Source organism: Cyprinodon variegatus, unplaced genomic scaffold (assembly GCF_000732505.1).
Source record: "Cyprinodon variegatus isolate N-32 unplaced genomic scaffold, C_variegatus-1.0 Scaffold418, whole genome shotgun sequence".
Classification (NCBI taxonomy): Eukaryota; Metazoa; Chordata; class Actinopteri; order Cyprinodontiformes; family Cyprinodontidae; genus Cyprinodon; species Cyprinodon variegatus.
In genome coordinates this window covers 477,537-606,044 of record NW_015150871.1, presented here as the reverse complement: position 1 = coordinate 606,044, position 128,508 = coordinate 477,537, and the positions used below count along the sequence as shown (strand labels likewise).

The 128,508-nt window shown below is 37.7% G+C and overlaps 5 protein-coding genes across 13 annotated transcripts; 1 reads left to right on the top strand and 4 right to left on the bottom strand.

The window, feature by feature from the left end:
* Positions 1-7,218: 7,218 nt before the first annotated feature.
* Positions 7,219-15,310, bottom strand: LOC107093311 (glucoside xylosyltransferase 1-like). Its single transcript, XM_015388300.1, has 7 exons — positions 15,035-15,310; positions 13,298-13,496; positions 13,091-13,222; positions 12,760-13,011; positions 12,547-12,670; positions 12,246-12,418; positions 7,219-8,906 (listed from the first exon to the last, which is right to left on the bottom strand). The coding sequence occupies exons 1-7, from the start codon at positions 15,217-15,219 to the stop codon at positions 8,745-8,747; spliced, it is 1,227 nt and encodes a 408-aa protein (XP_015243786.1). The 5' UTR covers positions 15,220-15,310; the 3' UTR covers positions 7,219-8,744.
* Positions 15,311-19,459: 4,149 nt separating this feature from the next.
* yaf2 (YY1 associated factor 2) lies at positions 19,460-37,035 on the bottom strand. 2 transcript variants are annotated; one of them, XM_015388299.1, is made up of 4 exons: positions 36,864-37,035; positions 36,408-36,533; positions 20,892-21,047; positions 19,460-20,798 (listed from the first exon to the last, which is right to left on the bottom strand). In XM_015388299.1, exons 1-4 carry the CDS (start codon positions 36,887-36,889, stop codon positions 20,546-20,548), a joined length of 561 nt encoding a protein of 186 aa, XP_015243785.1. In that variant the 5' UTR covers positions 36,890-37,035; the 3' UTR covers positions 19,460-20,545. The 2 variants fall into 2 exon arrangements, with proteins under 2 accessions (XP_015243785.1, XP_015243784.1); XM_015388298.1 differs by lacking the exon at positions 36,864-37,035 and adding an exon at positions 36,615-36,753.
* Positions 37,036-38,595: 1,560 nt separating this feature from the next.
* On the bottom strand, positions 38,596-43,380 carry zcrb1 (zinc finger CCHC-type and RNA binding motif 1). The gene is made up of 8 exons (XM_015388267.1): positions 43,275-43,380; positions 43,068-43,161; positions 42,951-42,979; positions 39,496-39,607; positions 39,298-39,405; positions 39,113-39,222; positions 38,953-39,028; positions 38,596-38,833 (listed from the first exon to the last, which is right to left on the bottom strand). The coding sequence occupies exons 2-8, from the start codon at positions 43,149-43,151 to the stop codon at positions 38,690-38,692; spliced, it is 663 nt and encodes a 220-aa protein (XP_015243753.1). The 5' UTR covers positions 43,152-43,161; positions 43,275-43,380; the 3' UTR covers positions 38,596-38,689.
* Positions 43,381-43,812: 432 nt separating this feature from the next.
* Positions 43,813-65,944, top strand: pphln1 (periphilin 1). 7 transcript variants are annotated; one of them, XM_015388288.1, is made up of 11 exons: positions 43,813-43,858; positions 46,118-46,182; positions 46,310-46,513; positions 46,604-46,665; positions 47,614-47,730; positions 48,106-48,278; positions 50,214-50,297; positions 51,070-51,105; positions 52,948-53,003; positions 58,268-58,405; positions 65,151-65,944. In XM_015388288.1, coding segments are annotated over exons 1-11 (1,200 nt in total). In that variant the 5' UTR covers positions 43,813-43,857; the 3' UTR covers positions 65,415-65,944. The 7 variants fall into 7 exon arrangements, with proteins under 7 accessions (XP_015243774.1, XP_015243773.1, XP_015243776.1 ...); XM_015388287.1 differs by having other exon boundaries at positions 48,106-48,284; positions 65,151-65,942; XM_015388290.1 differs by lacking the exon at positions 51,070-51,105 and having other exon boundaries at positions 65,151-65,942.
* A 1,583-nt stretch (positions 65,945-67,527) lies between these two features.
* LOC107093304 (prickle-like protein 1) lies at positions 67,528-101,218 on the bottom strand. 2 transcript variants are annotated; one of them, XM_015388280.1, is made up of 8 exons: positions 84,382-84,704; positions 79,110-79,310; positions 78,346-78,459; positions 73,521-73,658; positions 71,430-71,633; positions 71,152-71,338; positions 69,808-70,806; positions 67,528-69,715 (listed from the first exon to the last, which is right to left on the bottom strand). In XM_015388280.1, the coding sequence occupies exons 1-8, from the start codon at positions 84,394-84,396 to the stop codon at positions 68,760-68,762; spliced, it is 2,814 nt and encodes a 937-aa protein (XP_015243766.1). In that variant the 5' UTR covers positions 84,397-84,704; the 3' UTR covers positions 67,528-68,759. The 2 variants fall into 2 exon arrangements, with proteins under 2 accessions (XP_015243766.1, XP_015243768.1); XM_015388282.1 differs by lacking the exon at positions 84,382-84,704 and adding an exon at positions 101,012-101,218 and having other exon boundaries at positions 68,760-69,715.
* Between the last annotated feature and the right edge of the window lie 27,290 nt (positions 101,219-128,508).

Below are 128,508 nucleotides of genomic sequence, written 5' to 3'. Positions count from 1 at the left end.
ATACCACAACAAGTAGATAAAATGAGCATGACATGCTGTTCTGTAAATGACAAAACACGCTAAAAATGAGATTGATTGATTTTTACATTTATGTTGCTTCAGGCTCTTTGAGCTATATTCTAGGAAAAACACAACATCTATCAGAGGGATATTGATTCCCTGAGGGAAACATGACGTTCTGTCTTTTTTGGGTTTTTTTGTCACCCCACTTGCATCTTTCCCTGTTTAGCAAATGTACCCTCTCAAAATACTTCAAACCTTTTTGAACCTTAATTTTGTTGCACGCATCTCACCAACCTCATGTGCTTGAACATATTTAAACATACTCCATGTCCTTGGATTTGTTTACCACATGGTGACAACCTGACTTTAAAGCATGCATGCCTTCTGGAGTGGGATAGAGTGGAGCGGCTTAAATCCTCGACACGAGCTAATAAACATATGGAGTGCATATGAATTTTTAAAGCTTTCCATTTCTTGAAATAAAGTTCCTAAATACAATTTATGAGTATATTCTGTGTTTTGTATTCACGATGAAAGGTTTTCCTGCAGACCAGGGTTAGAGACTAAGGTAAAGAGACAGAATTAGGACAAAGAGGTGGAATGAGAATCTGAAACTGAAAAAAACAAAAACAAGAGCAGCATTTGGCAGAAAGCCTATTATTGGAGGCGAAAATCTTGGTGCTGGCTCCCCTGATGGCAAAAAGGATCTCTCCCAGAGCTGGACAGGCATCATTTGGCTCGGCTTTTGTGGTGTTTGCGGCAGAGAGCCTGTCAAACAAGCACAGTAAATAGGCGGCAAGGTAAATAAAGCAATCTGCTTTAGAGAAAACTCAGTATCTCTCTCAGTCCCTCTATCATCAGAATTGCTGCAAAAATGTAGTTTCAGTTCAGACAAAGACATACTTTCCATCTCACTGAGTATCAAACATACTTCGGATTGCGAACATGTATAAAATAAGGAGTGCAGTACATGACATTCTGCTTGTTAGGAGCATTTGAGCCTCTCATCTCCTGCAGCTTTTGACATACAGACCCTATTACAGCATGTAAATGACCCCCCACTGAGGGATCCAGAGGCACGGTGTGACAAACATGCTCACATTTGCAGAGGGGAGGTTGTGTGTGAATCGTGTGTCATTTACCTGTGCCGGTTGAAGACTTGTGTTGTCAGGAATTGGGCAGGTGTCATGTCACTTTAAGTGGGAAATATAAAAAGCATATGCCGGAAGAAAAAATTCAAATATAGTACCGCATGGCAAAGAAATCACGGGGTAAAATTGTTTCATAAGATTTCATTTATGATTTATTGTTTTAAAAAATAGTGTTTGATATTGAGGAACAATTTGATCTCCTGTAGTGCTGCAGTATTGTTCTGGTTAATATTGGCTGGTGAAGATTTTCAGTCATCCAGGTCATAGTCTAGTTTGAAGACGTTTCGCTTCCCTTCCAGGAAGCCTTTTTTAATTCAAAATGTCTGAATTAGTATTGAGTTCCAAGCTTTATAGAATAGCCCAAAACAAAGCCTTGTTTTGGCTTAGGAAACATGCAAATTGAACCGGAAGAATGGGTCCCCCCCTTAGGAATGGGGAGTCGTTTGGGTTCTTTGTTAGCCTGCAATACCCGATACTTGTATATGCCTCTTAAAGGGGGTCTTTAGGGGCATTGTTGGCCTGGCTGAAAATGTGAGATGTTTGTTCCCCTGCATGTGGGTAGGGGTTGCGATGGGAAGCGATGGCAAGCTAAATGTCTTCAAAATTGGAAACAAATGAATTAATATTGTTTTATGAAATCCAAGCAGTGATGAAACCAGAGGTCCCAGCCGAGTTTATCTTGTATTTCTTGAGTTTTAATGTTTCAGATGTTTTTTTTTTTCCATCATTGAAGCTTTATTTCTAAAGTATCGTCTACAAGACAGTTTATATATAAACAAAAATGACAATTCTAGCAAATTTCAACAATTTAAAAACAAGTGATATTACCTAATTAATTTAGCATATTAGAGAAATCAACATAACCTAACCTAGAGATGCTATTTTTGGTACTTTGATAATCATTGTTTGTTAACTTAACCTTGCAACCTACCTCTGTTATTACCAAGAAATTAATTTAATTTGTTTTTACTATTATTCTTTTTATTAATGAATGAAAATTTCTATTGGCACCTCTTCTAAAGTTAGATATCTGACCAGCACTAAAATATCATGTCATAAACTAATTGCAGAATGGAAAGTTTGTATATTTTTGAATAAATTCATATATTTTATGGATTCTAATCTCTGGAGAGATTAGAATCCTTACTGCATGTAGTTGATTATCAAAAAAATTATCAAATGTGTCAGATCCCAATCTGTTGGTTGCGAGCCCCAATTAACTGATCATAGATGAAAAAGTAAAAATGTTCCTTATAAAAACAAAACAGAAACTGATGATTGCGAAACAGATGGAATCCTGAATTTAAGAAAAGGAATAATAAGTTTGAGTGTAGATAGTATGCAGCTCTTTGTTGTCCTGTACAGAACATTTTGGCATTAATGCCCTGTTTTGATTTTCATTACTATTCTGCAACTTTCATCTCTCTGCATAATAATGGCTTTTGTTTTCATTTTTGTTTAGAGTGTGTTTCCTTTTAAATTTCCACGTTTGTTTTAAAATGAAAACTGATATAACTATTGTGATATTTAGGCTTAAACAAAACTGGAAGGGGAGTTGAAGGAATTGTGATATATAGCTATTATCCTTAGTTTGCAAACTGTTTCATGATGTTTGAGAAACGGCTTGTTTTATATCATTCATTGTCTATATTCATGTTCCGACTTAGTGCTGGAGTAATGGGTACAGGTCCCCCTGAATATAAAAGCAGCTTAATGATGATGCATTTATCCACCTCTAATTTACCAAAGAGGGAGAAGCTGCTCCTCTAAAAGAGTCTTTCTTTTTCTCTGTGGTTGTTTTTTGTGGCATGGATGGAAGCGTCTTCACATTAGTGGTGGTTTTACTACCCATCATCAAAGAACACATTACATGTTTGTGTTCTCTACCCCCCAAAAAAGACATGTTTGTCTTTTTTTTTCCTTTTGATGATACAATTTCGAGGGCTCAACTTTGTTTTTCAGTCAGCCTCCAAAAAAAAAAAAAAAAAAAAATCAAGCTCCAACCCCACAAAGCACCTTAATTGCTGTATCGGCTATGACAGCCTTTTTTCTTTCATCACTAACACTCTCCATCAGCCTTTTCTCCGTCCTCATGCTGCTTGTTCATCCCTGCTCTCCACTGACAATAGCAAAAAATAAAGGCCAGCCTTACCTGGATTTTTCTTCTCCCAATATGTCTTTTCTTTTGTCCATCACTCACACACACACTCACACACATGCATTCAATACTTGTACAATGTCCCCATTTTTCAAGCATCTTCCACTCGACCCACTCTGAAAGCTGGAGGTCACGTTTTTATTTTAGTTTCTCTCGCAGCTGAAAAGATGCCACAAAAGAAATCCAATCTGAGTAATTTATCACAATATAAAACATGAGGTTTCAGGGAAATTAAACCTCTGGAAGATGAACCGTTGAAATGTGGGCTTCATTCAACCCTCCCTGCGGACCCTGAATGTTACACGTCGCTTTAAAGCACACAGGTCAATAAAGGTAATTGATAAGCCTTCATATAGATATATAGTGATGAATGGAGGAACTTTATGGAGTAATGAATCAAACTACCTCTGGAACCATAAATGGATAACCGTATGCCCCCCCCCCCCCGTAATGGGAATAAGCATAAACTTATCTGCTGTAGTCAATGGGATATCAAAGACAGGGCACCTATACAGGGCTGTGTTATTGGTCCATCACTTACATTTTATGAGCAGCTTGGAGCTGAGGCGGGAATAGTGTTGCACTGGGTGGTCTAGTCATAGATTATTGGCAAAGCTATTGATCTCTCAGAGATGGTGTTTGAAACATAGCCTCAATTTTCAATTTTTTTATGGGGTCAACAAAATGTATCATTTGACCAAAATTCTTGCTTTAAATTTTAATTAATTATATTTCTTATGGTCATGGTCTTGGTTCTGTTAAGTTTTCTTTTAGTTTTCAGTTTCACTTTGATCCATGGTTTTCTTTGTTTTCTAGTTTTATTGGTTTAATTCCTATTTTGTGGTGTTTTCTGGTTATATTTGAGTTCTTTGATTTTTCTTGCTTGCCCTTTTGTGTTGACCTCCTTTTCCCTAGCTCCTTTCTAGAAGCCTCTGTTCACACCTGCTCCCAATCAGCTCATTAGTTCTGTCTTTGTTCAGTCAGCTATATATACTCTTCCTGTGCAGTTCCTCAGTGCTAGTTCCTTGTCTTTTCCTTGCTCCCCACATGAGGTTTCCCATGAAGTTGTCTGGTTTTTGGTTCCATGTATTTGCACTTTGGTTTTTGGATTTTTGGCCTCATTTATTCAATTAAATCTTAAAGAACTCACCTTTGCCTCCTCGACTCTGTATTTGGGTCCTCAAAACCTCGATCAAACCCTGACACAGGCTACGTTCACACCGCAGCCTGAAGTGACCCAAATCCGATTTTTTTTTTGCCCACATGCAACCTGTATCTAATATTTTCATGGCTGTCTGAACAACACAGATCCGATTTATTCCAATGCGACCCAGGCCACTTGGCTATGTGGTCCTGGATCCGATACGAATCTGATCTTTTCAAATGCGACCTGTGTCTGAACGGCCAAGTCGCATTCATCCGACCTGAACGCCATTAGTAACCGACATAGGTCACCATTCTGCTTCTTGCTACACAGAAGCGGCAAGAAAAACAAACACCATTGTGGACGATGATGTGGAGGGCAGTATTTATGTTGAAGCACACTGGCTTGTCATTGCGTCCTCTACTGCGCATGCGGGACACTTAAGCTGTATGAATGCAGTTTACACAGGAGATCACATAAGTCGCATATATTTGGAAACGTGAACGGCAACGCAAAACAATCGGATTTCACACAAAGAAATCGGAATTTAGCATCAAGGCCTGCAGTGTGAACGTAACCTTATTTCAAGTTCCAAGCGAAAGGGACCACTGTCACACACCAAAATCATGTTACATTTCCAGTGCTGATGTTGTATGTTGAAAGCAGGGGGTTAATTTAACAGTTATTGAATCTAATTAACTTATTTGGAAGTTAGTTCCTCTAAAGAATTGGTGTTAATCTGCAGTGTTACATTCAAGCAACCCTGTTAATTGTTGATTTATACATAAACAGCATAGTGTCTACTAGAACTCTTCCCTAACGGTGAATTCTTACCACTCAGAACACCTGTGGTAACAACAATATTGGTGAACTTGAGAGTTGAGGTGTAGGATGCAGAAGTTAGTCTGGTTGCTGGTTTAAATCCCAGCTCAGTTGTTGTGTCCTTTGGCAAAACATGTGACTTGCATTGGTGAAGTGTTGATGGTATTCAGACGGCCCGGTAGTGCTTGTTTACAGCAGTTTTGCTCCAATCAGCATGCCCCAGGCCATCTTTGGCTAAAATGTATCAAACAGCATGGGGTTAATTACATTGTTATGCTGATGATACTAAGCTATATTTGTTCATAAATCCTGTAGTTTTAAAACTAGTGTGCTCTTGCAAGATAAATTCAACAATGGCAAGTGTTCCAACTCTTTCAGTGTTGACGCTTTTATTTTAGCAATCTAGTGGGGACCAATACAGACACTTTGAAAGAGATGATTTAACTCTATAGGAGTTGAATTAACAGTTACAAATATCCTCTGTAAGTAAAATAAAATATTTCCTTTATAATGTTCCATACATGTTTTTCTTCAGTCTCTTTGTTTGCAGCAACCATTCACAACAACCACATCTTTACAGTATGAAAGTAGAAAAAAACAAGTTCATGAATGTTCAATATCATGCCTTTTTCCTATAAATGCCTTTATTACTTTTAGGTTTAGGCCATTCTAAGACATGAATAATGAAACAAAGTAAGGAGATATATTATCTGGAAATTCTGTAATGACGATAACTGAGCATCAACAATCATCATCGACGAATTATTACAGTTTCTCCACCACACCTTATTGGCTGTAATACCTCAGCCACCTAAATACACTGTATATCAACTGTGGGTTAAAAGGATTTTTATATTTAACCAAAATGATGAAATATATGATAAATAACGAGAAATTGAATGAGTGAATCTTGAAATACGTTCTTCTACCAAGTTTTCCAAGAAATTTTGTTTGTACTGCAAAATTATCCTTGCTGATTGGGCAGCTCTCTATATGGAGTATCGCTACGTTAAATCATACAACTCTGTATATTTAGGATTACTGTCCTTCTTAAAGGAGAATTATTATTATTTTTTCGATATCTCTCCAGCGTTTTATTGTTGTTCTTTTAATTTCTATGTCACTTGTGTTTAGATTAGACTTCGATTAGATTGTCTCCATGAGATTGGTTACAAAATCTACTTAAACTTCACCTGAAGTGTTTCCCAAATACGACTGCTGTTTTTCTTTTTCTTTCTTCTGCCATTCGCCCAATGATGACCTCTGATGTTTATTGAGATCAAATGACACATAGGTTCACGTTATTTTCTAATTACATGACTTAAGCACATCTCACTTTTTTAAGATGTATGGGAAAAAATAAACAGTGTTTCCTTTCAATTCAATATTTATTATGAATCTGTTAGTCTATTTCTTTAAATAATGAAAATGTGCATTGAAGGTTGCAGTTGATAAAATGTCAAACATTAAAAAAAGTATGAAACATTCTTTATAATGAAAAAAAACTTTATTAAAAACAAACAAAAAATCTTCAACATCTCTTAAAGCACAGGTGATAAGCAACAATACATTTGAAAAATGCTGCCCTCTGGTGTCTTCATAACTTTTAATAGAAGAATATTATTAATATTTGAAATGATCTTTATTGAAATAATAAACAAAAAACTCACATTGGATGAACAGAATCATAAACACTCAGTTTTACCCATTTTAACCCCAATTATATGAGATACATTCAGTGGTTCACAAACTTTAAGTACAAAAACAAGTCTTTGGTATCAGAAGCACACATTCAACAGTCAGTCACCTGAATGCTAATCAATACATTACTGAAAACACATTATCAGAAAAACAACAAAAAACTATGAAAAACTGACATTGCAAAATGTTTTTTTTTTCTATTTTGGTACCTGCTCACATTTTCAGCATAGATTTAAAAAAAAAAGAAGAGCTGTAAAATATATATAATTTTATTCCTTGTTTGCAGTCACTTTTACTAAGGCAGTCTTGGGGGAAAAAAATAAAAAAATAGATCAGGGTTTTTAAAATTAATCCACTACAATGTGGATTGAGACAAACCTGTGTTTTGTTCCGTGCTCTGCAGTCTCTCTTTTCTTTTTTTTCTTCAAGACAGTTTCTGTAGGAAACAGTTCTACTATTCAACTCCCTCAAGGACTAGCTAGGTCAAGACGGCTCCATTAAAGTTCTCACAAAGCATGGCGTTAAATGAGGAACTCTTTATTATTTATCCTTGACTTGTGTAACTGATTCATACGGAAGAGGATTAGGGCCAGTGGGAAAAAAAAAGTGATTTTTAAATTTTATTTCAGCTTAGTATGGAATTATGACTTTAATCTCAAGATTCTGACTGAATTCTGACAATAAAAAAGTCAGAATTCAGAGATTAAAGTCAGAATTCAGAGATTAAAGTCAGATTTCAGACTTTTTTTTTCCAGTGGCCCTTATCCTCTTCCGTAGATTCAACACAGCTACACTCCTTAAGAAATTCATTTTTTTTTTATCCTGCTGAATACTTTTTTTAATGTACATCAATTTGCTAAAGTGAGTTTTGATATGACTTAATGGTATACTGTGCCATATTCCAGTTATTTGTACGCAGACAGAGCATAAAGAGGTTAAATACTAACTGTGTAAACTTAATACTTTGTTTTAAGCGTCAAAAATTGTAACAGAGATGTTTCCACCACTTTCTGCTTGACTTAATCAATTGTTTTGAGCCAGATGGTGGGGCCAAACAACTAAACCTTAAATGATTAACACTGGGAAATGCACTTTAGCCGTGCATATAGAAACAGAAAAACAAAAGCAATAATACATATAATGTAATCACTGATCCTGATCATCTAAAAAACTATTGATCTGGAATCAGAGACAATAACTGGAGTAAGGACATCCATAGTTCTACCACATGTTTGAAAGCTGTAAAAAAGCGGTCCATTGCACGAATATTTGAAAAACCTTTTATCCACTCCTTATGTGGTTACAACCTCCTTTTAATAAGAGTTAAATAAATTCTCCAATATGGAAATTCCAGTGCTTTTCTTCCTCCCGGCTTCTTTTATTCAGAATCAGAACTAAAAGCTCATCAAGATCTCTTATTTTCTCCATGGAAGAGGCGTCCTTCCACAAAGAACACATTTGGAGATGTTCGTTTTTCACTAAAAAACATCCTTGATTTAAAAAGGCGGGGAGGAATTTATGCACCTGTAGCATATGCCTTTTTAGCTGAGCACTCTGGTTTCAGGGTTTTTACATCATGCTCTCAACCTAAGAGATTTACAAGTGTGAACGATCCCAGCTGGCGTTTTGAGCTCCAAGCAGCTGTTCTCCGACAGAACCTCAAATCTTTACACCATCATTGCCTATAATCTCAAAGTAGTGTGGTTCCACATTTCTGTTGGCTCATTAAAAATACTTTCTTACAAGTTCGGTTTAACAGTAGACATCACTTTCCACGTGGAGGTTTCCTGTGTATGTTTGCCAGACTAAGTGCTAGTCTCTTGGTGAAGAGTGAATGGGATTTGCCGCAGTAGGTGTGGGTCGTATTCAACAGATCCTCCTTCAAAGGTTTCAGTAAAGAAGCGACCGGGTCTGAGCCAAAAGAATACTGGAATGACAAAAAGAAACAACATGTTTTTAGGCTCAGGTTTAACAAAGCTAAGTCCTTTGGGGCCATAAATGGGCCCGGAAAGCCTGGCTAAATATAAACTGCTCCACATTGTCCACCTCAGTGTAATTCTATAGGCTTAGTGTCCGGTAATAACCAGAGAAGGCAGCAGAGGTTTCACAATTTCCCAATAATGAAGGGGCCTTTACTACGCTCTAAGGAAATCAAAGGGGAATTAACATTTTTTATGCCAGCTCATTTGCTTGCAGTTGGGTCCTTGATATTGGGTCGCAAAGAGATCGGCATTTTTAACGAGTCCAAAACCAGACGCGCCCGTCGCTCATAAAGTTGCATTTACAGTTGATGTTATTGATTTTGTGTGGCTCTCCGTGTCTGGAATCAGGCTCCAAATGCAGCGCCGGCTGTAAAAATTAACAGCTGCTTCTCAGACTCAGCTTTTTGCTGCAGAGGGAGGGAAGGAGGGCATCATCCAGGTCTAAAAGTGCATTTTTCTGAAAGTCTGGCTTTAATATCATGACCTGGTTGTCAAAGGATTCCCGGCTAGTAGCTCCTAGATCACAGTAAAGACAATGCACTCTTTTAAAGCATCAATTCACAATGGTGGAAAGAATTTCATTGCATTTAATAACTCTGAGCTGATGGATGGCTATATGAATGGGCCAAAGGGATTATTCATGAATGGTCAGCTGGATAATTATTTAGATTTATAAAGGTTTATGTGAAAGTATGGGAAGGTGGAACAGTTTGGAGGTCGATAATATGTTCCTTTATCACTTTTATAGTGATTATGACTGTAAAAAACATGCCGATCTGCAGCTGGACAAACTGAAATGGATTAAATGGTCTGTCCAGACATTTTAACCACACAGAAGATTAACCAATTTGCTCATATCCTCCTGGCAAATCCGAATTGATCACAAATCTATAAAAAGCTTCGCCTGAGGTGGTAAAAATATGAGCATGTGAAGCGCCCATAGTACATGTGTCTAGTAGTGTCATTGATCCTGTCCTATAGAGATACAGTCTTAACTCTAGGCTATGGATAAGGTATGGATAAACCATCAGTCTGATCTATCTTCAATGGGAAAGCAATGAGACTCCCAGTGTTGATGGCTTCATTAAGTAAATGCCACTTGTGTCGTCAATATCATTAAACAGCAGGTAAGCAACCTATAAACATCCTCGTGGGGGAAATTAGCTTTCAATCCAAGCATCCTCTAAAGATGGAGATTTGTGTTTTTCCTGTATAAGGCAATTGCTGTCTCTAAAGCTTATTTGGTCTTTAGGGTCAGCAGCAATCCAAAAAAACTAATCCCAGAGGGTAGAAAGAGCAGGCGGATGACCAAGGCTGGAAAACAGCTCTTTCATCTGATGACGAGCTAGATTAAACCAACAGGACTTGGAGGAGCCTTGTCAAATCTGCTCTTTAAACTTTGATGTATCCAGGAGGGTTTTTTTTTTTTTTTTTTTTACAAGAGGGGCACGCGCTGTTTTTCATTCTCTGAAGAGAGGCAGACTAGCAATGTAATAAAAGTGCTAAAACTGTTTCAATTCTAAAGGATGGGGAAATCTGTTCGACATCAATCCATACAGAGCTGATTATCTTCTATAGGTTTAAAAAGATTTCTTTCATTCCCTTTAAATGTGGCTAATGTTTATTTTCTCATCTCTATATGTTTCAAAACGCATAGAAGAAAAAAAAGGAGTGGTAACATTATTCAGGGTATGTGATCTACAATATTTTGAAACTTGACGGCATAGTGGAGGATTTTTTTCCTCTCCACTTTAAAAAAAATGCACATCCACAACCTTGTACACGCTCCCGAAGGCCTATTAAACACGTGCGAGAGCATGCACGAGCCAATTTCTCCTTGTGCACGCTCTGTTTAATTAAAATATGCTGTTTGCATCTCTCATACAATCTTACGTTCCAAAAGAACATTTGCATTTGCATTTTTCCACTATGTCAGACTCACCACTAGTAAGTGAAAATGGGGACGAGCATTTAGGGCGTCCTTCCGTAAACATATCACCAGAATGATTGACAACAACGAGGACCCCTTATTTTGATGATCCACCCAGAAAAAGAAACATCCTCCACTATACCTTTAACTATAATCACACACAAAAAAACGTGCTGAGCAGTAAGAATAAAGCCTGATTTATACTCAGAAACCAGGTCGCCTGCTTGTGTGTCGCAGTTAACGCAGATATGCGTAAGATGGACCATCTAGAAGAGCAAGGTTCATGAGAACACTGGGACCCTTTTTCCACCTGGATCCCTGCTCTTTTTCGCCCTCATGTCCTTCCGTTGTACCACAAACTTGCCCCTTGCATTTATCTACTTCCTCACCACCTCGGCCGTATCTAGACCCACAGCTAGTTTGTGATTGTCCCTCTTGCGTTGTGGAATAACAACGCAGACCATGCTTCAAAATTGAGCATAAATCAAAAATATCTGCACCATACAGGCAACAGGCTCACTGCAACACACTGCTGCAGGATTATACACAGCCTATTAGCCACCATCATGGTGCTATATTAACAACACGCTAAAAGCACATATGTAATAAAAAAACAAGGTTTCTATTGTCCTGCTATCACAGATGCGATTGGTGGTGTTTGAATGCCGGAATTGGATCAAGACCACTGCGACAAATTTAGTTCCAGATGGACCTTTATAGATATGAGCTTGAAGTGAAACAAATCATAAAATGGCAGATAAATTAATACCCACTATTAAGCATGGTGGGAGAACAGTCATGGTATGGGACTGTTTCTCCTCAGACTGGTGTTAAGCTGCATTGCATCATACACTATATATTCCCAGTCTTAAAAATTAAACAAAAAATGTTGTGATTGCTGCAACAAATCAGAAATTTTTTTCTAATTAACTCTTTTAGTTGATAAAAAATATCCTACTGCCATTTCCATCTTAGCCCCTAGAGCTAAATCCTATAGAAATCACTACTCTGTCAATTGAACAGTACGTTCAATTGACAGAGTAGTGAGAGTCATTCTTAAAAGGCCTTTTCTGCTCTACTGTCACAATCGTAAAAATAAATTGGCTAATCCCTGCTGGGACAAATGACCCTAGCATCCAAACAAGAAGGTTGGGTCCAAATCAAAACAAAGGATAAACAAGTGCAAAAGTGTCTGTCAAATACGATAGCAGATCTATCATGCTGTGGGCCTGTTTCTCTTCCAAACGCCTAAAGGAATCTTATTAGAGTGTAAAATATAAAGTCATAAAGAAAAAAGAGATTTACATAAACTCTGTTGGACTCTGCAGCAGAGCTATCTCCCAGATATACAAACCTTTTTTATTGCATCGTAAACGGCTCTGAATGCTGGTTGCTTGTAGTCATGGTAAACCCCTCTGTTTCCATGCAAGATGTAGATGCCATCCTCCTCAGCTGAGGCACAGTTACTGCCATAGATGCAATGATCTGGGCGATAGTTCCACTTGCATGGAAACTCCAGCAGAAACTCTGAAAGAGGAAGGACAGGAAAACACAGATAAAAGTCACTGATATGCTTTCTCAGTTTTGCAACTTTAAATCTAAATCCATCAAGCTAAAAGCACAGAATATGCAGCTTAAAAAGGATGCAAGCTTACCTGGATTATGGTGAAAAATAATATTGAGAAGGTCCTGGTCTCCCCAGGTGATATTCAGTTTGTACTTTTGAAGCAGCGGCATCAGCAGCTCTTCCCAGCGCAGTCCCACCGGGGTCATATCATTCTGTCAACACAGACAAGCATTTCTAAACATTGGTACGCACCAAATACAGAGGAATGGGGCCCTCTTGTGGTCAACGGGAGGCATTTCACCTTGAAAAAGGTGCTCCTCATTCTCGTCATGTTCATGAGCATGACTCCAGAGTTGATACCCGTCCTGCCATAGAAGGGGTGGCGGGCAAAGCGGCTGTACCAGGCGATGCGGGGCTCCTCGTGCTCTGGGGACATGGCTGCCAGCTGGGAGGGATTAAATCGGGACAGGAAGGCCCAGATGTCGTCTACAGGCTGAAGGAAGAGGATGTCGGAGTCGACGTACACAACGGAGTCGACGTCCTTTAAGATCAGCTGTAAATCGACAGAGTATTCTTATGGATGACGATGATCTCAAGGGTTCTTCAAGTTTATTTATCTCTAAGTAACTCACGGGGAGGAAGAGTCTCTGAGAAGCACAGGGTTTGAAGAGCTTCTTCCACTCGCCCGCGTTCTCACTGGGGAAACTGATGGAGTAAACGGTGTAGTTGAACCGGGAGCGGAAAGCATCCGGCCATGACTCCAACTGCAACACAGAAGCGTGAAGCGCTGATTGGAAGCAGGAAGAAAATAAACGACACTGACAAGGAAGGGAACTCACAGCTTCCATAAAGCTGGCGTGAAGCTGATCCTCAGCAAAGATGTGCAGATGAAGGCGCTTGATGCTGAAAAGCACCGCAGATTTGATCATAGTGAGGGTCTCGTCCAGTCGCTCCCCGCAGGCCACCACAGCCAGGTGCATGGTGGGCTCAACACTGTTACCAGCACCTTCCACCTGACCCCTCTGACGCATGATGTATCTGAGGAAAACAACATAGGCAGTTCAGACACACAATGTTGCAGAAAAGGTAAAATAAAGTAGATCTGTACGACACAGACGCCAAATAAAATTTATTATTTAGATCTTGTTGCTATTTATGTGTATGGCAAGGCTGAAAGGGTAGAGAACTATATAAAATACTGGATAACAGTGGAGGTTCTAGACACTGATGCAGTGTTTTTCCAGATTAAAAAAATTAAACCAAACTCGATAAAAAAGTATAACAGGTGAGCCACAAAGCCATAGTTGTGGACTCCTGACCTAAAAGATGAAAGCTGACACTAACTAATAGCAGATTCTGTCAGATTATTAATTTTCTTTTGGCAGGATTCTACTCATTATAAATGCAATAATCTGCAAATGAAGTGAGACTTTGTAAGACTTCTTAAAATCAAGATAGATTCTCAAAAAAAGAAGTATTGGTAATATATCAATTGGAAAACAAAATCAAAAAGACTTTTTAGCTAGATTTAACATTTAAGACTTTGTCAAAGCAACATTTTTTGCAGTGCAGTCCCTTACATCAGCACATATTAAATTATTTAGGTCTTATACTGCAAAACTGCATTTAAAAAACGAAAAAAAAGTCTAAAATAAGTGTATTTGCCCTTAAACTGAGCAGGTACATAAAACGATCTGTCAAAGGAATTAGTATTCTTGCCCTTATAATAAGATAATTACATATTAACCAGTTGAAATAGGATAACTGAGTTATTTTTGTATTCTTTTAAATGTACATCTTCTTATCTACATACTCAAATCAAGGGAAAATACACATTTTTGTTAAGAAAAAAGCATTTTTGTAGTGTATGCTTTAAGTAAAGGGGCCAGAAGGAGTTCTGCAGGAGCACTGCCCCCTGCTGGTAAATATTGATTATTGCCTGTGGCATCATATTAATATCACTGGCCCAGATATTCACATAATTGCACTCTTATTTTAAAGATATTAATCCAGTTTTATTTGTACTTGTTGCGGAGAGAAACAAATAATTTGAAAGTATACTTAAACAATTTTAACCTCAAACCTTAAAAAAAACAACCAAAACACTGACATGGCAATAATAGATAATAAGTTATACCATTACTAAAGTCATGAGATAAGTTTTCTTTGCAGGGGAAACTCCAAACAGGTGGGAAAAGGTTTGATCAGTTGAGATCAAAAGGAAACTTTTAGGCCTACATGCAAAACCGCAGAGGGTTTCGCATGTAGGCCTCCTCTTCCATAGTGACACATGGTGGTGGCAGCATCATGCTGTGGGGTAAAGTTCATCCAATCACCCCTTTCTTTCTTATATGTTGATCTTTTAATTTAAATACATAAACTGCAATAAAAAAATGGATTTACTTTTATAAATAGTTTTGGCAACAGGGATAATAGCGACCTCTAGAGGCCCTTTAAATGTGGGGGAAAAAAAGACTTCCAGTTGATGTTTCTGTTGCAAACCAGGGTTCAATAACTTTGAATTATTTCTTTTGAATACATTTCTGAGCTCAGCCCACGCAATCCCTGTGAATTACCTATTGTACCAGTGGGGTTTTTGTGGCCGCACTCCTCGCCTGGCGCCGGTGTCTCTCTGTGGGATGAAAGCTCTCCTCGCTCCGCTTCTTCCGTCCGTGTGAAACACCTTACTATAAGCGTAGAGTCCCGAAAACACCGCGAACACCGTGCACAGGAGCAGCGCACGCATGTAACGCCGCATCATGGTGTCGGAAAACACATCTCTGAGCTAAAGTCATGACATAGAAACTAACGTTCTCTTTTTGTTTTTAGTTAGCCGTGAAGTTAGACGCATTGTGCAAGAAGCGCTTCCTGTTGAGGTTTAGAAAGTAAAACTCATCTGACTCAATCCAGCGAGGAAAATGTCGCCATCTGGTGGTGGTAACGAAGCACAACTACCTCCCAAACACTATTATGGGAAATTGTTTTATATTTTTGAGTTTACCTCTTGAAGTGATACATTGATGAGCAATTTAATACTTTTTTCATTTGTATATTTTATTTCTTACCGATTTAGTAAGGACCTCATCATCTATATTATTTATCTGATTTGTATTTATATTCTTTTTAGCAGAGCCGTATCCAGAAATTTTTTTAGGGTGGCCAGGCAATAACCAATGTACTGTGAGGGGGGCCAAAAGCGGATAGGCAACAGAACCTCACCGTCAATCTACACTGTTCCAACAGGAAAAATAACAAGCAAAACATCCATATTTTCTAAACAAAGACTAACTATACTTTCCTACAGCCTATGCTAACAAATAGATGCATATATTTAAACAGTTTTGAGTTCTGGGGCGTAAATCAATCATTGTCATTACTTACCTACTTGTATCTATAAAATTTCTGCATAAAATTGATATTTACAAGCACTAATAGCTACATAGATTGATTTTACCCCACATAAACTAAAATCTAGTTCTGAAGAGAGCTTGAATTCTGTACCTATCATCTTTGATGTTGGTATATTGATGTGTTTAATTAACCACAAAAAAAAAATAATGTTTTGAATATTCCATTTGAGAGTATTACTGCTGCCATTGTCTGTATTAGAGGGGGGAAAATGACAGGGGTGGCCAATGATTGGCTAAGGGTGGCCATGGCAACCCCTGGCCCCCCATCTAGCTCCGCCCCCGCCTTTTAGAAAACATTACACTATCCAGTTGGATTGTTGGGCTTTACAGTGGTTGCATGGATGCTTCCTGCTGCAAGAAGGTTGGGGGTTCGATTCCCTGTCCGTGCATGTCTGGCTTCATCCCACAGTCCAAAAACATGACTGTAAGGTTAAATGGCATCCCTCAATTGTCCCTAGGTGTGAGTGTGTGTGTATGGTTGTATCTCTGTGTTTCCCTGCGACAGACTTGCGACCTGTCCAGGGTGTACCACGCCTAGGCACTGGATTTATCATCACCCCGCTGGTGTACCGACTGTATTTTTTCTATCTTTGTACTTTTTATTTTTGTAAATAGATCCTAATCTGTTTTTTGATCTATCAAATTCCGTGTTTCTCTATCTGTAAATGAAATGAAACGTCTACATTTGCATTATTGAACTAATAAAGTGTGCATTTACTGTGTAACTGGGTGAAGCTGAGGCTATAGAGAGCAGACTATAAATGCTTTTAGGAAAGCCATAAACCTTTTAAAAATGGGATTATAATAATGTCCAAATTTGGTAACATCTAAAGTGTTCAATGTAGTTAAATAGTGAAAAAATGGGACCTTCAGAAGCCACAGTGGAACCCCTTTTTTAATGCACCGTAATGGGTTTAAAATGATGTAATCTCAAGAAAACAAGAACTAAAAAGTGCTTTCATTAGTGGTGTTGTATCAGCTAATGGGAAAGAAAGTTTCCTGTTCTTATCATGGCTCCTACCACTAAGTCATTTATCCTCGGTGGGTTTCAATCCCACTAACCACTTCTCCCAGGGTATATTAGTGGTTTGCAGTCAGTTGTTTTTGTTTAGTTTTTTAGCAGATCTTTGCACAATCTCAATTGCCAGGTCTTTTGAATTTACGCTGAGTTAGTTTATTTACTCTGTTCACTTTTTTAGTTGGTTTCCCTACTGACCTAGACTTCTCTATTGTCACTCATTCTCTTGATTATTCTGTATCAGATCTGTACTTGTTTTTTATTTTGCTCTTTTGTCGATGTGTATTTGATTTATTTTTCTTTGTTTTGCTTTTCTTTATTATGCCATGCTTGAATGTTTCTCTGCACTATCAGTGCTTTGTTGTCCCTGTCATTTCTGCTTTGCAAGAAAAAATGAAATAAAAACGTGTAAAAAAACTGATTTAATGCTGTATATAGTAAATAACAAGCATGGGTGACATACTTCTTCAAAAAATATAGATTTGAACAGAATGAAGTAATGTGTCCTGTGATGCATGCAGTTTAATTTCTATTAGATGTTGATAGAAGGTAAAAATGTGCTGAATGCGTCAGTTATATCACTACTGCTTTAATTATGATCCAAGTAAAACTCCTCGTCTTGCCTCTTTACTTTTCTTTTATTTTGAAGGTGGGATGAGAATGAGGATCTTCTCTCCTCATGCTATCTGTTCAATCTAATGCAGCTCCTGCAGCAGGCAGCAGGCAGAGACCCTCTGTTGGGGGAAGGGTGGGAGCAAAAAATGAAAAGGGTTCCCTGAAAGGGCTCATTCATCCTGGCTTTAAGAGAGTCGCTCTTATTGAGTGAGGAGCGTTTGACTAACAGACCTGAAGGTCAATTTTATTATCATTAACTGTGGGAAAAAATGTGTAATTGATACAAGGACAAAAACATATCTATAAATAAATAAAAAGCAAGCATTTTACCCATAATAAAGGTTTAAATTTTGAATATTAAGGCTTCTATCACATAATTCTGCAGTGGATTCTTCGTATTAACCCTGAAAATGTGCAGTTTTTCTATTAAAAATGTCCTTGTTTCCTAAATGAAAACTGATCTTACTCATATTGTGCAGAAAACAAGCAGTGAGAGTGGTGTTCCAGGAAAGCTTGAGCCTACAGGCACCTTCAAGTCAGAAATAATCGCCGGCCGTGCGTCAATAAGAAGCAGGACCAGTTTTTCTTGGTTTTTTTTTTTTGTTTTTAATTTGGTACATTTCTCATTTAGACACATTTAAACACAATTCCAAACAAATGAGCATGAAAAATGCAATTCAGATGTGAAAAAAAAGGATAAAGTTTCTTTTTCTTTTCAAATTTTCGCCACAAAGTATTCTTGGGAGTACACACACCTAGTCCCAGCTAGAGTGGTGAGACAACCGACACATAAAACAGTCCTAGCAACTAAAGAGACGCCGCCTTTTCCACGTTATATCAAGACTTTCACTTCATGCTGCGACAATTCTCCAGCTGTGAGCTACAAAGGGGGAAAAAAATCTGAACAACACTGACATGATGATTATAACCACATCAAAACATTGTAGTAGAATATTATAGAAAGCTCTATTCTACAGGTTTTAGAGGTTATGGTGGAGTTAGGTTCATTGCTGGAAGATTATCTTTGTCTGAAGCTGCTTTTAAGTCCTCTTTTCAAAAGTTCATATGGACGAGTCCACTTGTTTTCTTCCTCACATTCGCATCAAGTAGAAGTTGGCTTCTTGTGCTTTTTTTCTCCCCTCTCCAGTACTTGAAGCAGGTAGAGCTTTCTCTTTAGATCACCACGATTCCAAGAAGCGTACCAAAGTCATTCATAGCTACGTTCTTTACCACCTTTTTAAGCGGGGTAGATTTATATTCCTTAGTGTGCGATCAGCGACTATAAATAGCAATCTTAGCTGAAATAAGCTCCGGTCAAAAAAAAAAAAAAAAAATCTGAAAATTGTTGCATATGTGCACAGATCCAGCCTTTAGAATGCGTCTAGAAATATAAATCTCTGAGAGGGAATTTAAAGAAATAGAATCCCTGGTGTGTCCTCACTATGGATGGTGATTGTTTTCACTATATGGAGAGGAAAAAGCACCAATATCCAGAATGGTTTTAGTGCACTGAGGTGGAGCCAGCCTGCAAATAAGACATTCATGAGTGCTGGGGTGATGAAGATTAAGGAATGCCTTCGCTTTGAAGCATGATGCAACAAGTTTCCATCCACTCATCATTCATTGGGAAAAAAATCGAAATCTACAGTAGATAAGTAATCTGTTCTTGGATTGAGGAGGTAAACGATACATTTTGAAAATGGAACAAGAGAATTTACATTTAAAATAAGAAAACACAATATTATTGTCTTATTTAAAGTACATATTATTGAATTATCTTATTTTAAGAGTAAAAATACTCCTTCTATTGGCAAACTATCTCATTTACCTACTCAAATTAAGGGTAAATACCCTTAATCTAAGACATTTTTACTTATTTCTAGATAATTTTTCCAGTGTTCATAGGTGTGAATGTAACATTAAAAGGTTTAATTATTTTAACTATTCTTCATGGGGATAGTAATCCACATTCTATGATAGAAACTACTGGCATAAGCTGAAGTTATTTTAGGTGATCAATTATAATAGGTAAGCCTTTCCAGGCCAGTACTTTCAGATGAAACACCAGCCTCATTATGTAGACATTACTGATTCTTCCTGTTAAAAGGGAGTTTTTCCTCTCCACTGTCGCTACAAGCATGCTTAGTGTGAGTCGATGCAATCAACTGGTTTTCCTTAGATAGAAAACTTTGAATCAATTTGACTGTATGATCCGGTGAACTGTAAAGTGCCTTGAGATGACATGTGTTATGAATTGGCGCTATAGAAATAAACTGAGTAGAATTAAAGTGAATAGACCTGTGTGTAAATATGTATATTTATCATGCGTGGCTAAATTTCTGTTAAGATGATTGAACACAGAATCTCCTTTAAACACGAACTGATATTTTATAACTGCAGACAAACCTTGATTTATTGAGAGGATGTAAACGTCTGTTTTTATTCAACACTTAGTAGAGTTTCTCTGTGGGAAAAAAAATTATGATAAAGACAGAAAAGCAGATTATTTGCGACACCATTCCACGGCACCAATCAGTGCCATTTTCAGTCAGATGACTTTTACACATTCATTTTGTTGCTGATCCTGCTGCAGATATTATGTAAGTTGACTGATGTGGTTGAGAGAAGACGGTTTGCTGTGGGGATTGAGTCGCTGGTCAGACTGGAAAAGCATTTGCTCAAACTGAAAATCTCCAGGTAGGGGGTAGAAGAAGTTCCTGATGATGATGATGGTCATATAGTACGTTTTAGAGGAATTTCAGCTCGAAGTGATCCAGTAGTCTGTCCAAAGTTTGTCCTAAGTTTCTATAAGAAGTTCCTCATTAGGACCAAACTTTCAGGAAGTCCATATTCTAGCAGCAGACTTTAGTCAGTTCAGCAAAACATGTCTTCAGAATATTGAGGTGAATCTTTCAGCTGGTTGGGAACAACAAAGAAAAAAAAAATCTTCAAAATATAACCCCCTCCTCCAAAGAATAACCAACAGTTTATCCACCAGTGACAGCGGACAGAGCCCTCCAGAGGCAGGCTGCCAGTCAGGATGATCAGTGGGACTCTCCGTTGACCGAGCTTCCCTCTCCTCGGGACAGGGAGGAGAGCGAAAGAGCCTTTTCCGTGTTTTCTGAGCCAGAGCCGTTCTGGCTGTGATGGTCGGCCGACGAGGCGGAGCTGGACGAAGGAGCGGAGGCGGACGTGGGCTTGGCCTTCTCCTTAAAGTCTGTTATAATGACCGTGAGGTCTCCAACCGTCACCTCCAGGTGCTGGGCGCTGCTCCGGTCGATGTTTTTTAATCTTGGTCTGATAAAGGGCAGAGAAAACAAAACGAAAGAGCGTTTAATATGCTGTGTCAATCGATGCTAACTTCCTGTTTAAGATTCATATTCACTTTACCTCATCTTCTTGTGACTGTTCTTCTTGGGCGCTGGCTCTCTTTCGCCCTTTTCCTTCTCGACCCTCTCCTTCTTTTCCTTTTTGGGCTGCGACGGCAAAACAAACTGCTGCGTTACTTGCTGCTGAGAGACGAGCTGAGAGACGGGACGAGGTTTCCTGATCCAGCAGGAAGGTTGGTTAAAAAGACATGAGAGAGAGAGAGCAGCAGATTAACAAGGAGGAAAGAAAAATCAGAGAGAACAAGACCTGTCACTGCTACAAAGCACTAGAGAAGCCTGCTGGTGCTGGAAAGGAGGGTGATGCTCAAGTGTTTTAATGTCAGCTACAAAACATTCAAGGGAGATTTCACATTTCTGTTATTATTTTAACACTTTAAGAGGTAGATTTAGGAAATTATTCAATTAAAGTTGTTCATTTTCTGTCTGAAAAGCTGTACTAAATGAAATTAACGAAAGCCTAAGTCCTGATCACTTCTAATCAAGAGTTTTCTATACTCAGTTTAGAAAATCTAAGATAAGAATTAATTCTATAAACAGAGCAAGCATCCTTTCTATTATTTTAAAAGATTTTTTTTAGATTTAGTATATTTAATTTTTCCTAAGAAGAACAGTTATCACTTTAATTAAAAAAGGAGTATTTTGTGATGGAAAGAGGCCAGCAAACATCACAAGTTCCTTTTTAGCCATCTTATGTATTCATGAGGGAGATGTAAAGATGGGCTGCATCCCGTCTGAAAATGAAGAGCTGGGTCAATTAAAAATAGATGCAAATTTGTCCACTGAGGTGTATTTATGCAGATGGCTACAAAAATGCATGGCGGTAGAAGCAAACATGCAGACAGGAAAGCTGTAGAGCAATAAGAATCCTGAGAGCAGTGTTTTATTCCCGTTTGCAAGATTTTTATCATATTTATGGGGTTTGTTGAACAAATTGTTCTTCACAATCAAAACAAATTAAAAAATCTCCATCAAAAGCAATCTTTAGACTTTTGCTTGACAAATAGATTGCCAAATTTCATCATAAGGCTGGTAACACTGATAAGCCCAAACCATCTGCAGAGTCTGATCATTTGGACAAGCATTGCAGAGGCCAGCGCCAGAATTTGACCAAAATAAGCCTAAGTGGCCCATTTTACTTTATGCTTTCGGCAGATTTTCCGAAAAATGAGGCAATATGTGGTCAGCAGTCTTGTTCAGCAGGGGTGAAATGGTTGTTTAATGATTCTGCGGTGACCTAAATTTAGACCCAGTATGAGTCTCTCCCCCTTTTTTTCCCCCCCAGACTTATCAGTGTCTTCATAGAACCAAATTTGGTGTTAGCAAGGGTAGAGTAAAATGCAAATTGGTCTCTTGGCCTATATAACCATCTGATGGAAAGGAGATAGTGAGATGCTCTAACATATCCGTCTTGTCAGCAAGATGCAGGGAAACCGCTGACGTTCTTGTTGAAATAAAACAAGATGCCTTTAAGTCTCTTCAGGACTATGAACAGATTTCTGCCCTCTTTAGCATCCTTCACATAAAAAATATCCCTTTATTTATTAAAAAGCAAGCTATAAAGTGTATTTTATAAAAACATTTCTGATTGATGTACTCCATCTTCATGATCTCTCATTTAATCCCTTCTGTGTATTGATGAAGTAAATCGGCACACTAAACCCTGTTTCACATATTTAACCCTGGTTAAAGAAGACATGCTGTCGCTTAAGTTGTTTTCTTTTTTACTCCCTATTTATGTTTATTTGTATGTAGCCATTTCTGAGTTAAGTTGTATCACTTTTGGACAATTTAAAGGAGCTACTGCTGCCATTTACTCAGTATAATAATGTTTTGCCATAAAAAATACACACTGCTGAGATGTTCTCTGTTTAGCTGTAATGTGTTATTAATTTTGATGTTGCTCATAGCCCCATTGGTTGCATTTCAGTAAATATATACTTTTTTAAACTTTTCATAGAAAGTATAACTAAGTCCTAACCTGCTAATGTTTAACCGTGTCTCCTTTTTATATAGACTCACCTAAGACACTCTTATAGTCATAAACTCTGGCTACTGCTTGCTATAAACACTACTTCCGTCTTTGTGGGGAAGATTTTACATGCCAGTTCCACTATAAAAGCTGCGTTCTTTATGCAACGTCTAATCAATCATAAATCTAAATGAAAGTTGTTTTCTTACATAAAGATGGCTTTGCTAAACCACCAGAAATCAAGCCTTTGCTGTGTCGCACATATAACCGAATATAGGTATGTCAGATATGGGTTACTCTTAAAAAAAATACCAAACTTTATTGCTAGATCCATCCGTCTTATTTAGTTTAAACCCTCAAGCTTTTCACGCTGCTGCTAGCTTTCATGGAAGCTTGAAGATGTAAAGCAGTGGGTTGGCTTTAACTTCCCTTTCAGAGTCCTTGGAAAGAAAACAAGGAAGTGGTGCACAGAAGGTGTCCTATTGCTTGGCTGAAGTCAGTCTGGGAAAAGTGCTCACCATCCTTCCAAACCCCTCTGCTCCACTTTTATTATGTTAAAGTTTAGCAGAATTTATTGCTGCAATGTCTAAACTAAATCAATCAGCTGACAAAATTATTAGAATGAAGGAATGCAGCAGATCTAATTAATAATAAAATAATCTTAATCTTTATTCTGCACTTTAGAGATTTTTTTTTGTAATCCAAAAATGACCTGAAACAGAAAAAAGTAGTTTGATTTAATGTCTGACAAAGAGAAAAGAACGGTTTAGCGTCCTTTTACCACAAATATACATTTTTAGTTTTCCCTGATCTCTCTAAGGATGCCGACTCCATAAGAGTTTATCAATTCGAAAAAACTATTTCGGCACATAATGCTAAGAGCTAATTCCCTTTGACATTAATACTGGGTGTTGGGTTGGGAAGGGGTCAGTATCTGTTCTACTAATGCAAATCTATTCAGCAAAAGTTAAAGAAAACATACAAAAAGAACAATGAGGATATTGTAAGGAATGATTTAGAGAAAAAAAACAAAAAAAACAGAAAGCCCATATTCTTATCTTCAGCTCCCACAGTATTTATGTCAGATTAAATAATACTAATTATACTTCAGCGATAGTATCAAGGTGTTACTTTATTCTATCTCCTATACTATATCCGTTAGTTGGGCTGTTCTTTTTACATCTCTTTGCAGGTGATGAAGCAGACTGAAGATGTTTTATAGTTATCTCTTTTTTCCTTTTTTTCAGTGTCCATAAAATCTGTAATACTCCCTTCATGAATTATAATAAAGCTATTTATATGCATAAATCAAGCTGAACACTATGACGACAGCCGTACTGCTTCACTTGTGAAAGCAAAATCTGGATCTCTTATTTGGCATTAAGACAATTATTCTTATTGCCACATTGCCAGACAGGATACTGTTAAAAAAAATGATGCAATTTTCCAGAAAATGCATCTGTTTATTTGAGAATAAGTGCATAACCTGATGGAAATGAGGCCGAGTTGCTGAATAAGCAGCTAGCTAGAGACAAACCTGCTTTACTCTGCAGAGTGCACACTACAGAAAACCTCACATTTCAGTAACGGGGAACTTTGGCTGACCTGTCCCTTAATGTTGCACCCCCCACCCCCAACACACACACACACCTATCAGTATCTCACTAGCATGGTCTTTCACACTCCTCTCCCTCCTCCTTCTCATGCACTCGCTGACCTCACACGCTTCCTCCACTAATGGCTTTGGCTGGAAACAGATGGTAACTTTATTGGTGCTGACTGGCTTATAAACAGCCTTTAACAGACCTAATATAATTCTAAGTGTATATTGTGATATTTGAACTTTTATGATGATTAGGGTAAAAAAATAAAGGGTTTAACTTTCTAACATATAATGAGCATTATATAAGTTTTATTCTCAGCTCATTTTGAAAATGTACTCACAAAAGACATTTAATGATTTTTTTTCCCCCCTGGTAGTTATTGCCTTATATTAAGAAATTGGATTGTTAGATTATTGCTTTCAGCACTCTTCTTGGCTTTTGTGCGCCGTTATTTATGTCTGGTGGGATCATTTTCTGCTAGTCTCACGTAGATTTGAAACCTTTCATACCCTGATTATATGGGAGGTTCCTAGTAGAAAGTTATAGTTTATGCAGCTGCTACTAGTAAAGAGGCAAGTTGTCCAAATAAAGGTTAAATCCTTCATTAGCAAAGAACGATACATAGTAAATAATTTGCATAAAATACAGCAAACAATGAGGAAATTTTGATGATGCGCATGATTTAGTCACTACATTGTACTATGATCTATCACATGGCACTAGCATCTAAATCTGGGCATTTTGTGTATAGGCCTTGATAAATATCTATTTAAACATTGTACAAAATATAAAATATTGTCTGCAGTAAAATGTTCTCTGAATAAACCTTAAAATAGAACATAAAATACCCAGAAGAAGCAAAAAAACAATATTTTTTTAAAGAAAAAGCCATATTTTGGCAATACTTGTTTGCTTAATTGACTCTTAAAATAGCTGTTTATATTGGCTTAATTACAGATTGAATACATGATCATAAACTCCACATCAACCCTGAATAGAACCCCAATAATTAGCATATTCCCTACCAAATTAGTCTCAGGAGATGATCAGGGTGTGAAGGACTGATGCTTGAGATTCTGTAGTGTTTCTGCCCTGCTGACGCTATAAACACTCACTGACACCCTGACAGATTTTATAATTTTCCTCATCCTCACTGTCACCGTTCAGCTAGGAATTTAATTCTCCCCCCTCATGTCTTTATGTTTGAAAGCTTTTCCTTTCTAAGGAAGAGACGTAACACTGGTAACAGGGACTCTAGGCAACCATGACAGCAGCTGATGCGAAGCTAAGGAGATCCTGCTTAGGTCTGCCAGGACAATTTAGAAGGTTTTAATAGTTCCTGTAATTTATCCTGTTGTTAGATTTGGTGTCGTGTGTGCAGATTTGTCTATTGGATGTTTATGAAAATAGAGGACAAATCGAGTTCCTGCTAAATAAAGAACAGTTCCGTATTTTAAGTGATGGGTAAAAAACCCTAAACTCACTGTGACAAACTAGCAGGCATGCCAAGTGTTTATTCATGACCATCTAAAATAATAAATAATACGATTGCTGCCAAACAGTCCTTTATGCAAAGCCAAGCTAAGGTTATGGGATTAAATATAAGGAAGGAAGATCAAAGCCTATTGGACTCTATGTGCAGTGAGGTCATTTGATGGTCAAAGGAAAAAAGCAGCCTCATATCTCAACGCATCAACCTCCAGGCTTGAAAGGAAGGATGTCGTTTTTTTTTTGGGTCAACCTCAGTGTTTCATATCGTCCAAATATAGCAGTTCTTTTCAGGTTATGCCAAAAATAAAAAAATAAATAATAACATCTTTATTTAATCTCATCTGAAAGCTTTACCTTTTTCAATTCAGTTCTTAAGATGTTATAATAAATGGAAAAACAAAAACAAAGAGTTGGTGCATTTTAAACTTTTTTTCTAACGCTGAACAAAACCATTCAGATGTATTCAGCAGCAGCAGCCTTTTAAAGTCTCTATCCTCCTGGTCAGTTTGCATAATATTCTCTATGGTGATCAGCTAAAGCAGATTGATAGAAATCTTCTCCACTTAACTGTTGATCTACTAATGAGCTCGATCTAAAGCACAACTCTACAGAAGCCTGCAGATGTTTCAACTACGAGCTTTTATTTTGTGAAGTACTCAGTGTGATGAACAAGCAGCTGCTGGTCTGCAGCCATAAGAAAATCTCATGTTGTTATGCAGCGATGATTATGAAATAGGAGGTTTTACGCCCTGTTGATCACCTGCAACTACGCTAGATGGGTGTGTGTGTGCCTTTTTTTTTTTAAGCAGGCTGCTTTGCTGCTCCTGGGATGTCTCCAACCCAATGATTGTCTTTTCCTGTCTGTACATGCTACCATTTTGTGTGTGTGGGTGTGAGAGAGCGTTTTAATACGCAGACAGATGGCTCTCTGTGCCCTTTGGTTTACGACACCTTCCGCAGCCCACTGACCACACTGTGCTGCACACAATCACCTGCCTGCACAAACACATAAAGCGGCACGCATCAGTGTCACGATCGCTGATTACAGGCTTACCAGGCTGCTGTAATTTTTGATCTGTGTTGATGTGATAACAGCTATCCTCATTGTCCCGTCCGTACAATGTGTGAGTGCTAATACCGGGAAACCACACTAACGACCCATCTGCGGCACTTAGCAGAAAATGGGATCATGGCGACCATTTATATTCTGGAGAAAGCCAGAACAAAAGAGAAGTAGATGTGTTTAACGACACTCTCATTCCTCAATGACTCCAGCCTAAAAGGCTCTGCAGAAAAATTGAAACAAACATAAGAATTTATCAGCACCTAAGGGGATAAAAACACGTGACTCAGAGGTGTTATTCTCTGCTAGTGTCAGTTCTGAGTAATTAGTGGGGAAAAAATGAAGAAAAAACAAACACAGCGGTGCTATTAAAGAAACCAAATGGGGGGAAAACTGTGGGTTGCGGCATGCATGCAGCTTTCCTGATGAGAAAACTTGTGGCTTCAAAAGAAAAACAAGACAAAAAAAACACTTAAGCAGGCTTTACTGCTATTTACTATTTATTTTAGGGCTGCAACAAATGATTTATTTTCACAAAATTTTAATCAGTCGATTATTTTTTTTTAATTAATAATCCGGTAGCGAAAGGTTCCTCAAAAATGATTTTATACAGAATTAATTGTGGAGTTCTGAATATAGCAGATTGACAGGAGAAAATGCCTTTTTAAATCTTAAATGCAAAATATTTATATAATTTTTCATAACTGTGTTATAATTACTGCTCTAAGTGGGTCGCTCTGTCAGCTAGTTTTAGACTCTGTATAGTCCAGTTAACGATTAAATGATTAAGGAGTTAGTTGATTATTTCAATAATTGATTAATCTGATTAATTCTTGTATCCCCTTAAAAGGTTTTTTTATGAAAAGTGCCTTATAAATGAAATTTGTTATATGAAAAAAACATGTAGGAATGCATCTCAATAAAATAGGATAAAAAGGTTATAGATCATGTGTAAAAAATTTTCTCTGAATTTTTGCAAAAAATATGGACATTAATGTTAATGGCGATTAAATATATCAGTTTGAGAGGTGAATCAATAGACAAACATCCTAATCTGTAATTTACTTAAACATTTTTGCCAAGTTGACAAGGAGCTGTAGTCCTTTTCACAGAGATTGCACAAACATGTCAAAATAAATCCCACATTTTACTCCACCTTACATGTTCAGACTAACCCAGAACGGTGAGCCTCAGGACAGTAACGTTTTATGCATTCAAATACTTTCAGGAAGGTAGAATTGCAGAAGTAATGAAAGCACATCTACTGAATAGGTTTTTCTTTGCACAGAAATAGACCCGAGTTCAGCTCTGCCACTACTTCTCCGCTCGACAAATGTGTCAACTTCCACCCCCAATTCCTCCTCCATGTTATACAAATAGGCTGCTGAAGTAAAACGAAACCGCAACAGTTCCACCTTGGAGATAAGCAGCGTGTGATCAGAGTCTGGAAACTGTTTTTATTTATGTTTCTTATGCAAATCATAAAATAGCTTTCAAGCATTTATTTTTGCACTAGTTGCAGAGAGTACATCTGTGACTGATAAATGCCAGAGAGTGAAGTTATAAAAGAATGGATTATTCTCTACATGTTTGGGAAGAAGGGCTTTAAAATTTGTAAAAACTTAATGTTATCCTTAAGTTCACATACAGATTATTTAAAAGATGAACAGAAAAAAAAAGGATAGAGTCATAAAATACCACAAGAGCATCAGTTATGTCAAACCAAATGACCTCTAAGTCACCTCATTAAAGCATTAAAAGCTTTAAGATTGATGCTAGTGTGGCTAAATCTAGAGGTCATCAACCCTGCAGCAAATTCTGCTTAATTCTTCCAAAGGTAAATAGCACTAAATATAAATAAAAATAATGTAAGGTATAGACAAAACGGTATAGTTTAAAAAGGCTTTACACATTTTATATACATTTCTCTAAAATTACGGCCATGCAGAAAGCATTTTAAAGCAGTTCTTTTAATATAAAGTTTGCAAATGTTAATAAAGATTCCAGCATATTCTGAATTAAGACTGTTTTTATGCATCAGTGCAGTTTGTCTACTGAAAATAATGGATTTTCAATAAAACAATAGAATGCACCTCACTAAAAACAGGAAGGGTGTCCTTCTCATTGCCTGAAGAACGTCTAGTGAAGACGCCTGTTTGCTTAGCTCGAAAGGAGGAGGGGTGTTTAAACACAGCTCTATATATTTAAAGTCTAAATCTCAGTTTAGCTGAAAAGAGTCTCAGATTCCAAATCAACATAATCTGCAATAATCTCAGTGGTTCAGACTTCCACTCTGGTAATAGACGCTTAGCTTTCTGGTTACATTTTGAGATAAGCTATGAATAAATTAAAAGCAAAACTTTTATTTTGCTCACTATTACTTCGAATCGGCATCTTTTCGACCCCGTGCAAAAAAAAAACAAAGCCTAACGAAGAGGTTGCGTAACTTTGCACACCGACTGTGTGGGAGAACTTTTGGAAACGACTACTCAAAAACAGCCAAACGCTGACAGGTTCCCAGCAAGCCAGAATAGCTGGTGCTCGTTTAGGTGAAGCTCACGAAAAGGCTTCACATCCGTCATTCTGTCAGAAAGGAGCCCAAGGTTCAGTTCCGCTCTGGGGGAGAGGCAGAAAAAAAAAGAAACTGCAGAGAGAGAGAGGGATGAGCACAAACAGGGGACGACTAACGGGAACATGATCAGGCTCACTGTCCTGACCTGCAGAATGAGTAACACTGCGAACAGGATGTGAAACATGTAGCGTGTCCCCTGGTGGCTCCGACCCATCAGCTCAGTGAAATGTTTAAGGAGAAATCCACAACGAAGAACCTTTAACTTTAACTATAACAGATTGTCAGTAGCACTTGTTCAATTTTTAGTTTAAATCTAAACATCAGACCACAGAATTGACCCTAAATGTCTGGTAGCTTTCACTGAATCCTTAAAGCATTGGAACGAGTTCAACTGGTTGCCCGGGTCGACCTTTTGTGCTTGGCTCAAGGTTTCTGCTTCTTTGCTGCTGCTGGGAAAACAAACTTGTTACCTCCTACCTCACTTAACAACCCCTCTAAGAGACAACAACACTACTGCGCCATGACCTCCATATTCAGCTTGTTTTCAAAAGCTTGGACTGAGCCCAAAACATTTCCAGGAAGACAAAATATCTGCTGCCTTTCCCTCAGTAAACTGGTAATAAAATGAAAGGCTCTAATGTGTCGTCTCCTCCAAGGCTGCTTTAATTAAATATTGCAAATGAGCAGCTTGCAGTAGAGGAGCAACATATTTTATGTATATTAATTTGCAAAAATGACAGAATTTCGCTTAAAGTAAGAGTTTTTTTTTACTGCAAATTTAAAGCCAGGATTACAAGTATTTATACCCCTCAGCTGCATATTTTTAAACCCAAAGTAGCGCACGAAATGATTTATGGTTTCCAAAATGCAGAGCAAAAATAGATGCTGCAGGAATTTGTTTTTTAGACCCCTTTCCTCTGATCCCTAAAGCAAAATTCATTGCAACAGTTTACCAGAGATATTTGGAGGGGAGAACTTTAAAAAGGTGGAGCATTAACAAGATTGTGCCACCCCTAGATTGTAACACGGCAGCGGCAGTAACATGCTGTGGGGAAGCATCACTTCTGCAGGGAGTAGGAAGCTTGTAGGAGTTTATGGAAAGACTGATGGGAGTTAAATGCAGAACAAATCTCAAAAACATGAGGTAAAAGTCTGTAAAGGAGCAGGATGGATACCAAGTCATTTACCTTTAAACAGAAGCACCATAAATATCTAATCTGAGCAGAGCCGGAGTGGTTCAGATTAAAGCATATTCATGCAATAGATTAACAGATGTGCACAGATGCTCTCTGCTTGCTCTGTAATTGTTTTGAGTGATTTTGCAAAGAATAAGAGAACTGCACTTCTCGGTCTGTCAATTTGTAAAGTTAGTAGGAATCAAACCTTGCAGCTGTTTTTGAACCACAGAGTATTGATAACTACATTCTGGCTTCACAATTATCAGCTACTATCTGATTAAACTTTGTGACAGAAGTACAAAGATTAACAACTTCCTGTGGGTATGAATAACTACCCAAGAAACTGTAAACCCCAAAAATCCCTGCAAGTGTGTAGTTTGTGCCTCATGAAATCCACCTTCAGAGCTGTTGACAGCATTAGTGAACCATCAGCTGGTTCCCACTTAGTCAAACTGTCATCACAGACACCATTACCTCCGATAAGAGTCCAGTTCTGCTGATGTGGGCTTGCTTGTATGCAATCAGAACCACAGACTCGACACACGGCTTTCAGTCAGCCGACAGCTTTGAACCCTCCTGCAGCGGATCATCTTCCAACGCCGCTGGAATCCAGGCTGCAAGGGATGCTGAACTGCGCCTTCATTAAACATTTATATCCCAACGTCTGGGCTAAAATCTACAAGCAAATGCTTTCAAATCTTTTTCATGATATTTTGAATGTCAACCATTTGCTGTTAGTGTATGATAAGCTGATTTAAAGTCCCATCCGCTGCTGTGGAATGCTTCTCCTGACATCTGGCCGTGCCGACAGGAATCCATTGCCCTCAGCTACGGTGCATTGATAGTTATTTTGCACCCAGCACAAAAATCTGCTTGCCTAACATTCATGTACAGCCTCCAGTAAACTTATAAAGAAATCCATTATTTCGACGCTTTTGGTCTCTTCCAGCTGTGCAGCTTGGTCTGAAGTCCCCCCTTTAGGAAGACAGCCACATTATTGTCAGTATTTCTACGATACTTGGAGAAAATAAAGGGGTTTTCATTTTTAAAAAGATCTTCAAAGATATAATTCTGTAGAGTCAGTCTTGAGGTCTAATCTTTAGATCCATTTACATAAATGAAACTGAGCCAGATTTTAGATCAGCTATGGTTAATTTCTATGCAGATAAAAGAATTACATACAAACCAGCATTATCTTTACAAGATTACCTTGGATCTGCTTTTAAGCTTTCTTCAGTTTTAGAGCTGAGCTAACATTTGTATTCAATCCCACAAATACTAAAGACCAATGCAAAATAAGTATATTTCATTGGAGAAGCAGACACATTGTACTGCACATTTAAGTTAAATCTTGCTCCTAATTAATTCAGTTGGAAAATAGTATCAAAAAATACATTTTTCTTTAAAGAAAATCACTTATTACAGAAATATTGGTACCCTATTTAACTTAGGCCGACATCTCGGGGTTAAGGAGTCCCTCCAATGACTATTAGATGCAGTCTACTCTTTTGTGAGAATGTTAGGAAACAACTTTTTCTATCATTCCTTCCCAAATGGGACATAATTATACGTTACGGCAAAAAACAGTCCAGAAGAGTTTAGGGGAAACGAAAGGTGTCCAATGTTAGGGTGGTGGATTTGTGATGCTGTGGGCATGCATCACTTCTAAAGGCATTTAGACCTTGCTATAGTGCATGACATTGACTCATTAAAGTGTCCAGATTTATATATAGTGAGCCAAAACACACACTGACACAGAAACAGATCTCTACTTAGAAATGCAACCTGCTGTTATGGTCTAACCAGGCAAAAGCCAGATTGATACAAGAAGAGTGATACAGAAGGCTGCTGTAGAGACTATTCACAAAAAAGGGAAGAGCATTCAGTGGAATTCTGGGTAAATCCAGTGGTTTCTGCCTCCCATGTTGAGTTTTTAGCCAATCACAGCAGCGGTAGCTGCTTGATTTGTTTCACAACTAGCGGAGTTAACTTATAAGTCAAACTCCAAGGAAAGCTCCACCGTCTTACCATGCAAACAGGGCAAAAACTGCATCCTTTTGCAGAAAGGATGCAGAAATAGGTGTTCCCAGCTAAAACTGCTGCAGACATGTTTGTTTCACTTTAGCCTTCCACCCCTGGTTGACACGTTGATGTACATTTCATTGGACAGAAACATTTCTGTAGAGGCAAACATATCTTGCTTGCAAGTTAAGTCACAGCAATCTCAGTTTCCAGACTTAAATCCTAATTCTAGTAAACCTTAAGAGTGAGACTGGATGATCGACGGAGGAATGTCAGCATTAAAAGCCAGAATCTTAATTGTGCAACCATTAACTTTGCTAAAAATGATAAAAAAGTTAATATTTCCTCTGCTAAACAAAATAACCTTAACTATAAGGTTACAATTTTCCCAGATGTTTAGTTAAACATAAATTTTTAAAGGATTATAAAGGGATCTTTAATTGCTTTTGCGGTTGGGGAAAGCAACGTTTTTGCTTTGCAGCAATGTCAAATCCTTCCTAAAAACATGCTTTTAACTTTCATGGGTTTCTGGGGAATTTTTAGATGTGTCATTCCCAACTTCCTCAAGGAAAAAAAAAATGAAGATGGAAAGAAAAAATAAGTCACAACCTCTGTTGTCATGAGAATCGAGACAAGTTCTTGGCAGCACTGAAAGCGACTTGGATGAGTCGATGAAGTGTCCTCTACACAGCGACAGCAGCATGTCTGCTGCTTCTACCAATTTCAACATTAGTCCTCTCTCTCTCCACACACACACACACACACACACACACACACACACACACACACACACACATTATCCTACAAAATATGCATGCAGTCATGTTGAAAATTTGCATGATGGGCGCATCTGGGCTCAAGTGTGTGCATGTGTGTGTCCCTCCGACAGCAGGCTGATTAAGCTGTTGCATAGTAATGAGCTATGGCTGTCTGTCTTGCAGCTGCTCTTTTTACAACAAAGCCTCCCACTCACACACACAAAGAAATAAACAGAATCATTAAAACAAACACAAAAAATAAAAAATACCACAAAGTCCATCACTGATCCATTGTTTTAGAATGAGTAATCATTGAGAAATTGGTGCTAATACAGATGAGAATTAGTAATTCACTTAAGAGGGTGTTTATGGAACAACAGTGTCCCATAGCAGGAGAGCAGTGCCGCACTTCCTCCCCTTTATGCCTCTCTATTGTTTTTTTTTTCTTTCAAAGGCTACCGCTTTTGGAACAACTCCGATTTCCTGCTTCACATTTCCAATTATATAAAAAATATCTGCATTAACCGTGCACCTAAATTATGTTAATGTGCAGGTATCTATCAATCTATGGTGTCTATATTACATGTTAATAATTTAGATCTAGGTAGGAATGAGTGAGTTTCAAAGTAGATTAAGGTTTTAGTAAAATTGTCTCAAAGGAGCAAATATTTACTACCTTTAAAAATGAGTAATTGGAACACTGTTTATCATCTAGCATTGATGAAAAGACTGCAAACAGCTGACTGTCTAGCAAGTTGTTTTTCTTTTTTAAGGATGTGCAGCATAAAACTCTCCCTGTATGAAAACCTTAGGTAAAAACACCAGTTTTACACTTTTAAACTACAAAAAATACATATTTTTCACTGATAAATACAACAAAAGCCTGTTTTTCTCTTGATTTGAACATATTTAAACACTATAAGAATGTTATTCAACATTGTGTTTCCTTACTTAATCAGAAATTAATAAGACAAAGTGCAGAATTTAGTTACTTTCAAATCCCTGCAAACAATATTTAATTTTTTTCGTTCTTTATTACAAAATATACCAAGTAGCCATTAGGTAAAAGCTACCTTGATTAGGATACTTAATTTTGATCATCTCCTTCAAACAGAAATATCCTTATTTAGCCAGCTTTAACTATATTTATGCAAGCAATAAGTCCACAATCTTTCTGAGAAAAGGGAAGCAATGTTGTACTTTTTGAACACTCTTCTCTTTCAGTTTTAAACCGTACAATCAAAACAATACCAACTGCCAGGACATGTTATTGATTCGATTTCCCTTTGGGATTAATAAAGTATTTTTGAATAAAACTGATTGAATTTTATGGAATAAAACCCACTAAAAAGGGATACTTTTGAATTAAACTGCAAGCTTTAAATGTAGTTTTCATACATATGAGGTTATTAACAAAACTATAACTTTTTTTACTGTCATTAAACTCTCACAAGTAGTGAGCAATGAAATTAACTCTCCTGCATTTAACCTATCCCATAATTCCAAGTCGTATTGTAAAAAATAAAATACTCAAATACATCGCTCTTTTAAGATCTTTATTGCGTTTTGAAACATATTATATGAGTGTATTTTTTTACCAAACGTCTTATGAACTATACACAGTTATTAACATAGTAATTAAAAGTACCACTGCTTAGCTATTTTTTGGCGTGTTTAAACGGCTCACCATCATGTTGAAATCTGTTATGTGTTGCGGTATAAAGTCAGTCCGGTCAGTCATCCTAGTATCAGGTGGGTTTAAGAGGAATTATTTCCACCATTTAATCTGCAAAGAGACGTCCTAGTCTACAAATGCGTAGGGGGCCAACCAGTTGTCAGTAATGGGGCCCCTAAGAGCTCAGGGGCCCCTAAGCAACTGAAGTCTCTGCTTCCAAGCCCTATGCCCCAAGCACTAGGGCACCACTGCCCCCTAAATTTGGCAAAATGAACACAAATACATACCCCACCTCAACTGCAATAAGAACAAAAGCTTTCATAAGGTGTTATGTATGTGTAATAAAACAGGCATAAATAAATCTATAAGAAAACTACAGCTGGAATCCATGGGTGGTTCTAGACAGGGGCCAAAGGGGACCAGTCATGTCCTGGCACATGGTTACTAATAGGTCCTTTGGATCGATTTCATATTTTTTCTTTACAAATTATGTTTTATAATTATTTAGAAACAATAAGGTGATAGCTTCAATGGTATTGAGATAGGATCCCAGTTTTCATCTGCTAAATGGTTTTTTTTTTCAAAACAAATAAAATGTTTACAGCTGAATTTATCAATTTTTCTTGACTTCTAATTCAGATTTCATATAAAATGGTAATTTTAACTTAAATTAAGTGAAAAATATGTACAATTCCTAAATTATGAATGTATATTGACCTCATTAGAAATTACATTATTAAACCTAATTGAATAGAAATGTCACTTCATGCAGCTTTATTAATATATTTGAATTCCTTGCAATGTTTTTTTTCTATTTCATGCTTCTCTGTGCACCAAGAAAACACGCTGGCCCCCTCCTGGCCCCCTGGTGCATTTGGTCTAGAACCGCCACTGCTGGAATTTTTGTTTTGCAAACAAAACAAAAATTAAAACACGTGGCTGCAAACTCTTGACAACTACTTAACCCATGCTTGTATAAAGCAAAGTAAGAAAAGCTTAAAAATGCGTCACTAACCTTCAATAAATTATACTTTTATTCATGTTAAGACACAGAGAGGATGATCGTGACAAAGTGTCGTTTTGTTATATGGAAGGGGGAGGCATCTATCCATCCATCCATCCATCCATCCCTAGGGACCCACTAATGCCCAAACACATAAAACCTAATGCTATATCCAACCTTACCTGGTTGACGTCCCCTTCCTCACATCACACATCATGCACTTAAAAGCCTCTGCCGTGTTCTTGTAGGTGCATACGCTGCAGTCCCAAAACCCCTCGTCGGAGGAGGGCTTCGGTTGACGCTTCGGCCTTTAAAGACAATAAATGTGGAGATGAAGGAGAGAAAAGACAGCAGTTATCAGCAAAAGGAAGGGGGAGAAGGAAGCAAACCTATTTTCAAAGCCTAAAGGATAGAGGAAACCATCGTCCATCCGCACGCGCGCCGTGTTCTGACACTGTAATTGCCGATGAGGGGTTTTTTTTTTTAACACCCGCGCGCGGCTACATGGCACGCGCTCATACACGAGAAGGAGAGGGAGAGACCGAAAGAGAAAAGCCCATTTTTTTTTCCTCCCCCTCCTCCGTGTGCTCTCGCCTCTTATGTCCGCTCCCCTCCCTATTTTAGGACGCGCTGCTTACCTTGTGGGGCTCCGCTTGTCGCCCATGCCAGACCAGGGTTTATCTGGAGGAGCTGGGACGAGCACAAGTCGTTTTATTTTCCAGATTATTTCAGGGAAAGAAGCGATGCGCCTTTTTACCCGCTCGGCTTCCAGCTGTCGTGGAAACTCCGCTTGGGAAATCGGCACGTGACTCAAGGTGGCCAATCAGAGCCCGGATGTTTCCTTAGGCTGACATTCCTCTCGATCTCATGCTGCGTTCACGGACTCCTCAGAATATCGTAGATGTTATATTTAACGAAATACATATATATAAATACATATATATTAGGTATTAAGTATTTATTCATTTACATACAATCGAAAAGTTATAATCACTTTACTGTATAATCATATTGTATATAATATATATTAATATATTTTTTTTCCTTCAGTATTTCTGTGTTATCAATATTCTGGTGAAATATTCTGATCTCAAATACAGTGTTTGATGATTATAGTTAACAGGAACTAGATTAAGAAAATTTGACACATTACCCCTTAATTGTGCCTCATAATTGATCACTGCATTAATAACCCTTATCACCATTTATTGCATCAATGCAATAAAAGGTTGGATAAGGCTGAGGTACAGTGTCCGGGACCTTGATTTCCAATCTAAGATGCAAAATTTGCTTTAATTAGTAAAAAAAAAATTACAAAAACAAAACAAAAATGGAAACAAAGCAACATTTCAGTCCCCTTTCTCCTTAGCCCAGATAAGATGCCTCTGGTTCAGGATTGGCTTTAAAACAAGAAATAAAACCACTGCAGCTTGTCCTTGATACCTCTTGAATCAGGGCTGTTGAAGCTGTGATTCCAGCAGTACCACACTGTTGAATGAGCTTTGCTTCACCATCATCTCAGATATTCGGTTATCAGTTTCCGATGCACAGTTTTGTCTTTCCACTAAACATCACATTAATTTGCATGGGTAGAGCACTCTTTAAAGTGAGCGCTTTGCGGAATTTTCCTTTAGTAGATCATTTGTTAAATTAGCATCGTTACAGATGATTAGGTAGGCCATGACCTAAATATAATAATCTTAACTGTTTTCATGTCATACCCAAATGTTCCTTTTCATGAGAACCTCATTCTGTTTAATTTCCTATTGGTTATAAGCCATAACCATCAGTTAACAGAAAAAGGATCTAAAATGTATTATTTTGCATATACAGTCAAATTCAATAATTCCGGATAAGTGTTTTAGTGCAGCTTGCTGGTCAGTTTAAGTTATCTTTTTATTATTATTAATACTTTTAAACAGATTTCTGTATTTATTGTTCACATGTAATGTTTTCATTTTAAATACAGTGTTTATATTAGCTGTACGTAAAGTGGTATTATACATCACTCCATGTGTAATTGAGCTATAAAGTGTTTCAATTAGTTAAAGTTTTTTGAATAAATGAACACTTCAATATTCTAAATTATTGGGTACATTTTTGCAAAAATTACTGGAACGATTTTAATTACATTCTAGTTTTTTGCATTCAAATTGACTGAGTTGCACTTAAATGTGCTCAATTACCTCGTAACACTGTGACCCAACCAAATCAAGTTCTTTCTTTACAAATGCCAATCGGAAAAAAGCCAACAAAGAGAGAATTTATTTCAACTTGGGTAGTTTTTTTTTTTTTTTTTTAAGGCAGGATTATCCATCCATCTTCACATGATTATGAACTAAAACCTCTATTCATCACACATCACAGATGTGCAATGCAAACATGTAAACAAAGCAAGTTTATTAGGAATAAAAACAATGATATAGAAGAAACATAAATATCTTTTTTTTTTTTTGTCTGTGTGTTAGTCACTGAGCTCCTCCTCGTCACTGAAGTAAGCACTCTTTTTGATCCTCGGTTTCTTAGAGTCTGAGGATGTTGAGGCATGGGCGTTCTCCTCTTCCGCTTGCCTTTTCTTCTTTTTCTCCTCTTCCTCAATACGGGCTTGCTGAAGAGACCCAAAAGAAGATTTATTTGAATATCTTTGTGACATTTCACTTTTGAGTCATTTTGTTGAATCCACCAATTAGCCATGTAATTGAAACTGTACATGATGCTGTGAATTACCTGAAACGCTATGGCTTGGCTTAAGCTATCCAAGGCTGGGTCTTCTCCCTCCTCTTCACTTTCTTCATCTTCTTCACTAAAAGAAAATGCATAAAGTGGGATATACCGAATGATGCAAAAAGAGATAGAGGCGTTTCAAATCCCTGCAAAAATTATTTACACATGTTCAGGTTGTTGAGGCCTTTTCTTCTTCTTTTTTTCTTTCTTCGGTGGTGGTTCTCTCTCTCCAAGCAGGTTTTTGGGGCAGGCATAGCTCAGATGTCCCGTTTCCTGTATCATAAAGGACTGCATTTACAAAGGGCATCCTTAAAAACGACCCATTCTAAGCGTTAAGCATGCACTCACCCCACATTCATAACATTTGGACTTGTCTGTATAGTTCCGCCTCCGAATGAATTCAGTTGCTCGTCCGTTGTCTATAGCAATGCTTGCTTTAACTGTTCTGCCAAATAACTGGATGGATAAAGACATTTGGCCTGGACTGTGAAGATTTAAAGAAACTTTAAAATATGCCTGCAGTTAGAGTTATTCAGTATTACTCACCTGTTTGTTGTTTACCGCTCTTGCACAGTTATGAGCAGATTCTCTGTCTAAGAAGAGAACAAACGCCACTCCTTTACTCTGTCGGGTGAATTTATCCTTGACTATTGTAACCCTGGATAAAAAGGATGGATATTATGAGGAAATTATATGGTTAATTTTTAAAGGCTGTGAACCAAAGTTTTAAATCAATTTAGCTCATTTCAATTGTAGTTTTTCAGCTTTTTGTTTTGCTATATTAATGTCAATTATATATATATTTTTTTGGCTAAAAACCTTTTTAAAAAACTCTTATTTTGCATCTAAAAGGATCAGATAACATAACACACCCACTGGAACACAAACTTTCTGTCATCAGAACCTTACTACACCGGGCCGAGCATGTCCCTGCTAAAACAGAAGGGAAGCACAAACACAGAAACACATCAAAGACGCTCTTCAAACCTGTGGATACCCAAACTGGCCGTTTGTCAAATCAACAAGGGAATCCAAAAGACACGCAGCAGAGCATAACGGTGAGAAGTTTAAACGCAAAAACATTGCCATCCCATATGTTGCTGAAGTCTCTAAAAAACTGAAGAGGATTTTCTCCAAACACAAAATTCCAGTACATTTCAAACCAAACGAGACCCTTAAACAGAGACTAGTGTATCCTAAAGACTAACCCCCCAGAGTTAAGATGAGCGGAGTTGCAGTTCAATGCAGTGAGAAATGCTCTGATCTTTATATTAGAGAAAGCAAACAACCTCTCCACAGATGCATGGATCAACACAGAAGAGCAACCTCCTCCGGACAAGATTCTGCTCTCCACCTACACCTTAAGGTCAAGGGACATTTGTTTGAGGACCAGAATGGTCACATTTTGGACAAAGAAGAAAGCTGGTTTGAAAGGGTAGTGAAGGAAGCCATTTATGTTAAGAGAAAAAAAACAACCTTAAACAGAAGGGGTGCACTCAACAACCTACAACGCAGCGATAGGGTTGATTCCTTTCCGCTATCATAATCCTCATCGCCATGCAGGAGACCAAGACATCTCTCCTGGTCAGCCAGGCCAACAACGATCCTTATGACTCCCCTTTTCAGAGGCACAGGCCAGTATTGGGTTTTGCAGGCCAACAACAACTCCCCATTACTAAGGGATGGACCTGTTTTTTTGGTTCAATTTGCATGTTTTCTAAGCCATAACAAGGCTTTGTTGGGCTACTCTATAAAGCTTGGAATTCAACGCTAATCCAGACATTTTAAATTAAGAAAATCTTCTTGTAGGGGAAGCGAAACGTCTTCAAACTCCAAACAAGTCCAGTGTTGTTGTTTTGTTTTTTTTTTTACTTTTTTGGAATCACAAAAGGAAACTACTTTTTTAGTGTTTTATTTAAATCTGATATCCTCAAATATGTTTACGTGCATAACATATGCCGGAAATAAAGCATTGGAGCCATATGCTAGAAGCCTGCATTGAATTCCTAAAATCTGGCAAAAAGGGCCGTAAATTATGAAGAGACAGAATGGAATAATTTTCCCTAAATATTCAACATCCATTTTAAGCCAACTTGCTAAAAAAAGCACAGAGTCTAGTTGACAAGTTCCACTGGGATACGCTTTCAGCACTTCAGAATTGCTGCACCCCTTGTTTTTCCTGGCAAAAAAAAAAAAGATAGACATAACCTGTGGCCAAAACACAGAACTGCAGCACTCTTCTGTTCTTCTTGTACAGTGCCCTCCACCATTATTGGCACATATGCAAAGACGAGAAAAATTCATCCTTTTATTTAATTTCTTTCTTTTGTTGTTAAAATTAAATTCCCCCTTTTGGAAAAAACAACAAATACGTGAAATGACGTGCACCGCTAACAATTCACCTGAAAATTTTTATTGATTTCTTTAAATATATTTTTCTGTACTTGCTAAAGTTGGTCACAGTATTTAGGGACGTTTATTTAGTAATTTGAAAAAATAGGCTAAAGGCATTTAGATCCGTCGCCTCTGAACTATTGAGGTGTCAGTCTGATCATCAAATGATGTTCTAATCATTAAGGGTCAAATAAAAGTCTAGAGGAGTTTAAGAATACCACTACTTGGCAGTGATGTACACAACTGAAAATATCAGGCTTTTCAAGGTTGATATGAGTTTTTTTTTGTTTATTTGATCAGATTTTGACAAATCTGATTTTAACTGACTTAGATTTATATATAAAATAAAGAAACATACTTGAGATTCCTTGGGGAAAATAGTAGCTATTGAAAAAGAGGAAGTTACAGTGTTATCCCTGCTTAAATGTCAAAGCATGTAAATACCTTCATATTATTTTCTGTAAAATTGTGATGCGTAATAGTATATTTTAATGTTTGCTCTGCGCATTATGATAATACAGAACTGGAGAGCTCCTTCACGGACAGACTGCTGCATTTTAAATGCTCAATGGAAAGTCATCACAGCTCTTTCCACCTAATAGCTTCTAGACTTTACAACCATCCCAACAAACTCAATTAGTACTCTTTTACACTTTATAGTAAGTAGTCTTTTGATGCTTTTTTAAGTGGCTTAACTTTAGTACATTCCAAAGGAAATATTGTGATACTTTGAAACAAACATCTGCAGGAGAGAGAGAGTGGAAAACAGAGAGGATCTTTTAGTCCAGCTATGCTTACCCCTGGGGAACTTGTACATCTCTACCTTTGTTGGGCAACTTGTAAGTAAATGACAAGTGATATTTCAACCAGCTGAGCATCTGTCATTTGTTTTTTAGGTCAAATTAATATTAAAAATTTACTGATCATTTTCATTTTATTTCTCTGATGGTATAGCCAAATTTGCCCCAGTTTGGGACAATAAAGGACATTTTTATTTTATTTTTTTTGTTTATATTTATTTTTTTCCCAACCTGCAAAAAAAAAAATAGCTCATACTAACATTTATAATCCAAAGGGAGACAAAGGAGATACATGTAGATGGTTTGAAAAAAAGGGTTGGAAAAAAGCTAGTGGTGGGATTTTTTTATTTGATTTTTTTGTCATATAAGGAAATTGAAAATTATTCTGATTTTTGTGATTTTTTTTTTCAATTTATAATAGAATTATAAATTTGTGGCACAGGACAGAAGGCATCATCAACAACTTGCTTAGGCGTGCAAGAATGCAGAACGCTTGGTATTGTTGATCAAATCTATGCAAAACTGTTTATAATGATAAGATTTTGCAAACCTCAGCTGCTTAGCTCACTTTTTATATCATTAATCAAATGAATTAACAGTTCTTCTTTCCTTACTATGCTTTTTTTCTAGGTGTTGCATTTTGTAAAATACAGTGCAAATGCATGCCTAATCATAAAGGTTGTTTTGTTTTTATTTTTCAGTCCACATTTGGTGGTAAAAATACATTTTCCATTAAGCAGTATTTTATTACACGTGATGAGCAGATAAAAAAATAAAATAAAAAAGAAGAAAAGAAGCATCACTTACTTGACAACTTTTCCATACTTTGTGAACAACTGTAATGACATACATGTAGGTTAGTATACAAAACAAAAATCCTAACATATTCACAAACAAATATCCATCCTTTTAAACTCAGATTACCTTATGTAGATCGTTGTTTGTCAGAGAGAATGGCAAATTAGATACATAAACTGTGCTTTTGCTTGGTGCCAAACCCCCACTCATAGTGGACAAACTGTTAACACAAAATGTAAAAGTAGCACACAAACAAAAATTAGCATATTTCCGTTTCAGTTAAACGTTAGCATATGACTTCATGTAGGAATATAAATTAAATTTCATACTTACCAAAACTGCTACCACTGATAAAATGCAGTTTATTGTCAAAAAGGGAAAATGCGAATGTTTCTAAATATCGATGCTAACAGAAACAAAAACAGCGCACGCGCGTCGCAGCTTGATGACGTATCCGCGTTGATAAATTGGTTTTGCTGTGTTGCTAATGAGAAAAGCTAGGCTAGTCCCACGGCAAGAATAGGTGAGACTGTGTTGTTATTTTAAACTGAAAGAAATGTATTATTTGCCTTTTATAAAATTTGTTTTTTACAGGAACAGACGTCACTGTTTATATTTGTTTTTAATTTTTTTTTTTGCGGTAACCTGGACTTTCGTCAGTCCAAACGTGTGAATGTTTGCTGCACTGACGGGTTAGCCAAACTAGCTTTATATTCTGGAGCTAGCTGCTGTCATGAATACATTTACATTTAACGTGCTTATAGTTCATTGCTATAAGAGCTAAGATGTCAGAGATTAGTTCTTCATTGAAATGTTCCTGAATGATATGATTACAAGCTGTTAAATCTACTGAAAATCTCTTCACAGATCAATAAGAAGGCTGTTTCCCGAAAAAAAAAAAACAACAAAGTTTAAAAGTAAGTAACCAAGCCTTTATAGTACAGACAAATACAGTTGGGTTGTATTTAAGTCTCTGCGTTATTGAGAGCAATATTAACACAGTAAAGAATGCTGCTTTGCAATTTTATTTGCTCTTATTACACATGACTTTACAACTATTAGTACATTTTTATCTTTTGACGTTATAGATCATTATGGCTTATAGATAACACACATTTTTTAAATATTGTCTAAAAGCTTAACATTACAAACTTCCAGGGCAGTAGTCTCCACACTGCAGATAAGCCACAGAAGATCTTTGCTATAGAGGTGTTATTCAGAGTTCTGTTTAATAGCATATTTACAGAATGGTAGGAAAAGGTGCAACAGACCTGCGGCCTTGAGAGGTTTGTCAAGCAACCTCTGTTGGGAAAAATTCACAATCTTGAACCTCCTGAACCAGAGCCGACATCAGAATCATCTGACTTTGGCTAAGGAGAAATAAACTAGACTTCCGCAGTGATTCTGTCCCCTTTTCACATAGAAATAGTTACATTTTCATTTTGAAAAGAGAGAGTATGAAAGAAGAGTGGAGAAAATCACATCACTACAAGACTAGTCCATAGTGATGATTTAGGATGCCAAATCATCTGAAGTTTTCTTTCCATTGCTTTTTCTGGAGTCCACAGTCAACACAGACATCTGTCAGGGTGCTTCAGAGCATGTTATTACTTCTTCTGCTAAATGGTTCCTGATTTAATTTTCTTGCAAAATTTGACATTTGCAAACACTGGCCATCAAACTGGCCTGACCTCACCTCATACATGATTTTTGAAATCCTTATTGTAAATTACTGCATTTGATCAATGCTGTAATTCATGCAGAAGGAGCCTCAATCAAATATGGAGTGCATAGAAATTAACATCCTTTTCGGAAGCTTAACAGTTGTGTTCAAAACAGAAACTTTTTAAAATCTTATGTAATATTCTACCTTCCCAATACTATTTCGGATTTGGGAGTGAAAGCATTGCATATTTTAGTCTGTAATGAATCTATATATTGCTCTAGTTGTACCTTTCTAAAATGAAAGGAAATATGTATCCAACATATTCACAAAATTTCCTGTCTGGTTAGACCAAATTTAGTCTTATCTGACCATTTGTGGCAGAAAACTGTTACTGACCATGTCTTCCCCACGACGAGACACGCTGATTGCAGCATAATGTAGGAATGCCTTTCATCAGCAGACACGGAAGCTGGTCAGAGTTGAGAAGGAAAATGAATGAAGCTAAACACAGGACTAAGGTGAAGATATGTTTTCTATCAGGATACCAACCCTAAACACACAGTCTGCTTTGAGACCACAGCGAAATCAAAACATTTGCATATGTTGAACTTATATTTTCAAGGTCAAGACCTGCAAAGTTGGATAGATGCTTACTAATAAAGGTCCGTACCATTAAAGACTTGCAGCTGAAATTGAACCAAATAGGATTCTACAGTTCTGACTAGGGATGTAAATCACACCCATCATGACGATTCACTTCAGTATCAATTTCCTGACCCAACGATTCGATCATTTTCGATACTCAAGAATACACCACGATACGATTGGATTAATTGGTAAATTTCTTCTTTTTTTTTTACCTTACAGGCTAGAAAATGTTTCAAATTTGATATAAATCAATGAAAGCTGTAATATAGTTATGCATTTTATTTGAGAAACAACAGAATAACAAATAACAGAAGTAGCAAAGTTGTAATCCACCTAGGCCTGTGAAAACCTTGTTCACTGAAAATTAATAATGCCTCTGTGTTATAGATTCTGAAAGGCCATGCATCAAAAAATACTAAAAGCGGAACGAGAGTAGTGGCTAAAGGAAGCGAGGTAGGAGGGCAAAATACATTTAGCGCCACCACAGCACAGGAATCAGAATTACGTCCAGGAGCAAATGGATAAAAATAGACCAAAAAAACACAAATCGATACTCTTGCGGACGTGTCGATGCATCGGATCGTCGGCTGTTGGATCGATGCATCGATACCAAACGATTATTATTTACAGCCCTAGTTGTGACTAATGTTCCATAGAAATTAACCCCTTCATTTAAAGATGCTAATTGAAAAATAGGACGCGAAAACCACATATAAAAAAATGCCTTACGTTTATGGTTGTAACTTCACAGAAAGTAAAGTTTTAGGTGTGTTAAAATATTTCCCAGTTACTGTGTGTGACAGAATAGGTAGTGAGCTCAACCTGTATATCTATAAAGATATTTTTATATTTATTATCACAGTGACATACAGAAGAGATCGAGGTGTGCGAGAGGCGTATGAAGAGCGCTTCTTGCCAGAAAGACCAGTAAGTGTGTACTTTGTTCAGATCATCTTAAAGCACAAATCATATACCCTTTTGCACAGCAACCAAAAGCATGCCACAGGGTAATTATATTTTTCCCTCCAATTGAAAAAAATATGCTTCTGTGTAGGGTCCATATCCACGAGTAGCTGGAGGCGTTGAGAGGAGAGGCCCATTTGGGAGGCCGGAGGATGAGTACGGGCGTGGCTATGAAGGAGGTCCCCGTTTTTACCCCAATGGAGGCGGCCCCAGAGGCTACCACGAAGACCAGAGGGGCTACCAAGTTGAAGGCCATCACTTTCCTGAACGCAGAGCAATCCCACCAGCACGGAGGGTGAAAATCAACCTTATTAATTCATCATTGATTAAATGTGAAATTCCATACACAGAATTACAATCATTACTTTTTGCTTTTGATGGTTAGGAAGAGTTTCCATACAGGGTACCAAGAGAAGACCCTCATGCAGCGCGACCTTTGGAGTTTGGGTAATTCAAATATTTTTTTTGTCATTTATTGCCAAAATCCATCTGATTTTGATGATTTGAGCTGGTCCTAATCCAGATTTATTTATTCATACTTACCCAGATTATTTGTGCTGTATTTACAAAGTTCCAGCACAGAGGGGCGCTCTAGGTTCTAGAAGTGCTATAAAGTAATTGAAACCAACCTCAGTTGATTCTCAGAGCAGCTGCCTTTCTTTCTGCAATGAGTCCTTATTGCACAACAGTTGAAGCTTCTTGAATTAACTTTTCCAAGCTTGACCTGTCCTAATTTTGCATTTTGGCTAATAACTCCTGTAATGATTAAATAAATTGGGAAATTCAGATTGTAGTTGAAGTATCCATCCCCCCACCTTTTCATTACTCAGTTCCCTTGCACTTATCAGAGTTCAGGTTTGTAAGAACCTCAGGCATCCCTCTCAGCATCCAGCACGTCATTTTAAAGATAAATGCTGCTGCTTATTCTTTTTTAATAGTATGACAGCTTCTGCAGTTAGGAAAAAAAAAAAGTTCACGTTTTTGTAACTGGGATAAAAGATAATAAAATGAGAGTGAACAAAGTGACACTGTAGAAAATGTATTTGCATTGTAAATTTTTATGTAGCAATTTGACTGGCCCTTTCTACTTTGCATTATTTTCTCTAAACTCACTTTTCCCGAGTGCCGTACAATTTTAATGCTCTGTATTGTCTATTATTGTTTAGTAATAGAGTAATTCAGCTACTGAAAGTTTTTCCGGAAAGCTTGAAGATCTTCAGTTCACTTTTTGTTTTTGTGTCAAATAGTCTTTGGTGTTAGAGAAATTTTGGTTACACATTTCTGTTTTTTGTGGATATAGGGGGATTTTTTAGATCTTTAGCTTTTTGTTTTTTGTGTTAATCTTAAATCTTTTTTTTTTTTTTTTATTGGTTTATGTAACTGTGACCCCCTCAGGGCTCGTGTTCCTCCACCTCACAGTGTGCGAAGTCAGGGCGTCTATCCAGCACCCAGATCACTTCCAGAAAGCGGAGAAGATACATTAGTGCAAGCCATCCGCAACCTGGACAGAGGGTATGGAAACCGACTTCCTGATCACTGACCAAGGGATTTGTTTGTTAGTATTGTTTCTTTATTAAACATGGGAAATGCAACTAAGGACACAATTAAATTACAATCCACAAATTCCTTTGCTGAAATAAAGTCAAGTAGTGTTTTCCTCCAAGGATGAAGTTCAGTACATCTTGGTGTATTCTAGATGGCAGCATTGTACAATATTTATGGATAGTGAACAAAATATGTAGAATATCACTGGTTAGGGATATATAAAATGAGAAGAATTTTCCTTTTTTTTAATCTTTAAAAAAAAAATTTCTTATATATATTTTAAACACTTGAACTGTTTAAGTATACCATAAACTAGCTTTATGTCTGTTTTTATTATTCCAGGGAGGACCGAGATCCTTACAGGAGAAAGACAGCTCTGTTTCCTCCCCTAAGAGAACGTTCCCCTGTCCGCCGCGAGGTGGCTCGTTCTCCCCACAGTCGCTCAGGCTCCAGTGTGAGCAGTAGAGGCTACTCGCCAGAGAGAGCCAAGAGCCTGCCTTTTCCAGCACAGCAAGGCAAGAGTATGTACAAAATGTCTAAGCCTTTTGAAGCTTTGGAGAATGGGAGTGTTATAAATGGCCTTAGGAGCTTCTTACAATACATGGAGTATAAATGCAGCTTAAATTTTTACCATTTTAAAACCACAAACTTCATTACCATGTTGTCGTTTTTTTTTTTTTTTGGTTGTTTGTTTGCATGGATCAACCCAAAGTAGTGTCTTCCTGTGAAATGGAAGAAAAATGATGCAAAGTTTCAAGTTGGGTTAAGCTCTAAAACAATATCCCAAGCTGGGAATATCTCAAAAGACTAGCTATTTACCTTAAGTGAGATAGACTAACAATTCAGTGGGGAAAGCAGTTTATTGGACAACTTTTAACTGTGCACCACATAGATCGGGGCCGTTTCTCAATATATGTACTTGCACGTTGTCATGTGCTCATGAAACGTTCCGAGCCTAAGCCCTAGAATTGTTCCAATTCATAAGAACACAAGACCGATAACAAAGTCTCCAGATGTTGTTCTCGCCCCTCTCTTTTTACCAAGCATGCATCAGAGCAGACTTGTCTGTTCTCGAGATTGACAGCTGTCCCAGCATGCACCATGGTAGCATCAGCTTCCAGGGGAGCGCTCACAGAACGAGTATGAACAGTATGAAATTAAAAGTTCTTTTTTTATTTTTTTATTTTTTTGTTGCCGTTTTTCTATAAAAGTACGTTTGAAGATAATTTGAGGTGAGAATGTTATAGTTTTAAGTGTCACTAAATGGCTCATTTACTTTTTTAGTGCCTAATTAAAATATTCTGATGTTTAGAGGACCGTGGCAACCAGTGGACCTCCGATGCTAACCGCAGCCATGGCTAACATTAGCCTGTATGCAGCAGCCTTTTCTCATCTTAGCCTTGTGTGAACTGCAGCTGGCTCTGGCGATTTTAATTTAATAAAACGTTCATTCAATTTGTGTTTGTTTTACTGTGTTGATTATTATTCCCCCACTAAATTAAAAAAGTAATATTTTATTATCCAGAGACTATTAATAACAGGACGTGAAATGCGGTTCCAGACGAGCTGCGCATGTGGTGACGTCACGAGTATGCTTCTTTTCCAATTGACCCATATTTACATTGCATGCTCCCGTTCTCCCCAAGTCCATACTCTCCTATGTTTTTATCAAGAACATACTTTGGGAGGACACGAGTCCGTACTCGCGTTCTTGTGAATAGAGAAACGGCCCGGGTCATTGTTGTTGGATAAACGGTTTGTTAGAAGTCCTGTTTGAAGCTTCCCAGTATCCCTGTAGAGAATGTGCTGCTTTCCTTGTGTTAAGCACTGTGACAAAAGATAAATATGAAACACTTTGGCCGCAAGTCTGAGGTTGGAGATTTGCAAACCTGCTATAGCTATGATCCCAGATTCTGCAGCTTTAACTGCAGAAAACAGCAGTTCTACCAAGTGTTAGCCAAGAGGGTCTGAGTGAAAATTTACTTTTTTTTTTCTTTACAAAAAGTTATTCTGCTTCACAACCATGCACTTCTTTGTGTTGTTTTACAAAAAATACCAAGAAACTATATAAAAGTTTTGCAAAGCTACATGGGCAAAGTTCAACAGATGTTGATACAAGTTTGTACTTTAAAAAGACATTCGGATTAATTCTGTGATCCAAGCTACTAAATATTTAGTTCATGGAGCAAGACCTTCATAAAAAATCCACCCAGCATACGTAAGCATGTTAAGTATTTTTATTAGACGCCATTAAACAGACCAAAGGAATGTAACTGACCAAAATCAGAGTAGATTGCAGCTTCAAAGGGATTAACAGAAATAAATGATAAAAAAAAAAAATGCAATTAAATTCATATGTACTCTTTTTTTTTTTCCCCCATTTCTTTTGTTTTTTTTCACAATCTCTTTCCGTTTCCTCCACCTACAATCTGGCTGATTGGCTTTTCCAGACTTGGACGTTCCAGAGAGTCACACAGGTGTTACTGAGCACCTCTGGGGGGCGCTCTTTCCTCAGACTGGACACGAGACTTTGGGTCTGTACACAAACTCACGTGAACAAGCTTGGACTTGGGTGATGTCTTTACTTGCATCTTTGTCGTGCCCAAAACATGATGAAGACCACTTAAATGAATTGGAGGATTACACAAAATGAGATCAGAGCCACATTTTTCTGCTAATACCAAAAGATAAAACAGCTCAGCAACTTTAGCTGTTATTTTCAAAACATGTAGAGTTTTTACCCAGGTCTTAAGTAAGTGCTCTCATGAGTTTTCAAATCTAATGTAGAATCTAGTGGGGACTTTGGAGCATCAGGAATCCATTTTAGCCTCTCGTTGAGGGATACCTTGGCTCTTTTCATTGTTTCTACTTTGATCCATCCACAAGACTTTGTAACACAAATACTTTAATTTGATTGAAAGTAGAGTTTTTTATTCTTTTTTTTCCCCAAATGTGCGCATTTTAATAGCTGTGGTATAAACTTTGAAAGTGCTAAAGGTATCTCTTGACATTCTGCATGATGAAACCTTTAATCCTCCATTTAACATTATTTCACCTCTTTCCTCTGCTTTCCATTTCACTTTGAGCTTTCCCCTGTGAAATAAGGATTCAATTTATACCCAAATAACATTGTCTTTTTGTGTACTTCGTGAAACAAGAGTGGTGGTTTTGTAATGATTTAGAGGTGCATATAAAAGAAGAGTACAAAACTTTCTTCATAGGGACAATGTAGTGGATGCATGCTCTTACTAGATGTCTTAGTTATAGTACTTAGTTTAGTGACCTTACGGTTTGGTCTTCCTGCAGGGTATGAAGAAACTTATTCTCAGTCCAAGGTAATTGGTAAGTAAAGCTCAGTCTAGTTATTGACGGCCAAAATGTGGTCTCTGCTGTTAAGTGGGATAACTGATTTATAATGCAAGAATAAGGCAGTTAAAAAATATAGATATGTTTTTAATTTAAGTCTTTATTCAGACTTTTGCAAAAGTATGTGTATATCTGCTTTATTTATTTTAATTAACTGTGATTGAAGTTTCGTGTTGTGCTTGGAAAGGGATTAGCTTCTTTTTTATAATTATAAAACCTTGTGGGAATTGGATTTCTAAGTATTGAAAAGATGAAAATAATTATTTCAGGTCCCCATGAGGGAAAGAATTGTATTAAAAATCTTGATGGCAGAATATTTTTCTTTTATAGAAGGTGACAAAATAATTACATTGTGTTAAAGTGTTTGGTATTAAAATTACATCTAATGTTTAGTAAATGGTTCTCGATTGATTTGGTTCCACTTTGATGGAATCCATTTACCGGTAATTGGTTATTTGAAAACTTTCCTCAAAAGTGTTTATTTGAATGTGGTTAAGCATGTAACCACATTTAAGAAAAGAATGGTTAAATAAAATGGCTGTAAACTTTAATAAGGGCCTAGTTTCATTAAAAACCTAACAGCTTTTTTTTTATCTTTAGTTTTAGAGTAAAATGTTTAACACTCTACAAAACTTTTATTTACCTTTTACTATAAACAGTATAAAGGTATATGATTTACAAAGTGCTAGAGCATTCATTCCAGTTTTTAACAAATAAAATATGGATTAAGAATGAGATTTTCAACATGCCCAAAGAAAAACCAGCAACCCTTTATTTTGCCGTTAGCTTGGAAACCAACCTCAATATGAAGGAACATTTCACATAATAAAAATGGGTGCATTTAATTTGGTTCCCAAACATCTGGAAAGTCTTGGGGGAAATATGCTTAGAAATATGAAGTTATAAAGGGACTAGTTCCACATGACGGTAGGAAAAAATCTTAATGTAGAAGAATTTAGTTTAATTTAGCTATGATTTAATTAGTCTAATAAATAATTAAGTGTTAATGACCTTCTGCTTTTGGCTTATTTTCAACTTAGAACCCAAGTAATGACTAGTTTATCTAATGAGGAAAAATAGATCAATATTTCAATCTCAGCAACAAGGTTCTGTTAAATTTTCCTCTGGCCTAATTTTGCTGGCATCCTCCCCTTTCGGTATCTTAATGAGTTTAACACCTTGATACTTATTTTCTACCTTCTATATCTTCTTTATTTAACTAATGCTACAAACTTAATACATACTGCTAGTTAAATAACTGCCTAACATATCTTTTTATCCATTATTTTTGCACAGTAACAGATGCAATTTCCAGAACAAATGAATAGAAATTCAAACCGTTAAATTAAGTTAACCTGAGTTGACAGAAAGCGTTTCTAATGTGTCCTGCAGGAAGCCCTTCTCATCTGTTTTGTCCTTCCCGCCGTCGGTGATCGTAAAGACGGCACCAGAAGTAGAGGGGTGTGGGTATAGTGTGTCTGATGGATATTCCTGAAGCCATTTTTTATGTTTCTTTCGGAACGCCGGGGGTTTCTATTGGTGTTTTTAGTTGACCTAGAAGTGGGTCACACAAGAAATTAAATTGAATTTAAGGGTGTCTGTAATTAACTTAATGCAGTTTTTGGCTACAACAGTAATCCTTGTTCCTTAAACTATATTTATACATCTCTTGTTCGTTCTTTTTATAGATGTCAGCTTCTCCACTTTTTCTCTATTCCTGAGTCTCTTTGTGGGATCATCTTACTTGTTAGCTCCAAAGTTAAAGTTGAATGTATCACTTCTTTGTTCTCTTTCTCCTTTGTCTTCTTAAAATTCTAGACAAAATCCCTGGCCTGTCACGAGAAGGCTCCCCGCAAAGTGCAACATCAAATAAGGTGAGTAATGGAGACCAATATGTTTCCATAAAAAGGACGTTTAATTTGTGTTTTTAACAAATAAACAACTTTTGTTTAAAGTTGCTAAACATATTCACATTAATTGCCGGCCCTGCTCTCTGCATTTGTCCCGTTACTGCATGGTGCATCTGGAACTTCTTAAATCCCATCCTAGCTATAAGCGTTCAGTCCTACTGGAGCATGCTAATGGCTTTTTAAGCAATGTTCACGCACATCATAAAAGCCATCAGGCCTGCGTTGTGTTTACCATTGGTGTAAGCAGACTTCTGTTACATAGACTGATAGTGGTAAAAGAAAGTGGTTGACGGTTGACAAAGTTTTTAAAAACTACTTTTAGTGTTGAATGTGTACATCTCTGGACTGAATTGTAAACAGTAGTTTGTTTCGCTCATGCATCCATCTCCAGATACGCACAGGGAGGGTAAATAAAATCAGATGGTGATTGCGATTAGGAGCAGGGTGTGCAGCAAAGGCCACCCAGAAGCTAGGGGTTAACTCAGTAGCCCAAGTCATAACTTTATCACATGATCTTGACCGCAAAGACAGCAGAGTCCCAGCAGAGCTCATTTAGATGTGTTTATGCTGTTTACAATGAACAATCGTTTCCTTATGCAGGGGGAGAGTGTGTCTGTGCATGTGCGAGTGTCTGCTGGACGGAGCAAGGTATCCGTCGTATGATTTTTTTTTTTGGTTGAAGTGCAACCTGAGACTCACAGGGAACATTTTGACTAGAATTTGAGAGGCTTCTGTGTTTTATGCCTCATTCATAGCTTTGGAAAAAAATCTAAATGGTCTGAAAGTGCTGCCTGTTAATGTCTTTAGCGCTGATTTGTGTCTATCATTTTTTAAAGGTTGTGCAGCGTTTTATTCATTTGATGATTTGACATCTTTCTAAAATGTTCTGTGTCTTCTAGACTTGTGGAACTTCTTTGTGCTGAACACAGCTAAGGTTTAGAAAAAGCTCTTTGAACTGGCGAAACTTTGCAATTTCCAAAAGTTTGTAAAGATGATTATAAGGATTTTTTTGATAGCTCCACAGTAATGTGGAACTATTAAAAGTTAATTAATTGATTATTGAAATAATCCTCAATTAATTTAGTAATGGATTAATCGTTAACTGAAGTATAGACTCTGAAACATGCCTTTAGCTGACAGATCTGCCTACTTAGAGCAGTAATTATATCAGGATTGTAAAAACACATATTAACATTTAGCATTTAATATATAGAAAAGGAAATGTTTGAGTTTCAACTGTTTAAAAATTGTATAGCCAAAGATTTTTTAAAGAAGACTTTTTACAAATTTAAATCGATTAATTGAAAAAAATGGTCAACAGATTAACTGATTTGCAAAATAAATTTTTTTGTTGCAGCCATAGCATCTGTTTTCTGTTGTGTCATCTTTGCATTTTTTTTAAAGTCATCAGCACCAATGACAAACTTTAAGTTTAAAATTTATGCAGATGTGCTTGATGCATAAATGATGTCGCTTCTCTATGACGGGTGGAGAGTTGATGCAACAGATAGAGAAGCTACCAATGAACTATGTCTTTATGTCTTTAACAATCACTGTTTCATGCTTGTAGTTACTGGCATTTATTAGCCATCACCAGGGCAGCATGGGAGCTCTTTCTAAGCCTTGGATGTGGATTTATTTGAGGAAGTGCACATCGCTGCTTTGTTTTGACATATAGTGAACGTTGTTTTACATACGCTGATGTGTACAAACTGTCTTTATACACTCCTTTCTCCATCCCCTTCAAGCACAGAGACTTGTGGCAAATGTTAAAAACCTGGAAACACTCTTAGGATATTATCCAGAGGAAAGCTTTATATGTAAATATGCTTAAAGTAATCATTTCTCAGTCCCTTTTTCTGACAGCCAATCTTTTGGCTCCTTTCAGCCTACTTCTGTATCAAAAAATGGTAAAACTTAGTTTGCTTTCTTCATCAGAAACCCTATTGCCCAACCATTAGTTTTTGGTCTATTTCTTTTGTCTTTCAAAAAGCTGCTTTTGTAAAGGCTTCTTCCTATCTCAAGAGTGAAACTAGAGGCGACTGACTTGTAATATTTTACAAGTCAGGGTTGAGTTCCCTTTAATCAAAAAGTAATTGAAGCATCTCTGTTATGACCAGAGTGGCTTTGGGGTTTCACTGAACCAGTTAAGAAACAGTGTGGCCAACCACAGACTAAATCAAACCCTTTTTTTATTTTTGCCAGAGGTGACTGCTGAAGTTGAAAGACAAAGTATAATTTTAGGGAATGCTTTATTTCAAAAACTGGACTGACTTTTTGGCTGTACTTGGCCATTTAAATGAAAGCTGGGTAACATCAGTAATAACCAAATAGAAGCGTGTCTCTTTCTGACGCACGTCCAATTGGATCAATGCTGTGATCAAAGTTTGTTACTGTCCCGCTTGTCCACAAGTACACATAGAAACATGTGCTGCTGCTGGTTTTGATCTGTGCTGCGGCGCATTGTTCCTCGTTCCCAGGGCACATGCCCATAACCTTGGCCGAGATGAAAGATTGTTGCTGTGCTCTTAGTAAAGCTTGTTCCGATGGTCTGGGTCATTGCCTGCTGTGGCAGTTCAGCATGCACACAAAGGCTTTCTGGGGTCATCACTGACGGAAGAGACCAAAGAGGAGAGGGACTATAGAGGGCTCCACCTTTGGCTCACAGCCAGGTGATCAATGGGTGGAGGGCTGGATTTGGAACAAAGGAAAGGTCATCAGGAGGCTCATCTCTGCTGAAAATTCCTGTTTATAATTTCATATTTTACCAAGTAAGATACCTATGTGTGTTCTAACATGCAGATACACGGCTTATGAAAGTATTAATTATGGAATTCTGTAACATTACACCTCAAACTTGATGTATTGTGGCAGATTAGTGCATAACCCTGAGGCTGAATGAAAGTGAGATACTTTTTAAACTGGCTTTTAAATCTAAAGAATTTGGAGTTGTGCCATATCCTGTCCATTTTGGGAGATGGATTTGTTCTGTGACACGTTTGCTCTGGGTATTTATTAGGGTTGGGAATTGCCTTATCGATTCTGTGAACAATGAACTTGTTTAGTGTGCGGTGACATTCTTCTACCTTCGCCTGGGACATTCTATTTCTGTCCGCCTCGGCAAAAACAGGAGGCAGTGAACGGGAGCTGCCAGCCTTTGAGCCAGCCAGGCTACCCGTCTCATCACAATTATCTAAATCTAATGGATAAGGCATCCGTTTAATGAAAAAGCATTACTGTACAATTTCTGGAAATCAACTCATCTCTCCCTGATTTAAATAAACGAGCGTCACCTTTCTCTCGCTCACTGAACTGCGGAGCAACTTCGTTACATGTTTAATAACCCCAAAGAGAGGTAGGAAATTGGTTTATTTCCGGTAATGGCATATGATTTACTAGGAATCACATTAAGCACAGCCAGTGATATAAAACTAGGTACTTACCACCAGAGTTGCCTTCCATGCTGATCATAACTGGAGCGTCTGTCCCGAAGCATCAACGATTGCAAAGCACCTTGTTGCCATCTTTCTCTTCCATAAAACGAAGTCAAACTTTTGATCGCTTTACCCGATGGGGTGCCATTTTTTTTGTTTTGCTTTTCTACTTATGCCTGGGAATGTTGTACTTGCTTACTGAATGTTGTGCGTGTAACTTGCAATAAAAAATGTGTTGTAAGTCGTGCTGCCCAGCGCTAGGCTCTGGTGCTGCATGGAACCGTTAAGAGAATCGTTAAGCAAGCTGCCAAACGGTGCCATGGATTTGGAACACACAGAACTGGTTTTCGATTCGCATCCCTAGTATTTATCCAGAACCTGGGTTGAACTATTCCACCACATTATTCCTAATCCATCTTTTTACTTTATTATTGTTTTCTAACAAATCTCTGGGGCCTTCGCAGTCCCTTTCACACTGACTGAAAAACATGTTTAACCCGGGGACAACCGGCTTTTAGTGGCAGTGGGAACAGATCACTGATGAGTGTCTACCTGGGTCAAATGCATCGGTTCTGATTGCATGCTGTGGGAACACCAGACCCGGGTTGAACCGTTAAATACATGACACCATTGAACGCAACGTACGAACATCAACAAACTGCGCCAATCGCTTCTGATCTAACAAGCCAAAACAACTGTTTACATTCGATAAACATGGCGCAGTGCTGGTAAGAGGCTCTGGCTCCCGTCCATGTTGCTCTCCAACAGTTACTTCCCTTATTTCCGGCACTACGGAATCCGTGAAAACACAGCGTATTAGTTTCTGGAAACGCATGCTTTGCAACGACAAGAATAAATCTTGTGTTTATTGAATGGTTTGTTGCAGAAGTGATTAAATATCCCCCTAAAATTACATTTATGATTCTCTCTATGTGGGAGGTAATTCTGTCCTGCTTCGTCTTGGGAAAGGGGTGGAACGCATTCAAGACTTTTTCCTGCCAGTTATTATTAAGCTCCAGTAAGTTTGCAATTTTTTTTCTTTTTTACTCAAGCAAAGGAGGTTGAACACTGACAAATGTGATCTATCTTGCATGCACAAGTATGTATGCAGGACTTCTCCCCGGAGCTATGGTTGGGACTGAATAGGAAGGAATAATTGGATGATTCCTTATGAGTTGCGCTTTTCTTTTTTAGACAGCAGTTGGCCTTGATGTTCCATCCCCTCTCTTTACTCAGCCATCTAGGAATGAAAGATGACTCGGTCCGTGGCCCGTTTCTTCTTAATGTATGAGTGAACTTTATTCCTGCTTGGGTAGCTCTGCGGTTTGGCCGTCAGACTCTCACAGAATCAGGAAATGAGCATTAATAGTATGACCCTATTTACACTCGGTTTCAGGTTTTGCAGGAACATGGCTGCCACAGTTTCCAGTCTGTTCATTTGAATGGTTAATAACTGTTTCTGGACAGAATTTACTAATAAAAATCCTATATTGTCAAGTAGAAACTACTTAAAGTGACGCTAGATCTAAGCTTGACCTTTTATGTTTTATTCACTTAGATCTTTCTATTAAAAAAGAGCCACTCACAGTGATCCACTGATGTTGGGCCTCAGGTTATTGACCCATATTCCATAACATTGTTTTGTCTGTTCATTTGGTCATGTATGATGTTTGAGTAATTTATCTTGGATTTGTTTCTCTCATCAAGTCTTAATGTTAAAAGCAATTTCTGTGCATGTTTTCCTGTTTCCTAGTTTTCTTTAAAGCTCCTCACATTTTCTTCTCCTCTCTGCAGGAGGAGAGTCATCCTCCGGAAGTAGAAAAGGAGGAACCAGTTGCAGCCCCTGTGATTGAGGAAAGCAAAAAGTCAACTGAGAATTCAGAAGAGAGGCGAACTATGGCTATCGCAGCCAAAGCCAAGGAGATTGAAAAGGTACATGTCCTTTATCTACTAAAAACGAGGGATTTGTTGATCGGGGGAAGGGGTCATATTGAGCACATTTTAAATGATCACTCTTTTAATTTAGGTGCAGAGTAAAGAAATGCACATATATAGACTTTATCTGGTTCCCTTAGGTTAAGGTTTTTACTCTTGGAACAGTTTTCCTTCTGGCTCCTTTAACTTCTTGTTACCTGCAGCTCTGGTTTATTCATGCCATCGTTATTAATGAGGTAAAGCTTGACTCTTGCTTTTTAAACACACACAGTAAATGTTGAAATTGCATGTTTAACAGAGCTTGGAGGACCCCAGGCTAAAAGTTCCAGATCTGCTCCCTTGTCTAATGAATGCCATGCCAGGACCAGTTATTGCTACCACTGGTTTACTCGAAACCATTAAAACTTGAGCTAACTTTGCCCTGGAGCATTCGGTTCCCTCTCCCAGCGAGCTGCACCAGTGAGCCTGCAGCTCTGCCGTAATGTTCCTGCTGACGCTGCACCTTCCCTCCTGTTTTACAGTCAAAGCATTTTGTCCTTGCTTGTGTTTTTGCTCATTTTCTTGAGTAAATTCTTATTGTTACTCGCAGTGCAGGCCACAATAGCACCCCTGGGAGGTAGCCTAATCTCGCATTGAAAGATTTGTATCCATCCAGCTTTCAGTTTAAACATATTTCTTTATATAGTAGAAACAACTCACCGTGGTTGTTTGGGTTGCATTAAAGTAAAAATGTCTTCTTCACCTTTCCAATTTAGCATGTGCTTTATACGTTTACGTTTATGATAAATATGGTGGCGGATCAGTGGTGCTGTCAACATGTTTCTTTACTTAAAGTCCTGGGAATCTAGTTTAGAAAACCTTTATGTCTGAATTTAATGATGAACAGGCCTGAATAAACATACCTATAGGATGGCTTTTAGTAAACTGTCTTAATCAAAATTAAAATTTGTCTGATTAATGCATATAAATGGCTTGGTGAACCGGTAATTGTGGCTGATTCTGTAAATCAAGGTTTTCTTTTTCACCAAAAATTTTGTTTAGGGGGTGTCCCATTTCATTTATAGAAAGACTATTTGGTAAGGAAAACAAAGGAATATTTATATATGAAGTGTTTTTTTTAATGTTCTTTTGCATTTCCAACTTTTGTTCTCTCACGTTCTCTGGCCTTTATCATTTCCAGATTTCATCAGTTGTTTTGCAGCTCTGATCTTTTTCATGTGTTATTTGGACATATCTTGCCAGAAAAAGTAATTCAATCGGTGTTTTTTTTTTTCCCTAAATCAAAGAACTAAAACAGCTTTTGTGTATTTCGGTCCTGGAGGTTTGCTGTCCTGCAGCCTTTAGATGTGTCACTACTTCAACACATCTGAGTCTAATAATCAGGTCATTAGCAGGACGGGAGAACTTAAATGCTTATTAAGGAGGTAATTCAGCTGTGAAGCTTTATGTAGGAACCCTGCTCTACTGCTTCCTTTCTTTTGTTTGGTGAATATTTGAACTACTGAGGCTTCAATACACTAGCCAAAACCTAAAGGCTGCTTTCTAACTAGTTTGTCCTAATAGTGCTTTTCTGTAAGTACACTTAAGCCAAAGCTGAGGTGTGTTGGCAGTCTTCTTAAGTGCTCTCTGAATAATGCTAGCAGTAAAAGGAGGTAGGAACCTTACGGAGGGCAACAAAAATACATTAATTTGTTCTTTCCATCCTAAGGTGTTGTTTTTACTTTTGTCCCTGCATAAGGTGAAGGAATAGGAGTTACAGTTTGCATTATTCTCCCCAGTATCCTTAAATTGCATCAAACTACTTTTCTGTTTTAGCGGTCATAATTTCCCACCATCCCTTCCACGTTCAGATAAACTCACTTAGGTTAGCGGTTTATTTTTACTCCATGATAAAGTAACTTTCACTTTTGCAATCTAAAGTCAAAACAGTATTTTTCTCAAGTGACAAGATGACAAGTGTGGTTCAGATGTTTGGCTTTCTGTCCTCCGTTAAATGCTCTCAATTTACTGCCCTCACACAAACACAAACGCACTAAATGGGCCTTCTTCTAAAACACTCACAGAGCGTCCCTCTTTGAAACCTAAACGGCCAGCATCATAGAAGCTGGCTGGAGTGACTGACGAGGCATGCATGCTGTAAAGATGGTAGTTTTACTCTTTACTACCCAAAGAACAACGCTTAAGCTTTTTGAGTTTCTATTCAATTTTGCTTTTTTTTTATTATCATTTTATGTTTTTTAAACCAGGCAATTTCACAGTCCTAATCTACAACCATCAGCATAAGGGGAGATGCAAACATCCAGATTCAGCCTGGAATAAATCTAAAACGATCACACACCCTGTCAAATTCCCAGTCTTTGTGGTGAAGATATAAAAAAAACATAAACCATATAAAATCTTTCCCTCGGCTTCATAAGTCTTCACAGCCTTAAACTAACACTTGGTCTTATACGCTGCCTAGATTGCTTTCATATGCAAATCTTGAATAGAGCCCTGACATAAATCATACTGAGTCTCAATTATGTGAAATAATTTTCAATGTCAGGATTTCACTGATGTCGGATCATTTGTATGCTTTGGCAAAAGCCGTGGTTTATAGAGGGGTTACAAAGGATCAGCGGGATCTTAAAGGTACCATTAAGGAGAAGGATGCCAAAAGAAATATCTGCTTTATATGAAGTCTATGGCAAAGAAAAGCAGACATGAGTTATTTTAGAAATAATCAGAATATAAACGGCGAAATATGACAATTGTAAAGGATTAGAAATGTTTCATTGTCAAAGTAGTTTGTCTCATTTTTGTTCAAAAGTCCGATGCTACTCACTGCAAAAACCATCTAGAAATAAGTAAAACATTCTTTAATTAAATGTATTTACTCTTAATTTGAGTAGGTAAATAAGATGTTTTGCCAATTTAATTACTATTTCTACTTTTAAAACAAGATTAGTTAAAATGCACTTGAAATAAGATGATGCAATAGTTTTTTTCCCTTATTTTAAAACTTTTAAATTATCTTGTTCCATTGGTAAAGGGTCTCACTTATCACCTCAATTCAAGACAAAATGCACTTATTTTAAGAAAAATGAATTCTCTAGATTTCTATTTTTTTCACTGTGATGAGATGCATGAGTATGATTTTGTTTTAAAGATAAAAAAGATAAATCATGTAACTGAAGTGGGATAATAGGTGGTTCCATTTACTATTGTTAATACTACACTTTGAAGTTTTAGTATCTAACCATTTATAGTCATTAGTCACAATTTTTCAATCTTTCATAAAACACTTTTTGTTTCCCATTAGTTTGTTTTGTTGTTTTGCAGTAGAATTGTGTTGAAAACCTCACATTAGAGATGAAAAAAGTGATTTTATTTTATTTCCTCATTTTTGAATACTTTCAAAGAATTATCATAAGACGGGAGTTTGTCTGTTTCTGTTGCAAACTACCGGTACTTCTTTCCTTCCTGATGGATAACTGGATAGATTTTTAGGAGCATGGCTGAATACATGAACCTCGTTTTCTGCACATTGTTTTGTAGGAACAGCTTCTTCCTGTATTTATAGCAGCCGTTTTCCATACTGATTGGTTACATCCTGAGAGAATAGCGTAAATAGTTAGCTGCTGAATGTTATCATCAGACATTGTTAGGATACCTAAAAGGAAGTATGTTAGTTTATCTAGAACAGTATAGAGAGTGATTTACACACATCCCTTGTAATTATATTCTACATGTATGGACACACACCATGTTTAAAGGTCGGGTGTGTTTGATTTGCGTCAGCACCTGGTTTAGAAACATCCTGATGATCAAGGCATGTTTCCTCTGCAGTGATTAATGCCACTGTTTTCTTCCTATTAAGTAAATCATTTAAAAAGCCACGCCACCTATTTTCCCCTCCCTCTGGACGTGTTTGTGTAAGGCAGGGACTTGATGGTTTATATGGAACAGCTAATTTTCACCTTTTGTCTTGTAAAGGTTTGGAAGTATTTTTTACACCTTTAAGTTTCAGTGAGTTAATTTCTAAGATTTTTTTTTATGTTTATAATAATGGACATTTCATAGAAAGTCTTTTTTGTTGAACAGTCACCTAGCATAATGCTGCCATCACCATGTTTGACAATTAATACCTTTATTAGTTTCCTTTATTTGAGAATCCTCACTATAACTATATTATCATAATTCTGTTATGATTAATATAAACCCAATAAAACTTTAATTTAAAAAATGAATAACTTTAATGCCTATAGCCTTTTTTTTGTTAACCTTTCACTAAAACTTTTATATGTGTAGATTTATAATAAATCTATTTTTTTTGGAAATGATGAGGATGATGAAGAGATGTTAAGAGCTTAACTTTAGCTTTTAGGTTTCATCAAACACTGGCTAAATATTCGTAGTTCGTTAAAGAAGTGGTTCTACTCTGTTCTTTTAGTCTAAGGGGGATGTTTATTTTGTTTAACTCATTACAAATAAACTGTTATACAGCAGATCTTTGTTCTTCAACGAACAAAGTGAAAATCTATAAATAAAGTTGGTGAGTCAGTGGGCCCTGCAGCGGAGAAGCCACTATGGCTGAACAACTGAGAGTTGATTTTGTCTGGCCTAATTCAAAACACGGAGGCTGATGGGTACATAGATGTTTGTCTGTATGCGCTGTTAAAGGGGATGTGTTTGTGAGTCGGCTCCCAGCGCATCAACTTCATCAGAGGTAGTGAACTTAGTTCTGACTCAGGAAAAACAGACCTTGGGGTTATAGAACATTGGAAGGTAATGTAATGGTTGTGTTGTGAAATGGTGTTCATTTCTACACTGTAACTTGAAAACAAATTACTTGGGTCCAGTCTAGAAAGATAGTTCATGCTTAACCATTTGATTTAGGTTTATAATTTTGTCTTGCTAAACTGGAAAAGAGGTTAAACTAATCTGTATAAACTCTTTTAAAAACATTGGTAACTTGCAAATGTTTTTATTCCATTTGTATTTTTTTTTCTCTTTGTCCATTTTAGCCAGTGTTGCCACTGTAATCTAGGTCACACTCGGTCATACATGCTGCAAACTATTCAGGCTTTTCCCTACAAGTTGGTGCTAATGAGCACCAATTACAAAAAACAGTCAAAGATACCTTCACCAGTCTGGCAATATAACCTTTTAGGTCAGAGTCACCTGATCAATGCCATGCTTATTTAAACTATCGACATTTTATCATCAGTGACAGAAAAAATTCACAGCTGACAGGAAAGGAATTAAGACACCTAAAGACTTTAAATTCGAATATGAGCTCTAACTACCACAAAATGCTATTTTAAGGAATTTCACAAACCGTTTTTGTTCATTAGCGTTCACTTTAGGTTTTAGTCCATAGTGATTGAAAGGTTCAGAGGAATAATAAAGCCTTCTAAGTATAGATACCAGAAAAATATTGCAATTGTTCTTCCTACAATCCAAAAATGCTAAACTAATTTTAGATTCTTTTTTGCATTGTTTGGTTTTTGGATCCCAAGAATAAAACCTGACAAATACTCAAAACTGTTTAACATGGAAACGTTTTTCCTAAATGTCTTGAAATGATGAAGGTGATGATCTTAGCTCTGCACCTTTTTATTCCTCGTCAGTTTTTTTTAAACCCCTCCGCTGTACCTCTGGCTTTGTTTTTCCCTATTAAGCTCAATTTAACTGCAGTGTTATGCTTTATCACTTAAAGGAATAGTACACCCAAAACATGATTAGCCTTCATTTTCTACTCACCCCCATGCTGAACAACACTCTGGAGTACTTTTTTGATATCTCAAATGCATCTGGAGATCTGGGAGGCTTCTTGCTGTCTGCTGACATTCAAATAATGGAGGTCTATTGTGCCCGAGACAGAAAGGTCCATAAAAGTCCACAAAAAACGTGTCAATATTCCTCCATACTGCTCGTCCAATGTATTCCAAGTGTCCTGAGTGGGTAGCATCCAGAATTTACTCAAAACGAAGTCATTTAGAACGTTTTTAGAGCATAAACAGTAGTGTATAGGATTTCCTGAAAGCGCGCACATGCGCGTTCACGACGCTATGGAAGCCGGCACAAATTCTGGATGCTACCCACTCAGGACACTTGGAATACATTGGACGAGCAGTATGGAGGAATATTGACACGTTTTTGTGGACTTTTATGGACCTTTCTGCCTCGGGCACAATAGACCTCCATTATTTGAATGTCAGCAGACAGCAAGAAGCCTCCCAGATCTCCAGATGCATTTGAGATATCAAAAAAGTACTCCAGGGTGGTGTTCAGCATGGGGGTGAGTAGAAAATGAAGGCTAATCATGTTTTGGGTGTACTATTCCTTTAAATATCAGTGTTCACTCTATTGAAGCACCTATTTCATTATTACAGCTTTAACATCTGATATAAACATCTAAAATACTGATTCAATGTGTTTGGGATTGTTTCTTAGCTTTAGCACATGGCCTACAAAAGAAGTCATCTGTTCTGACACTACTTTATTCACAATGTAGTAGTTAGCTGAGGCATAGTGCTGTGAAGTATTTGCATCCAGGTGACTGGTAGAGCAGGAAGGAAATGGTTCATTACCATCAAATTAAAGGCTTTTCCTTAAACCCCACCTCTCAAACACACACACACAGGCCTCCTCTGAAATCTGCATTCAAATGCATAGGCCCAGATCTGGGCCATCACATTTATAAAAAGCATTTTGTAAAAAGATAAGTGTTAAATCAACATTCCTTGTCATTCTGCAGGTCTACAGGCAGGACTGCGAGACGTTCGGAATGGTTGTGAAAATGCTCGTGGCTAAGGATCCCAGCTTGGAGAAACAGCTGCAAGTCCCTCTCAGAGAGAACCTTGGAGAGATACGAGAGCGCTGTCTGAGCGACCTTAAGCACTTCATCAGAGAGCTGGATGAGGAGGTCCGGCAGCAAGAACCGACAGTCTGTGACTCTGCCACTCCCGCCATTTCCCAGAAACTCTCAAAGACCGGAGTGAACCACAGCTCATCTTTCTGATTTGGTTTTTTTGTTGTTTTTTTCCTGACTCCGCTCCAATAATGTGAGGAATTTTTGGAATGATCGGCTCAAATTTAGGATTGTTTGGCTGAACGTACTGTAGGTCACAGCAAGCCATGAAACTCTTCACAGGACTGACCAGTGTTATATTTGAATGGACCCTTTATTAGGTTTTCTATGAAATATGTCAAAATATTCTAAACGATATTCTGTTTAATGTTAAATTGTTATTTAAAATTAAGTCACCATGGCTCCCATGGGTTCGGTTTGACGTTCATTTTTCAAGCATTTTCTCACATTTTGTAAGTCTTGTTTTCTGGTATGTGAATTGAATTATAAATCGTCAGATGTATGTATATGTATAAGTTGGTGCTGCAAATGAAAAAAATGTTAAAAGATCATATAAATTTGTACTGTCTTGAAATATTTGAATTTGACTTTTTGCTTTTTAACAGTGTGCAGTAAACATGCAAATCCTATCCATCTTTATATAAATCTTATATTGCTTAATTATTGGCAGCTATGGTAAATGAATACATGTAAAAGCTTTTTGGCTTTAAAGTTACCATATTTTATTACATCACTTACTGCACATCACCTTGGTTTTAATTAGAAATGGAAAATTTAAATCACAAGACTTGCACTTTTTGAAAACAATGCCACATGCTTTGTACATCTAGATTTAGGCAGTTTGGCCCATTCTTCTTTGCAGTACATCTAAAAATCCATCAGGTTGGATAGGAAACGTCTGCATGGCCATTTTCAGGTCTGCCAGAGCTGTTCAATCCGATTTGAGTCTGGACTCTGGCTTGGACACTCCAGGACATTAAGGAAGTATTTCTAAAGCCATTTTGGGATCATTGCTGTGCTTTAGGTCGTTTCCCCAGTCTGAAGTCCAGGGAGCTCTGAAGCAGATTTTCCATTCAGGGTGTCTCTTTGCATTTCTGCATTCATCTTTCCTTCTATCTTGACTACGCTGACATTATCTGCAAAATAAAAAATAAAAAAATCCCCATAACTCTTTGCACCAACTTTGGTTGGTTTCCTCCAAAATGACACCCAGCATTCACATCAGAGTTAAATCATTGTTTTAGATAAGACTACTGTACAGGCCTGAATGGTGGCAGCAGGGATTGTTGTCCTTCTGGAAGGTTCTTGGTCACCTCTTCTAAGGGCCCCTAACCAGCTCTAGAAAGAGCCCAGGTGGTTCCAAACTTATTCCATTAATAAACAAAGTGCTCACTAGAAACTTCAAAGCAGTATTTTTATTTTCCAGTGTTTTTCCCCAGATTTGTGTCTCTCTCTCTAGGAGGTCCGCACCCATTTCAATTCAATTCATGTTCCATGTTTGCACTCTGACAGGCACAGCCAACTATGCCACCTTAAAGACAAGTGTGTGCCTCTTTGAGTTAAGTCCATTCAGCTGAATTACTATGGGAGGACTCCATTTAAACTGTTAAAACCTTTTCAGAATGATTAGTGATAACAATATTCACATCAGCTCAATCTTCAATGCTTCAGTAAATTTTTTTTTTATTGTTATAAGTTATTGTTTGCAGAATTTTGAGAAAAGAGATTAATTTAGAACCCTTTGGAATAAGGCTGCACTATAGCTAAATGTGTAAGACCTGCAGCCATGTGCATTCCTGTCACCCTGTGTTACATTTGTTTGACATAAAATGATTACAAATATATGTTTCCAATTGCGTCTTAATTCCCATGGAATAACAAATGGTTCAACAAAATGTTGAAGCATAAATTAAATCAAACCTTTCTCAGTTACATACACAGCACTGAATCAAGGTTGTATTTTTTTTTAGTTTTTTTCTTTGGCTACCTTTTAAAGAAGTAACATATAGGGAGCCATTTTAGCCAAGGTTGGATAATCCTGTTTTACATGTAATTAGAAAGAGGAAAATCCTCAATTAATGTGTTGCTTTTTGTTTCTATATGATATATTGTAAGATATCAATTACTATAATAAATAAAAACAACCAAAATATATTTAATTAGGAAAAAAACATTTTATTGAATTTTTGCAGTTCTTGTTTATTTTTTCCCTAAAATTTTCATAGGCCCTCTGGCAAACCACAAGGACCCCCACTTTTAAATTCCCTGGCCTAGTCACCTGAAAAGAAAAAAGAAATACAAACCTTCCTTTCTCTGACTGCAGATACAAGCGCAATTGGGTAGCTGTTTTCCTGTAACCATTTACTGACTTCTAAACATCAGTACCCATCTAGATTACATTAGTTTGTTTACTTTTGGTTCCCATTTTGAAGAAGGCAAATAGAGAAGAAGCTATGTGCATGTAGCTTGAGAAGAGAGATTAATTTAGTACACGTTGGAATAAGGCTGCACCATGGCTAAATGTAGAAGGCATGCAGCCATCCAATATGTATCCTCGGTGATTAAAAGTTACTCAAATGTTTTGATTACATGTTTATACCAGGTAGTCTTCTGAAGCACCAATAGATATGGTACTAGTGACTTCTTAATGTAAGGGTCTTTTTCCAGCTCTGAATATTTTTTTTGTTCAAACCATAAACAATCCATGGATGAAAGATAAATGGTCAACAAAACCTATTTAATGATGAAAAACATTGCTGGAATATTGTGAAGGTGCCGCACTGAAACCAGACAAAAGTCTGTGTAAAGGTTTTAGAAACTTTCTCTACTCCAAGCTCAAGTCAGTCATGAAAAATACATCAATAAAACTTGATTCAAATAGAAAATTCTCAAAGCATTGGAGAAAAAAAAAATTTATTACAGGCTTTTACATCATAAAGCATATGTTTGGTTATCTTAGGGCAACGGTGGTGATCAGATGCAAACACGGGTGTGTTTCTGCCAGTTCTGTATACGGAATATGAGTAAATAATGTGGGAGGTGGTGCAAATAATCAGGAATAACAAGACCATTCTCTGTGAATAAAGCTGTACCATGTTCCTCTTCTTTTTTTATACTCATCTACCTCAAACAAAACAGTTTTTACACTTTCAAATGAGTATAAAAATACCAGTCCTGAAATTTTAACTTATTATATACAATTTTCTTGTCTTGCTAAACATTAAATAATTTTTCGGTTAGTTTCTAGGTTCAACTTCCATTGTCAACCTCCAGAAAATGCACTTATATACTGTTGCCAAAGTGAACATTTCAAGACTTCCACTCGTTACACACATTCTATAGGCTAACTGTTGAGCATTTGGCCAGTTTTGCATACATGTAAGATGTGTCTTAACAACTTAACAATAGCCTCTTTACAAAATATGACAAACCTAGCTTAACATCTTTACAATATTGCATGTTTAGTGCACTTTCCGACATCCTTAAGGTGGTTTGCTAAGAAATTATACAGTTTTTGGAGCTGTGGCCTTTTCTTCGACCAGTCTGTGAGCCATGGCTGAGGGCCGTGAGGGCAGTCACCCTCGTCGGGTAGTCTTCTGTGTAGTAGCGCCCAACCGCTCGAGGCTGGGGTATTGGTTGACCGAGGAAATATCCCTCTTCCTCAGAGTCCGATGATGAAGAGGAACAAGTGGAACACCACTCATCCTCGTCTCTGTGGAGACCCATGAAATGTTCAAACCGTGAGTCCTTCTGGTTTGAACTACGGATCATATAGTCAGATCGGGTTTGAGTGTAGGATAGCGGCAGCATGTGTGTAGGGTGCTGTAGATGCATCGCACCATATTGTGGGTTTACGATATCCTGCTGCTGATGTTCAAATGGCCTTTGAGCTCTCTCCACAGGTACCATGTGAAGGGCGTTGTCCGAACGGGTCTTGCGACTCCTGTGGCGCCGGCCCTGTCGGTGGTGTTGGGGCCGGCTTCTGCCATGCTGGCTTGTCGAGTGGCTTCTTGCTCTGCCAAGCTCATCTGGGCAGCATGCTCTCCTCTGTGGCTTCTCACTCATGGGATGTTTCATGACTGTGACCTCATATCCATCATTGTATCCATTGTCCACTGTGTCCTCTGAGAACTTGACCATCTGGGGTGGCCTGGAATGCGACTTGCTCCTCCTTAGAGCTGGAGCCTGAACAAAGGATGTGGGAAGGCCCTCTGAATGTGGAGAAATTGAGTGAAGGCCTACAGGAGGGACCACCCTCATTCCAAGGGCCACTGAATTTTCTGCTTCTTCAACTCTCTTTTCAATGTTGAGACTAAGGGAGTTGGCACTGTGGTGAATATGGGATGAATTAAAGGTTCCCATGTTGCTCATGTTCTCGCACTCTGTCAGAGAGGAATCCTGAACTGCATGAAGATTGTAGACTGTGGGTGCATCTCCATCCACTGAAGCACCTAGTAGAGTAAACAAGGAATATCTGTTGGAATGTGTTTTTATACATTAAAATAGTGAAAAACCTAATGTAGGAAATAAGGACCATACATACCAGTGATGTTTGACAAAGCAAGGGAGTCCATGGAGTCTCCAACACCATTCTCAACCTTCCTCAACTCATCAGCGATACATTCTAGGGAGTCTTCATACCACTGTCTTGTGTCTGGCCAAAAAGCCTGTTTACCTATTCCAGACTGCTCCTGATCTTGGTCAAGTTCCAGCTCTTGGATCTTTCTTGCACTTGCAGGACCTGGATGACTCCCATAAGCAGAGTCACCGAGGCCATCTTGTGACTGGGCCCAGTACATCTCCGGTAGATGTTTCTTGTCCATCAAGCCTGGACTGAGGCTGTTAGCTCGAGATTGATCAGAAGTCTGGCTCTGAGTGGGACTGGTAGGGGTGGGAGAGGAGGGGTTAAGGCCCACAGATGTAGAATCAGACTTCAGCCATGGATCCGACACACCTATTAGCCTTGTTGAGTCACTATTGGGGCTTGGTGATTTTAGGGATTGAGGTTGGAGTTGGTGCAGCATACCACGGTCACCAAACTTAAGCAGAAGCTGAGTCATATAGTCGTCATGCTGAGCCCACTCCTCCGGATCCTCCTCTCCGGCAGCTTCCTGCTCCTCCCGCTCTCTCCAGAACCTCTCCTCCTCAAGACCAAGATGGGTTAGCTTACTCCCCACTATATCAATGTCACCATCAGCATCTCTATTGCCCTGTCCCTCCACAAAACCTTGCTCATAAGGCGCAACTGTAGCAGGAGGGTTAAATAGCTGTGACTGTCTCCACTCTTCAGCAGGCCTACTGCTCTTCCCCATGCGAACACTCCGGCGGGACTCCCGAGAACGGGCCGACTGGAAAGCAGAATCTGATGAGTCCGAGGCATGTACATCTTCACCTTGGCTGCAGGCCTTTGAGCAATAGATGCGACCTTGCTTGGGTAAGAAGGGACAACCCAGCAAGGACGTCTTACATTGGGCACAACAAAAGCATTGGTCGGTGGCGTGCCAGTGAACACCCTCATAGGTCATCTGGGCATGGTCAACGCCTATAGAAAGGAAAAACAAGAATCCCAATACAGTAAGCATGTTTTCAAGCACCTGACTGAGAATGTAGGTATGGCAAATTACATCTCAAAGCAATATTTATATTTCATAAAGTTTTTTCTTATTCTCTAACATTATAGCACTTTATTCTCCTTTTTATAAATAAAAATAATATTTTTTTTGTTACATCTGTATTTTCTTTAATAATGAGAAGTTTCCCTCCAAACTGCTCTCACCACTCTCCCTTTTCCTGGTGTAAGGGGGCTGAATAAAAATGCATACTAGATGTTTGGTATGCAAACAGAGAGATTCTTTGTTTTTTTCTCATGATTTTAATGATGACTTACCAATGTTTTCCCCACAGGCCTCACAGTACTCTGCATACAGGGACTCAAAGCACCCACAGCAGTAGGGACGTCCATTTTTCATGATGTATCGCTGTCCGCCCAGCATCGTCCCGCACTCAAAACAGGCAAAGTGCTTCATGTGCCAGTGACGTCCCTCCGCCTCAGTGCATTCATCTGCAAAGATGATCTATGACGGCAAATTTGCAAACCGTTGTTAGTTTGCATCAGTTTTACATACTACAGTTGTCGGTTACTATTAAAACAGCTGTGTTGGTTACCTCATCACAAGAGGAGCAGCGGGGTTTCATGAGCTCAGCATGGTGTCTTCCGCAAAAGATTTTGCCATTTTGATAGAAGTAGATGAGATCCACCAGGAGCTCTTGGCATGTGGAGCATGCAAAGCAGGCCGGGTGCCAGCAGGGACCTGGCCCAGCTCTGGAGGCAAAAATGGCCATCTCCCCTCCATTAATCCCTCCACGACACTATCAGAAACAAACAGGAAGTAATCTGTGAGATAAAGCCACCAACTTTGACAGTGTTAATTCACTTTCATTGGAAAAAATGCAATTATGACCATGTTAAGCCAGACAATCTCTAATAAGTATGATTAGTGACAAACTATTGCTAGTGAAGCTGGTTGTTTATCGAGAACAGTATCCAAGCATGCCCAATTCATCAAATAGTGAATTAACAAACTAATTAACACATTGTACAAAGTATGAACTGTGGCTTGAGTCAATGCATCTGGATGCTGCCTAAACCAACACATGTCAAGGCCTGTCTTAAGTTTCTCAATTACGATTTGGATGATAGAAAGAGAGGCCAAAATAGAAATTTTTGGTCATAATTCCACTATTTGGAGAAAAAAAAATGAGCACCATCCCAAGAACACCATCCCTACTGTGAAGGAATTGGGTGGGTATGATTTTTTAATGTATGATTTTTCAATGTATGATTACAAAATCAAAAAATTTAGATTTTTGTCACTCGCAGTTGACATGCACCTACGATGACAATTTCAGACTCCTCCACGAAGTGGGAGAACTTGGAAAATAGCGTTCAAATACTTATTTTTCTCACTTTATAAGTTCTCATTTTTACATACAACACAATAAAAGGTGATTACACCTGGAGTGTACTGAAACTAAAGATTATGTTGAGGCGTACTAAATCTTTAGGAGTGAGCGCTCACCATGAAATCATCACTAATTCATTGGAAAGCACCTCTGATCTGTAAAGCGGCCTTGGCCTTCTGACAAAAGATCTCATGACTCCACAGAGATCATTAAAGCCTGTCTGAACACACAGTCTTTATATAACTAGGCATATTTATAAGGCATTCATAGGCTGCTATGGGACTGCATGCCCAGCTGTTAGCCATTATGACCAGTTTGGACAGACTGGGTCCTTGAAAACTGTGGTGTTGCATATCCCTAAAGGCTAAGACCAGCAAAGCAATGAGGTTTGAGCTGCCATTAAATGCCCTTTGGTTGACAATAGCATATGTTTGCAGAGCTGCCGTAAATATGTGCATGTCCGGTCCAACGTGTGTGTATGTGTCCGCTGGAATCCTGTGAGCATGTGTGTGACCTTGCATCCCCTCCATTTCAGCGTCTGTGCCTGAGTGGTGACAGACTGCATCTGAATGTTCAGAGAGGGGGATTAGATTCATCTGCTCCCTCCAGGACGTCTGGAAGAGGATGTGGTTGACTCACTCTTCAGAGACAAATGCATCGGAAGCCACATAACACCAATATTTATGTTGGGTGAAATGAGAGGAAGGCTTTTTTTTTCAGAAATATGATCAGCAGCACTTAACGTTTCTGTTTAAAACGTCTGCAAATGTTGTTGCATTGCGTCCGGAGCTCAACCTGACTTTTCTCTATTTCCAAAATGCCAAGATGTCTTGCAATTAGCTCCAAATACTGAAAAGATCTAGTTACAGCACTTAATATGGAATTACTTGCTACGTACTGTGACTTGTTTGGATAAAAACAGGATTTTAGAAACCTGTGCAAGAATGACTAATTAATCTGGCCACTTTTTTCTCTCACGCTGGGTTATAGATAGCTGGCAGGAAATTGGCTGAGCTTCTCATGAGGAACTGGCCTCTCTGCTCAGCTTAAACATGAGCCCTCCAATTTCCCTGTTTCCTCTCCTGCCCTAATGAGGAAGTTTATGTCAGTGATTAAAACGGCTATTTTAGCTGGGCAGGACCGGCCCTTCAGGCTGCAATGAATAGGATACTGGATTTGGCGCACATGATATAAATAGCTGAAGACCCTCCGGTTGGTTTATTTGTGACCGTTATCTTACCTCGGTGTATGTGTACACAGTAATATAAGTGTGTATGTGTGAGAGGTGCATACATTTTCACAACGGGTGTGTTGCAGGGCTCTCGGGAGGATCTTTGGCGTTCCTCTGCCTAGTGCCTCCCTCTTCCTTTGGTTGCTGAACATTTGGAGCTCCCTCTTTTCCTCCTCTGTTAAAGACTGACAGTAGCGCAACTGTTGGAAGAAAAAATAATGGAAATACAAGCAAAAAAAAAGGGTTGGTTACTGACAGTTCAATGAACAACTTTAAGTTTGTATTTATCTGCTGATTGAAGTGATGGGGTATATAATATAATTGGTGATATAATTACGTGTTTGTATTGAGCCCCTATGAGATCTTACTTTGTAGGTGTACCAGCTTTGGATATCTAATTAAAGAGACAATAACTTTTCTTCTTAAACAAAGAACTGAAGCTCATTCCGTCTGGATCCATTTTGCATGATCAACTATTTCTTAAATCTTGCCACAGATTCATAATTTTAGGTCTGGACTTGGCCATACAGGAATGTACCTGAATCTGAAACATGCTGTTTGTTGGCTTAAGGCTGATTTATACTTCGAAACTAAGTCATCTGCGTAGGTGTCGCAGTAAATGCAGAGACGTCCCCGCCCCCTCCGCAGACACTCTGCTGCACCTCTCCCAAACTGTAGGTGACCGCAGACAGGAGGCATCTGATTGGTCAATTCTACATCCGCTCTACACTATGCATATTTCCTGTTTGGTACCTTACCGGCTTGTTTTGTTTGTATGACCCCCATTGTGGAAAACGACTTGTGCAGATGGACCAGCTAGAAGAGCGAGGTGCGAAAGAACCCTGGTAAGTGGATCCCTGCTCTTTTTCACCCTCATGTCCCTCCGTTGTCGTACAAACTTGCCCCCACTTTCTCACCGCCTCTGCCGTCTCTATACCTAGAGCTAGTTGGTGATTTTCCCCTTTTTGCGTTGTGGCGTGGAATAAACATAGCGCAGACCACGCTTCAATAATGAGTATAAATCAATGTCAGCGTCATACCTAAGACAAGCTCACTGCGACACACTGCTGAGGGAGTATAACCAGCCCTTTAGACTCATTGTCCCGCTAGTAAGTAAACTTCCCCCCTCGTCTTGTACCTTTTATAACCTCTAATTGGTTTCTGCCTTGCACTGCAAAAACCATCTGGAAATAAGTAAAAAATTCTTAAAGGTATAGTGGAGGATGATCCTTTTCCAGGTGGTTCATCAAAATAAGTGGTCCTCCTAATTGTCAATCATTCTGGTGATATGTTTACGTAATGCTGTCCTACGTGCTCATACTCCTTTTTACTACCGGTGGTGAGTCTGACATAGTGGAAAAATTGCCAATCTTCTATTAGAAAGTAAGCTTGTGCGCAACGCAAACAGAAACTTTTAAACAGAGTGTGCTCTTGCACGTGTTTAATAGGCGTTCCCTCTTGGGAGTGAGCACAGCGTTGTGCATGTGCATTTGTTTTTTCATACTGTAGAGGGCGGGTCTTTTCAAATATTCGCGTAAACCCTCCACTATACCTTTAAATAAGTGTATTTACCCTTTTTTGAGTAGGTAAACAAGATGATTTGCCAATGGAATTAGTATTTTTACTCTTAAAATACAATATTTAGATTACATGCACTTTAAATAAGACACTGCACTTATTTTAAATTTAAATTAAAGAAATAAGGCACTTAATTTGAGAAAAAATATTTATTTAGATTTCTATTTTTTTGCAATGTGTATCATACTTCAAAGTGAGAATAGTGTATTTAGAGTGATGTTCAATTAATGTTTTCTGTCATATGTGTTAACATTTCCATATCACAAAAAATCAATCATGGTGATCAGCTTTCCAGTCCCTAGTTAGGACAAAAATCGCAACATGATCAAAAAGTTTTAACTTGTGTTGCCTACATAGCTTCTTACAAACTTTAAATGGGACCTTTTATGTTTTTTTTTCTCTTCGTTTCTGGCCACTCTTTCATGAAGTCCAGGTTTAGAAAGCCTCAAGATTTACCATAAGCCTCTTGGTTGTTATCTTGCTAATGTTCTCCTTGCCCAGTCAGTTTACAGTTGCATATAAGCTCTGTCTCTGTAGATGATAAAATAAACAGTACTCTGGGAGATGTTCAAAGCTTGGGATCATGTTTTTTTTCTCTTCCTTTCTTCATCTTGACCAAGCTTTATCTCAGCCACGAGGAATCTGGCTTTATTCAAGATTAAATTACTATTTACAAATTAGCCAGTTGGGATTTTTCACAGGGGAATCAGAGTGAAAGAAATGAAAAATAAACATCCAGTAGAGTTTATTTTGTTTGTAACAAATAATAAAAAAGAAATGAAAAACATATGTCCATCCTATTACTATGCAGGACTTACTATTGGTCTAATTTATAAAAAAAAACAACAATAGATTATGCTGAGGGTTAGTGTTGCAAGGCGACACTGTTTAAAAGTTAAAGGATATTCATACCGTTACCTTAAACACTGTCTGCTTTTAAGTGGAAAGCAAAAGATAAACTAGCTTAAATTATAGCACTGCTTTCATCTCTCTTTGCATGCTTGGATAACGCAATTCTAAAAAGTCCAAATATGGTTAAAGAAAGAGTTTGATTAAAGCCAATTATCTGCCCAAGGCTACTTTGAAAGGATGGCATAAGCAATATACAAACACTTCCTCGGTATTTAGAGAAAAGGTTGAGGGCTTAGATAAAAGACTAGGGCTGTCCTAACAACCAGCTCAGATGATCTCTAAACATCAGTCAGCGATGTTTTCTGTCTCTTTTTCTTTTCAACTCCACGCACACACAGACAGACTTCTTATCCCTCCTAACCACAGCGACTCAGCCTCATTTTGTTTCCCCCTGCCATCAGACATAATAAAAAATGCTCAGTCAAACACTGCCTGTGCGATAAGTGTACCTATTGTATATTTCCCATATGTGTACACACAGACCACCACTGTCTATCTGGTGATAGCCCTCCACCATATCACATAATGTAAATTCCAGTGTTGTACATGTGAAAGGGGAGCTAGTTTGCACATCATAAACAGAGACAACAGAAGAGATAGCTGTTTGCTATACTGTCACACATTTATGCTTTGTTGGGTTTGAAGGATTGCAGCTATTGTTTTAGGTTTCTTTTTAGAAAGAACTGGTATTGTCTGCTCAACCACATGTAGGTTGCAGACATGGGAAATGTGGAGTCAACAAGTTATCTACATGTCATGTATTTGTTCTACCCAGCCACTGAAGCAGGTGAGTCCAATCTTCACCGTGAATTAACCTGTGCAGATTGGACTCACCTGGTTAATTGGCTGGGTAGATTAAATACAAGACATGGAGATGACTCTACATTTCCCAATTCTGGTAAGTTGTAATTTATCTGCCAACCTAAGTTCTCAGGACCCTGCAAACATCCAGCTGTAGCCAAGATGTTTGTATATAAGTTGAGTGTTTATTAATAGACTGGGTAGGGAAGTATTTGGAGACCCTCAACCTTGAAACTTAGCATTTTTGAATTTTGAAGAATATTGCATAGTTTTGTGTGCATTTTTGGCAGGAATGCAGCTTCTGGTTTCTTTAAAAAATATAGCTACAGATTTGTTGCAGCACCAAACAAAATAAGGCTTGAATAAAATAGGAATAGGCTGGATTTGAGTTGAATTAAGTTAAGACAAATTAAAGTTTAGTTAAGGTTACTTTATTTGAACTGAACTTGAATTGTTTAAGTTAAAGATGTAATCATTGGTTATTCTAGTGAGGTAATCTTAAAATTTGGATACACTAAATATTCTGAATATTCCCAACACTTTTCTTCTGCACTTTTTCCTTCCACTTAATTTCCACAAATATTCTTAAATTCCAGCTTCTTTAGGGAAACTGTTTATGCCTTACACTGGTGAACAGGGTCAACAAATCTCTTGCTATTCGCATGATTTATTAGCTCATAACATTTAGGTCATACATTTTTACCTTTTCTGTGAATCCAATTTTGTTTTAAGGCATATCAGTCAAAATGAGCAGAAAAATGCTTAAATGTACCCCTTTTTGTAATTAATTTATATAACATCTGATCTTGGTTTGATTGAAATATCAAAACAATTTTAGGGTTCTCCCCTTGTTTACTTCTGATTGAGCTTCTTTTTAAAGTTTTCAGTTCCACTTTGATTTGTTATTCTATGTTTTCTTGTTCATTGGTTTCTTTTTTGTGTTTTTGTGTTATATTAATGCAGTTTTACATTTCTTGAGTTACTCTCTGTTGCCCCCTTGTTCCTGTTTCCTTCACCCTTGGCTCCCTTCTAGTTAGTTCTATTCACACCTGCTCCATATTAGCTCATTAGCCTATTCTTTGTTCTGTTCCTCTTATATATACCTCCTCTGCAGTTGCTGGTTGCTTGTTGGTTTGCTGCTTTGTTGTTACTTGGCTCTCTGTGTGAAGTTCTCCCTGGCATCTTCTGGTTCTTTGATTTTCTGTATATTTGATTTTTTTTTTCTTAGTTTAGCCTCAGCTGCCTTTGGGTTTTCCATTAAATCTGCCAAATCATTTCTGCCTCCTTATCTCTGCATTGGGTCCGAAACAACCTCCACACAAACCTGACAAAAACTAGATGTTATCATATTCTAAAGTATTAAGAATAATTCATACATGCAGTTTTAAGCTATCTGCCAACAAAACTAGAGCCCTTTCCTGAAAGATGTGTAAAAACAAATAAAGCACTATAAACCATGGTTTTACAGATTGCTTATTTAGTTAGATATCTATGTATCTATTTAAAAGGAAAATCTAGTTTTCTACACTGATAATCTCCATCTTATTTTGTAGATCTTGTTTTTCTAGTCACACTCTGATCACAGAGTTTTTCTACCTCATTGTCATGCGGTGGCAGCTGGTAGAGGAGCTGTCTGATCCTGTGTTTCTCTCCCGGGCTGTTGACGTACGGCACCTTGTCTTCGGGTAGACAGGCGAAATACATCTGGACCTGAAGAAGGAGAGACGCGTGCGTGAGCAGATCTGAACCTTCGTCAGGCCATTCAATAACTCATTTGTCGGGCTGCTTAAAGGCAATAAAGATAGGAAGGTCTTTTGCTGTCATCCGGGCGTATCAGTGTGTGTCTTTCTTTTGTGACTCTATGGGCCAAACATGTCAATCTATATCTAGTCACAGGCGCCTGACTGTGAAATCTCTTCACACACAAGCAGACAGCGAGGGATTGTAAATGTTAATGTTTGCCTCGGTTAATTTCCCTTGACAGGAGGAACGGAAGCCAGAGCAAAAAGGTGCTTTCATGTCCATGGAGGGAAAAAAACACATGGCAAATTATTTTCTGACTAAAGGTTGAACTGAAAGTCTTTATGCTGGATACACACAGTTAAATGAGGATGAGCAGATGCTCAGTCAGGGCATGCCTGCACAAAAAAAATCTCTTACTTGAACTAAACCTCCTGCTTATCGCAAACGATTTCACACAATTAAACTCCCATTACGTGTGTTGGTTTCTTAGGCTTTTGTCAGCAAGTTATCTTTTGCTGAAATTAGACGGGTAATCTTAAAGACACAATGAAAGACATAGATTATATGTAAAGCTCTCTAAACGGTCAAAGTGAATCACTTTGGAAGGAAGGCTTTACCTGTTCAGGCCTGAGTCCGGGTGGCACCCAGGCATACTCCTCCAGCACACAGCCAGAGTCGTCGTCTGAGGTAGAGCTCCTCTGGAATCCCACAGACGTCATCTTCCCCATCTTTCCCCCCGAACGAGCCTCCATGTCTGACCCACGGGGTGATGGACGTTCCCTCCTGTCGCTTCGATCAAGGTTCATCACACTCAGGTTCTGTGGAGACAAAATGAACGGATTGAGCATTCATTTTTTACAAATTTCAACATTTGTAATAGAAATTTAATCATCTGGGTTGACATCACAGCAACCTGTGATGTCATTTAAACCTGTGATGGTGTGTTTCTTGGGCAAATCTCCCACTGTTCCAGAGGCTTGTCAAAAGATATGAGTGAAGATAAAATATTTTCTTCCTTTCCATGTTTTTATCTAATTATACAAAAAGGCCTGCATTTACAATTTCATAATTTTTCTGTCTGGAATATCGCTGTTACTAAATTTCTCACAATTATTGTTTGCAATTGCTAACAATCAGTCAATTTTCCCATTGTTTCTTTAAGTCTCTCAGCAATATAATTACATCTACCCCAGTGGTGTGGTGGGAGTTTCACATACTCGCTTCAAAATAAAACAATATTGGAAGAGCAGAGAGAAAACGGTGAAGTAAAAACATTTCTCACCAATTTAACACCGATTCAGTTCACAAGTCAAATAAAAGAATAACATTTGTGGGGGCACACAGCAGAGATGGCCACTTGGATTATAACTGGATCAGTCACTTAAGACTAGATGGAATCATATTGATTTTTTCATTTAGTTTAAAAAGTGAGAGCATAACAACCTTCTTATTTTCTCTCTCATATTCTCAGATTTTTATCCTGTTCATTGCCACTCAGGGTCCCCCAGGAACCCCACTAATAATCTCTGGATGCTGCACCGTTAAGGGTGTGTGATACATTTGCAGATGACACGTTTTAACAATGAAAACAATATATATTAGGGCTGCAACTAAGGATTATTTTGCAAATCGATTAATCTACTGAATTTTTTTTTTGTTTGTTTGTTTATTCAATTAATAATTGGATAAAAAAGGTTCCTTAAAGAAGATTTTTTACAAAATTAAACTAGATGAAACTTAAACTTTTCAGCTTGAGGAGTTCTGGATAGCCCATATTGACAGATGAAAATATATATATTTTTTTATTTAAATAGAAACAATTTTACAATTTTGGTATAATTACTTGCTCTGTCAACTAAAGGCCTCTATAGGTTTTACAGCCTCTATACTCCATTTAACAATTAACCAGTTACTAAATTAGTTGACAATAATTTCAATTAATTAGCCCTAAAAAAATATAAATGGGTATTTAGGAATAGTGCCTTCAAAAATAATTAGATATTTTATACACATATTGCTAAATTTAAATAATCTAATAGCTGCCTACAGATAATTTATATGCAAAACAATGAAGAGTTTTAGATCAATGAGAGTTTTACATCTCCTATGATCAACAGCAATAAACAATATTTTAAGGCATCTTTTATTTTGACCTTATAGAATGAAAATAGGAACGGACAGATAATGGACTATTTAGCTGTTTAGTAACAGAGCCTTATAGTTTGAAAGTTACAAAAATTGTATTTCTTTTGTAATAAAAAAGAACATATATCTATTTTTATTAGGACTACCACAGATTAGACACTCTGAGAATAAAAAGTATACAGATTTAAATGAGCTCAGGCAAAGTAAGACAAAACCAGGGAGTCTGTCAACTAAAGAGCTCATCAGACAAGCTGTTGCATTGAAATATGCTAATTATATACAGATGTCTAGTGCGTAGAGTCTGACAGGAAATACAACACTTTGTTCTGTAAAAGTTTAGAAAAAAGATCCACTGGACTTGGTTTTCAAGGTTTGAAGACGTTTCGCTCCCTCTCCAGGAAGCTTTCTCAATTCAAATGTCTGGGTCAGCAGTGAGTTGAGGCTTTATATGGACAAGGCCTTGTATTGCTTGGAAACATGCGAATTGAATCGATGAGCGGGTCATTTGGTTCCATTGTTGGCCTGTAATACCTGAAACCTGGCTATGATGAACTTTTACAGAATGACTATGACTTGGATGACTGAGAATCTTCATCAGCATACAACACTTTGTCTTAACCTAGAACCCTATAGTCTGAATAGAAAGCCACTCAACTACAACAGTCTAGAAAACAACATGCACTCATACTGCTGCAGGAATCTACATTCAGGAGCATTGCAAACAGCCTTTGTTATCAGCTTTTATGAGCTGATAACGGTTGGACCGGCAAGTGATTGGAGACCCTTCTAGCCGTACCCCATCTGCCTCCCCCTCCTCCGCCATCAGCAGTAGCCTCCTTATCTCACAGCAGCTATGTTCTCCAGATCCCTCTCAACCTGATAACAAGTGCTAAAGGTGTCGAAAAGGCCACTTCTCCGTAGCCCCTACCCACGCTCTGTGTCTTTCACATGCAAATAAAGACTAGAATGAGTTGTTGTTTAGCTATAAAGCAGACAGAAACTTCACACACCCAACTTAAAACTGTATGCAGATTAGATGTTTTACATAAGAACAGCACTTTGAAGCACATTAGGGTCTTTTATTGAACTATAATTATTGGTGTCAAATCTCTACTGAAATTCCTCACCTTTGAGTCACTTGGGATAAATGACCAAGTGTAAATAAAAGGGGACAAACACACCTTACCACAAATAATTACGGCATTCTTTTTAATAAACTACTGTTCTCCATACTTACCGGTATGTTACCCTCCAGGCTTCCAACATCACACCATGTAGTAAAACCCCAGGAACAAGACTTGAGGCATAAAGGCATTCCTTCAATTAGCATACAAGGCTACAGAACGTAGAATTTAGAGATTAGAGCTGCAGTTAAAAGCAAACCTGCAGCTCTTATCACAGAAAAAAAAAAAGGAATCTGACCATTGCTTTGTTCCTTGGCGGCTAATCTTCTCTAGTGAGATAGATAATCTTATCAAGGAGAGGATTTTCGCCATGGTTGTCCTGTATCTTCTCATCTCATTTTACCCAGTTAAGATCAATAAATGAATAGATTAGATGAAGAAAAGAGTTTGGATAAAATATATGTAATTACTTACTGTTATAACACATTCTTCTTGAAAATCACTCCCAACTTTGGTTAAGGTAAAAATAGTTTACATTATATAATCTGACTCTTGAAACTAAAGTCTAAGCTTTAATATCAATATTGAATTTAATCACACAATAGGAAATAAAAGCTGGATAAGTAAACGGTTAATAAAAGGAAAAGGTCTATATTAAGATATGGTTCACTTCTAAGGAGAAAAATCATTAATGCAGGGAAGTCATCTTTAAAATCTCATCAAAGGGACTTTTTTTTTTCTCATTAAAAGGCCAGAGGAACATCATGATGTTTTCAAACTATGAAAAAATGAAAATATGCAGTCTTTGAGGTTACATGCATTTCATCAAAATAATGTTCCAAAAAAATATGGCTTCATTTATCTAAAAAAAAACTTTTTCAAAGCTCACCGTTGGAGATCGAATACAAAGATTGGCTCCGTAGAGTTAGAGTTCCAATCGTTACAATTCATCTCAAATCTTTGCCAAAAGTGACAATAATTGTGAAAGGTAGAAGAAAAAAAAATCTGATGCTAAATATTTTTTTTAGATTGTTATTTGAGTCATTACGACTGACTCTCTTATGCTTTCCATTCTGGATAATTACAAGGATCTTTAAATCAATGCCCCATAAAGTCCCTCATTATTTTACTATGACCAAACTTAAGCTGATGCGCCTTCATTCATCAGGCTCACTACCTGCTTCTGCCCTTCAGCTCTCCCGCCTCTCATCCCGCAAGCAACGGAAAAAAGATGACTGCAGGTTCCTGAGCCAATATACACAGCAACTCACATTTCACCATGTCACCACTTGGCAATTACACAATGGCTGTCTTTGTTGAAATACACAAACAAAAAGGTATTCCTCTTCAAGACATGGGTATCAGTGAAGATGTAGCAAAAAATTATGTTTGAAGTTAAAGTTCCTTTTTCTTTTCATTTAGAGTTACAACATTAGTTCTGAGTGAACACAGACCAGATGTAATCTCCATTTTAAACTGTAACTACTAGCAAAGTATATCATATTCTTTTTTTCATGTAGGATGCCTCAAAACTAATTAAATGCAAATAAATACTACTTAACTATATGTATTTATATACCCTTAACTGGAAAACATAAATTGAAGCTTGAACAAACTTTCCCCCATTTATGAGAAACGTTTGGTAAAGAGGAGATCAATATTAAGATAACACCATAGCAACAGCTGTATTGGCAAAGTCCACACAAAAAAACTAGTATGAAAAAACATCTAATTCTTCTTATAAATCAACAGCAGCTATTAGCTTTTCTTACATTCTGTAGGATATAGCCGGAAAATGTAAAACCGTTTACCAAAGACAAAAAGGTTTTTGAAGTAGCTGTAAAATAAAAGGAGATAAAAAAAAAAAAACATCATAAACACCTATTAAACAACCCTGTCTTCAAGTGAAGATTTGTCTTAGTTGCAAATGGCTATTTTTCTGTTTCCTATAATTATGCCACATATCCATAAGTATAATTCTGTTCCTGAAAACAATTTGAAGATATTATAAACATTTAAAATTAATGTTAGACATACTGTTTTTAACCTTGTAATAGCAGTCAGCACTACTTCCGTATCAAAACTAGCTCTAAACTGAAGAGAAACACAAAGTCAGCTCTCATGTGACAAGACTAAAAAAAACAAGTTAAAAAAAAGAAAGAAAGCTTTTTGAGGATGTCTGCAAGTGCGACTTTACTCATTTCCACAAGAGGGTAGCTGTGCTGAAGTGCAAAATATGTGCATGTCTGAGTGAGTACTCATAGTATCAGTTTACATGCTCCAGTGTATACATGATGACCATTGGGTCTGATTATTCAGTATATTCAAAGAACAAATCTACATTGTCTAAATGTGATGGGATTGTCTTGAGGAAAACTATTGCTCAGTGAAGTTTAAATATGAAGTCAATTAATTTAGACAGCTTCAGAGGGTTATATTAATGACCAAATGGGGTGTCAGGAGGTTCATGGCCCGGCTTGAACTAGAACACTTGCGTCATTTGCTGCTGTGAACACCAGAAATTCCCCATTGTGCGACAATAAAGGGATTTTCTATTCTCTCTAAAAAGAAATTAAAAAAGGCCTTTTTCAGAACAGCTTGAGAATCTTTTTTGTCTTACCTCTACTAAAAACATCTGCTTCTCTCCATTGTTCCTGAAAAACAGCAAAAAATCCTCTGCCAACTGTGGTCACTCAGTTTTCCACCACTGGTTACCTCTCTGCAGCACCAAGTTGAACAGTTCCATGCTCTAATCAGATCCAGATCACTCAGGAAGTACCCCTCACTGACAATCCTCTTCATGCAGCTTGAAAAGTCAACTTCTTTTATAAGGAGGCTTGTTGGAGAAGCAACCTGTTTAGCAGTCCAAACACTCCCAAGTCCAGAAGGCAAGCAGTGAGGGCAGAGAGGTGACGTCTCTATCTGCACTATCTCTGATCCCACTGTGACTGTGAGCTCTTGGGGCAGTGAAGCCTCGTCAGCCCCTCCCTTATGTTTCCCCTAAAGAGCAAATCGCCTGGCTGTCTCTGCACTTCAGTCTCTCTCTCTTACAGACACACACACAAATACACTTCAGAATCAACACCCCCCTCACCCATCGTCTCTATCTCCACATTCCCTTCCTCCACCGGCATGACACAGAGCCCTGCAGCCAGCACCTCAGCGAGCCCATGGATTCCTAAAAGCCAGATGATATGTCTGCTTACTTCCCACTCAAGCTTTTAATTTCCAAACCTATTAGCGGACATTATATCATACCAGTTTAACTGTTCAGATTTCCAGTGGCATAGACAACAGTTTGTCATTTTCTCTCCTTTATGCCTAAATCTAATATGAAATTCCAAGTACTGAGGCAGATTAGCACATGTTCCAGTTTTCTCTGTTATAACATGGCATTTATGACCGTTCAGGCTAATATGTTTGATACCATTTGTTATTCCTATATCCCATTAACAACCACTTATTTTTCTCGGTACGGACATACATTTAAGACCTTTACTGGCAATATCTCCACACCTGGCTATTTGGGTCTATTCTGTTTTAAAGATTATAAATCATTTCAAAGGCATTTTTTCCTTACTAAAATATATCATGTCTTGTTTGTGAGTCTGAAGTTAAATATTAACCCTGCTTCCTCTTGAGTTGGGCTCATCCATCTCAGGAAATTCTCATGGTCGAGATCTGTCCAGTCCCACCCTCCCCTTGTAGACATCTCCGCCGCCCTTCTTCTTTTGCAGGTCTGAATGATGTAGAGGAGAGGGGTCCCCTGTTCTCATCTCTCACTTCAGGCAACAACAATGAAGTAATTGTTAAACACTTCGGTTCACAAAACCCTCGTTGATCCGACAGATGTAGCAATGAAGAAATTCTCTCTGAAAATAAGAATTAAAGCCACTAAAATTGTCCCAGGAAAATGTTGCATAAGTAAAAACAAACTCGCTGGATGAGACTGGAGCTATTTGCTGGGCTTATTTGGTCAAGTTGTGCGCCATCCGTCAATGTGAAAGGCTGAAAAGAAGCAACAGCTTCGTTTAAAGAGTCAAAGATGAGAAATGAGTTTGCTCAATTGTCCCGTAGACAAAGATGCCCTCTCGTCTGACAACCCAACAAAGTCGGCTTCCAAATAGGGCAGCGGTGCTGTTTGTCGCATGCCATAACCTGTTACAAATGAGAAATGACTCACTTGGCTAATTAGCTTGGGAGAGAGAGTTTCTCTGTGTGCTTGAAGAGGAGACTTTCTATGCTTCTTTTTTTTTCGGGCCTACCAATTCATATTTAGACGAAGAGCATAGCTGTCGTGTCATAAGGTAAACCTTTCAGAAAAGCTTCTAGGTTTTCCACCATCCTTGGCAGAGCATTGCAAAAGTTTCTCATTATTCCGTCAATAGAATGGTTTGCGTGGGTTTCCAGTGATACTCATCTGGATATGCATTTCAGATGCACATCATATCTTATTTCGGCAGATGGGTCTAGAAGACGACCTCTGTTTTTTTCTTTTCTTTCTGAAAGCAAAGCACTTAATCCTAATAATGAAAACAGGGAAAGAGCGGGTGAAGAATGCTGCTGCATGAATAGAGGACAGGACCGAGGACGAGTGGCTTTAAGGGAGACAATGGACAGAAATCTGTCTTTCAGACTAGGCCTGGGCTCTTGGCCAGAGACCTATGGTTCTTTAGAAAACAAAACTGACCTAGCCGTCTCTTTGGCTTCCTCCTAAATGAATATAAAGGGTTCAACAGTGCAAAGAAAGAAACACAATTGCATTATAAATAATAAAAATTGTTTTTAGAGTTTCTGGTGCCTCTTAATATTCAGAGCAAGTGATTGGTATATTTAAAAAAGGCTGTAAGATGGTGATGATATGATGAGACTGTCGACATATAGAGTGGATTTAAGGTTGAGGCTACACATAGATAATAGATATAACACAACGTTAAATCTATTATGTAATCTGTAGTCAGACAAAGATATTTTGTGTACATTTTAAGGAAGCAACACCGCTTGGTCACAGTTCTAAGCTTCTAGCTTAGATATCAAAGTAAGTAAGTGGCATGCAATGTAAATCATCCTTTTTTATGTTGGGATGTTGTGTTAAGGATTTTAAGGTGAAGACCCAGCATTTCTGTTTAAAAAGTAGCTATAAAAAGCTACAAATGAGTAGTATTTACATTAATATATGTGTATTGGCAGATTAACAATTTTCATTTTAAGCTGTTACACTCTAAAACTGTAAGTGAAATTGTGCACTGACAAGAGATGGCAAGAAAAAGTTACAAGTGTTCCTCCACTTTTTAGAGCTTAACTGTCTCGTTTGTGACTAGATATTTTCTTAGAATAGCAGGTAAGATAGCTACATTGCATTTTTTTGTTGTTGCAATAAATACCGTAAAGTGCTATCTAAAATAGAATAATACATGTCTCTCATGTGATTAAATTCAAAAGAGTGAACCTGTTTAGGATGTCTCTTACTAAGATCAAGAGTTTTGGGGCTTTAATATTTTATGCCAAGGTTGTAATATGCCATCTTGAAATAATCATAAGAAGAATTAGAATAACAAAACTACAAAGTATTTTTATCTACATTGACTTTTTATTATTATTTTCAGATTAAATAATAATCTATTCTATTTCCATATATCTTGTATATCTTGGTTTTGCTGATAATGAAAAGGAACCGAGTTTTTATTGCAAACATTGAAAGTATGATTTCAATGTTAAAGCAACTAAAATCTGAAAACTGTTGGAGATAAATCTTTTGATCAACTTCCCCCAGGGACTTTTAATGCAAGGTTTTATCTCCTTGACAAAGGGGTAAAGACTGGCATGTCAGACAAGATTTAGTTACCTTTTTCTGCATTTGAATCCAAGTTGAAACTAGACACCAAGTGCATAAAGACACCCAGCACACTTTCATGGCTCCACCTTTTATCTGTCTTGAGGAAGAGAGCTTAGCTGATAATTTGGCCCTTTCTTGCTCCGTATTGTGGAGGGATGGCTTACAAGGTAAACATGCTCCGTTGGCATTGTGTTCTACTTTCACATTCAACAGATATTTACACCTGAAGTCTGTCAGGAGAGTCTCACCTCCAGGAGGTGAAAAGAGATTTGCTCGATCATTTAAGTAGGGTGGTAGACATTTGTCGGTTGTTTGAAAGCTCAACCAGGACAGTTACGTGTCTGAACGTGTTGAAGGGCAGTTTGTCATAAAAGTCAAACTCAAACAGACCAGAGACCATTCCAGGAGCTAAAGAGACATAAAGTACAAAGAAACAATTCAGCATGCGAGAGTGTGCAAATAGCTCTGCATAATTAAACATGACTTAAGTGGTTGCATTTGTCAAAGTCACAAATATGTGTGATGTAGGCCCACAATTCTGACAGTGGCAGTGTGAAAATAACACAGCTATGTCACCAACAATGTAAACAGTCAAATCTATAAGGAAGAAGTCTACCTGATCACCTAAAGTATATTCATCCAGACTCTACCCAAAAATGACCTCAATGCCTTGACAAGCAGCTTTAAAAAAAATGTAGAATTCACATAACTCACCCACTCCCAGAGAAACATCTCAATTCACATCCACTTTGAATTTACCGTTTCAACCCCATTCATGCCTTTTTTACGCTGACAGACGCCTCTCAGCAGCCTTTCACGCCAAGAAAGTAGACCTTCAGTTCTTCATAACAAGGCCCACCGGCTCAACTTGCCTTTTTCTGCAGCGTATCAGGTCCGCCGAGCTCCTTTGTAGTTAGTCCTGCCAGGTCAGTGTTAATATTCTTTGACACTCATGCTCCAAGTGTAGTTTAACTTTCTAGCTGTAAAACTTTCTGCTGTGATTTGTTAACCACTGCAAGGTGTTGGCTACACACCTCTAGGATGACAGAAGTGGCAATAAAAGAACTATAAAATGCAGGAAATCGTCAACTGTGAAGGAAGCATGGGCAGGAATTGGGTTTTAAACATTTGCATTCAACTTCTTAGAGACTCAAAAACCTTTGCCTTATTACATCCGATTCAGTAAATAAATCTTGGCATCTCTTATAATAGGCCTGGAAAGATTCTGAGTAAAGCATGGCTGACATAATCCAAAAGGTTGGTGTGGCTACTGTAAGTCGGGGTATTTGTGTGTGGGGTTAATGCATCAACTACTAGAAAAAATGTTGAGACTGGACATTGGTGTGGCATTCATGCACACTAAACATATGTAAACGTATGAGTTTAATAATATTTCAAATAAATAGAAGAACACTTTAATTAACTAATGGAGAAAAACATTATAACTATAGAGAACATAATAACTATGGAGAACTATAGAAATATGTCCTTTATTGCCTATCATACAGGGAAGGAGAGAGTCTTGTGCACTCTGTCTAACTCTGATTTGATCATGTTAAGTGATGGATTCCTTCTTTAATAAAAGCCAGATGGACATTTACCCTTCACTTTAAAAGGGGTGTATGTGTGTCTGTGATTGAGTGTGTGGGCTTTAAAGTATGCTGCAATCCTAGCATTGCTTCACATCCAAATTCCAACTTAAAAAAAGGAAATGTACAATGGATCAGGCAGATGTGAGGAAAATCTACAATGTTACTGGATATCATGACTGTTGGCATAGACCAGCTGTTATTATCAAACGTGTATTTCATATATTAACACGTGAGGGTTTCCAAACTTCTGATATATCAATATTTCTTTTAGTTTAAAGTGCTTTAAATAAAATATGCTAATATCCCACTTAAAAAAAACCCATCTCAATTTAGCTGTTTGGAAAGATTTTCAATATCTAATAGATCAATGTCTATTATTAGACACTGGCATGGGCCTTTGTGAGACTTGGCATGATACCTTTGAGTGACAAATAGCTTCAAATATTTTCTACTGATCCGTAAATTTCATGTATTAACGATGTATGTAACGATTATATTTTAGATAACATTGATTTATTGCTTTATGAAGAATGACAGAATGAAAAAATATAGGCTAAATGTTTTGTGGTTCAAGTGTTAACTGTACAGAAATTCTTTTATGCTGTTTTGCTTTTTAGATTAACAGATATAGCAAGCGTACATTTCCTGGTAGTTGGGTAAATCTTCGGGTACATCTTTCACATTTTCAAAATACTCATATGTCAATACTTTGGCAAACAAAAAATATTTTTTACTTTTATCTAAACTTTTATCTATACTATAAAAGCTATTTGCTATAGGTTATCTCTTAAGAATATCAGAATAGAATAGAAAACCCCTTATTGTCCAACAGTGGGGAAATTCTGGTGTTAAAGCTGCAAAAAGATTATACAAAAAAATGGTCACACAAATATGGACCTTAGAAAAATGTATAAGAATAACATAATAGTGAGTTCAAGACTGAGTGAGTTCAAAGATAACCGATACATTACTGTACTGTAAAATGTTTTAACAATATAAAAACTGTGCACCTGGAAAATAAATAACCAATATACAGCTATGGGCACTTTTACACTAATGGATATTTGAAAATAGCAGAAACATCCGAGATGTGCAAAATGACAGAAGCATGTTATCTAACTGACTAAGATAGAAACTGTGTAAAATCCAGCATCAGCAAGTCTTACAGCTGCTGAAGGGAAGGATGTGTGATAACGCTCCCATTTAGGGTTCAGCAGTCTGTCACTGAAGGAACTCTCCAATTCTGCAAATGCTTCATGCATGGGATGGGAGACATTATATAACAGAGATGTTAATTTAGTTAGTCACAGGTTGCCTAAGTTGGTATTTCCACTTGCATTTCTTTTATTAATGAGATTATTAGATAATATTTAATGTAAATTCTTGGTAAAAGCCACAAAAGAATCCTGCCTTTGACCCATGTAATCGACACTATGAGATGACAACACAAGCTAAGTAACCAGCATATCTTGTTCATCTTGACAGAAAAGAGAAATGAGCAACTTTACGTGCACCTGCCAATATTCAACATATTTTTGTTTTTACTGGCTGACATTATCACTCTGATTTATTGAAGAATGATAAATCGTTGTTATGGTGGTTACATATAGTCCCACTACCGCTGTGAGCATCAGTGTGAGAGATTAATGGTGTGTCATTATTTAGCCAACACAAACAGGACCTTTAATTAGTTGTGCCAATCACTTTGGATCCATTTAGTTCGCTATCATGAGAAACTGACTTAAAAACAACAGGGTTTAGTATGATATGCCAGTGGCATTACCTCACATTTTGCAGGAAAAGCCGTTAGGATATTGATATAAGTTTGCATGAAGTGTGTGAATTCCCCTCTGACATTTCTATAGAGACAGATATTGGCCGTGGATCAGGGGGTTGTGTATACACAGTCTCAATGATAGGACCCCAGAGGGCTGGTACATAAGTCAAGCAGAACAGAGAAACACATCACTAGCATGCAAAGACACAAACATATGCAAGCATGCATTTGTGTATTACCCCACCAGAATCCTGGTTTTTCCCATGATTTAGTATTAGAAGCTTAATAATGGCTGGGAAAGACAACAGGTCGGACCAAGTTTGCAGCTCCAGGCACTTCGTCACACTCTTGACTGGAGTTGGGACAACATGTACTTGCACAATTCTCAAGACAGCATAGTGTTAGAGAAAGGTGAGTGGAAAACCGCAAAGACTCTCTTGTTTAACTATTTTTTCCCCACACCCTAAATAGAAAAAAACATTTTAGAAGGGGAAAGCAAAACAGCTGCTTGGTGTTGGAGTTTTTTTTTTTTTCTCCCAGCTTGGTTGGATACCGAAACGGTGAAGGATATCAAATCTATTAGTTACAGGTCAACTGCTTTGAGCTCTAGAAAAAAAAAAAAAACATAAAAAGAGCTAAAGTAGCATGACTTGTAGAGAGTCAGCCTCTCTTTCATAGAATCTGGCCGAACATTCGGTCCTGGCATTCCACACTGACCCTCTAGTAGAGGGCTAGTTTCATGGGTAAACAGATGAACCGTTTGGTGGTCTCTCTGTGTAATTTCAGACCCTCTTTCCTTCTCCCTGTTCAACTCTTTACTGCGAAAAGAGCACACCCCTTCACCCCCCAATAGCCATATCCTCAGCTGGCCTCTGTTAATTCGGACCTACCTGACAGCTCTGACTTGTGGGTTTACTATCAGTCCTGCTCAGCGACAATCTTTTCTCTAAATACACACTGAAACTAATCTACAACAGATGGGAAACGACCTGGGGAAGGAAGTAGTATAAAAGGGATATACAACATATTTGTGCCCCTCTGAACCAGCCGATAGAGTTTCAACCAAGTTGCGAGTAAAGCCTGGGCTTTGTTGTAACGATGTGCACATCAGGGGCTCCCAGGGGGTCTAAAAGTCAACTTTAGTTAAATCTATAAGCTATCAATCTGCATTTTTGTTGACCAAAAGGCCCTAAAGTGGGGTATGCTGGGGGATTCTCTAAAGAGGACACCCAAAAACACAGAAAATGCATACATGCAAATTAAAGAATAAACAAAAGACATATCCCAGCCCACAGATGAATATCAGCACTAGACACTTGAACAGGGCCCCACATGTTGTTATTTCATGTGTGGCTGGTTGGGGATAATGAATCCTCAGCGCAAACTTTACTTTTGGAGTTTAGAGATGATTCGTGTAAACACTAGAGAGACATTTATTTACAACCTAATCAATGCACGCTATTTAATCACCTTTTCACAGCAAACAAAATTAAAACAAATTAATTTTAAACTCCAACAGCAGTGAGGCAGAAATAACTGTCAAATAACTAATTCTGATATTTAACAATATGTCATAAGAAAACCCAACTTTTAATTCTTAGTCTCCTATCTAAAGACGTTTTAAAGAGTTGGCAGGCTATATCATTAATAATTAAGGCTAACTTTGGTTACTTATAATTGGGGATTAAATAGGCTACATCTGCACAGAGCTCAATAAGGTTTCTGTACAGATGCACAAAGCCGGAACCATGTTCCAGCGTACCACTGATGCTTAAAAAATGGGATAATCTCTAGTAAGGGAAAACATACCAACAAGAGTGTGACATATATGCACGTTATACATAACTGTAGCTAATTCCACATTGGCCATACGTACATAGTTCCAATCACCCCATCTGATGCAGTTTTTTAAAGGGTTGCTGGTGATTTTCCATCTAAGATATTTAGTATTTTGTACTGTATTTTTTTCCCGGGCTGCACAGTGAGGCAGTGTGTAGCACTGCTGCATTGCAGCAAGAAGGTTCTGGGTTTGATTCCCAGCCCCTGGTCTTTCTGCATGTAGTTTGCATGTTCTTCCTTTGCATGCATGGGTTTTCTCTGGGTACTCCGGCTTCCTCCCAAAGTCCAGAAACATGACTATTAGGTTAATTGGCTTCTCCTTAGGTGTGAGTGTGTACATGAATGGTTGTTTGTCCTGTTTGTCTCTGTGTTGCACTGTGATAGATTGGCGACCTGTCCAAGGTGTACCCCACCTCTCACCCATTGACAGCTGCAGATAGGCACCATCACCCTTCATGACCCCAGCAGGGATAAGCGTGACGGAAAAGGGATGAATGGATGGATAGTCAGTTTTTCCAGGTGTAAAAAGAAACCATGTGCCATGAAAAGTTATTTATCATCCTCATCTCCCCTTATATATAAGTAATGCTGGCAATGGATGATATATTATATTAATATATTAAATGTATAACATTTAAGTTAATTTAGATTGGTATTGCATCACCTGTAGTAAAAAAGAGTAAAAAATACTTTTGTATAACCATGTTTGGGCAACAGAAAGACCGGTGTTTTAATGAGAAATAAAATACTGCTTCTTTTACTTGTCCAGAAAGAAAATGTGTAACTTTTGGCTAATTTTGTGAAAATCCTGTAATTTACTTCAGCCCCATTAGACTGCATTTATCACCCTGGTCCATTTCCTGACTCCGGGTGGCATCAGATTCGAGGGAGCCATTTCCTCTTGGAATGAATTAAAGACCTAGTATTCCTCTGGGATGACGTGCAGACACTGTGACCAGCAGGGAATAACTCAAGAGACATTGGCAAAAAAACAACTGCCAAATTTAATAACATTAACAAATTCTTACTCTTCTAGCTCAAGAATTCATGTATGTGGTGATTTTGTTCCATCAGATGTTTGAAGCTCTTAAACAAAACTGAGAAATGAGACAGAAAGGTGCAGAGATGTAGTTTAGGGAGGGGAAAAGACCCACTGTCCTTTATTGGAGCTGACTTGAGAATTTCACCTTAAGGGGTTGTATTCGCCTCAAGAGGAAAATGTCCAACACATGAAACTAATTTAGGGAAAGATGGAAGAGGCTAAGTCATGTATCAGTCCTATAATAACAAGCACAACTCTTGCATTTAGGCTCTTTTGCAGGCTTTTCTTTACAAAAGAAAAGCTTTTCTATAATGTTATTTAACCTCCTGCACCCTAGCTCCATTAAAACCTGCTACCTGAGGAGTGAGAGAGTGCTTTCTAAAAGTAGATTGCCTACGATTTAGAGTGCTTTTAATGGGTCGTACCAGCTGAAGACAATTATTTAAAGCATTCATGTAGCTCTGATCATCCGTCTAGAATTGTCGCTCTGCTGGAAGGTTAAATCCAAATGTCAAGACTTTTAAAGTAAATGACAGGTTTTCTTTCATGATTGTGTAGTGTTTAGGTTTAGCCATCATCCCACCAACTCTGAGTAGCATACTCACAGCTTGATGCTGCCGGTGGCCTTTATCCCAAAGATAATATGCTGAGGATGATGCATAATGTGCGTTTTCCATCACACATAGCATTTTACTTATAGGACAAAGAGGTTTGAGACCAGCTTTTCTTACTGTACTGGAAAAAAGAATCTGCAGACCATGATTTCACTTCAACTACCGGTATGTTTCTTGATTGGAATGGTGTATTTAGGGTGACACTAAGTATAGTTATGATAAATAGTATGTGAGAAAATGTACTACTTGGCAAGGTACTCAAACATTTACCTTTATGCCAAAGCAGACTGAATGACAAGTCCATGCTGCTAAACGTCAAACCGAAAGCATCATCAAGACAACTAAAGATTACAGTTTTCCCTCTACAAGAGCAACAGTAGATGACGAGAAGTGAAACTCATCAACCCAGGATCTGTTCTGCGGACCTTTTTATCTCTTTCCACAATCAAAAACAAAACAGAAAGCTATCATTTGTTTTTTCCCCCCAGGGTGGTCATTTGATGAGAAATAATTACGTGTTTTCTGCAGAGCAGTCTTGCCTTCCTATATGATGCTCTGCCTACATCTATACTTTTTACTTGTACCTGAGCTTTAAAGCCTTTTTAATTATTACCATATAATAATCATTGCCTTTAATGTCTCCATGTTTGCTGTGGCTGGCGACCGACATCGTCTGAGAGTGGCTTTAATCATGATCAAATAGAGCTGTGTGTATAGGTAATTAAGGTGGTGCCATATCGACTCTCACTCGCAGGCACCAAGTCGGAAGTTCTCCATAGCATCACAGTTTTTGTTCTGCTCAGAAAAGCGCTGTGGGCGACTTTGTTTCAGGTCTGCTGCAAGTTTTGACACAGAGTTTAAAGCAAGTCATCCCTTGAGTCCATTACTTAGTATCTCCTAGTCTGCTAAACCTCGGATTACTTTTCCAACCCACAAGCCGACCATAATACCAGGTTTGTGGAGCCAATGTGGCCTGAAGGGTTTGGTCTGAAACCACTCAATAAGCACTAAGATCAGGATAAGTGTTTGTACAAAAGGAACTACTGACCAAGCCTTCCCACACATGTGAAAAGAGCAGACCAGGGCTGATGCCTGACAGGCATGAATGGGGAGGGGGTGAAAATCTAAGAAGTGTGAAAGTTTCAAGGTTTAAAATGTGTAGCTGTGAGACAAAGACAAAGAAAAAAAAATGTGGTCATTTTAAGGGGTCACAGCAAGTCATTCAATGAAATGTCAGAAAAAAAATCTAGATGATAATTTGCTTGTCAGTAGCCTTAAAGATAGTTATTACACTTATTGGTAGGAAAATGTAATTTAAAAAAAATAATTAGTCACAAACAACAATTAACTTAGACTGCCTGTGTTGCTGTATAAAGAGCAGAGCTGTAGAGATTTCATACTCTATGAAAAAAAAGCACTGGGAACCATCAATCCATAATAATTAGTATATTAGTATCTAATATACTAATATTTAGTAAAAACTAATAAATGTACTATACAGGTATGTGTAGATATTAAACATTAAAGCCACTTTGACATCGAGTGATGCACTAGCAATAAATCTGTTCTGTTTAGGTATAAAGCTTTTAGGTGAAGTCATTGTAACATGTCATGTCTGTGTCATTATGAGTTTTTTATGAGTCTTAAATTATTTTGGGATTGTGCATAATATTTTCTATCTATTTTGAAAAGAAAACAAAAAACAAAAGTTAGTGAAGTCTGAACATAGAAGATGATCTGCATATATATGTAGATTATTTATTTAAGCTAGGTAAAATAAAATTTGATACAATTAGTTATATCTTAAAAGTATCTACAACATATATGGCAATTCTTTTTTATTATACAGGCTCTTGAGGACCACCTTCAACTATTAGTAGTCTTTTTCTTCATTAGCCTCCCAATCTTTGGCCCTCTGCACTGACTGGGATAAGCTTTTTGCAATGTGCTGTGTTTTCTTGAGTTTGTGTTAGATAGAGCATTTTCTAAGGTTCTGAATTATTTATGCAATTGATTAATTTTAATAATAGGGAAGAAACTGTCGCTTTATAAATACACAAATTTATCAAGCTTTCAAACTGAGCATATGTTTAGTATTAGCTGTTTTTTTGTGCTAAGTTTTTTTCTTTGCTGCAGTTTAGCTCAAAGTGCCAAATTCTGGCTTCAAACAAAATGCTGCAAAAGTCAAAGTAGAGACAGATAAAAATCCATGTTTTACACTTTTCCTTATTTAATTTCTTAATACTGTTGGACATAGCAGAATAAAGTCTTTGAATTCATAACCGAGATGTGTTTTTTCTACAAGAGCTCATTGTGCTAAATCAGGCGTGATGGCTGCTGAACAAAAAAGGAAAAAAAGGTTTTCCAGGAGAGTGTCCAACAATATCAAAACAATCTCCAAGCTGGATTTCCTCTGCGACTCTTTGGGTTTCACAGGAATAAAAAAAAAAAATAAAAAAAAAAGCTGTTGGATGAAAGTCCAAAGATGCTGTTCTGAAAAACGAGTCTGTCGGTTGAAGACTGTCCACAAATACAGCACAGGCAGTCTTCTTATAAAGGCTCTGCAGTAAAATGTCAATGAGGCCGTCCAAAGTCTAAGCATTTCTCCAGCTACTTCTACATCTAAATAAGATCTGTTCACATCCTCCTATTCCTTCCATATGATATTTAAATAAAATCAATCCTTTGACTCATATTAGTATTTCTAAGCCAATAAAAGAGCTTAAGCTAATCCTCCTTTCCTTGGGCTTAATGAAACATAGAAAAAAAAATACATTTATCAGTATTTAAGATATACATGTGTTGTCTTTGGTCTCAAACTCTCCAATATATTAAGTTATATTTCCTTTTTAAAGGACATATGTAGTGTTTAAAAGTCTTTACAGAAAATTAGTTGAGTTTTTGCAACCATTTCAAATGGCATTAAGTCAGTGGTCCTTAAACACTGTTTCAATATTACTGTCAAGCCAAGCTCATGGGCTATGATAAGAAAATGGGAAAGGACTCAAGAGTATGACTTATACGTTTTTTGTTTTAAAGAAAATAAAGATTAGCAACGGTCTGGTATTTGAAGTCAGTGAAATCAGTCATGGTAATGTCAATTAGGGGGCAATGGTAAATGTATGTCATGTGATAAATTAAGCTAAGCAAAGCAATAAATCTGACACTGGAGGACAAACATGGCAAGGAGAGGGCGAAGATCTTATCTTAAGTTTCTAAAAGTAGTTAGTCTGGTTTCTGACATTGAAAAAGGTTAAAAAAAACATAAAATGGGCTTACTTTCTATAGATGAAAATCTTTCCTTGTTAATTCAGCTTTAAATGATAAGTTCAGTTGTTTGTTTTAAACAGTTATTGGCATAGGGCTCAAACTCGTCAGTGAGAAAAGACTTACAAACTGAAAACTGAAGCATGGTTCAGCTGGGTTGAATATCATTCCCTGAAACCAATTTTAACGCAAGGGCTAAAAGGCACGCAGCAAAAGTAGTAAATAAATTCCACATTTCTACTTGGAAGTTTTTTCTCACTGCCCCTCTTGTTATTGAGTCATATTAACTTCACATTGTCAGTATTTTTATTTGTATATAGTTGGAATGCATACATATGCCATTAAGACAGTTGTCATGGATTTCAAACAATACATTTTATTTTATTTATTATCAACAACAGATTTTTTTTCTCACCAAGGGGTGTGCTAACTTTAGCTTTATTTAGCTTAGACATTAATGGCTGTGTTGAGTTGACTTATTCAATTCAGTTTATTTCTATAGCGCCAATTCGCAACACATGTCATCTCATTGCTTTTTACAATTTAACCACATCATACAGTCAAATTGATTCAAAATTATCCAAGGAAAACCAGCTGATTGCATCAACTCATTCACTCAAAGACACTCCCTAACACAAGCATGCTTGTAGCGACAGTGGAGACGAAAAACTCCCTTTTAACAGGGATATAAGCTGTATGCTGACTACTTTATATTCTAACAAAGTATCAAATCCTAAGTGTTGTTTCATGAAAAGTGATCATTAAATATTTCCCGAAATGTAAAGGGGTGCACTAACTTTTGTGTGCGACTGCATATATAAACCCTTTTAGATTATTAACACAGGTAGAAAGCATGTTTCTAGTTCACCCAAAATTAGCTGTCCTGTAGGGTACAGAAATTCGCTTCAGCTAACAAAAAATGGGTTGAGCGGATGCTGAAAAAAAGCAGATGTGGCAACGAAAAAAAATTGTAGGATGTGAAATAATTATTTAGGGGCATGACCAATATTTGCAAGGTTTGTAGGGTACAAACAGCATATGCTGTGCATATCTAAGAGATTGGAATACATGCAGTTGATCAGGTATACAAACATGTATTGATGGGAGTATATGAAGGGTTATATTCTTATTTTTTAACAATAAACTAGAGAAAAACACTTCAAGCTGGCAACCAAACAACCAAAGTGGCAAGGGAAGTTGAAGTTAAACAACCATTATTGTTGAGGTAACTGCAGCCCCATAACAACTCATGTAAGGGGTAACCAAACATGTTACCAACTGAAAGGCTAATTAAGGTCTAAAACATATCTTCTGGGTTTCAATACACATTGCATGTGTCTTGATGGAGTGCTATAAAAAAATTATTTGATCGCTGGACTTTCAGCCACGGGTAGTTTTTTCAGAAGTGGTGATGATTAGATATAGAACAGAACTAAAAAGTTGGTGAAGATTCTCAGTCATCAAGGTCATAGTCATTCCAAAAAAGTAAAAAATGTTATGGCCCTAATGACTTCCTTTTCAGACTCCCCATTACTAAGGAGTGGGCCTGTTTTTTTGGTTCACTTTTCATGTTGTCTAAGCCATAACAAGACTTTGTTGGGCTACTCTATAAAGCTTGGAACTCCGCTAATCCAGACATTTTGAATTCAGAAAATTTCCTGGATGGGAAGTGAAACATCTTGAAACTTCAAACAGGTCCAGTTTTTAAAACTTTTTTACCTTTTTTGGAAAAACGAAAAGTTCGAAAGTATGAAAAGTTCAACCTTTAGAGTTGGAGACCACCAATTATTTTTTATAAATTGCTCTTTACAGACACTACGTACATTCATCTGACCTACTTCTGTTATGTAGGGATGGATGTCTTGAACAATGTCATGGCCTGACTGGTAATCCAAGAAGATTTCAAAAAGAAGGGCTTGTTTGCTTAGTTTTATGACAGGAACTTGTAGTGTTAAAGGCTAAAGATATCAAATCTGAGTCACAAAACAAACTGGCCACAGATGGAGTCAAAAATCCCAATGATTTCAGCACTGTGCCTGACTCCAGTCTCCCCTGTGGTCGAAATGGCTAACCAATTAACAGCAGCTTAACTCCCGAGTCGAAACACCAATTTCAATCACACATGCATGAGCACACAAGTAGTGACAGAAGTGCAGATATTCAGGGGAAAAAAGGACACATGCATGCATGCACACAAGCATAGAACGTAATGGACACCTGGATCCTCGTGCACCCGGGGCCAATGCCACACACAGAGAAGGGACATAGATTCCTACTCATTAACAAAGGCTTAGAATTGCATAGTGTATACCCCCTGCAAAGCCTGCCTCCCACAGTTTTTTGGTGTTCGGGGGGATGACACACCTCAGCCATCCTGGATCTGCTAACTATAGGACATACATGCATATTCTAGGCATGTTATTAGAGCTTTGAGATGTTTTTCATTTTAGAAAGAAGAGAAATTTGGCAAACACACACACAGCTTTGCTTGCATGAGATGCACTGACTTGCATTCATTTTCTATGGCCTAATCCAGACTACTACCCTAACCTTAACTGAATTAACACCTTAGTCCTAAAACTTAACCCAACTCAAAGAACAGCACTTTGCCATATGAGGAACAATTGAAAGTCCCCATATGTACCAGAAAGCTGCCATAATAACTGCTGGGTGCAGCATTTTAGTCACCACAAGGTGCCACCACTGGACTCTTTTAAAAGGATGTCCACTTAAAAAAAATCTAAACTCTTTTCTTTTCTATTTCAATTATACACTATGAGGGAAAAGTGTTAAATGTTATTCATTGTTTAAGAGAAAAAAAAAAACATTTCCTCTAGAATGTATCGTTAGAGATTTTAAATCACAGTGTGGAGTGAAGGAAAAGACAAACTGTGGTTTCAGGGATGTGACACGCAGAGTTTCTGTGGATTTGGAATGCAGTCTTTCAACACTAGCGGGGTTTCTCAAGAGTTCAAAACTCACCGACAAGAATTTGGAAGAGGGGGGGAAACGAGCTCACCTGAATGACAAGCAACAGCTGAGCCCACACATCTGGAAACCTAAATGCAACCCTACATTAGTGCACCTTTACGCACACGCGCACCTTGAAATATCCCAGTGCGTCTGTTAACCTAGAGGCTGCAGCCTCCTGCTAAAAACACTGCAGGATTTTTTTAAAGATACATTTTGAAACCAAACTCTAAACACTAAAGAATGTTTTAGAGAATTAGATTATGACTGCTTTAGTAAAAAAAAAAAGGTTTGCAAAACATCCCAAACTTACCTCCAAGACCCAAACTCAAAAGGCGCAGTAATCCTTAAATCAAAGTATAAAAATAACGACTGCTGACGCATCCAGAACAAAGAAAGAAGCGAAAAAAGAAATAAAAAATCACAACACAAGTCATGAAGGAGCTGAGGGATGGAGGATCTCTGTGTATGACCATGGGCAGAGCCACAGAGAGGCAGGTTGAGTAATGCAACCAGGGCTGAATGATGCGCAGCTTTGGGTAGGAGTTAAAGCGACCAGAAAACACATTTGCGCTGCTGTGCGCCAATTGGCTGAAACGCGGAGCTCCCCACGCCTTTATATCCCTCCCACTGCTACATGCACGCATCCCACTTGGACATACTGTATGGTCCTTATTCATGATTCCATATGTTTCAGTGGTGCAGGAAAACATGCATGCATGGAATGCTGTCTTAGGAAAGTGTGGGCTCCTATTAAAACACCAACATGAATAGATAAGTTGCTCTAAAGTGGATTAAAAAGTATTGTAAGGCAGAAATTTCATTGGAAAAAACAATCCTGACTCGTTATTATGCCTTTGTATATGTGGTATAAACAAGGTCTCACTTGGTAGATCATTTCAGTAACTTAAACCAACAAAAAAGCTTTTCTTTTCCATGTGTTGACAAATTGCATCCTCAAATCAGCAAGTTCCAATCAGTTAAGTGAAAAGGAAAAAATTACAATGTAATATTTTTTATTTATTTTTGTTTTAATTGATTATTGTTGCATCCTGTAGCACAGTTGCCCTAAAAAACAAAAAAACAAAACAAAAAAAAAAACAACAACAAACAAACAAAAAAACCAAAAACCTAGTGGTTATGATCTATACCTGTTTTTGCAAAAAGATCATACCACATAGGGGGAAAATTTGTCACTAATTAATTGATGACTTAATTGTTTTCACATTATTTCCTCCCTTTTTCTTGGAAAGACAATGTCAAGCTTTGTAATCTGCATCACTTTCTGTTGCCCTTCAGTCCTTAGCTTTGATTTTTCAAGGTTAATTTAATGAGGTTTTATTCTGGTAGGACTATTTAGGACTATTTGTAAAGTGTTCCAGGAATGGGATTAGAAAAAGGCTCAAAGCTTCACAAAAGACGTCGCATAAGTTATCTAAAAGCACTAGTTTAAGAAAGAAAAGCTTATCTAACATAGCTGCTTATTTTTCAGTAATATCATGATCAAGCAATTGAAAAATATGGAGTGAAAGTTGGGAGATCTAGCCAAAGCAGGCTCACACAGAGTTAAAAAAATAATATTAAAGTATGATGGGATTAACTTGGAGCTGAATTAATATCTCCTGGCAGTGAGTAATTTTGCATTTTGAACCAGTGCATACTTTCAAGTGTATGGTGCACCCTTGACACCCACATAGAAGCCGGAGCCCCAACTGATGTCTAGTACGAACATGCGAACGCCGGAGAGAAAGGCAGGATGAAGAATTTAAATCCAAGACCTTTTCCTGTGATGTAACAGTACTGATAAGTAATGGAATGATGCAGTGAATTCAGTATGAGCTATCCATCTTTGTCACTCTTAAACTCAACTAATAAGGACCAATTGATTCCCTGATGGGTTAAAACAAACATTTTCAGACTGTATTTCATTGTATCTCATGTTTTCACCCAAAACTCATTGTAGGACGTCTTGTCCCAGCAAGACAACACACCATTACCTGCATTTTCTTTGGGGAGATGCTGCCTGGTGTTTAGGGCATTACGCTTGGAATGTTGTAGTTCTGAGTTTGAGCCCCACCCTCATGGACTGCCGCTCTGGGTTCCTGAGCAAAGACCCTTAACCCCACACTAATAATAATAATGAATTTTATTTTTAACTCACTTTACATTTGACATCAAATCTCAAAGTGCTACAAAGTGCACTGCTCCCCGGGCGCCGCTCAATGGCCGCCCATTGCTCCCCAAAGAGATGGGTTAAATGCAGATATAAATTTCTCCAATGTAAGATCAATCAAGTTCAATTATTATTATATGTTGGTAATAGTTAGGGTAAGGTCTGCTCTGTACTTGTAACAGTGTTATGACAATAAAATGCTGGGGGGAAAAATGCTCTGATTAGTTCAGCCACATCAAAAAGCGTGTCGTTTTGGACCCGAGTGAACGTACAAGCTGTCTCTGAACCAACAATCTGATGCAGATCTGCAAAGCTCAGCATTTGGATTGAGTCCTCATTCCAGGCTTTGAATTCAGGATTGTGAGCGTAGCTTTTCTGAATGTCCGTAAAGCTGGCAGTGAGACAGACAGGGGCAGGTCAAACAGTATGGCTCATTGTCCCTAGAAGCCAGTGAGCCCACACAGCATGAGCCACACGGACGCCCTCATTCACCCTGCTGGCTGCTGCTCTGACGTCCTGACAGCTTGATTAACAGCTCACAGTTACAGTTTATCCTTTAGCCATACTTTTGCTTGTTTGCTTCTAAATTTATCTTACCTGGAGTGTTGCACAAATTTCAAGTAATCCTGCATGGAACACCTAAATTTCCATCTTCGGCACCAAGATGACCCTGTTTCCACCTGTTCTCCTAGCCTAACCGCAGCATAGAGGCACTCTCTGTGCTTCCCCTTAGCGCTTTGTGCTCCCTCCCACAGACATCTGTAACATTAAGCCTATTTACAGCAGACACAGAAAAGGGGAGTAGGGTATAAAAGGTAAGCTTATAGGCATACACATGCAGCTAGGGAAGAAACAAGGATCAGGGCTGTGTAGAAAGCACAAAAAGGGGCCTCCAGGTCAATAAATCCTGACCCAGTCACCCTCTGGAGCTCGGAACCGCAGCCTTGTTGATAATAGCCCCAGATTCGGGGACAGCGGGTTCGTAAATCTCTGATCTCGCTTCTCTCCATCTTTTTTATGGAACACTGCTTTGAAAACAATCCAGATTGATGTGGGTCTGCACACTTTGTGATGCTGGCTTGGGTGTCATGTGCAGTGAAAGGTGAACTGCAGCGTAAGGCGGTTATCTTGCTATCAGCATATCTGGCTTTCATAACGGATAAAAGGCATCCACTCCATCTGTCCTGCATGGGCCTGCTTGGTTATCCCAGATATTTCATGCTAATGGGATTGGAAAACTGTTGGACTCTAGCAACACACCTCATGCTTAGTGATTCATTTGTAAGAGAGAAATTTTAAAAAGTTTCCCGGACTGTTACTGAACATAGTAAACAATTTCCTCCCATTAGAAGATGACAGTTTAGACAAAATAGTGGCTACTTACACGCAGCTTACATTTGAAATGTTCTTTGCACAGGTGAATCAGATCTTTGGATATTTTAATAGGAAATGGTTACAGATATTGCAAAACTGCTTTTGAATAAAGTATGCTGACATCAAGCTTAAAATGGGCCTTTTTTTTCTTTTCTTTTTTTTATTGGTTAGCCATTTTTTGGCCACCAAAATAACTGAAGAAAAGAAAAAAAGCCTTTCTAAAAAGTTGACATTGTCTGCCAAAATGTGTTGAGAATGCAGAACAATTGTGAGTATCAGAAAATAAGATGTTTAAATCAGCAATACCAAGAAAGAAGAACTGAGAGCGATTTAATAAAAAATTAGCCTAAATTTAAACTCAGTATATATTCTAGCATTTATGTTCAATTGTGACCCACTGCAGATTTGAGAAAACCCCTTATTATTATCTGGATCCTGCTGTGTTTTAATACTATTGTAGTGCAATGCTCTATGCTCATCCGCTCTTCTAAAGATATCTTTGTGCTCAAAATGATCATATGTAGACTTCAAGTCTAAAACTGTATCTGAAATTTACCCTCTACAATCTGGATTAATTGCTATGCTACCCCAAAATTGTTTCCTTTCCTGGTCATGACACAGTGGACTCTTCTTACCATGACCCTGAATAACCCTGCGCCAAAATCTTTTGCGAGAGTGAAGTAAGTAGTTCCAGATTTAGCCTGAAGGAAAACTGTCACTCAAACAGTGGGAATCTGGGCTGTTTTTCCTAACGCCCTGACAGCCCACAAACAGCCAAAGGAGATGGTGATCAGAACTCATTCACCACCTGTCTTTGTCTCTGACTTCAGATTTCACAATGCACATACCCGGTTGGTTACTGTCACCCTCATATATCCCCTTTTGATCAATGTTTTCTTACACCCACATTATTTGTCTATCTGCTTGTGTCATCTCTGCCGTTACAACAGGCTGAGTTAGAGACGGGGGGAGGGATGCACTGTTAATACTTTGCTGTCTGTCATTTAGTGCCTGAGGTCACACAAGTCGTGACGGATTAGGCTACTGGAAGGATCTACGTTGGCTGTCAACCATTTATAAATTATAATGCTGTGTATTTACATGAATACATTTGCTGTTTTAGTGAAGAAAAGCGGGTTACACTAAAAAAGGTGGAAAATTGTTTCATAAAAATGTGATTTACTATGATTAGGTTTAGGAGAGCTGTTAAAATGAAATATGCCTCCCACTGTTTTCTGTATTTGGTAAGGGTTGCCGCTTTTTGGAGGTGATTTTAAACTTTAATGTGAAAGTTAATAAAAACACATTCTAAGAAATATGATATAAATATATTATACCCATAAACACTCCACTTGCAGTTACAAAGGAAACAAACGCCCTACCAGCTTGCCTAGTAACTGTATGATATATTTTGATTAAAAAAAAACAAAAAAACAAGAGAAACTATTTTTTATTGCTTTATAACCCAACTTAATCAGCCCCCGAAGACAAAACCTCGACCACACCAAGCTAATGTTTAAACCCCTGTGAGTCATCAGATCTCAATATGAAAACAGCCAATAAAGACCAAAGAACACAGCAGACAGGTCAGGGAGAAAGTTGTGGAAAAGCAGTATTATTTAATAATAATAACATACCCCCACAGAGCATTGTTCAGTATATCATTTGATCATGATTGTAGGAAAACTGAACCACCAAAACTTACAGAGAGAAAACATTCCTCGGAAAAGCAGCCTAAAGGCTCACAGAAACGTTGAAGGATCTGCAAAGATTCCCACCTCAGGCGGGAGAATTTGCTGACTGCACAATTATTAGCCATGCACTCCACATGTAAGTATAACTGAAAGTGACAACAGCAAATCCTGTTTGCAGTTTGACCCAAACCTTGTGGAAAAAAAAGCTTCTTTGCCCACATGAGACCATACCAGAACTATTTATATGGATGTGCTCAGCTGGTAGAGGCATTAAGTAAGTGGGTTGATCTCAAAGGCATGCCACACTTTTCTGACTTTAAAAAAAAAAAAAAAAGGAAGAGGTAAACTAAATATATATTTTTCCAATTTGTCCCACTTTCTTCAAACTGTCACATAAAGTACATCTAATCTTCCTATTTTTGCTGGTTAGTCTACATCTGCTAGACACAAGAATTAACCGATCAAAAGAAACTTGCACCTGAAGAGGATAAGCAGACCTTTAAGGGGGAATATAGATTGACACCAGAGAAGCGATGTAATTTAATTCAGGTATTTTTATGAGAGAAAAAGCTGCGGATGAATGGAACAGAACATAACCACCTTCCTATTTCTGGAATTCCTGCCACCTCTAAGAGGCAATAGTTGAATTCAGTAGATCAACAGTCTGCGCCCCCCTGCAGAGTCCGTTTCCTGACACTTTACTTCCTTTATAAACAGGTGTGCAACAACAAGTGAATGCAGCGGTTAAACTTTAATCCCATTAGGTGGATGTCTTGCTCATAGCTCAAGGCATATCAAGACTTTACACAAGCTCCTTTAATTAGGCTTGGAACACAAATCACATCCGGTATGCTACCTCCAACCTGTGCAGGACCTCCAGCAGCTGAGCTACCATAGCTGGCATACCTTTGCAATGAGTGCTTTAGTCTCCAGCAGTTAACCATATAAGGTTTGATGGGACTTTGGCTCAACATTAGTGTGTTCATTACTTCTGTACTGTGACTGCTAAAAAATAACAACTGCAGACGACCAATTTTTCCTTTTTTTTTTTTTTTTTTGGAACAACCACATTTCACTCACGTGGTTTATTAATTGTATCATCACTCTCTGGAAGCTTTCATATTTAATGATGATTTCATTGTTTATTTCTTTATTTTATATTTACACGACATGCCAGGTGTAACGATTAACCATGAGATGTGCTTAGATTCTGCTTTTAACACCACAGTTTTAGCAGTAAAATGAATGTTATGAAATAAGAAGTCCAACTGATCAACATAAGACTGATATAAAAAGTAGTCGACCCTGCTGATTTGTTCTTTTATTGTCAAGTTCATCATCAAACAAATTTTAGGACATACAAAATTACACAATCTACAATTAAAATTGTCACCATGTTATATTTGTCTTTCATTTGCCAATTAAACCTCTGAACTAAAACTTTATTTTAGAATAAAATGAAAATAAAACCAAAGGCAAACACATTTTTGGTGGTCTGATGGCATTTGGTTGCTCCTCTGCTCACCATATTTAAATAAATCAATGAGTTCTGTTCTCTATCCAAAAAAAAAAAATCCTAAAGGTGACTGTCTGGCAGTCTTTAAAACTGAATTAAAGCAGACTTAGGTTATGTAGCAAGACAACGAGCCAAAAAACGACAGCTAGTGCACCACTAAATTCTTAAGAAAAAAACAGGCTGGGACATTGATCAGTGTGGTTTAGTTTAAACAGCTCTGTGAGGCGCAGTGGACCAAATATTTTCTCTACAGCGATATAAAAAACGTATTGCTATTTATCAAAAATGCGTCATGAGAGGTGAGATACAGCCAGTTATCAGGCTTATGTGGGAAATACTTTCTCACAAATGCTCTATTTAGTTACAAAAACCTTTGTTTTCCCTTTAATAAATAAAATCATAAAACAAAATTCTGGCATACCTCAGGTTATCATTTATAGCCACATGATTTAAAGAAAGAAAACTCAGGAAAATACAAAATTTTGTTCAGATCAATGTTGGGTAAAATTAGTGTGTGAGATTAATAGTATAAATTTCAACTTTATTGTCGTTACACTGTCAAAACTACAAAGCAACAAAATGTAGTTTGTATCTATCCAGAAGTGCTATACAGGATATATATATTTATTTATTGACTATAAATTGTATATATAGACAGAGAGTGATTGTAAGAGGCTATAAAATAAATAAGATAAACTATATACAGATTATACAGACAAGTTAGGATAGGATTTTTATATATATATATATATATATATATATATATATATATATATATATATATATATATATATATTTTATGACACATAACAGCAGTTAAAAGGTTTTCAGAATTTATTTTGATAAGTTTTTTTTTTTTTATGTCACACCTGAACACCCCCTTTGTATGCATCCGACAGTCATACGAAGTCATGGCATTTAGCACCTATTGAAAGTGAATGGGGGAAAACACACCCTAATGGGGCTTGGTTAGCACAGACTCAGATAGAACCCAGGTCTATTCTGTCGTATTATGCAGCAATTCAGCTGCAATTTCATGGTTCTGACAGGAAGAGAGATGTGACTACAAAAGTAAACGAGATTTTAGGATTTTAAGTAAGAAGCAATTTCTGTACCTAGGCTTGCAGAAAATTGTATCAGGTGTTTTTACCCCCATTGCTTCTCAATGAGCACCTTCCGCAGACACTCTGGTGCACCTCTTCAAAATTGTAGGTGGGTGCAGACAGTGCCGCTGACAGAAGGCCTCTGATTGGTCAAACCTACATCCCCTCTATACTAGGCGTATTTCCTGTTTTGTACCTTACTGGCTTTTTTTCTTGACTGCCATTGCGGAAAAACGACTCATAAAGTTGGACCAGCTAGAATAGCGAGATGCGCAAAAACACTGGGACCCTGTTTTCACCTGGATCCCAGCTCTTTTTAGCCCTCATGTCCCTCCGTTTTTGCACAAACTTAGCCCTTAGTTTTTCCACTTCCTCAACGCCTTGGCCGTATCTAGACCCACAGCTAGTTTGTGATTGTCCCTCTTGTGTTGTGGCGTGGAATAACATAGCGCAGACCACACTTCGAAATTGGGCATAAAACTAAAAAAATCTGCGTCTTACCTACGACAAGCTGTTGTGAGTATAACCTGACCTTGAAACATCATTAGTTCAACTTTTTTATTTTCTTTAGTCCAACTGTTTTTAATGTTCTTTTTTGTTTCTGCATTTTTTATTTTATTTTTTTTCCTACTTGCTTTGATTCTGTTTCATTTTCCTATATTTTAATCATGTAAAGAACTTTGCATTGTTTTTGTACTGAATTGTGCTATACAAATACAATTGCCTTGCCTTGCCTATAACCAGCCCTTAAGCATCACAACCTTGTACGACAAGATTATCTGTTGGATCAGACGCAAAATCTTGATCGATGTGTTCATGTCTTTAACTTTACTTGACATTGAGTGACCTTCTCTCTATAGATTTCATACTTGACTCAGCAATATGTGAAGTGACTGAACTTTAAATTACATTTGTAATAAAAGGCGAACCTCAACTACACATCCAGCATTCAAGCAGTTGGTTTAGAAAACTTTTTATTTTATTTTATTAAAGAACCTCAGCCCAGTGTCCAACTTTTTTTTTCTTTATCAGGACAATCTTAAAAAATAAGATCAGAATCAGGGCTATTTTTTGTTTATGTGAAAATCCTTTTTCAGTTCCTCAATGCTGGAGTTAATGGTAAACCACTGCTACGTCATTGCTTAATGTTTAAGCATTTACTGATATGATCACCCCTTACAGGCCAAAAGTTTCCAATCATGAAAAATGTTGTGCTTTTTTCTTTCACAATTTTATATTTTTCTATGTTATTTATGTAAAGTTTTACTGAATTTTACTACATTAATAACCTACCTGATCATACTTATTGAGGCATAGTTGCTTTTATTATCATAGGTGTAGTGTAGCTCAATCAGATTGAGCCTATTTCATACATTTAATACTCATGATTTCACAAATGCTTTACTTGAAGAAAAAAACATCAACATGTTTTCAGCTCCTAAATGGAGCTATTTGTCATCCAAATAATCTGATGAAATTGACCCCGATAAAACAGAAAAGTTTTAGAGATATGCAAAAGTATTAAGCATAATTTGTCAACTTGCTTGAGGTTTTATTTCATCTAAATCATGATCTGAATAAAAAACTAGCATGTTTATCTGCTTAAAGTATTTGTGGATGAGCTATAACAAAGCATTGTAAAGGAATCTGTTCATGTATGCAATAAATAGGGGGACAGCATAAGAGGCCTTATGTTTTTTCGTTAGTTCATACCGGATTTCATCAAGTGTGCATGATGGAGAACCACTTTTCTGTAACATTCAATTGCTTTACATTTAGTCTCCCTGGAGGTCGAATTTGATCTTGTGCTATTTCTCGGCAGAACTGTAGAACTAGTTTCACGCACTTTTCCCCTTTTATACAAATTTCATTGCTACATTTTCCTCCGACTCCTCCTTTCTGAGGCCGTGGGCCTCAGGGAGGAAGTGTGTGACAGCACATAGCTCCTGAGTCCATTCTGAGGAATTTTTCACATACGGGTGTGCACCAACACACTGGAAATTCAAGGATGTGTCAGCCAAGGGCAAGGCTGGAGATCAGACACAGGGTGAAGGCGAGCAAGGAATGAGAGGAGGATGAAGGATCAGGGATGGGGGGGGGACTTGGAGTATGCTCTCGACTTGGGAGGCCAAGAGGAACAAATGTCTTTGACAGTCCTGAAATGAATTTTCCTGTCACTGCTGCAACAGCCGCCAAATATGTCAAATCTTCCCGAGGGTCCCAAGACCGCAGCCCGTCAGAGAGAGATAAAATATAAGACAAATAATCTATTTGTAAATTGTTTGAAGGTACTCCAAACTAAAGTGTCCAGGGAAATATGTCTTCTTTCTTTTATTGCTGAGAAAGTTCTTAATTATTTTGTGAGACAATCTTATTTTTCCTTGGCAGCATGCATTAAAATTAAGCATGTCAGTGTGAGCTTTAAGTTCCTGCTTATTAAATCGACAATAATAATGAGTAGAGGAGCCTTTTGGGGTCACTATTGAGATAAAATAAAGTTGATAATTATGTGTCAGGGTTCTGCCCTTTGTTTAAGTTTGATTTTAGTTTCTCTTTAATTTTGTGTCTCTGTAGTTGTTTTCTGGCAGTGTCATGTTTTTTGTGTTACTCTCTGTTCCCCCCTTTTGCCAGTTTCCTTTCCCTTTGGCTTCCTTCTAGTTACTTCTATCCACACCTGCTCCATATCAGCTCATTAGCCCATTCTTTGTTCTGTTCCCCATATATACACCTCTGCAGTTCCTCATTGCTGGTTTCTTGTTGCTTTATTGCTTCATTGTTGCTCCCCATGTGTTTCTTTCTCCCTGGTGTCTCCTGGTTATTGGTTTCTTATTTTGTTCCTGAATTTTTGCCTTTGTTGCCTGTGGAACCTTTATTAAACCAGCACAGCCTCCTCATCTCTGCATTTGGGTCCTCAACCAACTTCCACCAAACATTGCCAATGAGATAATTTGTCATAAACTGGCGTCATATGCAGTTCCCTGCAAGAAAATGTTATTTAATTGCAGTTTTAGATAGAATTAAAAACTGTGTGCAGTTTCAAAGCATAAAAAACGATGACTTTCAATTTGTTCATAAATAAGAATATTACAAGAAATTAATGCTCTTCAGGGCTAAAACATTGTAGCTCACACTTTTGCTGAGGTCAGAGCTGCAGGTCCTTTAAAGTTTGACTTTAACTGCTTTTTAAATTAAGAGATTAGAAATAGCTTAAGCTGCCTGATTGGAGAGTGTGTGTCTCTAAACATTAATTTTTAAGCCCTACCATAAATGTTTAATTGCATTTAGGCCTGGACCTCGACTGGCTCATTCTAACAAACGCATTTAGTCTAAACCAGGCTATCCCAACCTGTATTTTAGTTTTTTGGCCAAATGGAATGGGATTCTCCATTCATTTTTTTGTCAACTCTGACCAGGTTCACCATTCTTGCTGAAGAAAACATTGACACAGCATGCTGCTGACCTAGACTTAGACAACTTTTATTGTCATTTTGTATACACAGAGTGTAAAGAAAACAAATTTTGTTTAGTACAGCTTTCAGACATACTGCCAATGACATGCATCACTGTGCAGGATACTGTGTGTTAGTTTTCCACCATGCATTTAATTTTTTACCATAAAAATACTCCTTTTTGTATCATCGGACCATTTTCTTTGTACTTCACAGTTAATCACCACCCTATGCTGCTCTGTCACATCAAATCGCATAAGAACATATTGAAGTTTACGGCTGCAAATAGGTGAGGTGAAAGTTATTCTGCTAAATAAAAGCTAGATCTAAGAAGTATTGCCGTCTTTGTCTTTGCAACTGTAACACTAGAATAATCTATTCTTCAAAGTTGTCTCAAACTCCCTTTGCAGAAGTCCTGCAGGCTTTAGAGGTGAGAAACAGGCTCAGATAGGCCAACAAAGCTGAATGAGAAACACATGTAACACACATGGACAGTTGTTCTCATCCACCACAGAGAACTCCTACCACTCACACTCACAGTAATTCACACTAGTGTTGTGTTTCAGTTGATAGATGCAGAGGATTGTATATACACAGGATGTAATCAGTAATATATTCCTCTCAAATGATCTGCCATGATATAGACAAGTGATGCAATGCTGGGTTTTAATACCTTCTCGTCGAACAACACCCAGAAAAATGTGCAAGGCCTGAGCTAATGCTTTCAGCCCTGTAGAGCAGGAAAGCAAGTCTCCAAACTGGCTCAAGAAAGTAAACAAATGTAGATTTTGGCCAGATAGTAGAGTCATTATTTTCTCTGTGTATGGGAAAAAAAAGATTCTGGCAACAAGTAAATGTATCTGGTACATTAACAGAGCCCCACACGGAATCATTTTCATATAATCCAGATTTTTTTAATGCTCCAAATAATTAGAGTTTGTTATATCAGTTCAATAAGGAGGCCAAGTGTTCATGACTCAGTCGTTTTGGGGAGACTATCCATTATGAAATAAGACAGACATGCAGTCATAGCAAAGATGATATTATATCGTTTGAAAGAGGGAAGCGTTGGGAAAGATCAGCTCGTCCTTTTATGGTCTTAAAATGAGCAAAGTCCAACCCCTTATAACATATTGCAGTGGTTTTTGCCAAAAGACTAGTTCAAAAGGTATAAGCAGGATTTGCCCACGTATCTAATAAAGCCAACTTGATTTTAAATGTTGATGTTCCTGCTTTGCTTGGCAGCATGGATCCATTGAATGACCATATTTTGAACTGATGGCCTAAAGTTTCCCTTTGTACATGTGGTGTATCAAGGAATTTGTGATGCTCTCAGTGATTGCAAGTAGCAAGTTTTAGATAAGAAGCCTAGATCAACAAGCCTCCAGCATGCTTATCAACACATACAGAACTTTGAATAAAGTGGTTTAATGTGGCCTCATGTGAATAGACTTGTAATGACTGTTTGTGCCACCCCTGGAAGTGACTTCTGCCATCATCCATTTAAGATAATTAACAGTAACTCTTTTGCATGACAAATTATTCAATTTGACTAACTCTTCATTGCAAAATTTTGCATAAGGTCAAAATTCAGCACTTCATTAGGTATGAGTTAGAGATTTTGATTCAATTCATTCCAAAAAATTCATTTTGGGCACCCTTTGAATAGAGATAGATTGGCTCCTGTGCACTGGATAATTTTCCAACTGCATAACAAAGGTTTTCTTAAGTTTAGCATCTTATCCAATTACTTGGTATTCTGGTTCTATGATTTTCTGTTTTAGAACTTAACTCCTGGTTAAAACTCCTCAGTTAAAACAAACCAAATTCAAAAGCAGGAACACATATCTAAACCTCCTATAACTTCCAATGGCAAAATATAAAACACATCTGTTTTGTTTGATTTATTTAGCTATAATTTTTGCCCTAAACCTTTAAATTCATGCTCTCTTTAGAGAAGTGAGGTCATCATCACAATTAATTTTGCATGGCTGTTCTCTTCCTGTAAGGTTCACCATCTTTTTTCCGTTTTTAGATCATGGTTTGCTATTCATCTTATCTGTTCTTGAGTGTCTTTAATTTATAACATTGCTGTCATGACTGTTTTTTTAAAGGTATAGTGGAGGATTTTCTTTTTCCGGGAGGATCATCAAAATAAGTGATCCTCCCAATTGTCAATCATTCTGGTGATATGTTTACGTAAGGGCGTCCTACGTGGTCGTCTCCAGTTAGCTATCCTATTGTGCGCGTGCATACTTTCAGCGCATATCTGTGTGACCTGCGGTATTAGTCATTGAAGTTCACCTTTCTCACTGCAGTTCTTTGAAAATGGCCAAGGGTCGTAAGAGAAAATGTGTCTACGAAGTGTATGAGAAGAAGAGAAAGGCCTCAGAGGAGAGAAAAAAGACCAGAGTTTTTATGGGAGATTCTTTCACGCGATGGCGTACACTGAAATCAGAGGTCGAGCTTCCCACTCATGATAAAGGTTGGCATGCTATTTGAAGAAATCCATTTCACATTACTGCTAGTAAAGGTTATCTACCACTATAGTGTAACTTTCCAGGAAATATAAGTTTATTTATTTTGAAATTTGCATCGTTAGATTTTATACAGTAGCCACAGATCCTTATATACCCCACAAACATGTCCAAATTTCCACTGCAACACACACAAGCAGGTCATGGTTTTTTCAATGTACCAGTAGTCTTATTGCGGGGAAAGTTTTTATATATAAATATGGGTGAGATGTGATCCATCCAAGCAAATGGGCTTGTGCATGCTCTCACATGCATTTAATAGGCGTTCCCTCTCGGCAGCGGGCACAGGGTTGTGCATTTTTATCATTGTTTTTAAGTGGAGAGGGCAGGTTTTTTCAAAAATTTGTGAAAATCCTCCACTAACACCTTTAACATATGTTGTCAAATACTTTCTATTTTCCTGATTTCTTTGTTGTTTAGTTGTTTAGGAAAGACCGACGGAAGACAATCTGTAATTTGGATTCAATGTTATCCTTCACAGAGTAGTTCTCACATTTTAGTAATGGTGCCAAACACCAAAATATGTTCCAACTAATTTGCTTTGCTTTGTGTAAACAGCTGAATGAATATTCTTAAAAACATTCTTGCCAGAACCTCAGTTATAAAGTTGAGGTTTGTTTTTTTTCTTTTGGTTCTTAGTACCGATTTGGGTGTTTAATTTTATTTATTTGGGTGTTAATTCTGCAGTCAAATGACGGGACACCATTCCACAGCATGGATGAAGGGGAATCCTGGACACTTTATTGTTGAAATGCAAGATAGCCCCTTCAGTTTGCTCTCAGTGCATGTTTTATCACCTAGCTTGGTGTGGGACAGTTGTATTAATCCCTCCGGCATGTGTCCTGTGAATTGGCATCTATGTGTGTCTGCATTTTCCAGACTCTGGAAGGTTCATCTGCAAAACATGTGCCTGGGAAGTTCTGTCATCGCCTCTGTGACGAGTGGAGGAGAGAAGGAAAACAGCATTGAGAGGGAGGAAAGGAGCAGAGACAGATGGAGGACATGGGGGAAGAGGAGAGACATAAAAAGTGAGGGAGCAGAGGAGGGGAAGGTATGAGTGGATGTTAGAGTGTTGAGGGGAGGGGATGAAACTCTCCAAAGAGAGGAGGAGGAAGGTAGTTTTAAAAAGCGTTCTCCATTATATGTTGCCTTTTTGATAGAAATTCTGGCTTGTATCCATTGAACATGCCTCCTAAGTGGCAGATCCATCCATCGTTCTGCCACTGAAGATGAATGGCCCTAAATGTTTTTGTCTCTTTTCTTACTGACTCAATGAAAGCCACAGCATGGAAATAGAGTCAAGAGAAGAATCATGCTTTGTTAGTTTTGGTCAAATTTTCTTTTTTTGCATGTGAAATATCTCCTTCTTTCATACCTTATTCTATTCGTATAAAAGACATATCAATGATCAAGAAAATGTAAATAGTCTGGTATTTAAGTTGTCCTTTCCATAGGAGTACCATATAGTACTTTCTAAATTATGTAAGTTTAATCCATATAACCTAACGTCAGCTCAGGTTTTTCTCTGAATAGCTCCCTTAAACAATACTTTAAATCAGGCATCCCCAAAGTCGGTCCTTGAGGGCCACTGTCCTGCAGGTTTTAGAGGTTTCTCTGCTTCCACACAGCTGATTCTGATGAATGCAGTTCAGCAAAAGCCTGTTAATCAACTATCAATGTAAATCAGCTGTGCTGAAGCAGGGAAACCTCCAAAACCTGCAGGACAGCGGCCCTCGAGGACCGACTTTGGGGACGCCTGCTTTAAATGAAGGGGAAATATTGTGCTTGTGTAAACGTGCTGGTAGAGAAGATTACATGACACCTCCTCCAAATTTATAAATTAGTAAAGTTAGTTACTCTAAAGAGTCATTTTAATTGAGCTAATTGCTCCGTCTGTTTTTGTTATTGTGCAACAAACTTCACCTTCCTTGCCTGCGGTTGGTGGCCATAGGCCAAAACCAATGTTGCCAATAACAGCCGAGTATCAACTCATTTATTTGCTTTTCAATTCTCCCACTACTATTACATATCCTATGTAATCATCATTACATCATATTAGTTTACACTTGAAAGTTATCCTCCTTTTTGTGTCAAAGTGTAACATAAAAAAAAGCAACAGCAGACCGAATGAATGTGATTTACTTTATTTAAAAAATTTTTTTAAATCATTTCTGACTCTGAAATGTATTTGTTCTTCAATGGATTTTCAAGCTAAGCTTTCAGTAAAATAAAAAAAAAAAAACATTTAAGAGCTTAACTGTTCATCATATGAGTGTCAGTTTAAACTAATGTGCTATGGTAAACAGTAAAGGGTGTCAATGCTGTAAAATGAAACCTGCTGTAAGATCTCTGGAGACTATTGCTGGGTGTGGATTACTATTCTCATACATGGGTTCAGGTGTGCGATCAAAGAGAAGAAAAGGGCGACAGATAAATGCTTTGATTGCTGTTCCTATTTTACTTCCAGTCCCAGCGTACATCTCTTGGCAAACTGTACAGATGCCACCCCTGGGAACCCGTTTGGTTTACGAACCTTTTATTTAGCACATAATTGAAACAAAATACACTTTTGTGAAAATGAGTTGCCAAGTAATTAACTAGCTACTTTTGCAACCATTGTTGTTTTTTTTTATCATAATATAACAAATAGAGTACAGCCTTTAATAGGGAATAATATAGTTATAATATGCATTTTTTTCAGACAGAAAGACATTCACCGCCTCTTTGCTGCTCTACATTCAGGTTTCATAAGCATAGAGTGATCCGTGTGCAGCCACGTTGTGTCATCTTAGCTCATATAAAAGAGCCCCATCTTTTGTACTTTCTCACTGGCTTTTAATGCAAACTCAGCTCTGTGAATCCCATATGCATTCAGGTCTGCATGTGGAACAGAAAAATAACTGTTTGCAGCGAGCAAGCGTTAAACAAAAGGCTAAACAGAGCCATCTGCTGAGATCGTTTAAGTGATTCTGTCTTGGTTCTTTATATATATTTCTTTTAATCTAGTGTTTTTGTTTTAACGTTTTTGTGGTGCTGATGTGAAGACAGACTAAGAACAAATAAACAGGGAGATGAAAGGGAAATAAACAACGTTGCAAAGTTAAGGGGCTGAAACCACAAAAGGCTAACATGGATATTCTTTAAATAATGGGTGAAACTTTTTCATCTGCCTTCCACCTGGTGCTCTACCATGCGTGGAAGCTTAGCATGTTACTGTGAGTTTGTTGCTCCTTGCTGTGTTCCTGCCAATTCTGACTCATTGCTTCACCAGGCTGCTGCCTTGGCATCGCAGAGGCTCAGCTGCCATGGTGAGCCCACTCCAACAGCGCTTACGTGGATGTCCACTGTGAGGATCAAGGAAAGAAAACTGACACTGAGCGAAAAAGTAGAGAAATTAATAAATAAATATTTCTATTTTTATAATTTTCTAAAATAAAAAAAGGAGTGGTTTTTGAAGGGAGCATCTGTTCTAAGCGACAAGGAGGGCAGGAACTAACATTAGATCTGCTGAGATGAATGAGTCCCCGAGGACCAAAGCCATCAGTAGATGCCCCTTTTGATAAGCTGCCAGTTTCCTCCTTCTTTTGCCTAATTTCAGTTTATTTCCTTGAGGTTATTGGTAAATGTTTTCATTGGCAATGGGGGGAGGTTCGTAGAGGACCCAAATGCAGAGACGGAGGCTGAGGTGGTTTCTTTCAGATTTTATAATTAGAATGGTGGCAATACAACATAAGTCCAGAAATAACTATCCAGGGAACACAGGAACCAGAAGAAAGGGGAAAACAGGGCTGCAGGAGGGAATGAAGAGAATCAAGCCAACTGCAGAGGAGGAGTATGGAGTATATATGGCAAACACAACAATGAATGGAATCATCAACTGATTGGGAGCAGGTATGGACAGAGGTAACAAGAAGGGAGCTAGGGGGGAGGGACATGGCACAAAGGGCCAACAGAGAGTTAGGGCCCAGTCACACTTTGACGATTTAGCCAGAATCTTCTAAAACGCTGGCATACACTGAACTTTCTATACATTTTTTTCAATTTTCGGTGTATATATTGAGTATTCATAATGAGTCCAGAGCGTATGTCCAACTACAGCCTAACTTATGCATAATGCACAGCAGCGTAGTGCCTATCAAATGTCGCAAGCCAGGGTCCTGAGGGGGGCAGCGATGCGCCAGGAGGCGCCCGGCCTGCATAAGAAGATTTCTTTGATCTTTAACCTAGATAAACCCAAATAACCTAAATAAAACGAAAAAAGAGAGAAGTTTTGCAGTCACAGCAGATTCAGTTCTTCTCACTAACCCTATGATGCAAAGGCAGTCTGGAGGAGAACTGACTGTGATCCCCCTTTTATACCAAAATGCTGCCAATACGCCATTTTACATTAGCTGTAAGTTAGAAATAACATTCAACTGTCGTCTGGAACACGTCAAATATGTTGATATGCATTGGAGATAAGTTCTTGATGAGTTACGCATAAGTTTTGCACAAGTTACTCATAGGTTTTGGATAAGTTAGACACAACAACTTATGAGTAACTTACACTTGACGTGTGTCAACAATCAAATAACTTACCTGTAACCTATGCCCGATGTATGAGCATATGCTGGCATACGTCGGGATGTACATCTCGATGTACTTTCAGTGTGTTTAAGTGAGCTCACAACTTATACAAAACATACCCATAACTTATCCAACTTATGCCAGCATTTTTGCCAGATTTTTCATACTTCAGGCATACACTGGCTAAATCATCAAGGTGTCACAGGGCCTTACCCAAGAAATAGAACTCTGCTTAAATATAACTAAAAAATAACATAAATTACATTAAATTGAAATGGATGTAATGTCTTAGAAAACACAGAAAGACACAAGTCAAAGTTCAACTGAAAACCAGAGCAGAACAAAAAATCAAACAGATCATGACATTAATCTGTGCAAATCACAGCATCTTAATATGCCACAAGGATGCAGCAATGCTAACAAATAACCGACCAGGCTCTTTATTATCCTACAACAAATTTTTCATCTAAATTTAACAAATCTGGTTTTATTACATAAAAGAACAGCTTGAAACACAGCTTGGAAAAAAAAATCTGTAGCCAGTGCAGCAGCACGACTAATGATTAATTCACTAACAGATGACAAGCCTGCAGGATGTACAGGGCTTACATAAGGTTAGAGATCTCTCTCCCTGTCAGATTGCAGTGTTAATGACGAACCGTTGCTCTTTGCAGTTAATTGGCTACTTTGTACCTCCACAGCACACATGCAGAGACCTCATTCAGTTTTATTACGCAAGTAGCAATTCATCTATATTATAAATAGTGCACATTATGATATGTTTCTTTGAAAAAGCTGATTTATTTTTATTATAAATTGAAGGTATTTGTAGTTTGAAGAAATGAAGCATAAACATTTTAACTGAATAAACTGGATCGCTTACCCTCATGCAATCAGAGGCTCATCCGTCTGTGAGCAGCCTATTAGCATTCAACCGTACCTCCTTGTAATCCAATCAGAACCAGAGTCCTGCTTAAAAGACTTTGAAATCAACATCTCATCCTGCCACCAACAAGCATCTGGGTTGGATGGCATGACTTTGATTCTGATTACCCTGTTTCAACCCTCCTCCAACCTCTTCACCACCATCCTTGCAAGCTCCATCTGGCTCCTTCTCCATGTTTGACCCTAATGAAGTATATACTTGGACTCATACTGTTCGGCATAGGACCGCCATTTTGAGCCTGGTTCTGCCAGAAATTCCTTCCCAAAGGGGAGTTTATTTTTCTCTCCACTGTCCCTTAATGCTTGCTCATCATGGAGGATCATACGCCCCTGCGCCTTGTTCCAGCTGGCATCCACCTTCATACCATCTCTGTTCCACCACAAGTTACAGGCCTTAGGAGCTTCATCCCTGTTCTCATTCAGCAGCTCACACAGATAACCAAAGTAAAATTCATTGTTAATGTACCCTTCCGAGGCCTGATTGCGAAAGTCTTAAAATGTTGTTTCAACAAAACTCTTATAATTGTCTTCCTTCTTTTTGTGAATTTTTCAGGTTGAAATGTGGATTTGAAAGTATTTAAAGGCAACTGGGTCTCCTACTTGTCTCATGAAGACCATTCAGTAGGATGCACATTCTCCAAAGGAAATCCAGTTTGTCTCTTTACTCCACAAAGTTTTATGCTAGTCATTGTAACTCCAAAAAAGTAAAAAAAACAAAAAAACAAACAAACATAACAGCTGAAAAAGTTTTTGCTCTTTCTCTGAAAGACTTATCTGCTAATTTTAAAGCAAGCTCTTAAGCTATATGGGATGTGCTGTTTTTTCTGGATCCAAGTTCACATGTCAATTGGACTCCAGTAACAATAGGGCATTGTTAGTGCCATTGAATGACTGGCTTACAAAGATGTTTGGTCACTTGTGAGGCTGTGAATTGTTTTGATCAAAGTATCTCAAAAGTCTTTGGCCTCTCGAGTGTTTTTAGCAAATGCGTGAAGCCCATTGTTGAACCATTAACAATTTACTTAAATGAGGCCAATCAGGCCTTCGGTGCTTGAGATGTTGGTCTGGGTTACTTTTTGGCTTCCTGGATGAGATGTTGATGTGCTTTTGGAGTAATTTTGGTAGCATAGCCACTAGTTAGACCATGTATTTTGCATATTTTTGTTAATTAGTGGAAAATGGTTCTAAACGTGATTCTCTGGAGTCTCAAAGTCGAAAAACGACTATGTTAACATTTCCATGGTTGATAGTTTTGTGTTTTTTCCACCTATTGAAATTTATTCTTTAGCTCAGCATAGGTCTGTTTTTTAGGGATCTTTCTGTTTATTTCATGTCTGATAAGTTCTGTTGAAGTTTTGATTATAGAGGTAAACGGTGATCAGACTGAGTTGGATAGCTTTTTATAGTATAATATATAATCTTAATTTATTAAAATGTTTTTTGAATTAGTAAGGCAATCTATTCTACTTTAGTATAGACAAACCAGAGGAAATATCGGGGCAGAAACATTTTCAGCTTTTGTGATATCAGTGAAGCCTTCACAAGCGATTGGCATACCAAAAAACTGATGAAAAAATAAATAAAAACATAACTTCAGGCATTAAAATAGTAAAAAAAAAAAAAAAAAAAAAGAGGCAGAGACCAGCAACATCAAGTGAAGAACACCGTAACATATGGTGCTTTCACTAAGAGGAACACATATATTTAAGCATACTTACCTGGCTCGACCAATCCTCTCAGAAGCATAATGAAAGCCTTCATTATGTGTGTGTGGTTGCCACTTAGGGCGTCTTGCAGACTTACCCATTTGCAGCACCCTCAACTACGACACCAAAGTCTCTGGCTGTAAATCACACGGTAGATGTTGCACAAATTAATAAAGCCAGGGCAGACTTTGTGACTCTGGGGAAATTTAATAATGTTATCAAAAAAAAAAAAAAAACCCTTCAAAGTCAAACCCGATTATTATAATGAAGAAACCTGGGTGTTTTTTTTTTCTTTTTGCAGACTTAGCAGCAGAGATCAGCAGGCTTTTTCATTCAGTTTATGCTTCTTAATGTATGTGTGCACAAATGCTCACATTTAGCATGCTCATTGCCTTCAAGCTTTCTTAGAGGGAATGCACCCTTGTAACTACTGAGGTCAAAGAGTGATGACCCCCCCCAGACTACCAGCAGGGGTTAAAGGTCCTTTATCCTTAAGGGAGCCACTGGCGACACCCAGGACCGACAGGCTTGGGTCAACATATTAACCACTTCATTGAATTTGACAGCCTCAAAATCTGCAAGGACCATGCTCAGAAAAGGAACTCTCATTGCTGGATGCAAAGCTTTGGTTGTGTAAGATTTGTTCTGCTAAACAGTAATTCCATCAGAACCTAAGTTTTATTTCCAAAACCCACATTTACCTCATCTTCAAAAAACAAAACCTAGGAATTCATAGGTGTTCATGTGAGATATGAAGTATCATATTAACACCATTTAGAAAGAAAAACTCTCCGATTCAGTGCATACATTTTGATAGTTGTATTTCATAATAGCTTAAAAGCATAGAACCTGCAGTTCAAACACACAGGTCTACTACTTTATTTTTTAAAGGATTTGTAGGGAAAATTCTGTAAAGGTGATCAAAATACAAATCCAGCAGGTTTTCAGAGTATCATATAATCTGCAAAGTATGCTTTCTCATCATTATGGTGAAAACTTTTAGGTATTCCACATGATTTAGGTTCAGAACAAAGGCAGCAACTATTAATACCTATTAGGAAAAAAGTGGTTTATGAAAAAACTTATGTTATAATTGTTGAGGAGAACTTTAAAAAAAAAAAAAATCCATACTATAAATACTTGACTTTTAAATTTGACCCGATTATCATTAAAAGTCTAAGTAGAATCGGAAATACAGGAAAATATGCTATTTAAATGTGCTGGATGATTTTTCTGTTAAGTCTATAAGAGTTACAATGTTAGAGCAACACTTTAAAAAGTTTAAAATAGCTAAAAGTGTTTCTAAAAACATGGCTATGTGAAGAAGTTTACGGCTGGAGAAATTCAAGTTCCTTTTTCAAAGAGATATAAATGTTTTAGAGCTTTGTAATTTTGCCAAAAGTAGTTTCCTATCCTATTGTTAATAGATGTCTCATTGCAGTCAGTTTATAGAAATATGAAGAAATGCTAAGAGTGTGCAAACCACCACTGTTCTACAAACTTAAGCCTAAAAAGCCTGCATAATCGATTTTAAGATTCAGTGTAGAAGTCTACCAGGGGTTGCTTGCATTGTGGAAGTTGCTGTTTGTGAAACACAAAGACTCTGCATTTCTTTCAGTTGTACATTGCTCTCACCCGTCACGTTCAATAAGCTCAGCATTATTAATGATCCTTTCATTTTTGAACGACCTTCAACTGCCCAAATACATGCATGCAAAATGCTTCTACTTAAATGACATCTCCTGCAAATTTAGTTTGCAAATGTCCTTTTTGCAGCAGTCGATCAAATTAAGCTCAATTTAAAGTGTTTAGTCAGACCCTAAACAGATTGGCTGTGGGTTTGATGGATGTGCAGTTCCTTCCAAGCAGCTCCCACCCCTAAAACGAAGCCATACATCATGCTGGATTATGTCTCCGTTTTGTGTGCCCTGGTTGCTCTGACACCAAAACCAGTTAAACAGATTGGTGGCAAGAATCTCTACCGTTTGAGGTCTGCAGCTTTTAAAAGACACGTCTGTGCACGTGGAAACTGCCTGCTAATCAGATGACAGCCTTCTTAATAATGTTACCGCTCTCTCTCTCAAATCCACTTTTCAAACTTATGGGAAATTTCCTCCTTCATGCATTGCTAATCCTGTCGTTTCAAATAGAAAGAGGCAATTTTGTGGAGAAACTCCCTTCTTTTCCAGTACACAGTTAAAGACCACCTTGGAGAGAATTGTAAGAAGCCTCATGGTGCAGCAGGCCAAGAGGAATAAAGACACTATTCAGTGGCTGGCTGGCCCAATTTCTGTTGACATAGAGAGCGAGGGAAGAAAACATGAAAACATATGCTGATTTAGAAAGAATCTTTGCCTGTGTCTGACCTTTTTATCATCTGACTTTTGAATAACAAGCTCAAAGTATCCATATTTTAATCCGATCCATTTTTTTTTGTAAGTAGTTGATTGCACCTTTTTACTTCTTACCTGTCTGGTGTGACAATTAGTCATCAACGTTACATCTCTGTATTTGTGCAGTTTGCCCCTCCACACCCTTTACTCCATTGTTTAACACAGTTCATCACTAAATAAAACACTTCATGCCATTTGAGTCAGAATAACAACTAGTGCTGGGCCAAGCACATGGTCCATTGGTGGGTTAATTGCTGAAATGAGAAAACAAAAAAACTGCTTTAAACAACATACAGCATGAACAGAGTCCTTCCGCTTCCCTTTTATGTTCTGTTCAGTCAGACCATTTATAGACCGGACACAAGAGGACTTCATCTGAAAATGGAGAGATGCCAAACCGAAAATGGAAGGAAGTTCCTATAAAAGAAAACCGAAAGAGAATCTATCATTTTTTGACTGCAGATAATTACTGTTAACATTACCCCGATGGAAAAGCCTCTCCAAATATTTATGTAACAAGGCACAAGAGATGGGAGATACTTTGAATTTATCTGCATGCTAAAGTATTGTACCTGGTGTTTTTAACCCCCTGGACACACATAAAAATCCCCCAAAAATGTTTATATCGGAATGATTAAGGAAAATGTTAAACATATGTGACTCCTGAGGTGTATGTCTCACACAAACTCATACAGCGCCCATTCATACCATCTGAACATGTTTACTGTTTGCCAAAAAACTTTACTTTGGAGCTGGCTTTAATGCAATGGACCACCACAGTGCAGTCCTTACTTGTAAAGTGTAAAACACACACACATAATCACATATATGTGTGTGTATGTATATATATATATATATATATATATATATATATATGTTGGAGCTGTAGAGATCCACAGTTCAGGTGAGTTAATCTGTCTCCTGGTCAACTGTTAGTAATGCATTTCATAAATAGGCTAAATACAAAACCACTGATGAAAGAAGGAAGGCCATATCTGCTACCAGCCATAAGGGGAACATAAGAACCAAGAAAAACTTCAGATTTCCAGCAGCACAGCAACCTCAAATATGCAATTAATAGTTTAGATCAAAGCATATTTATCAGTTTTATAACAGATAAACATGCTAAACTTTTTAAGATTAAGTATTTTATGGAAAACCGTTAAGTGATGCTTCATCCGATCTTACTATGTTTAAAATATTTTACAAGGTAAGATACGCAAAAAAGCATGATGCCAAATCATGTGAAGTAGGTAGAGAGTAATAAACCAAAAATATTTACAGATGTTACTTTAAAAAAAAGTGTTTACCCAGAGAAGCTAAATATATGGTACCAAATGCAGAGTTATGCACTTCTTTATTTTTTACTAAAATAAAATCTCAACTGGTTGCTTGGATGGTAATCCATCTATGACGGTAATCCATCCAAGGCATTGTAATTGTTATATGGTCCATTGCATGGCTAATTAAAAAAAAGAAGTTAGATTTGCCTAACTATGTACCAACTGTAAAGATGGAATCCAATGATCTAAAAGTGGAGGCTACGATGACAGCCCTACACTGATGGTGGTAAGAGGGCCCGATGGTGCCAGCTTCTGCCAGTGTGCCCCAGTGCAGCTGGGGCTACAATGTAGCTTTCCACCATCAGCGTGTGATTGAATGACTGAAAGTAGTGAAAAGCGTTTTTTTCAAATCAATTAACTTTGAAAAAATATAAGTACAGGCCATTTACCCGAACTGGCTTGGGGCATGAATTAATTAAAGGGATGCCTTAGACAGTTTTCCCAAAAAGTTTAAATGTTAGTCAGTTTTTTTGGGGAGTATTAATAAGTAATCAACAATCAAAGCTTATAATCCTTTAAATTCTAAATATTCAATGCCACTAATTTTATCTTAAGGTGTCTTCCATCTTTTACTGAGTCTGTATCAAATCTGCAAGACACATTAATAATTATATAGGAACACCCCCTCCCCCCCCCGAAAATCCTTAAATCTTTTTCAGTATGCACATTTTCTCCCAGGAGCTGCCGCACTGTAAATCCTGTAAAGCAAATATGGTTCAGTCAACACACAACTAATAGTAAAATCAACCAATGAAATATATATTGCGGGTTTGACTCTACAGTTATAAACTATAATAATGGCAAGATGTAATTTTTTTAACATGGCTGGAAATAGCTGGAGGGGCCCCAAAACAAATGTTGGTTAGAACCTTATAAAGCCAACTGAGGGGGTGGTGTATTTGCGGTAGGGGTCTGCCTTAATTAACCTCGTTTGCTTGAGTAACCATGACTGTGTGGAAGTACTTACTTCAGTTAACGTGTGTTCATATTTATACTCCCTTCAGCTTTTATCATTACAGTAAATATAAAACAGAAGCCTTTTGGCCTTAAGCAAGAACCATTAAAACTAACTGTGTCATATTTATCTATAGTGAAAGCCTTCATTGGCAGGTTAATTGCAGGTTGCTATGCAGACGAGCAGACATCTCCCCATCACCTCAGGGATTGTGTAATCCAACTCCAATTACATGAGGAGAAAGCTCTTTTTAAGCACTGCTGGCAGATCTAAGCAGAGGAGTGAGAAAACGGTTGCAACACATAGAGTAGGCTCAATAACACAAAGACCTGGTGTACAGTAACATCTGATGCTCTACATTCTGTTGTGCTCAGGATTAGTCAGCTCTTTGTTTTGCAATCTGTGCGTTCAGGATTACGTGTGCGTCACATGTCAATGCTTTTAGTTTATTGGACAACCTGGAACATTTGGGAAAATAAGGACATGACAAGCAAGAAACAATTTAAGATGTGATTACCTCATATCTATTTCCATACACTGCAAAAACTTTGAAAAATAAGTATAAAATTCTTAAAATAAGTGTTTTAACCTTTAATTTGATTAGAAAAATATGGTGACACGCCAATGGAATGAGCATTTTTACCCTTTAAATAAGATAATTCGATATTTATGCACTTGAAACAAAAGACTCCAGTTTTTTTTATTTTAAATGTAAATTGTCTTATTCCATAGAAAAGTCTCTCACCTGCTCAAATCAAGAAAGACTTTTTGCAGTGTATTTACACCTATAATTAGCTTTTCTATGGAAACGCCAATCACCACTGTTGGCTTGTTTATTCTTAATTTTCTAATTTAGAAGAAGCTATTTATTCATTCCCAAACTGAAATAAAATTTCCACTAAGATCCCAAGACACGTCAATTAAAATGACCTGTTGATTAAATCAACCACGTCGATTTAAATGACCTGATGTTTGAATCAAAGAGCAGTGGGAATATTCCCAATGCAAAAAATACTAAACTCCAAAAAATTCCTTTATAAAGGGAAGTCAGTATTAGGTTACTTTATCCAACTTCTCGTCAGCACTACGGTCCGTCAGGGTCCGTCAGGGTTCAGAGTTTGGGGAATTGAATCGAACTTATTGGAGCCAAAAAGGAAAGTTTGTTCTTTCAACTTGAAATCCTGTTGTATGAATCTTATTTTGAAACACAGACGGAAGTAGTTATCTAGCTGCCTTTTTTATTTTCACAGAGTTAACTTAGCCTAATTCACCTTGGCATCATTCAACATCATTCATAACCTGACCGGACTTTGTACTAGCTCCGCATTATAAGGCATTTCTCAGTTTATGTATTTGGGGACTTTTTTCCAGCCTTAAAATATGTTGTTTAACTACTTGTCAAATCTTTTTAAAGATGTGCTTTTTTCAGGCATTGTTTAATGGTATAGTGGAGGATATTCTTTTCCGGGTCATCACGATTAGTGGTCCTCTTAACCTTCTTTTGGAAAGTAAGCTTGTATGAACGATGCAAACAGCAACATTTAAACAGGCACATGCATGCACTTACATGCGTCTAATAGGCGTTCCCTCTTAGGAATGGGTACAGGGTTGTTTATGTGCATTGTTTTTTAAAAGTGCAGAGGGTGGGTCTTTTTAAAAAAACAATTCAAAAAAATTCAAAATGTGAATTAATGATGTATATTAGCAAATTCACCTCAAACAATGCTACAAAATAAGAGTCTTTTTATACCAGATAAAATCACATTAATATTGAAAAATTACTTAGACTTTTTTTTTTTAACTGTTTGGCTCTTCTAAACATCCAATCAACAAATACATTACTGCTTGTGTTTAGGCCTAAGTATAAACAGTAGTCTCAAGTGTTAAATATGATGTTGGAGTTTATGTGAAAACAGCATGAATTTGAGCATGTATGGGCCCAAACAGCTTATAAATGAGGTAGAGGAAAAGTGCATTTAGACCTAAACTTATTAACACTATTATCAAGGTTTTTGCTCAGCAGTTGTGCTTTGGAATCAATAAAAAACTTTCATTT

Bases quoted from the DNA above. Each gene is read 5' to 3' on its own strand.
- LOC107093311 (XM_015388300.1), bottom strand. From the start codon at position 15,219: ATGATGCGGCGTTACATGCGTGCGCTGCTCCTGTGCACGGTGTTCGCG. The intron at 13,223-13,297 runs GTGAGTTCCCTT...TCTGTGTTGCAG, and splicing joins ACGCCAGCTTTATGGAAGCT to TTGGAGTCATGGCCGGATGC. The intron at 13,012-13,090 runs GTGAGTTACTTA...GTCGATTTACAG, and splicing joins CTCAGAGACTCTTCCTCCCC to CTGATCTTAAAGGACGTCGA.
- yaf2 (XM_015388298.1), bottom strand. From the start codon at position 36,655: ATGGACGATGGTTTCCTCTATCCTTTAGGCTTTGAAAATAG. The intron at 36,534-36,614 runs GTTTGCTTCCTT...TTGTCTTTAAAG, and splicing joins CCTTTAGGCTTTGAAAATAG to GCCGAAGCGTCAACCGAAGC. The intron at 21,048-36,407 runs GTAAGGTTGGAT...CTGCTGGATCAG, and splicing joins AGGAAGGGGACGTCAACCAG to GAAACCTCGTCCCGTCTCTC.
- zcrb1 (XM_015388267.1), bottom strand. From the start codon at position 43,151: ATGAGTGGGGGTTTGGCACCAAGCAAAAGCACAGTTTATGTATCTAAT. The intron at 39,406-39,495 runs GTGAGTAATACT...TTATCCATCCAG, and splicing joins GAGCGGTAAACAACAAACAG to TTATTTGGCAGAACAGTTAA. The intron at 39,029-39,112 runs GTAAATAATTTT...ATTTTCTTTTAG, and splicing joins CCTCAACAACCTGAACATGT to TGAAGAAGATGAAGAAAGTG.
- pphln1 (XM_015388287.1), top strand. The intron at 46,514-46,603 runs GTGAAAATCAAC...TTTGATGGTTAG, and splicing joins CAATCCCACCAGCACGGAGG to GAAGAGTTTCCATACAGGGT. The intron at 47,731-48,105 runs GTATGGAAACCG...TTATTATTCCAG, and splicing joins ATCCGCAACCTGGACAGAGG to GGAGGACCGAGATCCTTACA.
- LOC107093304 (XM_015388280.1), bottom strand. The intron at 71,339-71,429 runs GTAACCAACACA...TTGCCGTCATAG, and splicing joins GCTGCTCCTCTTGTGATGAG to ATCATCTTTGCAGATGAATG. The intron at 70,807-71,151 runs GTAAGTCATCAT...TCCTTTCTATAG, and splicing joins GGCCTGTGGGGAAAACATTG to GCGTTGACCATGCCCAGATG.